This window comes from Apodemus sylvaticus, chromosome X (genome assembly GCF_947179515.1).
Source record: "Apodemus sylvaticus chromosome X, mApoSyl1.1, whole genome shotgun sequence".
In the NCBI taxonomy this organism is placed as follows: Eukaryota; Metazoa; Chordata; class Mammalia; order Rodentia; family Muridae; genus Apodemus; species Apodemus sylvaticus.
The window spans coordinates 116,257,753-116,401,931 of NC_067495.1; the positions used below are offsets into that span (position 1 = coordinate 116,257,753).

The following is a 144,179-nucleotide window of genomic DNA, read 5'->3' on the forward strand; positions in this document are numbered from 1 at the left end:
GCTACTGTTCTTGGTGGTTTCTTAAGGCCCTGGCATCTCCAATACACTGAAGTCTTCTGCAACTAGGTTGCACTTTTACAAATAGCCTCTCGTCGGCTACTTCTCTGCATGACCCCTTCAGTCCTAGGCCTTCAACTGCCACTGAGACTGCACCTTCACCAGTGCCCTCCATGGCCTCTCAGCTGCTCTTCATGACCCCCTCATGCCTTCAAAACCAGTACCACCTGGGTGACTCTGACACATTACCAAGTACAAGTGCAACATGAGGTACAAGTTTGGCTATCTGTGGAACACAGCTTCTCTGTGCTCCCAAAAAACACTTCCCAGAAGATATCATCTCAGTGATTCTGGTCTCTTCTTAGTCATGACTAATTTCTTAGCTCCAGCTAACCAGCAACAATTGACCCAGGAATGCAAAGGCTTCGCTTTAGTAATTCTGGTATCTTGTTAATCAGTGCTGATTCTTCAGCCCCAGTTAACCAAAACCACAGAATCTTAAATCAAAATAGCAGAGGCCCTGACAGAGTCTTAAATCTTCCCTCTGAAACTTCACAAGCCAGGCCTCCATCTTCTGCACTGCTCTCAGCATTCTTACCTCCCAAGCTCCTACAGAACATCCCACTGAGGTCTCAACACTCAGTGGCTTTTCTAGCCTGATGTTCCAAAGTCTTTCCACAATCCTCCCAAAAACATGGTTAGATCTGACACATCAACACCCCACTATGCTGGTACCAGAGTCAAAAGCCTCATGGAAGTGTGATGGAGTAGAAAATAGGAGACTGGATGTAGAAAATTGGATACATATGGAGCAGAATGTGGAGCAGCACCAAGAAGATCTGGGGATCAGAAGAGGGTGCTTTTAAAACAGAGGACATACTTGAGTATGTATCTGCACATCAGCATGATGAAGTGAATGTGATCGACTAGAATGGAAAGAGAATAGCCGTGGGAGCCTTGGCTTTGAAAGTAAATGAGTGTGGAGTTCAAGGGCCAGGCCCTCAGCTGGAGAACAGTCTCTTTACTCTGCCCAGAAGGAAAACAAGGAGCACAAATCTAGATGTAGTCAGTAGATTTGGGAGGGAAGACCCCAGATCAGCTTTCATAATGAAATGAACTCAGAGAGCAGCCGTTGAGTATGGAACAGAGGAGGACAACTGGAGATTTGAAGGGGGTGACAATGATGCAATAGTCTTCCCAGAGAATGAGAACAGGAGAAGGAACTACCACCATGAGCTGCAACTGTTGAACAGCACAATCCGCTTTCAAATTAGGGTGAAATATTTTCAAGTAAGCCCCTTTCCATTCCTTATCCCTGGGTAGTCACTGATCTACATCCTACAATTTTTTTTGCAATAAATAATATGCACGTTGACCTATATTATTTTCTATCTTGATGCTATCTTTCTAATTTAATTTTTCATTGTCCATTGTTAATACCTAGAAAGAGAACTGATGCTTATACCGATCTTGCATTCTTGAACATTGATAATACACCCATCAACTTTTATTTATACATTAGGAGCTTGTGCATACAAATCCACTGGATTGTCTGCATACATGATCATGCTACCAGTAAGTAAAAAAAGGTTGCTTACCTTTCCAATTTTGGTTTAAGGATTTTATTTTGACGGCTTTCAGAGTTTCTGCACTTACGTCCTTGCCATGTATGTTTTACTATTTTCCTTATTTTAAATGGTTATAAGATTTGTTACAGGTAGGATCTAGTGTAAATTTTACTTCTCTCTTTTTTAAAAAAAAATTATTTGCATATGTATGAATGCTTGGCCTGCATGTCTATCAGTGTACTGCGTGCAACCCTGGTGCCCAAGGTGGTCAGAAAAAGGACATCAAATCCCAGGGACTGGAGTTACAGATGGCTGTGGGCTACCACATGGGTGCTGGAAATTGAACCTGGGTCACTGGGAAGAGCAGTCAGTGCTCTTAACCTCTGAGACCTCGCTCCAGCTACTTTCTTCTACTTTTTAAACTATCCTTTGAGCATTTCATATGTGTTTGATCATATCAGTCTGGTTTCCCAACTCCTTTCCAGTCCACCCCCTTTCCCTACACAGTCAACTTTGTGTCCTCTTTTTTTCTTTTACCTCAATTCATGGAGTACAAATTTGTACCACCTGTATATTCTTGGATTGTGTGATCTTCCATTGGAGCAGAGTCAAATAACCTGGGCTCAGACTCTTAAAGAAAATCATTTCTAGCTTTTTAAAGAAACTTCACCCTGAGTTCTGTAGTAGCTGCACCAGTTTGCACACACACACTACGGTGAAAATGTGTTCTCTCCCACATCTATGTCACCATGCATTATTGGTGTTTTATTTTTTTTCAGGTTTTTTTTATCTTAACCATTCTGATAATGAGACATCTTAAGCAGTTTTCATGTGCACTTCCCCGGTAACTCAGGATGTTGAACTTTAAAAAAAGAAATGTTCCTTGGCCATTTGCGTGTTATCTTTTGTGATATCTTGTGGGTTTTTTTTTTTTTTTTTTGGTCAGTCCCATGCAGCATTTTAAAAGATTACATTTAAATCGTTTAAAAGTTCATATATGAGTACTGTGCTTCCATCCTTTCTCCATTTCCTCTTCTTCCTCCACACCCCTCCCAATTCCACCCACATTCCCTCTCATTTTAATTGAGTTCTTTTCTTGATGTTTATTATTTCTTTTCATTCTTTGTATATACTAGATACCAACACTCTTTCAGATGAACAGCCAGTAAGGATGTTTCCCTATTTCTGGGCTCCCTTGTCACTACAGTGATGGTGTTCTGTCGAGAAGTGTATTGGTTGCATAAGATCACATGTATTAATCACTGGTCTTAATTCCTGTGCTGTTAGAGTTCTGTTCAGAACGTCTTTTTGTGTACCAATAAATTCAACAGTATCTACTTTCTCCTTTATCAGATCCAGGATACCAAGCTTTATGTCGAGATCCTTTATCCTTTCAGAGTTGAGTTTTGTACAGGGTGGTCAGCAATAAAAGAAGCAATAAACAGTTTATTAAGCCACCTACCTATTCGTGAGCTGGTTATACCTGTCTCCTTCCCTTAGATTATAGAAGATGCCAGCTGTGTTCCCTGTGGAGCAGAAATCGCTCTTCTTGCTTCACCACATCTTCATGTAACTATCCAGTCTGACCATTTGTTGAACACTTTGCCTTTTTCTCCAAAGTATATTGGGGTTCTCTTAATAAAAGAAAATCGTGTAGCTATAGGGACATGAGCTTGTCTGTGGGTACTCAATTCTATTCAGTGTGTCTAACTTGAAATCTGGGATGGTAATTCTTCCCTGGTTTTTATTCTTGTTCATGATTGCTTTGGCTATTCTGGATCTTTTGGGTTTCCATATAAAATTTAAGATGATTTTTCTTCACCGGATGGTGGTGGCTTTAAGGTGTCTTTAAGCCCAGAACTTAAAAAGCAGAAGCAAACAGGTCTCTGTGAGTTCAAGGCCAGCCTGGTCTATGTGGAGAGTCCAGGACAGCCAGGACTACACAGAGAAACCCTGTTTTGTTTGAAAAACAAAACAATTTTTTAAATTTCTGTAAAGAATTGTGTTGAATCTTCTCTGACCATACTGGCATGCCACTGGTATTGTTATTATGTCAATTTTGTTCAAGTCAATCATATTGTTGAAAGTTCCTGGGTACATCCTCCCTGTTATTTCTAGGGGACTATATCTAGCAGCATTAACTCTATAGCACAGAAAAATAGAGTTAACTAGTTGTTTTGCTGATCCTGCCACAAAAATAGAAAAAATAAGGAAGAAATCTTTCTTCCATTAACTCTAGGTGTTTCCAGTTGATGGATGTATTAGTCAGCATTTTCTTATTTTAACAAAATACCTAAAATAGGTATCTTATAAAGAAAAGATGTATATTTAGAGAGTCCAAGCTTGAGTCACACATTTACACAGTTCTGATAAGGGCTTTGTCAGCTGCATCCCATGATGTCAGGAATGTGTGTGTGTGTGTGTGTGTGTGTGTGTGGTCTTTCCTTCTCATGGAGCCATCAGGTTTCAATTATTGGAGCTCCATTTCTTTCTCTTTTTTTGACAGGGTTTCTCTGTGTAGCCCTGGCTGTCCTGGAACTCACTCTGTAGACCAGGCTGGCCTCGAACTCAGAAATCCACCTACCTCTGCTTCCCAAGAGTGCTGGGATTACAGGCATGTGCCACCACCGCCCGGCTTGGAGCTCCATTTCAATGACCTTACCTTAATTACTTTCTGAACATCATGGGCAGATTAAGTTTCTATCCTCTTAAATACCTTAAAATGAGATTTAAATTCCAACAAATCAACCCTTGATTTACATTTACATTGTTTACAATACAGAGCAGTGACATTGTGGCATAATATATATGTGTATATGGTATAAAGGCATTAAGTGTGAGTGTGTGTGTGTGTGTGTGTAGAAACCCACAGAAGCACTAGGAACCACGAAATAGGTCATTGATGCCTCTACTTCTATGATGTTCTCTCCCATTTGATTTAAGTCACCTATTCCTGAGCTATCATACCTGTTTCTTTCTCCTAGACTACAGAAGATGCCCACTGTGTGCCCCGTGGAGCACAAATCCCTCTACTTGTTTCAAGATTTACCAGTTCCATTTGGAGGGCCGTGGTTATGAATGGGTTAATATGATTCAAAAAGGCCCAGTATTGCTTTAGCAAACCGCTGTGTTTCCTAGGCAACACAATGCCTGCATTTCTCCTGTTTGTTCTTGTTCATAAAAGTCCCTATGGAGGGAATGGTGAAAATATTAACATTGGCCACCACTCAAGCCCTTGCTCTCCCCTTCCCCCTCCTCTGCACTTGACCTTTGTCTCCTATTGCATGGAAAATATTGAGCCAGGGAAGTGTGAATTCTAAAAACCTTAGGGGTCTCTCCTTCATTAAAGGATGATCTGTGATCCTTTGTCTCATCTTTTGATTCCATCCTCTCCTGTCTCATTTCACACCACAGGGCTGAACAGTATCCCCTCCCCCCTTTCCTGTGTCTTCAGTATCTAAGCAACTAGAAGCCCTGTTGCTCTAGCCTGAATCTATTACAGCTTGCATAAAAACAAAAATCAAACCACAAAATCTATCTTCCTTCTGAGCCCCACCCACTATCCCTTCTTTAGGTAAGTATTTAGTTCATTTATGCTGCCATAAGAGAAAAACACAGGGTAATACTGTGTAAATGACTGAAATTCTGGAGGCTGAAAAGTCTAAGATAGAAAAGGCCTGAGTCATCCATCTCATTGCAGAAGGGAATGGAAGAGAATCTTTGATAAGGAATCCATCCATGTGGTAACATTAGTCCATTCATGAGAGTGGCACCATTGTGGGTGGGTTACTTCCCACTAAACCCCTCACCTTCCATCACCACTATGTTGGGGATTAAGTTTGGGGGATGCATTCAAACCAAAGCAGCATGAACTAGTAGTATCTTCTGAGCAGGGCAGGGCAGGGCAGGTGCACTCATGAACTCACAACCGAGGTGGGTTCCTACAATATCAGGCCAGTCCAGGATGGACAGGGGAGGTGCCCCCAAGACACCACTCTGAACAAAGTAGCTTGTTGGCAAATAATGAACATCTGCCGGGTGGTGGTGGCACACACCTGTAATCCCAGCACTCTGGGAGGCAGAGGCAGGCAGATTTCTGAGTTTGAGGCCAGCCTGGTCTACAGAGTGAGTTCCAGGACAGCCAGGGCTACACAGAGAAACCCTGTCTCAAAAAAATAATAATAATAATGAACAACTTCTGAGGAAAGGCAAGCTAGTTTTCTTCAATGGTGTAGCCAAAAGCAGATGACTGGGGATCCAGTGGAAAACCCTCCAGCCATTCACATACATACAGTAATAATTGGGCTAAGTGGGCTATTTTTTAAAAAGAAGTAGAAGACATGATGTTATAAGGAAGATACAGGAAGGGGGCCTGGAAGGAATTGGAGATAATAAATAGGATATAAACATATCATATTTCTTTGTGAACTTGCCAAAGAATGTGTAATGCTAACAAGATTATTTTTTTAAAAAACAATAGTATCAGAATTCTCAAACATAAATTTTAGAGAACAGATCTCAACTCTTAAACACCCCACTCACTCCCGAGAACCCTCAGTACAAGGCTTTTTCTTCCCATGTCATATGAAAAATTGACTCTGACACAAGTAGCCTGGGCTTCTTAACTACCTAGAATAATCTTTTCATGGTCATCTTTCTTGCTTCATTTGCACAATATTGTGAACCTCTCCTTCTTCACTTTCTTTCTGTCAAACCACATATCCTGGAGACAACTCAGTGGTTTAAGGGCACTTAATTGATTTTTCAGAAGCCCTGAGTTTGAGTTCCAACATCCATGTGCTAACTTACACCCAAGGATCCAACACCCTGTTCTAGCCTGCATGGGCACTCTGTATGCATAGACTACAAAGACAAATATGCAAGCTAAACACTCTCAAGACTGAAATGAAAACAAATAAATACTTAAAACAAGATACCATGTTGGCTCTTTTGTTCTGTCTACAGCCTACTAGAAACCTAGAAATGCCTAATAATGTAGATAAATAATACAGTTATGATACAGTATATGCTGGAGTTCACAAAGAAATATACCTGTATTTTTGAGACACTAATCTTGTTCTCTTTAATTTTCCAATTCTAACAGTCTTGAGGAAAAAAGAAACAAAGCAAAACATTTGAGTATCTACTTAATTATACCATTAACCAAACAAAGGAAATTCAATCAAAGACATTAGGGACAAGTGAGATTCCCTTAGGCGTACCTGGGAAAGGAGGCAACTGGCTGATCAAAGCCAGCCACTTGCCACACAGTAATATAACATCAGATCCTCCCTCCCCCACTGTCATTTTGTTCTATTGAGAAGGGGTTTATTGCGTTGTAGTTCAGGCTATTGATAAATAATCCTTCTGCCTCGGCTTCCGAAATGCTGAAATTATAGGTGTGGCCCAGCCTCTTTTTTAAAGACATGCTAGAAATACAGGTTTTCTGAAAGGATCTGGTGTTTACATGTTTATATAAAGATGTCCCACGGCAAAGCATGCAACGCTGGTATATTATTTGAAGAGGAAATTACTTGAGAAGTATAAATTCAGAAGGGGCCATTTGGCTATTTGTTTTCCTTCAAAATGCAAGCCATAAATAAATAGTCTTTGAGGGTGCTATGCAATGTGGTGCACACCTATCATCCCAACATTCAGAAGGCAGAGGCAGAAAGATGGTAATAAGTTCAAAGCCAATTTGGTCTGCATTCAGAGTTCAAGGCTACCCAAGGCTAGAGTGAAGCCTTGTCTTAGAAAAACAAAAGCAAGGGCCAGAGAGATTGCTTAATAGTTAAGAGCATCAGCTGCTCTTCCAGGGGACCCAAGTTCAAGTCCTAGAATCCACATGCTGACTAGCAACAACCTATAATTCCACTTCCATTGGATCTGAAACTGTCTTCAGTTGCAGATACCACACATGCAAGTCATACATAGACATAAATGCAGACAAAATACCCATACACACAAAATAAAAATTTTTAAAGCAAAAGAAGACCAAAAAATTATTTGCAGAATGATGTTTTTCCAATATCAAGGTAAAAATAAATAGCCTTGGTCACCTGAGACTGGTCATTGGAGCTGCAATGATTCTGAATAAAGTTATTACACACATACACACACACACACACACACACACACACACACACACACACACACATATATATATATATATATATATATATATATATATATATATATTCCTAAATATACTTCATAATGTTACTTCTATGTATGTTTTCAGGGCTGACCATTTAGCATTGTTAACTGATTGGGATGCTCTTCCCTGGGAAGGACCACTTTTCCTGCCCCCAGCTTTCCTCAGTTGCCTATAGTTCTTTGTGTAGGGTTGAGGCCTTATGGGCATTTCAACATCCAGTTTGGCATGGCCACTGGTGTTGTCTTTGTTCAGCTCAAGTTTGGATGGTCATGTTAGAGAGACTGTGTGTATGTTTGCATGTGCAAGCAATAGCAATTAGTGAAGTTTGGAGTTTGAACATGATTTGAAGTAGAGGTTGGATATATGGAAGGGTTTAGAGGCAGGTAAGGGGAGGGAGAGATGCTGTAATTAAATTATAATCTTAAAGATAAACAGAAAAGTTACTGGGCAGGATAGATGGGTTGGAGGTTAAGAGTGCTTACTGCTCTGCCAGAGAACCTGAGTTTAGTTCTTAGCACCCACATCAGGCGAGTTACAATTACCTGTACCTGAGGACCAACAGCCTGTTCTAGTTACCTTCACAAATGGAACTCTGTCTCTCTGTCTTTCTCCCCCTTCTTCTCCCTCCACACACAAATAAAAAATCTAAACTTTTAAAAATAAAAGTTTTGTACTTTTCCCTTTTTAATCAGCTCTTGGATTCATTAGTTTCTGTAGCTATAGCTAAAACATCCATAAAAGAACTAAGGAAGAAGTATAGAAGATCTTTCTGTCCCCTACTTTTAAATTGAATCTTTTTTTTTTATTGAAAGAACTTGAAAATCAAATAAACATGTGTTTGATTCATCCCTAACCACCAAGGCCAACAGTTTTCACCCTTGACTTAGCACAGAGTACAATGAGCCGCGGAGAGACCTATGCCCTCTGTTCTCTCAGTGATCTAGTTCAACACCATTGATTTCAGCTACCACCTACACAGCCTCCTATCACCTTCCTTTCTTCTTCCGAACCAGACCTGCACCTGAGACACAAACCCAAATGGCTGCCTGGGAACGTTATTGGCTGTCTTCATGAGGATGCTCCTGTTGTCTGCACTTGGACAGCACGAGTCTGTATGTGCTTCTTCTCAACACCACTATCTGTGATTCTAATCTGTGTAGGTTAGATATGTTAAGTACAGCAAGGTCTTGGACCTCTACTGAGCTCCAATGTAAAGCCAATGTAGTTGGTGGTCCAGGTCCCAGGCTTTTAGGCATAGTTCCATTTAAATATGAAGTCTTGCCTGCAATTTTGTTCTTCCTTTCCTGCATTTTCTAAGTCCCATCTACCCAGCTCTGTAACATGTGCCTTAGCAATCTTGGACTATAGACCCTCACTCTCACAATCTTAATGCAAGCCCTATGGTAAGGCTCTTCACTGATACCATTGTTCAGTGACCACCTCTCTGACTGCAATCTTAATGCTCCTGCCAGTATAATACTTCCAAAAAGGAAAAAATGATCTCAAGGAGAGAGCACAGGCTCTGGGGCCACACTGCTAGATTTAAATCCCACTTCTATCTTTCACTGACTATGTGACAAGAAATTTCTCCGTGTATAATTTTCTTATACAGAATAAGATTATAATGTAACTCAGCTTGTGAGCGGGTCTTAGAGAAATAGAGTGTTTATAGCATTCAGTAACTGCATATTCTCTGAGATGTTGCATCATTTCTGGCTACAGTAGGGTTGGAGTGTCAAGTACGAAGAGATAGTAGAGGAAAGAAGCTAACAGGCCAGATCAGGAAGAGCTGGGTTTCCTGGGAAACTGATGAAAAGGAACCATATAAGAAATTGACTGCTAAGTGCCCTTGGTATCTGTACCCAAAGGGGTAAGAGTAAATACTAGCAGTAGAAGAAGCTTGCCTGCCTTGAATTCTCAGCTGAGCTTCCATTCCTCTCTCTCAGGAGCGGGGCAAGAGAAAGAGGCTTTATATCCCCAGATTAACCATTTACTACCTGCAGGCTGCACAGATAAGGAGGTGTGACTGGGGTAGGAAGGTCTCTTCAACCCAGTGCAATCTCAGGCTATCTACTTCCAGACTCATAGCTGCCAACACTTGGAGCAGTTGAGCAACCAGAGACAGAGTGCTTGGTTCCTGACTGGAGGTTGAAGGTGAAATCCAAATAGTGCACCAGTTAGGTAAATCTTGCCTCAGACTTTGGACTTACTTTCCCTGTCAACAGGGAGTAATTACAAGGTTTTTCCAGAATAGGGCACGCGCTATGTCATATCTCTATGCCTTCGTTCGAAAAACTTCTATCTGATTTCTTTGGAACCAAATTGGAATCATATGGGCATGTTTGTGAAACTGTTAGAATGGAGATAGAATCGCATAATGGTAAACACCTAACATATAGATCCCAGCTGACTATGAGTTCTGACCTGGTTCTTTACTAGCCGAGTAACATTAAGGAAATTCCTCCTTTCTACTTAAGTTTCCTCAGTTGTGAAATGGGGATAATATAACCAGTATCCTTATGGAGTTTCACAAATAACACATGGGGTTAATCCACAAAGTAGTTAGAATATTACATGGCATGTAATCCATGCTCAGACAATGTTCGCTATTATTAAAGATTCAAGATTTCCCTGGCTGCCGTTATTTGCTTATCTGTTGCTATGATAAAACATTGACCAAAATCTACTCAAGAGAAGGGATTATTTCATTTTACAGCTTCCCAGAGGGGAAGTTGGGGCAAGAACTCAAAACATGGGCCTGTCAGCAGGAACTAAAGCAGAAGCCATAAGTGGACACTGCTTTCTTGCTTGCTCTCCATGGCTTCCTTAGCCTGTTTTCTTACACCCAGAAACAGCTGCCCAGGGGCAGCATACATCCCCCACTTTAGCTTACACCCTCCTACATCAATCATTAGTCAAGAATCTAAACCACAGATATGTCTACAGGCCAATTTTGATGGAGGCATTTTCTCAGTTGAGGTTCTATCTTCTCAGATGACTGCTAAACAACATCAAAAAATAAATTAAAAAAAAAAACCTAACCAGAACATAGGCTTTACACAACATCCTTGGAAAGAACAGATTTTAAGTCAGGCAGTGGTGATGCACGCCTGTAATCCCAGCACTCTGGGAGGCAGAGGCAGGTGGATTTCTGAGTTCGAGGCCAGCCTGGTCTACAGAGTGAGTTCCAGGACAGCCAGGGCTACACAGAGAAACCCTGTCTCAAAAAACCAAATCCAAAAAACAAAACAAAACAAACAAACAAACAAAGAACAGATTTTAATAAGTCTCCTTTTCTGCAGATTCTGTTCACTCTCACTAAAGAGTGAAAGACCAGTTCCCTAGAGACTCCATTTTTAGCTACCTGATAGAAACAAATTCTACCCAAATGTACTTGTCTATATAAAATCTCTATAAAGTGGGTCACACTTTCCCAACTGCATGTCCACCTCCCTCTTACTATGTCTATAGCATGTATCTGTCATCTGAGGTAAGGGATTTTCATCCCTAGCCAGAACACAGAACCTCACAAAGATCTAGAACTCAGCAGAGGCCAGCAAAGTGGAAAGAGCTGAGTAGATCCTTATAGGTCTCCATCATGCGACCAGCAATTACTGCTCCTGTCTAAAGACTCAGTACCATGGTGCTAATCAAGTCCTTATCAAAAAACTAGCTAGTAGCTATACCATTTTATTTTCTGTTTTTATTTACACTTTAATTTTTTCTTGTTTTTTACAATAATAAAATATGCTCATTTATAAATGAGAAAGCAAAAATGACCATAATCTCATACTCGAAGATAATTATTATTACCTTTTAGATTTACCTTCCTCCAGCCCTTTCCTCTTATGCGTGTGCATTTAGCATGGTGTAGTTCCACAAATATTTACTGAATACCTATTGTATTTCAGGTGTTGTGCTAGTTTTTAAATTTTGCTAACTTTATTTTGTGTATGGGTGTGTTGCACGTGTATATCTGTGCATCACCTGTATCCCTGGTGCTGGAGAAGGCCAGATGAGGGCATTAGATACTCTGGTTGTGAGCCACCATGTGGGTTCTGGGAATCCAATCCAGGTTATCTGGAAGAGCAGTTAGTGTTTTTAACCTCTGAGCCATCTCTTTAGTCCCCAGGTACTGTCTTAAATACAGGAGACAGAGCAGTGAGGAAAATAGACACAATATCTCTTCTTGAAAAACTTATGTTAAAGTCAAAGAAATTAACAAAAATGAGAACTAATAGTTATGTTATTAGGAAGGATTAAATGTTATGAGGAGAGCAAAATGAAAACCAGGAGTGATGGAAGATATTTTTAATTCCAGCACTCTAGGGGATGAGACAGAAGAGGAAAGAGTGCAAGGTCAGTCTGGGTGACATAATGAGTATTGTAGCCTTGGCTACATAAAACTGTCCCCAAATGAATGAATGAATGAATGAATGAATGAATGAATAGGTGAATAGAGAAAAGAAATGAGGAGTAGAATGGAATATTTCAATAATGGAAAGGGAGGGTGTGACCCATAATAGGAATCATAAGTAGGATCTCTGACTTGAAAATATGCCATATTGGAGAAGTCACTACAGCTGGAGCATAAGCATGGGGGAGGGGAGGCCAGAGTTCTAAAGGTAACAGTGGGTGAGAGAGAACAGATTCTCCTGAGCCTTGAAGGATACTGCCAGGGATTTGTTCGATTTTACTATAAGACAATAACCATTTGGGGATGTTTATGTGGTTTCCATGTTTTTCCTATCATGTATCATTCTATGTAGTTTTTCTATATCAATCTGTGTTCATATTTCTGAACATGTCCCTGGGAAAATTTTTAGTATTTACTGTCTTCATAAAATGAATGTTAGGGACGGTTTAAGGCATTTGGTGCATATTGCTGAGGGGCTTTCTAGAAGCCTATGCCTGGTTACAACGTAAGTGGGTTCAATAACTATTCAAGTGCCTACTATGTATCTAACATGGTCTAGGGATTTGAAATAGCTTAGTGAACAAAACGAGTCTTGTATTCTAGCAATTTCCTTCTTGCCAGCGTTTTTCAGAATACTTGTCGTGTACATGCCTGCCAACACCAAGGATTTCTACCATGAAGAACTCCAAGGGAAGAGAAAAAAAAATGAACCAATAATTGGAATGATGAAAAGTGATACACTCCTTTGGATTTGATTAGTGTTGTGGTTTAATAGTTTCCTATGCATTTTCTAACTAATCAGGCAGCTTTCTTGAAAGGCCTTTTTAGAACCATTGAAGATTATTTAAAGGAGGCAGTTTGAAATCAAGAAAAGACAACATCTATTTTGGGTCAAATACATAGGATCTAGGGATTCCTTCCCAGCCACAAGTATGTACAATGAAAGTCTGACGTTATGTGGGGGTTTTTAAGTAACAAGGATCCTTGGTTATTTCTAACTTGAGAACCTCCACCCTGGACAATACCTAGCCATCTGGCATGGATTCTAACAAAAGCCAGACAGGAGGGATGCTTTTGAACAATTTCAGTGTCCCAGTGCTCGCAACAGCCCATTTCATTTAACATTAAATAAAAACATGTATATTTTAAACTGTATCATCTGAGGTCTTACAGTGCAGACTTTCTATTCTCCACAGAAAATAACACTTCTTTCCTTGGTCTGGAAAGATGGCTCCGAGGTTAAGAGCACTTGTTCTGGTTGAGGACCCTAGTTCAGTTCCCAATACCCACACGGTGGCTCACATCAGTCTGGAATTCCAGTTCCAGGTGAACCAACACCATCTACTAGTCACACAAATGTGAACAGAACACTCATACACATGAACTAAAAAAATAAATCCTTTATGTAATTCCCCTTCCAGAAAGGCACTGATCTGAATAGTAAATCTCTGGCCCACCATGCAAACAATTTCTATGTCTTTAATAGTAGTTACCTTGGGAAAATGAATGAAGAGTGTGAGGAGAGGGGATTCACTTTTTCTTCTATGTTTTTCCATAATTTGAACTCTAACAGTCTTGCTATACAGCCCAGGCTTATCTTGAACTCATAGCCTCCTATTTCTACCCAGAAACTGATGGGATTAAAAGTATGTGCTGCCAAGACTAGCCCGTAATTTTTAACTTTGAATAAATATAACTTCAAAAAGTTCGAGCTGGAGTTGTCTGGGGGACCTAATGACTTCCTTTTTTTTTTTTCTTTTTTAACTAGTGTTTGAGCCAGGCATGGTGGCACATGCATGTAATCCCAGCACCTGGGAGGCAGAGGCAGGCAGATTTCTGAGTTCGAGACCAGCCTGGTCTACAGAGTGAGTTCCAGGGCAGACAGAACTCCACAGAGAAACCCTGTCTCGAAAAGACAAATAAAATAAAATAAAAATAAAAATAGTGTTTGTATTAGAAAAGAGTAGGTCAATATGTTGTCATTTGAAAGTACTTCTAGTATGATAAAATAAAATGTGTATGTTCCCGAGTTTCATTTTTATTGCTTTTATTATATACATTTAAGTACTTACATTTGTAATAATGAACTTTATTAATAATAATTAATTATTAACTTATTTAATAATAAGCTTGCTTTATTTACTTACTCATCTATTTATAAGAATAAACCATTTTCCCCAATACTTAAAGTGACTCATAAATCTGTGCAGTGGCAAACACACGCCTTTAATCCCAGCACTTTGGAGGCAGAAGCAGGAGGATCTCTGAGTTCGAGGCCAGCCTGGTCTACAGAGTGAATTCCAGGACAGCCAGGACTACACAGAGAAACCCTGTCTCAAAAAACAAAAAAAAAAAGGAGGGGGAAATAAAAAGAGAGGGAGAGAAAGAAAGAGAGAGACAGAGAGAGAGAGAGAGAGAGAGGGAGGGAGGGAGGGAAAGAGGGAGGGAAGAAGGAAGGAAGGAAGGAAGGAAGGAAGGAAGGAAGGAAGGAAGGAAGGAAGGAAGGAAGGAAGGAAGCAAAAGTGCCACGTGCAGCTTGTGAAAAATTAAGAATAATATAACATTATCCTGTTTCCTTTCGGGCTTCCCTTTACATATTTTTTGGGGGGATATCATCAAATTCACACTGTATATAGTTTTGCATGTATGTTCTCCCTGTATACTGAAACATAAATATTTTCCCTTGATGTGATGATGTTTGAATTGTCCAACTGTGATCTTATCACAATATACAGTGAATTAATTAGATGCTTTATTTGAACTTGGACTTTTGGGTTGTGTCCAGAGTTTCCATATTAAAAATGAATGTGTGATGAACATCTTCCTAATGAAATCTTGATCCTCATTCTAAGCAAGATGGATTCCTAGAAGTGGATTACTGGGACAAAAACTCTACTTCTAGAAGTGGGTTTCGTGAAAACACTTACTGCTAGCAAAAACTTATGCCAATGTTGATGTATGGGAGCATCCTGAGTTTCCCACCAGCGTGGTGTCCGTTTCTGCTCTTTACATTCATCCTATAGAAAGGAGGCAGAGGACAATGCTATTTCCATGTAGTTCTTAATTACTAACAAAACCGAACATTTTATATACTTTTATTCACCACTAATATTTCCTCATTTTTTTCCATTATGACTAGAAGATTTCACTAGTAATTTTCTTTTCTCTGTTTCTTTGTTTCTTTCTCTTTTTTTGCCTCATGTCTGTAAGTGTGGTATGTATTTGAGTGTACATGCGTGTGGCAGGTGCATTTGTGTGGATAGCAGAGGTTGAAGTATAGTGTCTCCCTAGCTAACCTGGATCTACTCTCCAGCTCTGGCATTAAAACCTAGCTGCCAAACCCTCTTGTCTTCTCTATAGGTGCTGGGGATTGGAAAGCTGGTCCTCACACTTGCATGCCAATGTGTTTTGCCTACTAGGCCATTTCCTTGGCCTCTTAAAGATTTTCCTATCAATTAAAATGAGCACTTAAAGATATAGATTTTTTTTTTTGCCATATTAGTTTCAAGTGAAAGTATTTTCACAAGTTTTTTTTTTTTATGTTTAGAAATATCTTTGCTGCTCACAGTCCTTTGTGAAAGGGATAACTGGATTCTAACTGGAGCCGAGTGCTCTCAGTTTGAGCTTGTTTCGTGATGATTAAGTTAAAGAGTTTTGACAAAAGATCTGGAGGGGCCGGTTTAGCTAATCCTAAATTTAGCTCTGGGGAAAAATGTGTGGGCTGGAATATAAAGATTGTTTGGATCATTACACTTTAAGAAGATGGGGGGTGGGCAGGGATTACAGCAGTCTTTGCCAAAATTTTTCAGAAGTTAGCCAATTCTCTGCACAAACCTCTTGCATGTAAGTGGTGGTGGAAAACTATGTACAAACAGGATGGAAAAGTCATGCTCTGCTCTGCAGATGTGTGCATGGCTTGGTTTTAATTATTCTCCTTTTTCTTCTGTTATCCCCTCCCACTTACGACCTTTTTTTAAAAAGGGGGGTAGCCAGATTAGGTCTCTGAAAAATAGGGGCAATCCTTGTTCCATAGAGGCCTGCTCCCATGTAGCCTGTTTGTACACTAGAGGCCTAGGTATCTAAAGGGATAAAACCCAAGATCTTTCCAAACACCAGCATTTATCTGGCACTATGCTCAGGGTTACTGTGACTGCCAAGGGTAGTTTCCAGAGACTTCAAATAGAAGAATGCTGTCAAATAAAGAAACTTTGAACATTATTCTGGTATTTTTATAGGAAAAATAAAAAGCTCAACAACAGAATGCCAGCTGCTGATTGCTGATGCCTTGTGACTAAGCATAATCGATGATTGCAAAAGAAAAAAAACCTTAAGAACAAACGCAAAATCTGTCGATCTAAGCTCCAGTTTTAATAGAGTTGATAGGCCTGTTACCTGACTGGCTGTCTGTCCTTTGGATATTAGTCCCGCAGCTTTTGGGCAAGAATTGGAGGAGAACCATCCGAAAATGGATGTTCGAATAGTCTAGGTCTGTAAGATGAAACGGAATTGAAGGCATGATTCTAGAGTATACTAAAACAGCTTCCTGGCTCTGAGTGTATGGCCAGGGGGGAGAGTATAAGGGGCTTTAAAATAGAAGCGAAGCAAGAGAGAAGCGATCACATTTTAGCAGACGTCATGTGCTGTGAGGAGCAGGCCCTAGAGGCAAGGCTTTCCCACAGGGTCAGCAGGAAGCTATCCACTGTACCCAGGAGACAGAGCTGTGTGTCTGTGAGCTGTACTACGCTCCGAGGGAGCCCGGAAACTGGGGCAGAGGCCCAGCAGGTAGAACAGAGAGGTGGGCTGGGCTAGGTTGAGAAAGGCCAAGACCCCGAGGCTACATAGGAGCCTAAGCTGAGACCGAGCCAGCCCGAGCCAGCCCCAGCCAGCCCGAGCAGGGCGGGGCGCTTAGGTGGCCACGAAGGGCGGGGCGTAGAGGCTCCGCCCTCTCTCAGCCCCGCCCCCTCCCGAGGCTTTTCTTCCTCTGCCACGGAGCACCGCGCGCCACTGTTCGCTTAGAGGGCGGAGGAAGCGGACTGTTCCGGAGCTCTGCCTAGCCGGGCCCAACCTTTGCTCCAAAGATCATGGCTGCCGAGGATGTGGTGGCGACTGGCGCCGACCCGAGCGAGCTGGAGGGCGGCGGGCTGCTGCACGAGATTTTCACGTCCCCTCTCAACCTGCTGCTCCTTGGCCTCTGCATCTTCCTGCTCTACAAGATCGTTCGCGGGGACCAGCCCAGTGCCAGTGGCGACAACGACGACGACGACCCACCCCCGCTGCCCCGCCTCAAGCGACGCGACTTCACCCCTGCCGAGCTGAGGCGTTTCGATGGCGTCCAGGACCCGCGCATTCTTATGGCCATCAACGGCAAGGTGTTCGACGTGACCAAAGGCCGCAAGTTCTACGGGCCGGGTACGGAGGCAGGGCCAGGGGGGTCGTGGAGACAAAAGAGGGGACCCTGGCGTGGGAGTGGGGCGGGAGAGAGGCCGAGGGAGGTGGGGAGCCCCCGTGGGAGGGTTGGAGGGACGGCGGGAGGCTTAGGGAGCGGGCCGGGGGGCAGGAGGCGCTGGGGGTGGGGGGTGCGTACTGGGGGATGGGATGCCCGAATGAGGCTGAGGCTTGGAAAGCTGCGGGTGGGAGGGACAGCGAGGTCCGATGGCCCGGGATGTTGGGCAAGTTTTCGAAGGTGGTGGGCTTTGGGGCGGGGGTCCTGAAAAGAGGGGACACTTCGGATTTGAGGGGAAAAAATGAAGGTGTTTCCAGAGAGGCCCAGACACTTGAGAAGACGTGGAGGCCGATGACGCCCGAGGAGCCATGGTGGAATGTAAGGGTGTGTGAAGAGAGAAAGTGGAGAAGGGGATTAGTGTCAGGTAGAGAAACATTGTTCCTGGCTGAGAATGTGTGTGTGTGTGTGCGTGTGTGTGCGTGTGGTGTAGACTGTGTGCATGCGCGGTGAGTGTGTTTGATGTACACCGTTTGTCTGGTGGGGGGGGTGCTTGGAATGTGACGTGTGTTAGGTATGTCTTTGGTATGTGTAAGTGCGTGCTGTGTGGGGTGGACTGAGAGGCTGGATGCTGAACAAGCGAACAAGCTTGATGGAGGGAAGAAGACAGTTGAGAGACCATGGTAACATGGCGAGATGGCCAGAAACACCATATTTAGTGTATAGGAGTGTGGGGAGACTGGGAGATGGAAAACAAATAAAATGAAATGAAATGGGGGTGTTGGGAGGGAGGGGTGGGAGGGTCCTGAGGAACAATAGGGTAAGGCTGTGAAGCCTGTTGGGTGGGGGGATTTCAGGAAAAGCCAATGGAGGGGAGGCTGGGGGGGGGCACACAAGGATGGACAACTCCCTAGGGATGAGGTTTTTCCAAACTGGATTGCCTATCACAATCACCTGATGCTTGTGAAAAATACAGATTCTTGGCCTGACCATCCCTAGCCACACTTACATCTCTGGGGGAGGGGAGTATCAAAATGTACGTTTTAATACTCTGCTGTGAGGAAATGGGGGAATCAGCCAGATTTGGAAAGCCCTGCTGCTTTCTAGAACATTTAGAGAGGAAGAAGAGGTTTTAGCTCTTCCAACATGGATTCCTCTAAGCACTAGGACCTCAGGGGGTGTGTTCACATGCACATTGGTCTGAGAGGGAAGACTAGCACTAATCTAAACCAGACATACCCACTCGGTTAAGTCTCCAGAGTCCAGCCAATCAAAATCACATGTGCAGAAGGCTTTTAGCGAACCCTCACCCTTCATTTCTGCTTTCAGACATTTTGGAAAATCATGTTCTGTAGGCATGTAACTGCAAAGTAATAGGGAAACTACATATTATTTGTCACTATACTCACACATTACCCATAAATAATGGTGTAAATACCCATAGTTATTAAGCTAAGCCATAAGGTAATCAACACAAATGCATGAGGCACCGTCATATGGTGGGATTTGCAAAGTCATCACTCGGATCGTCGGTGCTTTCAGAGAGCACGGCTGGAGTCAAGCTGTCTCCATTCTAACCAGGTAGGTTGCAGTTTGCAGAGTCATCCTGAGGCCTATGGCCGTGTATGCAGGAATAGCTACAACTGGGAGTCAACCTGCACTACAGTCTAGCCTAGCTGTCTTCACTGACCAGCTGTGTGATCTGGTGCAATGCCTTGTGGACGCAAGGCCTTAGTTTTTTCCCTCTGGGAAAATAAAAAAGGCAAGCAACCCCAATGTGACCAGCCCAAGTAGCTGCTCTCCATTATAGAGTGGGTTCAGGATCACTGATGAGATCATAGTGGAAATATTTTCCGTTACAGAGTACACCTAAAATGAAGCCATTTGAGTGTCTAGTACTATGTGCACAGCACTGTCGTAGGTGCTAGCGAGGAGTAGTGAGTGAAACACACAAACCTCTGCTCACCAAGCATCTAGTTAATATGCTTTGTAGGGAACAAAATATATTCTCTAAAAACTATTAATAGTTACCTTAGATCTTGTTTACACATGCATTACCAGTTCAGGGACTGTAATTTCTAAAATGGTAAGAATCCAAACCAAAACAATTTATTTTTTTCCAAGCACTAGGTGCTACTATTTCCATTAGCAGTATATGTTTTGTGAAAAGCAGATGAATTTTTTTTAAACTTTCTCTAGTGGGAGCATGCAATGGGGACTGAAAAGAGCCCCTAGTTTAGAATCTTAATTGCATTTACAAGTTGATCCTAAGGGTTTGACGTATATCTCAGCAGTAAGGTGCTTTCCTAGAATATGTAAAGCCCCAGTCCTACCAAAAAAAAATGGGTCTTAAATTTAATATGTTAGAAAGAAAAACAGTTGAGTCAACTAAAGTTTCAGATAACCACACTGTAATGAAATACCAGCCATTCTCCTAGTTGGTATGATGATTTTCATGTCAGAGTTGCTAGCTAGCCTACATTTGGGAAAATGAGGCATCATTTACCCCAAATTCAAAATGGGATTTAAAATGATCCACTGTCCTCAGACAAAAGCTTGCTATGATGTTATACATAATAGCATTTTCCAGGTTTTATGAGATTATTTGAGGCACTGATTGCAGCCTTTTTCAGTGAAAATTTTAGTGTTTTCACCACTGTTGACACTCATTTGTATGCTTATACTTAAAAACAGTACCCAAGCTGATCTCCCTTGTTGTGAGTTCTTATTTAAAATAAGACTGAAGGTTATATAACATGTGGAGAGGTTTTTGAACCACTGGTATTTGTAAAATGACTGATCCTACAGATGCCTTAGGGTTCATGTCTTACAGCTAAAGATCATTTAAAACATATCATAAGATATGCTGATAAGAAGGTTGATAAGAAAATGTTTTCATTTACACATTAGTGGTTAAGAAACCGTAATTTCAGCTGTCTTGGCTCAAGCACCTAGAATAGAGCCAACCTGTAGATACAAAGTCTTTGAGCTAATTTCTAACCCATGGAGTGTATAATCAAACATTTCCCCATCAAGACCACCCTCAAAAGAATCACTTAAGTTTATATTAGCCATGTGTGGGACATAGGAGATTTCAAGTGCTATACATTTTTATTTCATTTTACTTATTGAAGTGACAGTCTGTCAATGTCCCTTATGTAATGATCAAAGTGTCAGTATATATGCAGCTCAATAATGGAATATGAAGCCAGGAAGTGGTGCACTCCTTTAATCCCAGCACTCAGGAGGCAGAGGCAAATGGATCTCTGTGAGTTCGAGGCCAGCCTGGTCTACAAGAGTGAGTTCCAGGACAGCCAGGGCTACACAGAGAAACCCTGTCCCAAAAAAATAAAAAAGAAAATTAAAAGGAGGCTTTTGATGTTGAAAGCAAGGACGCCATCTTCTGTTTATGTGAGCTGAAGGGAGCTGTATTATCTAGTAAAGAATCTGTCTTTGGTTTCATTTTGTCTTTAAAGAGGGGCCATATGGGGTATTTGCCGGAAGAGATGCATCCAGGGGCCTTGCCACATTTTGCCTGGACAAAGAAGCGCTGAAGGATGAGTATGATGACCTTTCTGACCTCACTCCTGCCCAGCAGGAGACCCTGAGTGACTGGGACTCTCAGTTCACTTGTAAGCATTTCTTTGTTTTGCCTGGATCAAATTTCTACCAGTAATGCAGATTTATGATCAAACAATAGCTATTACTAAGTACCCTGAAATTGGGTGCATTTTGATAGGCTCCTGAATCTTGGATGGGTCAAGTTCATGGCCTAAAGGAATGGTAGCAGTGCTGAGTCACTTACTATGATGACATACCAAGGTTTCTTGATGTGTGCACTTTTGCATGAAGGGCTATAGATTCCATACTAGTAGGGGAAAGGACAGCGGCCCTCTTGCCTACAGGAAGAAAGATTTTCATAATAAGCCCTCTCTTGTCAAGCTTACTGTTTAAAAGTAGCCCACAGCTCTCTTGAAGAATGGGAAACTTGTGTTCTGCCAGAGCTTCTCATTGAATCTGATTTAGCCTAACTATAAATTAGGCCTCACCTATAAATGCTGATTATAATCCTCCTAGCAAACAATGGTGGCTGCATTGTTTTTAAAGAAAAAAAGAAACACTTGTTTCGGGCCTATGTATGTATGGAAGGAGGGTAAAGATTTTACAGCTGGGGTGGAAATAAGGGGTGAAATTTAAATCATGAGACTGCAGGAACAGGCTTCAGCCAAATCTAAGTCCCAAGGGTTAAAAAGATCATTTTAAGATTATTTCCCTGGCACAGATTTGAACTATAACAATCTTTTCCAGATTTAATGAAATGTATGTGAAGACCATGACCACTTGGTTTAAGGAAGATGGTTTTGGTGTGGAGGGGAAGCTTTTAATCTACTGATCCCCACAATAAGTTAAATTGTGCACTCTTTTGGCTCTATCCAACTGTCTTTTTTCAGAATAACCCGAGAGAGAGTTCTTGGTTAATAATAAGCCAGATGTGACACTACCTTTTGAGTTTGGATCTTGAACAGGCCAGGTACAAGTATAGCTTTCAAGTCAGGACGCAAATCTTTGGACTTTGAAAACAGCCCAGCTACCTTACATAGTAACTAACTTTTCTGGCATCAGTGGGAAACAAGCGATTTATTTTTCTTTTGCCCATAACTCCTTTTGCCTAGGCTTAACCCAGCCTGTTGTGACACCCCAGTGACACTCAGAAATCATTGTGGATTCCCCTTAAGCAGGTTTCCCAGGTGCCACTTGACTTTTATTTATCTTGCACAGTCCCAAGCCACAAACACACTTTATACTATGTTCAAATAGGGAAGTTTCAGTTGTTCCCAGAGATCGTTTCGCATAAAAGCAGCTTTAGTTACCTGTTTCAACAGGTAACTTGCTTACTCCTCTCAAGCCTCCCCATTTCAGAAAGGAAATGTGCATTAACCCTGGCTTCACTTGATTATAATGGAGCTTGCTAATTCTGACTTCACACCTAAACCTCTTGGCTACATCTTCAATCCCTTCCTAGTCCCTTGCCATTTCTTTAATTACCCATAGCCTTTTCCCACGCTGGGAAAAATGTCTGTCTTCTGCTGCCCTGTCAATGTGCTTTAACCATTATTGCAGCCTGTCACAGGCGAACACATCCTCCAAGCTGCCCCTAAGCACTGCTTCAGCTTTCTGTCCCTCCTAATTCTTGTCTGGTACTAATTTCTCAACTCTGGTCCGGGCTCTAGCTGTCCTTTCATGTGGCCTTCCAGCGTGGCTCCCTTTTTTGCAGTCCTCATTTTGGTTCACAGGCTGTCCAGATGCCATTTCATGAATAGAGGTTTCCAGTTTTCTTTGAAGCTGGCTCATATCTTTTTACTTAATTCTAGTGGGCTTACCCTCCTCCTGGCTGTGGTTCCTTCACATCTGCGTCTGCATACCACCAGCCTCCTGCTCACCCTGCTCAGCTGCTCTTACTGAATTCTGCCTTGCATAGCTGGGTGATAACATTGCTGGAGTACTATTTTGCTGTGTCATTCTTTCTCTTATAAACTTTCAGTACCTTTGCCACCTATAGGTGAAGTTCAGATTTCTCAGACTGGCTTTTCAGGTCTTTCATAATATTCCCACACACTGATTAGCCAGACTTATCTCTTACTATTTCCAAATGCCAATTCCACTCCTGATGACATGTTCTTACTGTTTCCCAGATATGCCCAGTCTTGCCTATGTGCCTTGAATGTGTTTTCATTTTTCTGGAAATACCTTTCACCCAACGTCTGTCCATAAATTTCCCAAAGCATAGCTTTCTTCCATGAAATGCCCTATAACCTCCCTACTCATAGTATGGTCTTACTATAAATACTTCCTACAGAGGCTCAGTTCATTTTGATATCATCTGACATGGTTTGCTACTTTATATTTGTATCTTTTGAACAAAACTCTTGATTCCATTTTTGGAAAAGAGTATGATATAATCCCTTTGTATCTATCAAGAAATCTAAGACATTGAGGGGTATATTGTGTGGACCTCTCATAAATGCTTTAAAATGAAATGTAGTGATTTTTTTTCTGTAAAGCATGAGAATGACGATTGTGTTTTTTCACTCTATCTCCAGTCAAGTATCATCACGTGGGGAAACTGCTGAAGGAAGGGGAGGAGCCTACTGTGTACTCAGATGATGAAGAACCAAAAGACGAGACAGCTCGGAAGAATGACTGAAGCATTCTGTGGAGCATATCTATTTTTGTATTTTGCAAAATCATTTGTAACATTCCAGTCTGTCTTTGCAACATGGTGATTTCAATATTTAGAAAAGTTTTGAACGTGCTGTAAATTTTTTAAGTAACATCACTAGTGACACCGATAAAATCAACTCATCTTAGAATGCATGATGTGTTTGTATGTCATCCAGAAAGTGAACTTCAGTGCTGTAATGCAAATGGTAAAGCTGTTTCTCTTCTATCTGTAGTTAGAACAAACTGAATTACAATTTGATTTTCCTGAGAGAGGGAAAACTTGGGTATTTCCACAAACTGGTCAAAATGGTAAGTGCACATACCCTGGTCAAAATAGTAAATGTACTGAAAATGAAGGATCGGCGACTAGCCATGCTCTGTAAACAAGCCCATTTTACCCAACTGACTTAACTGCATGATTTTTGTTTTATGTCCTCTAAAGCAAATCTGCAGTGCTCCAAAATCTATGGTATTGATTCAAAACAGAAGTCCAGTAACAGAATGAAACCTCAATCCTCGGCTCAGTTTGGGCAAACACATTGCCTGTGTTCGTGGACTGATGTATCATCCTTGTCCCCATGTGGACACTCTCCCACACACAGTAACTCTCACACACATGGTAATTGACAGTTGGAACTAAAACAGCAACTGAAAATTCAGAGTAGAACTTTGCAAAAGAAAATTCTGTTGCTTGTAGCAGGGCAATGGTTATGTGGTTATTGGCCAAATGTAAAGTTTGAGAGGAATTACAGGGCAGGAACAGGTGTGTGCTTTTCACAGAGCTTTCGCTGACATCTCTGAAGAATGAGAAAACACTACATGGCACTAGCTGAGTGAGCTTGAAAGGAAAATACATTCCTAAGGTAACAGTTAAATCCTTCTGTTGTTACAAACTCGTAGTCACTTCAAAAGTAGTAGTCAGGTGTCTAGGTCTTGGATAATACTCTTTTGGTTAATACTAAACCTAGCTTAAGTAGACTCTACAGTTGTGTAAATTTGTAAAAGTATTATCTGAACAACTAGTGAGGTTTCAAACTCTTGTAATTGTAGTTAAATAGTCATTGTATTTTCTTGTGAGCTGTGTTTAATGGTTTTACCTCAAATCAGAAAAAAAAATGAAGTGCTTGGGTCAGTTAATAAAAAGGATTTACCCAATATAGTGAGGCTTCCTTGCTTTAATTTTGTAAACCTAAGAGCCAGGGGAGGGGAGTACTGCTGCGCCGTGGCTTATTCTGGTCATGTCATGGCTTCTGCACTGGAGAATTCACAGCAAGATCAAGCCAGCCAAAATCCAAGCACCGACTGAAGAGGCACTCATAATCCCAGCCCACTGAGGAGCTATTGGTAGCCAATGGCAGCTAAGGTGGGGATAGTCAGTTTGCTTTGAAAGTGGCCGCTAGTAGGTTCCCCATGCCCCAGTACCTTGTACCTGTGTGCACATACAGGCAGCACTAATTAGATGTAGTGGGGTCGTTTTTTAAAAAACGACTGGGGACATTGGGGAGGGTTCAGGACAGCTAAAGTTTAGATATGATCATGATACATGGAATGTGTAAAATTCTCAGAAGAATAAATTAAACATTCTTAATTGGATTTTGTCATTTTGACTTTAGCATAAAACTGAGTTTAACTTTTGGGTGTTAAGACTTCCGTGTAGATAATAAGTTAAGGGCCTGCCTGAGCTACATAGAAGGAAGGAAAAGAGAAGAGAAGAAAGGCAACGAGTTGAGAAAGAATGCAAGAACTACTATTTTGTGAATTGTCAAATTCTACCTTGGAGTCAACTTTCTAAACTGAAGTCTAACGTCGTCACTAAGGTATCACATTACTGCTGAGTGTTAGGGAAGTATAGGGTTTATGGCAGGGAGAGTGTGGCTTTTATTTTCCTAAATATTTTTGAGGATTTCATACATACAGTGTTTTCATCATACTCGCTCCCTGCCTTTACTCCTAACTCCTCAGACTCCAATCCCTTTCCAACAATATGTCCTCTCTTTTCATAAACAAGTTCAGTTTATGCTGCCAATACACTCATAGGCAAGGGGTCATTCACCAGTATGTGGTCAACCTACCATGGAACACAGAGTGTTTGCTGTTTGATTCAGAACAAGCATTCACTTATTCTGTAATGTTTCAGAAAGAGCTTGTGAAACCCAAAAAGGAGCATTACAGCTCTAAAGTGCCCAAAGTTTAAGGTACAGCTACTTATTTTATGTACAAATACACGTAACTCTTGAATGATCCAAGACCCATTATGATCCTAAGCTCCCTGGATTAGACTCCACTTTCTGTACCCATATAGTTTTGGACATTTATAAACTTCAAGTTTCACACACACAACTGAGAAAGAGATGAAATGAAATCACATAGTATCAATTTTGCCACCATTTAACAGCACTGATTAAAGGTGCTATGCCAAACATGGTGGCAGACATCTGTATTCCCAGCACATGAGAGGCTGAGGCATAAGTTCAAAGCCAGCCTGGGCTACAAGTGAGACCCTGTCTCAAAAAGATGCACTGGGGCTGGAGAGATGGCTCAGTGGTTAAGAGCACTGACTATTCTTCTGAAGGCCCTGAGTTCAAATCCCATATTTTAAAAAAAGATGCACTGAGTGTTTAGTTCTAAACAGGACATCTATATTAACCCCATCCACCACTAAGGTTCAGGGGTCATCACTTAAGAGGCAGAAAGGACATAAAAGCCAGAGGCCAGGGAAGAATGCTGTGAAATGCTGTCTTCTGGACATGACATGGCTGTTGCATGCATGCATTCACAGCATCTGTGGTTACCTGCCCAAGATCAAGCCAGTGAAAATCCCAGTATAAATGGTACAGATGATCTCCAGGCCCTACCCTATGCTGAGGAGTTATTGGCAAAGATAGCTGCTTGGGGATGGGAATCATTCTTTGAGGGTGTGGTCACTGATAGCTTTCCCATGCTCCCACACATGTACATACGGGCAAAACTAACTGGACTTACTGGGTCATCAGAAAAAGAAAACATGTTAGTAATACGAGGGGAAATGGAGAAGTGGAGGGGGCAGATAAGACCATATTTCATTGTATACATGTATGAAATTCTCAAAAATAATTTTTAGATGTATTTAAAGAAGGATGACTTTTGAGTCTAAATGTGATTTCAGTTTATCCACAATGAATAGGAAACTGGCTTTTGGTTCCTTTAACTCTGACAGGGTTAGTTCCTATCATAAAGGAGAAGTAGAGTTAAAATATTGAAATGAGTTGGAAATGTTATGGGTGCACATTGATCTACCCTGGTACAATGAGCAGTCAAAAGTCACTATTGACAATTTTATTTTTAAATATATGAAAATTAAATACACATCATTAACAATGCAAATAAGCCAAAAAGAGCAACATTAGTGTAACATACTCTACTACAGATAGAAACATCCTCCCAAAGTGGAATCAATCAGCATTTATTTTAAAGTAAACACATCGAACAGGTTTGCAACAAAAACACATTGATTTGGTTGTGTTTTCAAAATGCCTAGGTTACATAGCCTTCTACCTGAGAAATTCAAACAAATGAACAAAGCACTTAGCAGACTTTTCCTTTACAGAATTAGCAGCACATACAAGGGAGCATACAGAACCCCTCTCTAAATAAAACAAGTTTAGGCCCTTGTTTGATGAGACAAAAAGAACATATGAGGAAACATACTTCATAACTTAAATAACAACTGTATCAAGAACAAAAGTAGTCATAACAGTTTGTTCCATTACATTCTTTACTAAGCCGCGGAGTGACAAACACAGAGTAAGCTATTACCTTTCTTGTGTAAGGCCTACACCAAAAAAGGGGGTTGACACGGATCTACAGTGCATTACTACAGACGGGTACACAACTCCAGGGTTCATCAAAAGCAGTATTTTTACTTGGATGCCCCAGGAGAGCATTTAGCAAAGAAATCAAACAGTGCAAAGGTGAGGAATCAAAACGACTTAACACCACCACCTCTATTACAGGGAGAAAACACAAACCTGTGCACATGCTGCTGAAATCTGCAATTTTATTGTCTTTTCTTACTGAGCAAAAATGTCTAAAATCTCTCAAGAAACATTATCAAAGGAGGGAAGAAGCTGAGTGGGGTTTTTTTTTTGTTGTTTTTTTTTTTTTCAAAACAGTCAGCTGCTTTCTATTACAAACCCATGTTTTTTGTTTCAATAGAATAACATGTGGGGGAGGGAAAGGAGGCATTTTTATTGGAGGAGAGTAATGTGTTGCTAGAAAACTCTGACAAGATATGAGCTGTTAGTGCTTTCAAAGGCTACTTTGGGCAACATTACTTTGAACATGAATAATCATTGCTAGTCCTCAAAAACAAAACAAAAAAGGCACTCTCACTACATGAGCAATCTTTCAGATTCAATAAGTCAAACTCAGTTTTAATAGTGAAACCAACTGCTGGCTTCAGAGTGAGATTGTTTCTTTCTTAGTAATACCCAGGGATCTTTTACAGTCCTTTCTGAACTTTGAAGTGCTTGAACAATCTCTCTTCAAATAGGAATTATGCAGATCAATGAAACAACCTGTGGCTTTTACGTCAGGTAAATCATAGTCCTAAGCACTGCAGATACCCGGCTGCTCAAGAGGCAGTTTAGGGGCACAGAGTGTGTGACACGATAGAAAGGAACCCCACAGACTGGCATCCTACCTGCCTCTGCTAGCAGATGCTTTGCTGCAGAATGTCAAATTGAGACTGAATTGAAATTGCCATGAAAATGCTACCCTTCGCCGATTCTGCAGATTCTAAACAACTATTCCTGTTGCAGATGATCTCTAATTTCGCTAATGGTCAATTGCCAGGTCGGGTATAGCTTTGTTGGGAAAATGAAGGTCAACTAACTGCCCTGAGGTCCTGAATCCAAAGTAAGGCAGAAAGAGTTGGCCAAGCTTTCTACAGAACATGCACTGTGCTAAGGGGTGAGTCTTCAGGAATCTACAAAGATGTCAATTTAAAAACACATTTAAGAAGTCCAAAACAAGTCAGCAAAAAAGATAAATCACTTATTTAACATCGTTTACAAATTCCGCACACAAACTATTGTTCCACAGCTAGAAACCTGTGGACTTTTCCTTTAAGTCTTCCTAACGCCATGGCATTGTTAAGGACTGAGGAGGCACTTGTTACTGGTCTATAAAAGTCAGTTTGGGGGATAGTCAGTGACTTTTTACAAACTGATGTCACCCAACCCTGAGTGAAAGGATTACATAGCCTGAAACAGAATACTGTCACAACTTTTCTTCCCAAGTGCCATTATTGATGTGCCAGGATGTTTTGATATTTCCTTTGCAAATCCCCCTGATTTTATAAATTCAATCCTGGTGCTTTGATAGAAAGATATGGGGTCCATAAAACAAACAAGAAAACTTCTAACAGTCCCAGCAATCAGCCCCTTTTAGATTCTTCTTCTGGGACTGTGTGTAAATGAATGACTCTTTGAGTATTATGAATATATTCATTTCCTTCTAGTGAGTCTTCATGAAATTCTAGTCATAAAATTATATGTTCTAACCTCTTGATCTCTTCTTTATCTAGAACTATTATGAAGTAAAATTTAGCAAAGTTTGTTGCCATACATAGTGCTTTTGATCCAATCTATGAACACATCAAAAGATGCCTATTTGTCCACTAGTGTCCTCTTTGAAGAGAGATGATGTATGATGTTATGACAGCAAAAGAGCCATCGAAGGCTAAGTCAGCCATCTTAATGCTAATCTGCTCCTTTACTGGCACCAAATTAAAGCTTAAAGTAAAATCTGTCCTTGGATCAAGAAGTTTTGCAATTACGTTGTTTCACCAAGCTTTAGAATCTACAGGTTTTCTATTTCCAAAGCTTGTCGACATACCTGCAGTTACTCTTGATCCACAGTTTCAACTTTGGCAAGAGGAACAAGCTTTTGCACTTGACCCTCTTCTAGTTCTTGCACTGTGGTTGCTAATAACATAGCTATATTTGGTTTGAAGTTTGTCTTTTCATCAACTGTTTCTTGTAAATAAGGGTGTTCCTGATCAAAGTGGCCATCAGAACATTTTAAAATACAGAGAGCCAGAGTAGCTGTCTCCTGCGTAGCTTCCATTCTCAATGTGCTCCTGGTTGTCATCAGGATTGACATAGTAATTATCAGAATCAAGCATGTAATCTTCAGAATTTTCATATCTTTTAAACCTTCTTCCATCCTGGTTATATTCTGACTTCCATGGATTCTGCCTTTTCCTGGAGAAATATCCCAAATAGAATGCTTTAGCACGTTTTGGCGGCATTAATGGCATAGGAAGGGGCCTGTATTTCACATTCTGGTCAAACATACTGCTAGTAAGTCTCCTCCTCTTCCTCGTGGTGTTTTCTAATTCATCACTGGAACTGGACTCATGGTAGTAGCCTTCATCAAGCATATATTTGGGGGCTAGTTTCCCCCTAGTTTTGCTTATGTTCTTGTCAACTCGAATGGAATCACATTCATCCTCAAGCCATGAATCTCTCAGTTCATACTTGGACCTTTTACCTGGTGCCCTAACCCTGTGTTTAGAGTATTTTTCCTCACTGTCATGTTTCCACTCTGAACACAAGGTCTGCTGACTTGACCTAGGTTTCTGTTTGCAGGTACTGACTTTGTCAGTACCAAGAGGTCTTTTGTCCTGGGAGCTATCATAGACAGCCACAGACCTTTCCTCCTCCTTTTCGTTCATGCTCAGAGTTTCACTGAAGCACTCAGAATCGCTACTAATTTCCTCCAAGAAGTCTGCCAATGGCAAACCTACATCTCCTGACTTTAATGAGGAGGAAACTGGGCTTTTGCTCATGTGTTGAGAATCTTGGTCTCCATGACCGTGGACCTGTTCCACGGGATAGCTCTCTCCATCAGTGGGAGACAGCTGCTCATCAGTTTCCCTTGCCATGTCCTTGAAATGGTTTTTCAATTTCTTTGTAAATTCTTTGGCATAGTTGATCTTGCCTGTCTTTTCTGACTTTCCCTCAGGCTCCTTCATGTAGGCCTCGGGCCAGTCCTGCTCTTCACCCTGTTCTTTCCCTTGCAGGCTCTCTGCTTCACTCAGACTGTTTGAGTGGCTCCCCTGTTTCCTTAAATAGATCTGAAACCCATCCCCCTTAGTGTAGACATCTCTCTGCCACTGACTTGTGCTTGTGAGGTTACTTGCTTCAAGACAGAATCGGGCATATTCTGGTGTCTGATAATAGTTCAATAGATAGTCAATAAACTCATCGGTTTCATAGATCTTCTGTTTCCTGCCACGGTTTATCACAGCTTGTCTAGAAAAATGGGATTCATTAGAACTGCCGTGGTCTTCCTTTGCAAGGGATTGATCTGGAACCATTGTACTCTGCAAGGAATTCTGGTCAGAGACCAAACTATAATCACACCCATCAGTTAACACTTTTCCAGTCTCTTCTTTTCTAGCTGAGTGTCTTATTTGTTTTACGCCAGGAGTGTGTGAGGACTTCTGTAACTGAGCCTTAGTTTTTTTCTTCGCTTTTTGTTTTTGTTTACTGTCAGACTTGGAAGCCTGATAGCTTGGCATTTCTTCCCAATCTCGAAGATGCGGAGTGTTTAATTTGTCTTCCTCTGGTGATTTCACTGCAGTCCCTGGGGTATGATGAGCTTCGGACTTCATAACATCAACTTCCTGTGGGTTACTCTGTGTGGATCCCTTTAAGAAAAAAAGATTTAATGATCTCTCATGAAAACTCAAATGGAGACAGCAAGATGGCTCCGGAGGTAAAGGTGCCTGCCTCTAAGTCTAATGACTGAAGTTCCAACCCAGGGACCTATATATGAGAAAGGAGAGACTTGACCTCAGCAAACTGTCCTCTGATTTCCACACATACTCACACGGTGGCAAGTGTCCCATCCCCATTCACACCAAAACAAACAAATGAATAAATGTAAAGAAAAATTCAAAACAAAACACAAAAACTGAGCTGGTGTTGCTCTGAAAAAACACCCGATAGGTCCAGATTAGGAGAAATTCTATACTGAGGAAACTACTAAATTAAATTAAAATGTTTCCCCTGGTTCTAGAAAGACTCAGTGCAAGAGTATAGGGGAATTCCAGAACAGGGAAGTGGGAAGGGGTAGATGGAAGAATAGGGGGACGGAAGAGGGCTTATGGGACTTGCGGGGAGTGGGGACCCAGAAAAGAGGAAATCATTTGCAATGTAAATAAAAATAAAATTAAATTAAAAAATTAAAATGTTTTGATCTAATAAGAGCTATTTTTTAATTAAACTTGTGACCATTCTTTTTTTATTCCATAAATTTTTTATTTACATTTGAAATGATTTCCCCTTTTCTAGACCCCCACTCCCCGAAAGTCCCATCAGCCTCCTTCCCTCCCCCTGTTTTCCAACCCAACCCTTCCCACTTCCCTGTTCTGGTTTTGCCCTATACTGCTACACTGAGTCTTTCCAGAACAAGGGGCCACTCCTCCGCTCTTCTTGTGCCTCATTTGATGTGTGGATTATGTTTTGGGTATGCCATGGCATTTAAAACACCTTACTCTTTTTATTTGCTCGAAAATTGACAAGCCTACTGTTTTAAGTCTTACAATAGGTGCTATAGAAACAGAGGAATAAAGCTCTGTAACCCTCACAGGAAACCCTAGTACACTCCAGTCTTACTCTGTGGATTGCAACTTGAGGATGTCTCTGAGTTGAGCCACCTGGCCTGCCTCATTAAGATGAAAGACACCACGGGGAACAGAGATGCAGTTTAGTGATGTTAACATCTACACCTTACAAGCCGTGGTGGTGCACACCTTTAATCCCAGCACTTGGGACGCAGAGGCAGGTGGATTTCTGAGTTCGAGACCAGCCTGGTCTACAGAGTGAGCTCCAGGACAGACAGGGCTATACAGAAAAACCCTGTGTTGAAAAAAAAAAAACATTTACACCTTACAAAGGTCATAAAAGAAAAGCCAAACACCAAGTAGAAAATGTCACTGTGCCCATGAATTTGCCTGTGGTCAAGTCTGGTGCAACCGGTTCCACACAGCTGCAGAAGAAGAGAAAGATGATGTCCACATGCCCATCACCAGGAAGGTCTGCCGTGCATTCCTGCTGAGGTCAGCCACAGGCAGAGCACAGCACCCCCCTAGGAACTTGTAATCAGAGTAAGTATTGATGGGTTTCAGTATTATGCTCCATACTCATTTAAAGAGGCAGATTTTACACACACACACACACACACACACACACAAAAGTCACACTTGGACATCATTAAGGTAAACCAAAAACCAGTCTAGCTGGGCTTGCTATCAATAATCCAAGTATGATTTTTTTCTGATCCTGCTTTCACCAAGTTTAGTTATGTACAGGATAACTATAGTTAGCTATCCACAGCACTGAGCATATGACAAACATAAAACTCACTTAATAGCAGCATCCTTCCTTCCTAATCATCCTTCCTAAACCACTGCATATGGGCTTTTAAATGAACACTTCAGAAATATCTCTAGCTCTTTATTCCAAGGTATCTGATTCTGGCTATCTCTAGGAGCCCACCAAAGGATAGAAATTCCTTGGAACAATGAAAAAATCTGTGAAGAAGATAACTGATCTGTGAGTTAGGAAATTCCTTACCAGACAGTTCAGGAGAAGGCTAATGTGGGTTTGACAAGGCTCGAGGTTCTTTTCCTTTCTCATCCAAACCTGTTAAAGGCAGATGCATGAAGAGAAGGTTACAGAGGGAACACGTGTCACACCCACCCTTCGCGTTCCCCTAGCATTTTTCTGTCATATCCAATAGGAACGCAAAAGAGATGAATTAGTTAAACTATTTTGAAGTTTAGACACGGGAAGTGAGGACTGAGTTGAGACAACACTGCTTTAGAGGTTGGTTTTGGAAATCCACAGTTGGGGTTATAGGAGCGCAAACAATTTAAAGGAAACCCCTACGAAGGCAGTGAGTCTGTCACGAAGTTCATTGTTGGTGGGCCAGTACGGAAAGCCAAAGGTTAGGCCTCAGAAAGACTAGTACCTCCCAAAACTAAAGAGAATAGTTAGGAAACAGCCTTACTGCAATTTTCTTCAGGAGTACCCGGAGCAACCGAAGAGCTTCAACCCGCCTCCGAGCCAGCAAGTACTTCCGCTCCTCCCACTCTGCGGAAGAGTCCAGCTCCTGCCGAGCCTCAGTCTTGGTTTTCGCTTTTTCCTTTCTCTGACGATGTCTGTCTCTTTCCTTAAGAGCTCGCCTCCTGTCTCTGGCCTTCTTTCTCTTTTCTTGGGCTTTCCTTACTTCATCTTTTCTTTTTCTGAGCAACAATTAAGATTCATCATTCATTCAAGGTATAAATATTAGCCATTTGGTCTCATACCCATACCACACTCTGAAGAACTAATAATCCTTTAGGTTTCCAGAAACCTATGCCTTATAACCTCAGGATCTGGAATTGACAACTCATGGTAAAAAAACAAAAAAACAAAACAAAACAAAACCGAAAACAAACAAAAACCCAAAACAAACAAACACAACAACCAGGGGCAGGGGGGATAGCTCCATCAGTAATGTGATTGTTTTGTGCATACAAGAATCTGACTAAACAGGTGTGTATGCCTTTAATCCCAGTACTGGGGAGGTAGAGACAGGTGGATCCCTGGGACACACCAACCAGATAGTCTAGAGTATTTGGCAAGTTACAGGTCAGTGATAGATCGTTTCTCAAAAACCAAAAACAGGTGGACAGCATCAGAGGAATAACTGAAGTCCTCTGGCCTACACACACACACACACACACACACACACCCCACACACACCCTACACAAATATACACACACACCCATGTGCAAACACATACATACATACATACATACATACACACATACATACATAAGAAATAAAACACGTGGCCCCTAAAATCCAAAAAATATCAGTCAAGGGAAAAGACACAATTTTCTGTATAAAATACAAATATATAAAGGATACCTCATAAACACTGAAGGAAGGACAGAAAGAAGGGAAGGGAAGAGCACTGGCACTTTTATATGATGTCATGAAGAATAGGCAAGAAAATGAGCAGCAGAGTGTATTCTGAAGGCAGAAAAAAGGGCTATAGTCTGAAATCACAACTAATTCTAAGACAGCTGAAAAGCTCAGAAAAACAAACAGGTCATGAAACCAGTCCACCCAGTTCTCTGGCAGGGGGAGGGGGAGCCTGGAGTCTCACATGTAGTGTGCCTTGGTAAAACAAGATGGTTGTCACAGTCACAGAAGGATGTCACAGTTCTCAGAAGCCTTAAATCCAGGGGGGAGGATTTCGTGTGACAGTGATTGCTCCTGCATGCCAGATACTCAGTCAAGACAAAATCCTTATTGCCCTGCCTCGTAATTTGGGAGGCTACAGTCAGCTGTCATCCTGAGTGGAAGCCTACCATTTGAGACTGCACATGCTGTGTTGAGAAGTCCAGGTGGCACACAGGCTGACTGGAAAAAAACATGGTGATGGGTGGGTCCCATTCTTGGTCGAAAGGGGTAGAATCCATCACCTACAGATAACTGTAGAGACTCAAGGCCTGGGTTAGTGGGTGACTGCCTCTCTCAGCCATGGGTTCCGGTCAGCAGGACCGAGAACTGTGAAACTCAGGTCCAACAGGCCTTTCTCAACTTTCCATCCACAGCATCTTTCCTGTTACAGGACATTTAACGCTGTACATGATGTGAAAGCACCCAGACCCATACATCAGTAAGGATCTCAGGTCTTTGTTTGTTTCCCCACTGGGCAACATAGAAGACATTCCTTGGCTTGGATATTAGCCCCTATGGTATACAGATAGAAGTTTCTAGAGCAAGTGAGAATCTACCCAGTACACAGGCTGCAAAGTGGACCGAAATGGCTCCCGATATGCAAAATAAAGGGACACCCCTAAAGTAAACGTAGATCTAATGAACAACTGAGCCTTGACAGGTCTGGGCTCAGCCCCTGTTTAACAGTATGAAGACAGGAGACTTCAACTTTAACTAACCACACCCTTCCACCTAGCCAGAAAGAAACTGTGCTGATAGGGTCTTGCTATTTCCTCATTCCTTCAATATGTATGGTGTTTTGTCTGCATGTCTGTGCATCATGTGTGTGCCTGGTGCCCTCAAATGCCAGAAGATGGGCTCATAGTCCCTGGGCCTGGAGTTACTGGCAGTTATGAGCTACTATGTGGGTCCAGAACATCTGGAAGATTAGCCAGTACTCTTAACCACTAGGCATCTCTCCAGGCTCCTCATTTTAAAAACTTAACTTATTGTCCTTTGTGTTTTCCCTCTTTAAGGTTATATGTTCTTGTGTGGATATATAGATAGAGTCTCAGTGGAGAGAGAGCCTATAGAAGAAAAACTTTTCCATCTGGTAAATAATGTGGTGAGACTGAAGAAATAGAATACCCCAAATTTATATGATGTCATTACAAAATGACATCATATAAAAGTGCCAACAAGAAAAATGATAATCCCAACAAATCCACGAGTCTCTTACTTTGCTTTTCGATCATTTTAGAGACAGAAAGCTTTTTCCAAGTTATTTTTTAATTTTAAATTGGCAGGCTAGGTAATATTGGCAAACTAATACAGTTTCTAATTTAGTAGGTCAGGATTATCACTATAAACTTTCAGCTCATGACTATAGCCCACAGATGAGATGCTTGCCTAGTAAGTACAAGGCCCTGGGTTCAAACCCCAGCACTGAAAAAAAAAAGTTCCTCATTCTCTTTTAAAATCCTTTCCCCCAGACGTCCTAATTTGACTTATCATTCTTTTTTCTTTTTAATTTTTTTTGACTTAGCATTCTTAATTGTTCTCACTTCCAGGCATGCTTTTCTGGTTTCTTGATTTTATCTATTTCATCATCTGCACTGCCTAAGACTGTCTTTGATGGAATTTTTGATCTGTCCCAAAGCCTACCCCATATTATCTACCAAATCTAGCTATTCACCCAAATAAATTAGTCTAAATATCAAAAGGAAAAACCTCTTCATTGTTAAAAATCAGCCCCTTACCTTTCAGCTACTTCCTCTTCTCTCTTCTTTTCTTTTTTTCTCTCTTCCTCCAGTTCCTGTAATTTTAGCCTTTCCTGATTCCTCCTCTGTATAGCTCCTTCGCTGAAATGTTTGGTTGTATCAAACATAACCTGTCCCAAAACAAATTAAATATTTCTTAGAAAGACTCGTCAATGGACTGGATGGATCCCAGACTGGGAAAGGAAGCTAAAACGGTACACAGCAATTTAAAACCAAACGAATATGAAATGCCCTCTGAATCCCAGCCATGAGGTTCTGCTGCTTATAGGCCAAGGGCTGAATGGTTCTTGTAGGCACTAGGATGTTCTCTGGCAAAACCTTTGAAATATAATATCAAATTGCCATGTTAATATTCTACAACTAAACCTAAGTGTATCACAATATTTTCGGTGATTTTTATTTAATTTTTGATAATTTCATACGTTTGCACTGTATTGTAACCTCTCTGATTACCCTCTCACTCTAACAACCCTCCACCTCCTTCCCAACTTGTGCCTCTCCTACTTTCATGCCTTCAGTGTTTTGTGCAGGAGCTTCCTTTACATATAACCATGGGTTGCATCCCAGGGCAGTCCAGGCACAGGTCAGAAATACATTACCTCCAGTAAGCCATACAAGTCAACCAGATTGATGAGTTCTTGTTGTTGTTGTTGTTGTTGTTGTTGTTTTGTAAGTCAGCAAAAATAAAAATAATGAGGTAGGCAGAAAAGAGACAAGAAAACTAACCTAATAAAATAGCAGATGAAGTACAGTTCATATCTTGAAATATAATAAGTGAAATAAGGCGATAGTCTCATAGGCTAAAAGAGGCAGATGCTTTGTTAGCTTATCAGTATACAGGAGGTCTCTAGTTACATCCTCAGTACCATGAATAAAAAAATTAACAGGACAACAAGTTATTGAAATTTACACAAGAGGACTAGGGCAATAGCTCAGTGGTAGAGTGTTTTCTTGGCATTAGCAAAATCCTGGGTTGCATCCCCAGGGCTGCAGAAAGTAACTAACTAACTAACTAAATAAATATGCATTAAAAACAATAAATTCACAACCATGGCTCCTTTTAACACAAGTACACACAAACACACACACACACACACGCACACATACATACACAGGAAACTGAAAATGCAAATTCATGCCAATGCCAAAGACTGGTTTAGAGAAGAATTTAGCTGTCTTTTCCATTTTTGTGTTAGGCCTTCAGGGTGATAATCGATGTGCCTCCTAGAAAGAGAGCTACTCAGATCAACATGTGCTGATTCCTGTGCAGCTGAGCTACTGTACAACCAACCCAGAAATGCAGAGTCCTTGCTTGAGTACCCCAGATGGTCCAGTGGACTGAGCTTATTGGTTCCATGGGATGTATGAATCTGGCCACAGCCCTTGCTCCCAGCCGATGGTTCACAATAAGCCTGCCGGAAGCCTGCTGGATGTCTAAAGGCTGCTGTACATCTCCCTAGGCCAAGTGATGCAAGGCTTCAGCTGTAGCTCCAAGCAGCTGGGTGTCAGCACAGCTAATTTTTCCAGAACAAATGTCCAGTTTATGTGGTCCACTGGCACTTATTACAGTTTCTGTGGTGTTGGAAGTGCAAATGCCCATAAGATGGTGGTAAACACAAGGCTGGAACCCATAACGTAAGAATGTGAAAAAGTCCAGAGAATCACATATCATGTATACCTTCAAAGAGGACTTCGATGAGGAAATCCTCTAAGTGGCCATTGTTGCCTACCTTGGCCCAGAAAAGAACTTGGATTCATTAGTACCACTTATTCCAGTAAACTCATGAGATTGAAGAAACAACTAAATGACTAGATTTATCAGAACATTTTCTTCCAGGTTTCTAAAGACAAAATTATGAATGGCCATGGATGAAAAATGACCTTATTTCTTCATCCACTGTTTCCTAGTATTTCGCTGTTCATAAACTATGTAGTCTCATCTTGATTGTATTTTAAAGGCAAACATTTTTCTATAGCTGTGAATTAAACGATATGATGTCGTTACTCTACTGTGTTTCAGTTGCTAAGTTCGATGCATCCTATTGCAGCAGTAAAATATTCATTTCAAATTAAGAGGCTATTAATGCAGTAAGTTAGTTAAAATGAATCACTAGAAATATAGTCCGTGCATTATAATGGAAATAAGATGATGTATACAAAAAAACAAGTGAGCAATTTGAGACTAGAACCAAAAATCTCATGGTAAAATACCAGCATACTTTTATAGCATATGCTACTGAGAAGAGAAAGCTTGAAAAGTAAATGTATTAACAAAAGTGTGATAAATTCATGCCTTGCCCAAGGATGAAAACCAGACTCAATTTTGCTATCTTGTGCATTAATATATTATTGCAGGCATGAGAACTTTTTATAAATTTTGTTTTACTGCTTTCCCACATATGATGACAGTTTATTGTGCTGTCTCTGTGTCTGTGTGGTTCGTCCTCAATTCCAAGTGGCCTAGATTCCCTCTGCCTATCAGGGGGTTTTTTGTTTGTTTTTTTAAAGACAGTGTTTTTCTCTCCCACAGATCTTGCTTTTGTGTGTGTGTTGTTTTATAATACATCTTTCTCCTTTTCAAAACAGTAGCTATTCTTTTCTTTAATACTGTTCTAGTCTTTGGTTCTTCCTGGCTTGAAAAGGCTGTCAGTTTTTCCCATTAGAAATGGCCTGAAATTGTCCATTTAAGAGACTGCATCTATACTGTTCTGTTCCATCACAATAGGAATCGTGACTAAGTGTGTGTGTCTGCATTGTTCTCTTAGGGTTTTTCAGAATTTAAATGAGAACACAGGCCAGGTGTGCTGACACCTGTCTGAAAACCTAGTATTTAGGAGAGTGAGGCAGGAGGATCATTAGCTTGAGGCTAGACTTAAGCTACAACAAAGTGAGTTTCAAAAACTGAAGTTAAATAAATGCATAAATGAAATACCCATCCATTCGCATGTACCAGTTTCTTAACACAAAGTGCTTATTTTTCCCCTAAACATACTAATAATCAATTAAACTATGAAACAATTCGAAGACTTGTTTTAAATATATGATTATATGTTTCAGAGCAACCCTAAGTTATCCTGGCAGTATACACCCAATATGATTTAATGCTAGACTAGAGGGACTGGTTTTGTATTTGAGATATAGAGTTTTAGTTAAATACCTTGTATTTTTCCTCCTACTAACTATAACTTTTAGTCAATTGGGTTCTTTGGTTTGTATAGGCAGAAAGTTAAAATCTTGGGATATTAAGGAACTTCAATTACAGATTTCTCTGGGCCTGTCAGGTAGTTCCCTATACTCTTGTTCATTTCAACAACAAATTTTCTGGTGGAGAGTGAAGTATTTTCAAGGTAATTTTTAAAGATACCTCATTGTAAATCATTTGTGAGATGCAGGAATTAATCATAATTACTATGGAAATAAGCACTTAAAAAGACTAGAAGAACGTCAAAATAGTCAGAACAGGTATGAAGTAATGAAGAAATTTGGGTGGATATATATATATGTTTTGTATCTATGTATTTTAAATATAAAAGAAGTGAAAAAGCAACAAATTGCATTATCTTAAGTTCCGACACTCAAAGGTATAACAATCCATGCAAATTTCTCCGCAGAACCTAGAGCTTTGTGTATGCTAGACCTCCTGCCTCGTTCTCCTAAAGCTCAGTTACATTCACTGTGCCAACTGCCATGTTCTTGGATATATGTTCAAGCTGTTCTTGAATTCCTGATCCTTCTGCTTTCATATGATAAGAGCTGACATAAAAGACACGCACTAATTGAAAATACAGTTTTTAATGTTGTAAATCCCATATCTAAAAGAAGGCTTAATTATTAGTGTCTTTATGTGACAAAGTTAGTAGCCAAATCCAGAATGGATAAAGCAGCTTTATGTCTGTTAGTACCTATGTTCTCCTTTAGCATGTGGCACTATTTTATTTTATTTTATTTTATTTTATTTTATTTTATTTTATTTTATGTGTATGGGTACCGGTATTTTGCTTCATATATGCCTGTGTACCACTTGCATGCCTGGTAACCACATAAAAGCCAGAAGAGAACTTCAGATACCCTGGAACTGTATTACAAATGTTTGGTGAGCCACCATGTGGGTACTGGGAACCAAACCTTGATCCATGATCCTTGATCCTCGATCCTCTGCAAGATGCTCAGAAGATGTGTCTCCAGCTCCAGTGTTTTGATATTTTATTGGCACCTTATATTTTGCTAAATAGCCATTGGGTTTTTTTCAAAAAAAAAAGTATATTGTTTAGGTATTAGCTAATTGTGTACATTTTTCAAAATGTTTATATTGTGCTTATATATTATAGAAAAATTACAATAGTTCCATTTCAATAAGTCTAAATGTTTCCAGGCCTTGAAATAAATCTTGATGAGTGTAAATAAAGCAGGAAGATGACCAAAGCAATCCCAGACATCAATGAAGTAGATCGCCTACATAGACAGGCTGGTTTTGAAAGCAAAGGTTACGGGCCTTTAGGATTTTGATTCAAGGGAATGAGGGAGAGAAGTGCTCTCTCTCCTTGTGATTTCAGCCTTCATGACTCCCTCTCACAGCAACTGTCAAGTACAACAAGCATAGGAAATAGTTCCATGGAGGCATGGATAATCCTTTAATGACCTCACAAAGTTTGGGCAGGACCCGGATGGTAGGAACCACCACTTTAAAATCACAGAGGGTGGGCTACCTGATTTCAGAAGCTTGAGTATTCACATTAAGATTGTGTCTCCTCCTAAACATATATGTATAAATGATAGCATGCACCTCTGCATTACCATCTAAATACATTTCACTTAGATGCTTCTTTCCAACACAGGCCCAGGCTCAGTGGAACAGTGAAAACTGAGGTCCGGATCCTTCTTACCTTAATATTACATGCCAGAGCTTTGCCATCGTCTCCTTTAAGCATCAGCTTCATTCCTCGGAGGGATTCCATGGCTTTTATAAAGTCAGTTGACTCCTGGTATTGTATAAAGGCTTCAAATGTTTGCAAGCCAAAGTTAAAACCCCCAAAGCTCCCACCTGTCATCACTTCTCTGTAGGGGTCAAGCATCGGGATATCCACATTCTTGATCTTCCCGAAACTCTCAAAGACTACTCGAAGGATCTCTTCACAGGGCTTCTCTCCACTGGAACCTTTCGGTGCAAACCACTTACAGGGCAAGCCTTCAAAATAGATAGAATCAGGGCTCTTATCATGGTCTTGCTCTTCAGCTCCCTCAGTCACGGAGGCCTCTTTCTCTTTGGGGAATTGTTCCCACTCTCCCTGGGCATCTGTCGCTACTACTTTTAAGTCAGTTTTCAAACCATTTAGCTTGATGATCTTCCCATGTAACTTGGCTTTCAGGATCTGAACCAAACTTCGTGTTTCAGCCTCACCCTCAAATCGGATGAAGTCTTTTGTACTCTTGGAGAGCCGCACTGTGGTGAACTGGTCAGGGCAAATCAGACTTTTCAGTTGGTCAAGAACTTCCCAGTTAGAGAAGGGCCTCACAGGTTCTATACATTCTGGGAGCAACACGTTGATCATTAATTTTGCTATAGGCTTGAGGTAGAGGTGCTGAGCAGCACAGAGCTCTGTTGCCTCAGAGTTATCATAAACCACTGTGACTGTCATGGTGTCCTCACACCACCTTAGAGGACAAAAGAGAAAAATTTAATACAGATGGAGCAAAACACAGATTGGGACTGTGAAATGGTGCTACCATTGCTAGTCTTAGATCCAACTGATAGAGGGAAAACATACTAAGAATAGAATTAACATCATACCTTACAGGTCTTGAAACTAATAAGCAATTATAGTAGGGTTATAGGATACAAGGTTAACCAAAACAGTCAATGGTGTGCCTATATGCCAAACAACAAAGTTGAATTAGATATTTAAAGCATGATGCCAATCCAAGTATGGTGGCTCCTGCCTGCAATCCAAGCACTTAAGAAACAGAGGCACTTGGATTGCTATGACTTTGTGGGACCTTGTAAGGCAGCCTGTGGCCTGGTTGAGCAAGGCTTACTCTGGAGACCCAGTAGAATATTCTACAACAGAAGGAAACAGTGAGCCATGCTCCCAGATACCTAGGCTCCTGACATCAACGCCATATTCCTGACTCCTCAATCCTGTAGCCACCAGTCACATAGGGCCAGGCCCCCAGTGTTCTGGCTGGTCTCCACCCCTTCAGTCACCTGGCAACAGCCAGGTTTACCGGGCCACACAGTTACCTGGCAACAGCCAGGTAACCCAGCCCACTATAAAAGGGGCTGCCAGGCCCCTCCTAGCTCTCTTGTCCTTACAGCTCTCTCTTGTCTCTTGTCCCCCTGGTCCCCCTCTCTCCATTCTTCTCCCGTCTTTCTATATGGCCATGGCCAGCTCTCACCCTCTATCCTTTCTTTCTCTCTTTACTCTTCCCTTTTATTTTTCCTACTTTTCTATAATAAAGTTTTGAAACCATGGGCTGCCTCTGCTTATCAAAACCCGCCATGTAGGAGCAATGGAATAGGCCTCAGCTGCCAGAAAGGACCCAGGACTTCCCTGCTGAGCCAGGCTTCCTCTACAGGTACATGTGGTCTGCACCAGCACAGCCCCGCCTTCTGGGAAAGGACCTGCCCCCCTTAGCCTGGCATCCTCACCTCTGCAGGTTCTCGGGAGCCCGCCATCCCTTTACGGGTACGTGGGTCCCTGCTCATTTTCCCTACAGACTTTGAGTACATCTTGACCTAAATAGTTCCAGGGTATCTTGAACTACAAAATGTGATGCTGCCTAAATTTCCCCTTCCCCCAACAACAACAGCAAAATCCATGATGCATTTATATGAGCACCAAATCCCTGAAATGATTAGGCAGAAATCTAACAAACATATGCAAAAGATCTATACAAAAGAAACTATAAAGCCGGGCAGTGGTGGCGCACGCCTTTAATCCCAGCACTTGGGAGGAAGAGGCAGGCAGATTTCTGAGTTTGAGGCCAGCCTGGTTTAGACAGAGGGTTCTAGGCCAGCTAGGGGCTATATAAAACAAACATTATATACCTGCCTCAAAAATAAAAATACAATTCTAAAGTTTAGACAAAAGACAAAGACCTAAAATAGCCAATTTATTATTGAAGGACTTGGGGGGGGGGCAGTTAGAATGATACTCTCTGACTTCAAAAGTAATCTAACACCATAGTCCTTAAGATAAGATGGCACATAGCAAAGACAAGACAAGTAGATATATAGGACAGGATAGAAAACTCAGAAATAGGTTCACATAAAGTCTATGAATGTATGAAGAAGTTAGCCAAGGTAATCTTTGCAATGACTAATGCTGGAACAATAGACATCTAATCTAAATATGGGCCAAAATGGGCTGGAAAGATAGTTCAGATATTAAGAACCTCTGTTCTTGCAGAGAGCCAAAGTTCAGTTGGCTCAAAATTGACTGTAATTCCACCTCTAGGTGATATTACACCCCCCCCCTGCACTACACAAGCAACTAGACTCCTTCATACATATCACCACACATGCCCACATGTAACTAATAACATTTTTAAATGAGCCTGTTGCAGAATATTTGATCATTCTGCGAACCCTGAGATTGTATTATTTATTGGAAAAACCTGTTTCTAGTTGTGGTGTGGCTTATCCATTAGCACACACCTTTAATACCTCTGGCTGGAATACAGGCATGCCTTTAGTACACATCTTTGATTCCAAACAGTAAAGGTAAAGGTTGTAGAAGGAAGCAGCCATGTTTGAAAGTGAAGTCTAATTGAATGGCAGACAAAGTGACAAATCAGAGAAAGATTTGACAGAATAGGATCCGCCCAACTCTCACAAGAAGAGAGAGAAAGGGGAAGCTACTTCAGGGGCAGTGCAGAGAGAAGGAGGCAGGCAGTTTTCCTGGGAGAGTTTTATAGAGACAGGTTGAAGAGAAATGAAGCTAGACACAGGTGAAGACAGAATGAGCCAGAGAATGAGAAGGATCCTGAAGAGAAGAACAAATTGCCAAATGGAGTATGAGGCCAAGCAGAGCAATTCAGAAAATGTCAAGAGAAGTCCGCCTGAATCAGTTAGTTTGGAGAGCAGTTTTGAACCACAAAAACTGAGGCGAACCAGCCACCCAGAGTTCAGAAAGCTCAGAACTTATTTAACAGGAAGTCTCAGAGACTGAAAACCTAGGCCTAGATTAGACTGTATGGAGGCTAGAAGCTTCCAGGACTAGGCCCAGGTGAGCAGACAGAGGCAGTAAGCCTCTGAGGTAACAATTATCACAGGTGAAGAAAGGTTACGTTTACATGAGCCAGCCAAACAGGTTTGTGGATGTAGCTGCAAGAACATTTTCCTACCATGTGTATGGCCCTAAATTTGATTCCAAAAACAACAGAAAAATGGACAAAAGATCTTAACAGACATCTCCCCAAAATCATACTGATGGAAAAATAATTTTAAATAATGCCTTTCATAGATTAATTTAAAAGTCTCAGTTATGTTTTTAAATAGCTTAATGGAGATTAATTTCTAAATTCTTTTAGTACAGATCTTGTTTTGTGATGTCAGGAAATAAACCAAAGCCCCTGCACACACAAGACTAGTACTTTACCACTGAGCTACATCCCAGCTCTTAGATTTCATCTTCTGAAATCATCAAAATGATCTAGAATCAAGACTGTTTTGGAGAAAAAAATGAATTACTATAAAAGAGAACCAGATTTTCCCAAGAAGACCTGATTGTCCATATTTAAAATTTTTATTTTATTGTTTTATGAATATTTTGCCTGCATGTATATCTGTTGCACCATGTGTGGGCAGTACCCATAGATCCTAAAAGATAGAGTTAGAGCCCCTGCAACTGCAGTTACAAACAGTTGTGAGTCATGATGTAGGTCCTGAGAATCAAACATGGGTATTTCTTTAACTGGAGTCAATCCTCCAGCATTGCCAGCCCTTTTTAAAATGACCTCTGAAAATCTCAGCTAAGACAATTAAAAACGATTAAGGAGGTAAATATCCAATGGGAAGGGAGGAAGACAAATCACCCATTTGCACATAACATTATCTGATATAGAGAAAAGCCTAAAGACTACCAAAATATGTTAGAACTGATAGACAAGTTACAGAATACAAAATCAATATATAAAAGTACTGAGGGCTAAAGAGATGACTCAGCAACTCACAACACTTGCTGCTCTCATAGAGGACTAGGAGGTTTGATATTTATATTTTTGGTTGTGAGCCTAGCCATCTCTCCAGCCCAGGGGCTTTGGTTCTCAGCACCCACATAGCAGCTCACAACCATCTGCAACTACAGTAATAGGGAATCTGGTGCCCTTTTCAGGCCTATACTAATGCCAGGCATGCATATGGTGCACTGACATACATGCATGCAAAACACTCAAACATGCCGAGTAGTGGTGGTGCACACCTTTAATCCCAGCACTTGGGAGGCAGAGGCAGATGTATTTCTGAGTTCGAGGCCAGCCTGGTCTACAAAGTGAGTTCCAGGACAGCCAAGGCTACATAGAGAAACCCTGTCTCGAAAAAAATAAAAAAAAAAAAAACAAAACAAACAAAAAAAGCACTCATACATATAGAATTAAAAATAAATATTAATCTTCTTTCTTTCTTTCTGAGATAAGGGCTCACTACACAGGCCAGACTGACCTGGAATTCATTATGTAGACCATACTAGCCTTGAGCTACTTTAAGTCATAGAGATCTACCTGCCCCTGCCTCCTGAGTGCTGGGTTTAAGGACATATACCAACAAATATGCCTTATATTCATATACAACAATGAACAATGTGAAAAAGAAATCAAGGAGATGAATTCATTTGCAACACCTATAAAGATACCTAGAAATTTATTTAACCATAGAGATTCAAGAACTCTACAATCAAATCCATAAAAGACTGATGAAAGAAATTGAAACACACACATGAGTACACTGACAGACTGACAGACAGACAGACAATGACAGCCTGAAATGCTCCTGGACTGGAAAAATTCATATTCTTGACATAGCTATACTGTTCAACATAATCTATAGATTTAATGCAGTACCCATCAAAATAACAAGGGCATCCTTCACAGAAACAAGAGGAAACTCTTAAAACTTGTATGGAATTGCAAAAAAAAAAAAAAAAAAAAAATCCTGCCAAAGTAATTCTGAGCAAAATCTAACATAACAAAGCTGGAGACATAATATCTGATTTCAAAACATGTTCTATGAAACTACTGTAGCTGGGCAGTAGTGGCACATGCCTTTATTTCCAGCACTTGGGAGGCAGAGGCAGGCAGATTTCTGTGAATTCAAGCATAGCCTGGTCTACAGAGTGAGTTCCAGGACAGCCAGGGCTACACAGAGAAACCCTGTCTCGGAAAAAACTTACTGTAGCCAAAGCAGCATGTTACTAGCATAAAAGCAGACACATTGACCAATACAACAAGATACATGACCCAGAAATAACTGATGTTTTAAAAAGGCACCAATAAATGGTGCTTGGACATTACTATATACAGTGATGTCTACTATATATAGTAATGTATAGGATGTATATCAGGCTCATCAAAACACTCGAAATAGAACCAGAACTAGAACATGACACAGATGTCTCCTAACCTGGCATATGTCCAAAGAAATGAAGTCAGTATGTCAAGAAGCACTCTCACGCTTACTGCAGATTTAACTTGGGTGCTCATAGAGTAGGGGATAGATGCAGAATATTCAGTATATAAGCACAATGGAATGTTATCAAGTTCTAAAAAGAATGAAATCCCGTCATTTCCACAACTAGGAAGAGCTGGGAAATATGTTAAATGAAATAAGCCAGGAATACAAGGAAGCTAACATACTTACTTCCATGAAAATAGAGAATAGAATGGTAGTTAGCATAGGCTGAGAAGAATGGAGGAAGAGGGACTGGAGAGAAGGTGGTTAGTGTACATATAGTACAGTTGACTATCACGAAAATCACTCCTGTTCTACACAACCGTAGGGCAACTATAGAGAAGACAAATTAATTGTATATTTCAAAATACGCAGTAGGTCAGGTTTTAAATATTCTCCACCCAAAGAAATGATGCATGTCTGAGGAGATAGACATATCATACTCTAGTATGATCATTACACATCACATGCAATGTCAAATTATGTCCCTTGAATACATATAATTGTACTTTCAGATTTAAAATTATGTGCCAGGGGCTGCAGAGATGACTCAGTGGTTAACAGCACTGACTGCTCTTCTGAAGGTCCAGAGTTCAAATCCCAGCAACCCCTTGGTGGCTCACAACCATCCATAATGAGATCTGACGCCCTCTTCCTGTGTGTGTGAAGACAGCTACAGTGTACTCACATATAATAATAAATAAATATTTTTTAAATGTACCAATTAAAATCTTTAACTTTTTAAATGCCCCCTTTCAAATCACCACAACCCTGACTCTCAAATTCCAATTTTCCTAATACTGCAATAACAAAAAATGGTTGTTCTTACTCCTTCTCCAGTCATAGACTTTTGATCTTAAAATTAAATACACATGGATATTTTGTTTTTGATTACTTCCTGGGAATAGAAAGATAATTTTCAATTCTTATTTAAAAATCTGTCAAGGGCCTATTGCCCACCAAGTAATAGGATGTTTGCATATATCACTTCCAGTGCTCCAGCCATACCATGGGAAATTAGCGTGCGTAACAGCTGGCACACAGCTGTAAACAATCAATTCCACTGTGGCACCTGTTGTTGAAGGATGCCTCAGACATGACTGGGGGAAGCAGAGAAAGAGACAGACACACACAAAGAGAAACAGGGAGGCAGAGAGACACACAGACAGGCACACATACACGGAGAGATAGAGAGACAGAAAGAGACAGAGAGATGGAGAGGGGGGGAGAGATCATATAGTTGAGTGGTTAGGGACAAGGGGTAGAGCTGGAAGGAGTTGGAGTGGGGAAACATAATCAAAATGTATCTCATGAAAGGATTTTTAAATAAAAATAAGGAAAAATAAGTAAGGATAGGGAAGAAAGAGAACAGGGGAACATGGAATGAAAAAAAGGAGGAAGGAAGGAAGAAGGGAAGAGAGGGAGGTGTGTTTACTGATAAGATGGAGTATAGGTTTTAGAGGAAAGATGTTGCAGAATAATTAGTATTTTCAAAAATGAGATATAATAAACTCATAGAATAATGTAAGCATATATGTATGTCTACAAACAAACATACATAAAGTTTGAAAATACAACAAATTGTTAGCAATACTTCCTCTAGAAAGTGGCTTGGAAGTAGAGGATAATAACTTCCTCTTTTTGCCTTGCATACTTTATCCACTTCTCATTTGTTTATTCAATCAGTTGTGCGAGAAATGGAATCCAAAACTTCAAACATGTTAAACAAGCAACCTCTCACAAAGCGCGCACCTAGAAGCAATCGACACGTCAGACACAGATGTGTCTAGGAAAGGGTCACGGCAAATTAATACAACAGTCACCTTTCTACCCCCAATGTGCCATCACTAGCATCTGATTGCAGAATTGAAGGTTATATGAGTCGTGACTGAAGCCCTGGAGGTTGGAATACAATTCTTAGAAACAGAGGGTCGCATGGCACCTGTGCTACTAGCTATTTCACAGGTTATGCAGGTGATTTTTAGAAAACTGCCTTATTGAGTTGGGCTGGGAATGTGGCACAGTGGTAGACTGCTTGTCTAGCATGCAAGTGGTCCTGGGTTCTATCACTAGTACCACGAAAACATAAAGACTGCTTGATAGAGACATAATTGAGGTATAATATTATCCATTTTATAACATAAACTGAACAAATGTCAGCAGCGCACATTTTAATAAGTCTTGACACATGTATACATACCTTCAGAAAAACCATCGTCATGAGCACAATAGGGGAAATAACCATTATTTTCACAAATTTTCTTGTGCCTTTTTTGTAATCCTCCTGCCTTTGGCAATCACTCAGCTATCTGCAAAGTATTTAATTCACAGCCTCTTTAAGAATAGGTATTTCTAAAAAATATTTATATATTAATACACTAGCAAGGGTTTTTTTTCTAAATCAGAAAACTTTCCCAGTTCCAAGTCAATGCAACAATCTTTATTTAATTAAATCTGCTAGAGAATCATACTTCATTCTCAAAAATAGGTCTGTAAATGTTTTTAGCTTTCTCTTCCCATGGTCTTTGCTTTTTAAAAAAACTCTACTTTATGTGAGGTTTTTTTTAAAAAAAGATTTATTATGTATACAGTGTTCTACCTGCATTTATACATGCATACCAGAAGAGGGCACTATATCTCATTACAGAGACTTATGAACCACCATGTGATTACTGGAAATTGAACTCAAGACCGCTAGAAAAGCAGTCAGTGCTCTTAACCTGTGAGCCATCTCTCGAGCCCTTCCCCTTTTTATGAGACAATGTTTTTCTATGTATCCCTGGCTGCCCTGGAACTTGCTCTGTAGACCAAGCTAGCCTGGAACTCAGGGATCTGCTTGTCTCTGCCTCCAGAGTGTTGAGATCATAGGCCACCACACCCAGCTTAATGATTTCCATTTTATACTTGTTTAAATCAAATAAACATATCTGCACATCACATGTCATATATACACATGTATATATATATATATATATATATGTGTGTGTGTGTGTGTGTATACATACACATATGAGAGAGAGAGAGAGAGAGAGAGAGAGAGAGAGAGAGTTTGTTATATATTAACCAAAATACAGGTACAAGTAGAATTTCTAAGATCAAGTTATTAGGCTATGACATAAAATTGACTTTAAAAGGCAAATTTGCCTTCCAATTTTGTGTTTAAGCAGGCCACGCTCCTGAATATTCTAAGATTAACTGGCCACTTGCCGATTACATTTAAGGTTGACTCAATAAGCTGAAATCCATTCTTGTTACTATTAACTGAGTCAAGAAACTGTAGATGAGTAGATCTTAGTACTTGGGAGAACTTACTAATGTTTGCTAAATCAACATAGTAATAAACTGTCTCCTATTTTTTTTTATTTTTTTTAAATTTTTTTTATTCGATATAATTTATTTACATTTCAAATGATTTCCCCTTTTCTAGCCCCCCTTTTTTTTTTGTTTTTTTATTTTTTTGTTGTTTTTTGGTTTTTGGTTTTTGGTTTTTGGTTTTTTTTGTTTCCCTGCATAGCCCTGGGTGTTCTGGAACTTACTCTGTAAACAAGGCTGGCCTCAAACTCAGAATTCCACCTGCATCTGCCTCCCAAGTGCTGGGATTAAAGGCAGTGCACCACCACTGCCTGGCCTAAATTCTTATCTTTATATCCATAGATCAGTGTACCTCTCAACCCTCATGAGAGAAGCTTCTTTTTGCAGTAGATGTTGATTAATGCAGAGACCTACAAATAGTTAACATGCAAGGAAGAGACGACTGCGTTCTGCTCTAAATGGTACATCTATATCATATCCCTTCTCCCAAGGCTCAGAAACCATCGTGGAAGATGAATGGAAATTGTGTAAGCGCTACCTGTAGTGGGTGTCTGCAGTGAAGCTATATTTTCTGTACACAACAGCTCTATTGCACACATGAACTCACAGCTGTTGTGATAGCACACAGAAAACCTGCACAAGCCAGACAAATGCCCTCTGTGGAACAGGAAGGTGGTCAGTAAGCCATCGTTACCCCCCTTAGCTGAGGAGCTAATAGAAATTGATAGCTTCCAGGAGATGTCGAGTCAGTTTCCTGAACAGGTGTGGCCCCTGAGAGGCTATTCAGAAGGTGGTCCTAGACCCGTGCACATACTGGCGGCACCGAGGAGACTCAGTTTATAAAAGCCACATGAAGTTGATGAAGTTGGAAGGAAAGATTGGTGGGATATTTGGGGGAAGGAATCAGAGGAGAAATGCATGGAGGGTGAAGGTGGATTTGATGATTTAACTTTTAAAAGACAGAAATTAAATTTAATTTAAAAATAAATCATGTGTTAAACAGACACAAGAAGAATGAATCACCAGTCTCATCCTTTCCATCAATCACTGTCATGTTCATAGACCAATTGACTCAAAAAGGTTTAAGACTCTAGTATAAACCACATCCTCAGGTTTGTCTCCAAGATCTCGTGTTAGTACCTTAAAATAAAATACAGTACAACTTTAAATGTTCTCTAGCATTAAAAAAAAAAAATCCCAGATGCTTTAAAAGTTCAAGGTCTCTTTTCTGTGGACTCTCATAAAATTAAAGACAAGTTAAGAACTTACTCTATAAAGGAAGAACCAGTGCATAGGAGCAATCATACTTAAGCAAGACTCAAAGCCACAGTGCAGCTCAATGGCTGACATCTGGGACTCCATCTTCTGGGCTTCAAAGGGCTTGGATAACTTCACTTCAGCTCTGTTAACACATACCTTGACTCATAGGGTTAGAAAGGTTCCACTTCACACCTTGGTGGCTATCCCACCATCCTGAACCACAGAGGTGACTGTGGCACACTGACAAGTTCAGCTGTCAGCTTGAGATGCCAATGTGACGCTATTCGCTTGTTAATCCTGGCTAGACTCCTCAGCCTCCACTGACCAACAATCACAGATTCTTAATCCAAAATATAACACAAATGCCCTCAATAGAGTCTTTACTTCCTTCTGAAACTTCACAATCCAAGCCTCCAAGTCCCATGTCTGCATGTCCCTATCTTCTAAGCTCTCAGTAAAACAGCCCATTAAGCTCTGAGTATACAATGTTTTTTTTTTCAGTTTAAAATGCTCAAATCCTCTTCAATCCTCTAACAAAATAGTCCAAAGGCATAAAAAGCCTTCTGGTAAGGTTCGTAATGAAACCAACTCCATTCCTGGTACTAATATCTGTTCCAGTTTGCGTTCCTGCTGCTCTGGTAAATCAACAACCATAAACAACTTGCGGAGGAAAGGGTGTATCTGGATGACATCTCCAGTCCATCATTGAACAAAGTCAGGGCAGGAACTTAAAGCAGCTGTGCAATGTCATTATCTGTGAGCTAATTAGAATGAAGTGGTTTTATTAATGGCCCATATATTTTAAAAAGTTTGATTGCTCCACAGTGCTTACACAGCGTGCACTCTGCCAGTATCCTTTGGTTGTTGTTTGTTTTGTTTTGTTTTTTGAAACAGTGTTTTTCCACATAGTCCTGGTTGTCTTAGAATGTGCTAATATAAGCCGGGCAGTGGTGGCACATGCCTGTAATCCCAGCACTTGGGAGGCATGGGCAGGCAGATTTCTGAGATCCAAGACCAGCCTGGTCTACAGAGTGAGTTCCAGGATAGTCAGGGCTACACAGAGAAACCCTGTCTCGAAGAAAAAAAAAAAAAAGATTGTGCTAATATAGACGAGGCTGGCCTCAAACACAAGGCCATCTGCCTGCCTTTGCCTCCCAAGTGGTGAGATTAAAAGCATGCATCACCACAGCTGGCTTTACCAGTATAGTGTGTCGAGAGTTTTCTTGGAATATTGCATTCAACATGCTTCCAATGTCAGAAAGTTTCTGGGAGATTCCCAGGAGCCATGCCTGCTTCTTCTACTCATCGAGCCATCTGCCGTGCCACTATCTATCTGCTACAGAACAGCAGAATAAGAACTTCAGGAGAAGGAAACAGACTACAGATGCTCACAGCCCAAAACAGGTTTGTAACTAGCAAGGCCAACTCAACACATCCTGCGGTTGACACCCAAAGTCACTCCAATACTTTCTCTTATTTCAGGACTGAGTAGAGAAATTCATCAGCTACTTTGTGGTTTTATTTACTTATTTATTTATTTATTTATTTATTTATTTATTTATTTATTTATTTAGTGAAATTGGCTCTGAAAGTTTAACAGCAATTTGTCACAGCAGCCACCAGTTATTTTTTCTCACTCTCGGGCATTTGCAGTCAGAATAGCAGCAAGGACATTTAAATGAAAGACATGCAAAAAGTAATGACAGGAAAAAAAAATGGGACAGTCGACACAACTCAAGTCCTCTCTGAAAGCAGCCCTTTGTTGTCTTTCTTTCTTCTCCAGGATTTGGAACCTTAATGTTGTTGTTTTGAAAGCATCTAAGACATATAAAATTCTACCAACACATTTTGGAAGTCAGCAGGGCAGCCAACATTTATTTGGGTCAAACCTACCTAGCCAACGGCCAATCTTCTGGCAAATACAGACTCTCCAGTAAGTCTTATTCAAATACAAATATTCCAGAGTTCCTCGGTGAAGATGCTCATATATCTGTGCACATCATTAACCTAAACTTCATTTCAAAAACCAACACTGACCATGTGCTCAGATCTTGGAATAACATCAAAATCACTTCATTAAACTAAGCAGCACTCAGTTTTGCAATAATAGCCAATTTATGACCTTTTGTGAGATTCCCAGACTCTGATGGCCTGAAAGAACTCATATAAGACCCTGAGATCCTCTGGACAGAAAAGAAGGAGATTTTAGAGACCCCATGTCCATTCAGGTACGACAGATTGGCAGCAATGAAATACTAAGAGAAAATCTCTTCTACTTCTACTCCCATTTAACTGTAAGGCAGAGTTCAGTGTGGGGAATTAGAATTGTTAAACGAAGAAAATGGACCAGGACTAATGGCACATGGCTTGTTACTCCAACAATCAGGAGGTGGACACTGAAGGATCACTAGGTCAAGGCCATCCATCATATGATATATAACAAGATTCTGTCTCAAAACCAAAACCCAAAGAAAAGAGAATAGGAGGAAGGAAACCCAGGAAAGGAGAAAAACAGACCACATAAACTAGGCATGGTGGGTGTGGACCAGGAATCCCAGCACTCAGGAGATAGAGACAGAAAGGATAGAAGATCAATGCCATCCTTGAATACATAGGGAATCTAAAGCCATTTGAGGCCAACCTGGGATACATGACACTATGTCTCAAAAAAAACAACCAATAAACAAATAAATAAGCAAACAAAGTGTTTACATGACTCTGCATGCGACCTTGTTATAATCTATAATCGGTGAACCAATAATAGCAAGGAAGAAAGCTAAAAACTATATGCACAAGCCGCTGGTGGAGCTGTTTGACAAGTCAATTAGTGGGTTTTCCCCCTTCTTCAGCTCTTTATTGGGAAACACCTTTTCTCAACATGGCCAAGAAAGCTGCTGTCTATCCTGGATTAATTTACCATGATGCTGCAGACGTACTACTTTCTTTTATTCACATGGGGGAAAAAAGGTCAACGGGGATTGAAAGGACTGTGGATGGGTATTTTCCAGGCTCTTGTTGCACTTCTTGAATAATTTGAGTATTATTCTTCGAAAATGCTTATCACAACATTGCCAGTGTTTTGCACCTTGTAGCTTTGGTCTGAAAATTACCAGCAAAATTCCTGTCTACCAGTCGCCACCTACAGGGGAAAAGCCACCTTTAAGACAGTGTACTCAATGGGTTTTTGAAAGCTTGTCTCCCAACCTTTCTAAAAAGCCCAAGGTGAACTTATTCAAATCCAAGTCTCATGGAATAGGATATATTACCCAATACCTTATGCAGAAAATGTGTCAAAGAAGAAAATATCACAAAGGTCACGATTCACGGGAACTCTTCATGGTGAGCACTGTGCTGTGGCATCCTAAGCAAGGGACACTGTTAGACAGAAACAGGAACAAAGTCAAAAGTGGAAGAAGTGATTTTCACATAAACAACACAACTATTCATCATGTTTACCATGAACAGCTTGTAAGGTTTACACAGTTGCACCTACACAACGCCACTCTCCAAGATTTACACCTGCTTTATTAACAATTCCAGATACTGATATGTGAAAAGTATATACAGGGAGATTCTATATGAGGGGGTTACTATAACTTTGGTTAGTATCCTAATTATCTTTGACTATCAACTTGCTATAAAACCTAGAGTCATTTGAGAGGAAAACCTACATTGAGGAATTGCCTACATTATGAATATAATGTATATTATGAATATAATGATATTCAGACTCACACAGGGGTTTGTCTTGATTACTAATTGATGCAAGAGGGCCCAGCCCACTGCAGGCAGCACCATCCCTAGGCAATAGGGCTTGTGTTGTGTGAGAAAGCATGGGTTTAACCGGGCTGTGGTGGCGCACACCTTTAATCCCAGCACTTGGGAGGCAGAGGCAGGTGGATTTCTGAGTTCGAGGCCAGCCTGGTCTACAGAGTGAGTTCCAGGACAGCCAGGGCTACACAGAGAAACCCTGTCTCGGAAAAAAAAAAGAAAAAAAGAAAAAAGAAAAGGAAGGAAAAGAGAAAGCATGGGCTTGTGAGTGAGTTAGCAAGCAATATTCATTTATGGCTTCTGTTTCACATTCCCGCCTTGGGATCCTCCTGCCTTAACTCCTCTCAATAATAAATTGTGACCTGGCAGTATAATCCAAATAAACCCCTTCCTCCTCTAAGTTGCTATCTGTCATAGTGTTTTATCACAGCAACAGAATGAACCCAGAATGGTTAGCTATTCCTTCCCTTTAGGGATGTGTGTGTGTGTGTGTGTGTGTGTGTGTCCCCCAGCCCCGCATAGAGTCTATTTATGCAGCCCTGTTAGCCTGGAATTCACTATGCAACCCAGTAAACTATTGGAATTGCAGGCCAGAGCCATTATGCCTGGCTCCATTTCTTTTCCTAAAAGGACACGCTACCCCTTTTAAAAGAGTGTTACTCCAGACTATTATTATAAGAATGTACACTTAGCATGAAAAACTCTGTACAGAGCTTTTAGAGATTGTTTCTTCAGTATCTAAAGTACCTAAAATATACTATGTCAAAGGTCAGGAATAATCTTATCCAGCTCATTACCTTTTGTCAAATTGGTCTCCTGGAACATTAAGGCAAAGAATCAGGCCATCAGCAGAGTCCCTGTGCCTGATTCCTTTGCGGCCCTGCTCACACTATATCATTATCATTTTAGGCGTGATGTCTATGCTAGTATATTTTGACACCCCAAAGCACCTTTAATTTGCATTTAATTTTATGTGGGCTCAAACTCTGCCAACCTGAAACACATATTCAACTGCCTATTCATTGTCTCCAGTGCAATTTTTCCTTGGCATCTCAGCAAAACAAGAACACCCGAATTCCTAATTCCCATCCCCCAATCCTGCCCTCCACTTCACACCAGCTCTTTCCCACCCACTAATTTTCATTTCCCTAAGTATATGCACCTGTACCCAGGGCATCAGGCTAAAAACCTAGGTGTTAGCTAGCCCTCCCTCCTTCTCCATTTCAATCCCTTCACCTTGAGTATATATTCCAAACCCATTTTTCATTTGTAGCTACCTCCTAGGCCTAATCTTCCCTGATCCTGACTTGAATCATTTTGGAAGCTTCCTAACTAGCCTTTCTGTTTCTATCCTTACTCTAGATAACTGCCAATGTGATTTAAAACAAAAAATTTCACTTTTTTTTGAGAAAAGTATGCACACCATAGCCCATGGTGGTCTAAAATTCATAATGTAACCCAGGCTGGCCTCATACTCACAGCAATCCTCCTGCTCACAGTAATGCTTCTTGAGTGCTGGGATAAATGAACAATGAGAATAATTCGGGTGCACCTACCCATCACCTACTCCATTAGACACATTGGGGGCTGGAGTGGTATGCTGTAATGAGCTCACCCTCGAAGAACCGAGTCAAAAAGAGACAGAAATTAGGACAAGTAACTGGAACCTGATGTGTATGCCACCGTGCCTAACTTAAAATACCCTAAGCCAAATCATGTCAGATATCAGTTCAAAACCCTCCAGTGACTTCCAACCATGCCTTAAAGGAAATCTGAACTTCTTACCTTTGAAATGTGCCCTCTGCCTGCTCCTGTCAATTCATTCCACCGCCTCGGCCCCCACTGAAGTTGCTCTCCACCCTGGGTCCCATTGGCCTCTTCACTGCACACAAGACATTAGGCACATTGCCTATGGCTTTGCCTGGCTCCTTTGCTTTTCCGATTTGACTCAAATGTCTAGTCTCCTCCTCAGAGATGCTATCCCTGAACAGTTAAAAGAGCACTGTTCTCATAACATCAAAGCCACCTAATCATAATGTATTATTATCAACTTGTGTTTGTACCCCGTTTCCTTCATCCCCTCAATTGTAAGTTTCATAAGAGCAGGGGATATATATCTGTCTCACCAGTATTACTCTAGAGCCTAGAACAGCTGGAAGGCAGGAGAAACTTAATAGGGTCAAAGCTAAGTTAAACAGCGACTCTGCCTGACAACTTCTTTCCAAAGGTATTACTTCAGTATTTAGAATCCCGCACCAGCATCTCAAGGCCAATGGTGCAACTGTAATGTAGGCTAGCAAGCTTTTTTAGACTAGAGCTATTAACACTGATGAACAATGAGAGTAATTCAGGGGCACGTACCCATCACCTACCTCATTAGACACATTGGGAGCTGGAGTGATGTGTTATAATGAGCTCACCCTCGAAGAATTAAGTCAAGAAGAGACAGAAATTAGGACGAGGAACTGGAATCTGATGCAGAAAACGCCAAAAGAGGACTAGAACACTTTGCACCACAGATTAGCAATGATGTTATTAACATTTCTCCCCATGAAATGCTAGATGTTTTGAGAAGGTGCTTTGTATGTTTTAAATGTGCCACTACTGTTCTCTTCAAGAACAATGGTATGTGCAGAAGAGCAATTTTAGTTGTCATAACAATTGCACTAGGAGGGCACATCATTACTATTTGGTAAGCAGGGGCCACTAATGTTAAATGCCCTGAAGTTTCTGGACAGACTTGTATAATGCTGTTCAATGCTAATACGGAAATTGCTTATACCTAGCTAGAACACAGAGTGCTTATGGGTCTAGGAAGATGGTTCCATAGGTAAATCACACAAGTGGCAACCACACAAGTGCAAGGATATGAGTTCAGATCCCCATAGCCCATGTATACCTGGACATCATACGGTGTGTCTACAACCTCAATATTCCTATAGTGAGATGGGAGATAGAGGCAAGAGACTCCTCAAAAGCTCAAGGACCAGCTAGTCTGACAGATGCAATACTCAATCACATGAGACTGTCTTAAAACAAGGTAGAAGCTGAGGACTGATACCTGAGTACCTGAGGCTGTCTTCAGACTGTCACATGTGTGCTGTGGAACTCTCCTCTCACACACATGAACAACATGAACATATACAAACATCTCTCTCTCTCTCTCTCTCTCTCTCTCTCTCTCTCTCTCTCACACACACACACACACACACACACACACACAGGACTTAAATGCTTTCAGATATTTCTAGGTTAATAATTTTAGCATGCTATTCTTTAAAATATTTGGGGTTTTTTTCAGGGGATTATAATATAATTGCATCATTCCCCCCTTGTCTTTCCCCTTTCCTAACTAGCATGATATTTTTAATTGTTTTTTTTTCTGATTTTTACCCTGAACTATTTTTTGTAACATTTTGACCCAGATCCTATATTCATTCAGTATGTAGGAGAGAGAAAACTGGTGTCAAGAAAAGAAAAAAAGATTCAACAGAATGTGTCATAATATACCAGGCTTTCAGTCCCAGGCCCGAGAAAAGAAGCTGCCTAGGGCTAATGCTCAGTTCCTGGCAGGCAGCTCCTCCATGGTGAGATCTGCAGCACGCCAGGATTATGTTCATTTCACATGGCTTGTGCTGTGGGAAGGGGGCTGACGATTTCCTGATTGCACAGTAAGGCAAGAAGGTGATCTTGAATTGGAATCTTCTAGGTGGGGCTTGGTTCCCTTGGTCAAGTGTCCAGAGACTCCAGGGCCATGAGGAAGAAGGTGTAGAGACTGAACAAGAGAAGTGGTCCTCAGTTGCCCCAGCTAAAGGAGTTCATTCTGTGAAGCTCAGTCATGTGTGTATGAAACCACCCAGACCTTCTAGATTTTCACGACAAGCTAGAGCTCTTGTTTTTTTCACTGAGATCCTCATTTTTTTTTTCAGTGCTGACCTTCCCCCAATTCAATTGCTTTTGTTCAAGTAGTATAGGCTGCTGGGCACGGTAGCTTACACCCTTAATCCCAACACTGAAAGTCAGAGGCAGATGGATCTCTGTGAATTCAAACCTAGCCTGGTCTACATGTCCCGTCTCAAAAATGAAACAAAACAAATCAAATCATTAGGGCTGGCTTTCACGCAAAGCTCCTAGGTTCCTTTTGTCCTATGCAGTAGACCCAAGAATCTACTCAGTTGCATGCATTTGGTGCACCCTAGGGCTTTAGAGGTATCAGAAACAATAATTAAGTGCACTCACATCTGAACAAGATCCCAAAATAAGGAGGAGACAGACATAGGCCCAGGGAACCACGGAAATCCCACCACTCTTTGGTTTCTTGCTCAAAGATTATGAATATGCCAGGCTGAAGATATGGCTCAGTAAGTTGATAAAGCATTTGTCATGCAAGTGTGAGGATCTGAGTTACAGATCTCCAGAACCTACACGAAGCCGGGTGTGGCAGCCCGTCGGTAATTCCAGTGTACCTGCAGTGAGATAAACCTGGCTGTTCTCCGTCTAGCTAGCTGGGCATGTTCAGGATCAAACAACAAAAAGACCCTATCTCAAATGAGGTGGAGGTGAGGATGGATAACTGAGGCTGTCCTCTGGGCTCCACACATTTACTGTGACATGAGCACACACTCAACATAAAGAATTTCTCAGAAGTCTCAATTTATTACATCAAATCAAATTCTCCTTTCTTTTTTTCTTTTTTTCTTTTTCTTTTTGTTTGGTTTTTTGAGACAGGGTTTTGAGACAGTGTGGCCCTGGCTGTCCTGGAACTCACTCTGTTTCACACGCATGTTTTATGCATAACCTCAAGGTAATTTTATATAATATTTTTAATGCAGCTTCCTTTATAGCAGCCCATCACATGAGGACATATGTGGGCTTTTCCACCTGTGGCATCCTGACAGTATTCAAAAGGCTCCAGATTTTGGAGTGTTTTAGATTTCAGATTTTTAGATTTGAGATACTCAACCCCTCATAATGACCAGTACCAACAATATAGAGAGTTTCTCTTTCTTATCTTTTATGTATACCTTTTTTTTTTTTGGTTTTTTTGAGACAGGGTTTCTCTGTGTAGCCCTGCTCTGTAGACCAGGCTGGCCTCGAACTCAGAAATCCACCTGCCTCTGCCTCCCAAGTGCATTAAAGGACTAAAGGCGTGCACCACCACCACTGCCTGACTTCTTTTATGGATATTTAAGGCAGGGTCTTATGCAGCTCAACTAGACTCCAATCTAGCTGAGAAGGACCTTAATCCTTCTGTCTCTACCTGAGTGCTGGAATAATAAGCATGAGCTAGCGTGCCCAGTCTCTCTCTCTCTCTCTCTCTCTCTCTCTCTCTCTCTCTCTCTCTCTCTCTGTGTGTGTGTGTGTGTGTGTGTGTTTAATTTTTTGAAGAATCACATGAAATGAGCAAATACTTAGCCCCAAGTAAGCATTCAATTACCATAAGCCATTTTAGTTCTTATTAGTTCACTCAATTTTCCCGGGACTTCCTTATGATGCTCCAGTCCTTATACTGTCTCTTCTAAGAAATACCTGCTATACTTCAACTGGGGCCTGCCTCCAACTGCAACTGAGCTTTTAAGCTTCTTAAAAGGTCAGGAATATGTTGGAAACAACAACAACAACAACAAATCTGTAGACCTGAATGGAGATTGAATCTGAATTCTTTAGCTACTATCAACAAAACTCTTCTCTCAACTACTCACAGCTAATAGCTTCTGAGGGAGGAAGAGTCAGATTTTATTAAGGGTCCAGCATGCTGCAGTGCATGGTTCCCAACCCATGAATGTGGGCAGCACAAATTAGACTCTATGGGTTATTTTGTAAGAGAACATGGTGTTGGGGGGGCCTCTGAGAAGAGTTAGGGGGGGTAATATGATTAAAATGCATGTATACAATTCTCAAAGGATTAATAAAATATTATTTCTTTAAAAGGATTCTATAATTATAATTAAAGTAAGATTGCTTTTCCATCCTGAAAAAACAAAAGTTCCTTTCTCTGGCAAAGGCAGGGGTGCATGCTGGGAAAATAAAAGGCATAGGCAGCCTCAGCAGCAGAGAGCTTCTTCCATCTCTCTCTCACTTACACACACACACACACACACACACACACACACCATCTCTTCTGATGCTGATGACATGGATCCAGTAAGAAGCTACACTTTACCTGAGTATATATATGATATGGAAAATAGACCAATGAGCCACACTTTTCCCTGTGATATTTGGTTAAGAAAAATGGGAGATCCTGAGTCCACCTACTGCAGAAAATGGTCTCTGCATGCCCTACCCTCTACCTCAAGTCAGGCCCAGCCATCCTCTGATGTGTATAGCAGCTGGTATTCCCTGGGCACCAGTGCCTGGAGGCTTATTCCAATGTTCTGTGTGCTTCACAAGAACTGAAGTAAAAAATACTTTCATGGAAGTTACCCCATGCTTCAAGTTACTCCATCCTTTTGAGAGGACACACTCCCTACACAGGAATAAAAGAGAACACAGAAATATGTGGCTGCCAGAATCTCACATGTTTTTAAAAAATTTCTTTAAAAACTGAATTTGAGAGATCCCCACCACATTTTCACAAAAGCCATCCCTATCAATTATGCTGCACGATCTTACAGGATTTCAACAGTATGAGGTTTCAAAGCTAGATCTGAGACAGGAAGAACATCAGGCAAAACGGGCACCATCTTTGAGACCCTGTGGGAAATAAAAAGACCCAGGTGGTCCCCATACTAGAATTCAGGGTCCCAGGGTTCCAATCAACACAAGTTTAGAATTAGTGACATTCAAAAGTGCTCAGGTAGTGACTGGTTTCAAATAAAATCACAATAAGCACGTGATAAATGTAAAAAAAACGATACTAGTCCCAGTGACCAAGATGCTCGGCGACAGCAGTATCCAAGGCATGAGTCTCCCCAACTTGCTTTCTTCCCTGCCCTTCTACTCAAAGGAAGACTAAGCATTCCAAAGGCTTAGAGGTTTACCCTGCTTTCTTGGTCAAATTAGAAGCAGTTTAATTCGATCCACGATAGGAACCTCACAAGGCCCTTGGTGGTCATCAGTGGGCAGAGGCAACGGTAGTGATTAACTGGAATGAATGTCACTGAAGCAGGTTGAGAACCAGAGCCCTTCCTTGGCTTTTGCATAAAGCAGGGAGGGCATCCTGGCTTTCCTAAGCAATCTAGTACACCCTAAGGAAAAGCTTCCAGTGACCTCAGCTGCAGCAGCAGCCACAGCGCCCCCTAGTGCGGTACCAAGACCCAAGAGAGCAGCCGAATGGATCCAAGGGGATAAGCCTAAGGGCATCTCTAGAAAACCTGATTCCACCTAGAGCAGGCCTGGCTACCTGGGTTCTCTCCAAAACCCCTCCCAAGTCCTCACTCGGGGTCCAGCGCGGCCCTGACTGCCAGGTACCCAAGACTCCAGTAGGCCAGGGCGGCCGGCCAAACGGGACGCAGAAGGACGCAGCCGCCTGGCCATTGGGGGGGAGAGGAGGGGGGGTATTTATCGGGCGCCTCCGCAGCCGCTGTACCTTCACGCTTGGCTCCGCTGGGGTAGCGGAACCGCCACTGTTCCTGTCGCCGCCTTCTTCCAGCCGCCGCAACGTCAACGATCAACCCTCCTAGTCTCTGTCTGCGACTGCTGCGGGCGAGGCCAGCTGTTGAATGGCTCAGGTCGCGACACTGAGTCGTCCTCGCCGCATCCAAGACGGCGACGCAGGCGCGCGTGCCTGTGCCAACGCCCCGAGCGCCCCTCGCCCCGCTGCAGGCCCTGTGAGCTTCCTGGTGGCTGCTTCCTGACTCCTGACTGGGGGCTGCAGGGTGCAGGTTTGCACGCTTGCCAGCTCCTTTCCCTTGGTGGGCTCCGGCGGACCAATTGACTCCCCTCGCGAGCTCCGCCCCCTTCGCTGCCATCCCTTGACTTGCCCGCAGAACCAATGGCAACCACGGACTAGACCCGCCCCTTGGATTTCCCCAGGGCCAATCACCTTCTCCTGACCAAACATTAAAGTAACCCCGCCCCTCCTGTGCAGCAAAGCTAAGGCCAAAGTTAATTCCTTTGCAAGGTTCTAACTAGCCTAAGGTTTTGTCCAGGTTACTCGCCGCCCACCCCACTGCCTAATTATGTGATTTAGAGACTGCAGGCAGCACCATCACCACCAACACCCACTACACACATACACACTCACACGCATGCACGCGCGTGCGCGCGCGCGCGCTCACACACACAGAGGCACACACACACGCGCGCGCGCGCGCGCCATTTCTCAAATAAACTAGTGTATGAAAACTAGTCCAGCGCAGTGCTACAGGCCTTTAATCCCAGCGCAGTGACAGGCCTTTAATTTAGGTGCAGTGCCACAGGCCTTTAATCTCAGCGCTGGCAGATGCAGGTGTATCTGAGTTCGAGACCAGCCTGCTCTACAGAATGAGTTCCAGGACATCCAGAGATACACAAAGAAACCCTGTCTCGAAAAAGAAAAAAAAATAATAACAAGAAAAGAAAGAGAGCCAAGACTGAGGGGAAGCGAGCTTGAGGACCCAGCCCCGATCCGCAGCACAGATGTAAAAGCTGGAGTGTGGCAGGGTGACTCTGCAATCGCCACTGCAAGGGGAATGGGAGTTGGGCCAGAAGTGGACACACTGTGTGGCTTTCTGGACCTTGCTGGTCAGCCAGGCTAGCTAGTCAACTGGTGAGTTTCAGGTTCAGTGGGAGACCCTGTCTCACAAAATAAGCAACAGAGCAATCAAGAAGACACCCAGTGTTGACCTGTAGCCTACACACACTTGCACACACATACACTTTTTTTTAGAAGAGAGAGGAAAAAACATCATGGAGAGACTGTTACCCACCATCCTAGCTGAGAACTAGCCACTCCCCTGGCCAGATCTTCCCCATCAAAAAGTCAGCAAGAACCTGAGAGAACATCCACTCATTGTGCGTTTATTTTCTTCTTGTTGTCCATTATCCAGTACAGGAGCTTAGACTTTGTAGGCTGGGAAACTTCCAGGAACTAGGCACCAAAGCTTCCCAGATTCTGTTTTTGTGGGATTTTTTGTTTGTTTGTTTGTTTGTTTGTTTTTTTTGTTGTTGTTGTTTTTTGGTTTTTTCGAGACAGGGTTTCTCTGTGTAGCCCTGGTTGTCCTGGAACTCACTCTGTAGACCAGGGTGGCCTCGAACTCAGAAATCCACCTGCCTCTGCCTCCCAGAGTGCTGGGATTACGGGCGTGCACCACCACCTTCCCTGGCTCTTCCCTGACTCTGTGATGGTCACTTGTGTCCCAGGCCTTCTGGCCTGAGGCTAAGCAAAACTCCCCTTGCTGGCTCTCCTCCATGGTTATCTAACAATTTAAAGACCGTTCTCCTGGACCACTGTTCCAGGCTCTGATGTTCAAAGACACAAACTGAGGGTCTTCTCTGAACATAAGCCAATTGCCTTAAATCTTTTGAAAGCAGACACCAGGAACTGAGTGGCCCTCCCTCTTTGGCTGCACGCACGCACTGAGAAAGCCAGGATAATCTCAACTCTTGCCCAGGTGACCTTTCTTTGAGTTCGTCAACACGGAATTCACGTTCTCAAATGACAAATCACAAAGCTGACACTTATTAGATTTACTGTCAACTCCTTCCCTGGGGAGGTTCTCACAGCAGCAGCTGTCATGAGGCTGGTTTTGCTTGATTACCTGGTGTGGGGGTTAATGGTAATTTCACTCACTTCCGTCAAGACCCCTGCTGCTCACTCTGACCTAAATAAATCTTCGGCTTGGCTTGATGATCAGACTCCCATCCTCTTTACGTGATTGCCACAAAGCCCCTGAGCAAGCCAAATAGCCTCCATACTTGTAGGCTTCCTGAGAAGGTTCCCATCACTGAGTGTTGCCCTTGTCCGCTTCACAGCAGAAGCTACAGCTCTGGTTCTAAAATATAATAGGGTCCCCGCACTGCATCCCCACTTAAAGGCCCACCACAGCTGCTAATGTTTCCCCATTCCCCTCTTGCCTCCACTGCTCTTAGAATAAAGAGCCACCAACCCACTGCACTGCTTGTAAAAAACCCTTTGTAATCTGGTCTCACCTGCCCGGCCTCATTCCTAGCTATTCTACTGCCGTCTCAGAAACACTTTATACTTCTAATATACTGAAATTCCTATTGTTTCTCCAGTGAGCTACGTTCTCTTGCATGCCTATTATACAAAGTCTAGAGTAAGCTGATCCCTATCTACCCCTGCCTGATCTACAAATCATAGATGTATCTTTTTTTATTCACTGTGCAAATGTGTGCAGATATGGGAGTATGCGAGATGTGCCCTCACTATGTGTCAAAGCTTCAGGGTAAAAAATGCATAAGATTAAAATAATGTATAAGATCTAGAGTTGAATACCCTCATAGCTTAGACATAATACACTTTCATGCATTGATTTTCTTGTAAAATTCAAACAAATACAAACGTGTAGGGGGGAGGGAGGAGAGGGGAGGGAGAGAGTACCCAGGCAGTTAACTGTAAAGATTATTTAGACTTCAGATATGACCAAGTGAATGAAGGGTTGGGAAAAAGTAACTGACTTTTTTTTTCTCCACTGTTGAGTATCACTGGGTGAGTATTGAAGTTTGGCATTTCACAAAGTTTGGCAACTTGGAGGCTAAAGATTATGGCTTTTTTCTTTCAAATTCAGTTTAAAATTTAAAACCCGTTATTTAAATATTTTGTCTTGATTTTTCTTCCTCTCTTTGTGTATCAGATCAAATAAGAAATTGATAGCATGCTGTACCTGTTAATGGTCCAAAGAGCAAAGGCATGAACACGAGGGTATGTTGTCAAAATGAGTCAATTGCAGTCTTGAAATTACAGAGTTTTGGTATCAAATAGTATTTTTAAATTAATCTTATCAAATGTTAGATGCTTGGAGTACCACTGTGTGAGCAGATCTCCATGTTCCTTAGAAAGGTCATAGTTCTTTGACCTCTAAAGCATGCTTTGTTTTTCCTGTCAAAACGAGTGGAGTCCACACAGCTGACTTCACCACATCTGGAGTAATTTGTGGGATGCACTGGATGTGCCTCTGTACATTCTTTTCTTATCCATAGTTCGATATGTCTCCTTTCCAAATACAAATTGTGCTTAGAAAAATCACATACTACATCTGCTAATTGTTAACATCTAGCAAAAGGAAAGAAACATCATTTCAAGGGAGAAAAAAAATAAAGCTATGTGTACCAAATTGCAGTTTTCAAAATGTTTTCACTTCTTTTAGCATATTTGATCCACATAATGACCTCAGTAAATACATTCCTTTTCATTTTACAGGGGGGAATGCTAACACTTGCCTAGGTTAGACCATTCCATGGGGTATTTGAACTTCTACTAATTCTGCCATTAACCCTGGGATGTGTTAGCATGCTATTCTAGGATACAATATTTCTACAAGGATCTTTTTAGGTTGTCTATAATCCCTTCACTTCTGCTCCCTGAGATAGAGACCCAGGGCATGGAGTAGAGATTAGGCATTTTAATGGAGACAGGAAACCAGCAGTATTTCTAGATGGAAGATGTTCTGGTAGAATGTCAATTCAGATGACACAGAAGCAAAGAAAAGCAAAAGGAAAGAAAAATCAAAATCTTAGACAAGAAGCTCTGAACTCAAAACTCAGCTGTCGCACTCCGGAGATGAGCAAAAAACCCACAATGTATTTTCTTTGCTGACTGAAGAGTCTTCTAAGCAAACTAAGGTGAAAAAAGTGCAGAGAAGGCAGCTAATCAAGGACCCTCCTGCTCCCTGTCCACCCTGCTGCCCTGCCACCTTCCTCTCCTTTCCCCATTGCCTCTGTCTGCAGCTGGAGGGCAGTGTCCCATCCGGCTTTTGACTGTAAGGGAGTAAAGACAGTTTGACATGTTATAAGGTGGAAGTAGAAAGAAAGAAAATTCAATTTCTTTCTTTCTTTTTTTTTTGTTTGTTTTTTGGATTTGGTTTTTTGGAGACAGGGTTTCTCTGTATAGCTCTGGTTGTCCTGGAACTCACTCTGTAGACCAGGCTGGCCTCGAACTCAGAAATCTGCCTGCCTCTGCCTCCCAGAGTGCTGGGATTACAGGCGTGCGCCACCATCGCCTGGCAAAAATTCAATTTCTAAAAGAACTTTACCAACTGTGATTATTGGTATATGCTGGGCCCAGGGAGTGGCACTATTAGGTGCTGTGGCCCTGTTGGAGTAGGTGTAGCCTTGTTGGAGTAGGTGTGTCACTGTGGGCGTGGGCTTTAAGACCCTCATCCTGGCTTCCTGGAAGCCAGTATTCTGCTAGCAGCCTTCAGATGAAGACATAGAACTCTCAGCATCTCCTGCACCATGCCTGCCTGGATGCTGTCCTGCTCCCACCTTGACTATAATAGACTAAACCTCTGAACCTGTAAGCCAGCCTCAATTAAATGTTGTCCTTATAAGAGTTGCTTTGGTCATGGTGTCTCGCCACAGAAGTAAAACTCTAAGACAGCAATCTACTGTGTCCTTGATACAGGATGTCTGTTATCATGAGTTTGCTGGAACAGCCTGACTGTGGTTGAGGAATATGAGTGTGAATTCTTCCTTAGGAAGAATTTTGTAAAGGAAACTTTTGTAAAGCACTGATTATACAAGATAAGCCACAAATTGCACACTTGTTATGGATTTTTTTTCCTATTTCCTTACCTGAATGAAAGTTTTATTTATTTTTCTTTTTTTTTTTTTAAAAAAAGAGTGCTATGGAAGGCCATTTGATCACATTTTGACAAAGTAATTAAAATAAATTATATTTAGCTATCTATTGAACATTGCTTGTTTATTCTGTGTAGCTATCGTGGCTATTCCTGGTTGTCAACTGGACTATATCTGGAATGAACTACAATCCAGAATTGGAAGGCTCACCTATGATCCTAATCTGGAGACTGAGATACAAGTTTCTGACTTGGATCTTGGCATGGAGATCTTGAAGCATAGTGGCTATGAATTCCAGAAAATTAAGACAGGGAGATCTCTGAGTTCAAGGTCATCTGGGATTAAAAGCGTGGTGACACACTTCTTTAATCTGGGCCACACCCTCTGCTGGAGGCCTACATAAGGACACTGGAAGAAGACTCACTCTTCCTTGCCTGCTTGCCTCATGGGACTGAGCAACTGCTAGATCCTTAGACTTCCTTCCACAGCTGCTGCTGACCATTGTTGGGGAGTTGGACTACAGACTGTAAGTCAACAACAAATTCCCTTACTATATAGAGGTTTCCCCATAAGTTCTGTGACTCTAGAGTACCCTGAGTAATACAGTAGCCATGAGTCCAGGTAAGAAATTGGGGCCTAAGTGGCTAGTGAGATATTTCAGTGGGTAAAGATGCCTGATGCCTCAAACCTGAAGACCTGAATTTACATGGCCTCACACAGTAGAAGGAGAGAACCCACTCCCATGAGTTGTCATGTGACACACACAGACAAAATTAAGAAAAAGTTAAAAAGATTAAAAAAAAAGAAGAAGAAGGCACTGTGGCCTAAAGTCTCCATTTAGAAGCACTATCAATAGGTTAATGATACTTCATGTAAATCTCCAGGTGATAGGCACTTCCTCCTCCATACTTGCGCGTTTTCTGAGAAGGTTGTAGGAGCCCTAAGATGCAGCTAATCAAATACACTGTATTTGCTTAATCTTGCTAAGAAAACATAGGCTTTATGCCTAATATAAAAGAACCCATGATACAGGGTGAGAAGTGATCTTCAAACTGGTTGGACCAGAAACCGAAAGCTAATTCCTCAAATAATAACCCTACTTAATAGTCTGTTCTTTTGAGAGTGATTAAAAACATGTTTAATTATAGTGGAATCAGTTCTGGCTTACACACATTTAATCACTTTGCAGTAAATGGCTCTGAAGTCAGAACAAATAATGTTAACCTACTTCACTGAGTTTTTACAAGGATTACTTAATTAATTAAGGGTTTCTTAAGTCTTCTATAACAGTGGCCTGGAACTTTGGAGACTCACGTTTTAGTCCAGGTTCTGCTTTCAGAGGCTGTGTACCCTACAGTGATTCATTTAACTTCTATGGGCTCAGTTTCTCCAACTGTAAAATGAAAGAGAAATGGGTCTATATCCATGGTTCTCAACCTGTGGGTCCCAACCCTTTGGAGGATGAAGGACATTTTTACAGGGTTGCCCAAGACCACCTGCGTATCAGATGTTTATATTACAATTCATAACAGTAGCAAAATTACAGCTATGAAGTAGCAATGAAATAACTTTACAGTTGGGGATCACCACAATATGAGGAACTGGATTACAGGAGCTGTAGCTTTAAGAAGGTGGAGAACCAGGGGATACTTTTGAGTCTAGCATTCTAATATGCTATACTTCAACATCATCTTATACTTTTGAGTAGTTAAAAAAACTGCAAGAATGTTTTCTGATGCCCAAAACTGGAATTCTTGAAAAAAGTTTTCCAAAATGTCTCATCATCCTTAGACACAGTCAGTTGAATATACTGACCTCAGCAAAACTATCAAAGACAGAGCGCAATGGCAAGTTAGGTGTGGTGCTAACTCTCAGGAGGCTGACACGAGAGGGCCAAGTGTTTGAGCCGAGCTTGAGCTCAGGACCAGGCTCAAAAAGATACTAACACTGTGGACTTTAGCCCAGCGGTGGTGGTGCACGCCTGTAATCCCAGTACTCTGGGAGGCAGAGGTAGGTGGATTTCTGAGTTCGAGGCCCAGCCTGGTCTACAGAACGAGTTCCAGGACAGCCAGGGCTATGCAGAGAAACCCTTTCTCAAAAAAAACCAAAAAAAAAAAAGATACTAACACTCTCATCCCCATTCAGCCAAAATTTGTACAGAGAACAGAACACAGTGTAATGAAAATACAAAAGAAGGGGAGTGTAATGAAGATGCAAAAGCATAAGCATAAGGTCTAGACTTATATTCCCCCAGTAAACAGAAGGCATTAATTTTCATTCTAAGTCCACACTTCCTCCTTCCAATCCACTTTTGCTGTGCTTTTGTTTTTCAAGGATCTCATTAAACCATCTCTTCTCTAAAACGGATCAGAGAGCCTCATTACCAGTTCCCGAAATACTGTGACTATTTATAAGAGGACTGTTAAAAAAGGCTTTTTAAAGGAAATGGCATTATATTGGGTAGAAAGAAATATATAACTTAAAGGAGGCTAAAAAAATTACATACACCAAAAATGGGATGGATATATGCCAAAATATCAACAGTCCTGGTGTCTAGACAATAGACTGTCCCATTTGCTTTAGCTTATTAAACATACATGTTAATGTAAACTAGTGGTAAGCACCTGTGGTCCCAGCTGCCCAAGAAATTGGGGCAGGACAATCAAATGAGCCTAGGAATTTGAGGCCACACTGGGCAGCACTGCAAGACCCTGTCACTAATAAATAGACAAGTAAAAGAAAAAATGATTGGGCATGTATCTGTTTAGTAGTCAGAACACATACCATAGTACATACATCATGTTTATGTTGGCTATATTTTTATAAATGTTATTTTAATTATGTAAATGTGTGTTTGTCTTTAATAAAAGGAAGTAGAGAGATCCCTAAACATAACCTGCTATTGCCAATGCTCTTGGTTTCTCCCCAGAACGTGTCAGTATGACCTGATTGCTGGAGATACCACGTACTTGAGTTGTAGACCATGGAGAAATTAAGGTGTTACAAACCTGGAAACTTCATTGCTGCTGGTTGGCTTTCATAGTGCTGGAGGTGCTAAACAAGCTACTGAGGGAGGAAAGTAATGATCAGTCAGATCCAATTGGGAACCCTTCAAGCTACACTAATGACAGATCTGGCAAGACATGCCCACTAGTACAATAGTGGCATGACCATCATGGGAGTAACCAAGCGCTAGAAATCCAATTGTTAATTAGACTTAAGTCCTACTCCACAAGACAAAAGCCAAACCTGGCACCATTATTGAGCATAGCACCTATGGCCAGACAGGTCAGAGGCCCTATGGGAGAACATATTACTATTATACTGCTAAACTGACATAATATTAAACTGACTCCTAATATCTTATCATTATACCTGTAAACTAATGCATCTCTCGACCCTCATCAGCCAAGTTTCTATTTGCAGTAGATGATGATGAGCGCAGAGGCCAAGGTGCAGAGTATAGGAATGTACAGCCCTAAAGGAGGGGTGTGTGTGTGTGTGTGTGTGTGTGTGTGTGTGTATGTGACTGACTCTCCCTCCCAAGGCTCAGGAATCATTGTGGAAGAGAGGCAGAAAGACTGTAAGAACCAGAGGTGGAGGATGACTACAAGGACACAGTCTTCTGGACACAGCAAGGGCAGTTTCACACATGATCTCACAGCACTTGCAACAGCATGCACAAAACCTTTACAAGCTCAGACCAGACCAAATTCCAGTGTAGAAAGGAGAAGTTGAACACATACCACATTTCTAGCTTTGGCACTCTTTACAATTGCTAGCTGCTGGGAAGGAGAAGGAGAGCTTTCTCTAAGAGCGTATACCCTGGTAAATCAATAATGCTCTAGTGGAAGATTATACACCCAAGCAAAAAGGTGAGACACGAAGCTCTATAGGTATGGAGGCCTCTGATTCTGTGTAAGAACTGCTCCCCTGACACGGATTTCCTCCCCAATGCTCTCCCCATATTACCACCCCCCCCCACACACACACACAGATGCCCTCCTCATCCTACTCAGGCTCTGAGAACGCAGGCCAAAGGGGCTGTCTTTGTCAGTCAGCCTGCCATTCCACAGGGATGCTCTCATCAGACAGCTGGACTCTAACCCCTCCTAGCAGGCACCCTCCACAAAAACACCCTCCTCCCTCCGCTTGGCCTCTGACGTTTTAATCTAGTTGACTGCCCCGGCCCCGGCCCCGGCCCCTGCCCCTGCCCACCACTGTCTACCATGGATGGCTTTCTTGCTCTGCCTTATCTAATGGCTTTAGGTCTGAATTGTCCAGAAAGAAAAGAAAGAAAGGGAAATTGACTCACTCTCTCTCTCTCTCTCTCTCTTTCCCTCCCTCCCTCCCTCCCTCCCTCCACCCACCCCACCCCCCACCCCCATGTTACAGTCTGGATCACTGAACAACGTTAACTAGAAGGAGCTTGTTGTTTCTTAGAGCATCATCTAGTTTTTTTGGTTACAATCTATGCTTGAGAGAGTGTTTACTCCACCTGAGGCTCTAAGCACTTTGGCCTTTTGTTTCTGTGCCTTAGGATAATATTTACTATTGACATTCATCAAACATATTTTTTGACTGTCTTAACTGACAGTCCTCATAACTGCATTATGCATTTGATATCTCTGCCCTGATATAACACATAAGGAAGATCTGTCCTTTCTGGGTATGATTTACCAGAGTAAGTGAGTAACTGAGGCTGAACTGCAAGTCTCCTGATGCCAGACCATGAACTCTTATCACTATTTCTGATACTGTTTCTGAGTGGTTGTCCTTCAACTTTTTAGATTCCCTCCCTCAGTAGACCTAGAATACCAAAAACCTGGCCCGGTGTGGCTGGCAGGCTCTCTGTCCAGGCCAAACCATCTCTTTAAAAGTGACTTTCGAGTCTGGGTTACCTCACTTAGTATGATGTTCTCCAGCTTCATCCATTTGCCTAAGAATTTCATGAATTCTAAAGATGAATCATGGTATGCACTCACTAATAAGTGGATATTAATCTAGAAAACTGGAATACCCAAAACATAATCCACACATCAAATGAGGTACAAGAAGAACAGAGGAGTGGCCCCTAGTTCTGGAAAGACTCAGTGAAGCAGTATAGGGCAAAACCAGAACAGGGAAGTGGGAAGGGTTGGATGGGAAAACAGGGGGAGGGAAGGGAGCTTATGGGACTTTCGGGAGTGGGGGTCTAGAAAAGGGGAAATCATTTGAAATGTAAATAGAAAATATATTGAATAAAAAAAAGTGAGTTTCACTTGGATTTCCATACAGCTCTTTACTGTGTCATCAAAATACAGTCTTAAAAAAATGTCTGGAAGAATAAAAAATATTCAAGTATACTTACTAGAATAAAAAAATGAAAATTAACTGGGATGCTCACCAAAAGAAAATATCTGCAATGTTCACACTGGCACTGTGTTGACTGATAATTTTCCTGTTTACTGACCTCTCATAAGATAAACTAGACTCTGTGGAAACACATTATGTGAGTTTCAAAGAGAATTTCCTAAATAACCTGCAGTACTCACAACCAAAATGTATGTTCAATTTGTAAAGACATAAAACAGATTGATATAGCTGATGAGTGTCTTCTAAGCCATATTGTTAGAAGGCTACAAATAAAGATTTAGAGAACAGTGTGCACAGCATCCCATCGTTGGTGAAATGCACGCAGACATATGCAGTTGTATGAATGTTGGTATGTGCATAGGGCAGTGGACTGTCTCTGGAGGGATACAGGAAGCACTATCCCTTTTCATCAATGCTCGATACCTTTTGAATTTTGATATGCTGGTATGTTCTGTCACAATATTTTAGCTGTATAGCATTTGTCACTCTTTAGAGGACTTCTATATCACACGCAACCCAAGGCAGTATGTCTTACACCTTTCTAGTGCAGATCTTCAAACTGCTTCCAGCCTCCAATTTCCTTTTCAGCTTCCTCTCTGCCTCTTGACTCACTGCGAGTTCCTGCCACACCTTACAGAAAGAAGATCAATCTGTTCTTTCTCTCCCTGGCAGTAGGGCCTCTAACTCTACTCTCTCACTCCCTTCTAATTAATGTAACTAGGCATTGAGTTCCATAATTACAGGGTTTGTCAGTGAAATCAATAGTTACCTCCCTTGTGACAATGACATTTTAGCTCCATCAATCTCCCCAGAGCCCGGTGGCTTCTCTGAGCCAAGAAAACTCCCACGATGACTAACATGCATATTTGTTCTCACTCATCTTAATGTAGGAGTAAATATCAGCAGATTCGCAGTGCACATAACTTTATATAGCCAAATCATGACTATTTGGAGACAAATTGATAGATATATATTTTAATGGGTTTATCAAGGTATACTTAACATAACTTGTGATTCTTGTGACTTATAGTAAATGCAAAACACCTGTACAAATGTGTTTGTGTTGATCTTAAGAATCTAACTTCAAATAGCCAAATATCCAAAGTCATACTATAGTTCTGAGACCACTTACTTTTTCTCCTCTGATCTCAAATTCAAAGTATTCTGCATTCTACTTACTCATTAGTGGAAGAGTTTTAGCATCATTGTATCTCTAGGACCATAAATAGGATGAGCAAGGTATGGGGGCACATACCTGTAATCCAGCATTTGAGGGGTGCAAGCAGGAAGACCGGAAGTTCAAGGCCAGCTACATAGTGAGCCGCTTTCTCCAAAATGAAAAAAGAATCGTGGCATTTTGCTCTGCTGCTGCCATTTGCCCATTACCTGGCTTGCACCGATTATAGAAATCCTGGCCTAGCGCCATCCGATTTTCACCTCTAGCTCATTTCTACAGCTCCTTGAAGACTTACCTGAAAGGGTTCTTCTCCTTTTTCCTGGTTGTTGTTTAGAAAAGGGGGTCTCCCTCTGCAGCCCAGGTTGGTTGCCCTAGAATTCATGGCAGTTCTCTTGGCCTGCCTTCCCAGAATGCTGAGAGTACAGACATGCGCAATCACATCTGTCTAAAAACAATTTAACCTCTCTCTCCCTCCCTCTCCCTCCCTTTCTCCCTTTCTCTCTCCTCCCTCTCTCTCCCTTCCTTCCCTCCCTCCCTCTCTCCCCCTCCCTCTCCCTCTCTCCCTCTCTCTCTCCGTCCCTCCCTCCCACCTTCCCTCTCCCTCCCTCCCTCCATATCTCTCTCTCTCTCTCTCTCTCTCTCTCTCTCACACACACACACACACACACACACACACACACAACAATAAAGAGCCTCTGCTTTCAAGCATTGCTGGCATTTCCTGAAATCAGTCAGTCAACATCCATCAATCAATTTGCCCAGCTACATCTAAAGGTCTCATAATGGAGCGTGGCCTTGCTTTGGGGGTGAGGCTAGACAATCCTTTAGCACAATTAACCAAGAAGATCTGTTCTTTTCTGCTATCAGCCAGTAGTGCACAGCATTATTATTATTATGACCGTTGTTACTGTACTATTTTAGCATATGTGAGCAAGAAGAGGAGGCGGCATGGCATGTAGCAGGGGAAACTATACAGGCCCTGCTTTCTGCTTTGGACAAAAAAATTGCACTAAAATTAGTACCTATTCCCGGGGGATTTGAGCCAGGGAAGGCAATTTAAGTTCTCATCTTGTTTTTCTAGCAATCAGGATGTAACCATTAAACAACTGGAGACAAAGAGAGTGCACCTTATGCAGCTGTGTGATGAGACCAGAAAATGTTCTCTGCCATCAACTGTAGAGGCACTTGGTGTCATCGGACTCAGGATGGGCATGTCAGAAACAGTTTTGCAGTGCTGAACGTGCCATTCTGAACTAAACGTGAAAATCCCCAAATATTCAGAATAATGTGGAATCTCTGGCAAACAATTTCATGTTTTTAACTAACTCTCATACCTCTCTCTTTAAAAGGCATCATTTGCCTCAGTAATTGTCACTGTAAGAATGTTTCCTCTAAAAACGCAGAAATCCCTGGCCAGAGTTATTTGTCACCTTTCTTTTCTTTTTTTTTCTTTTTCTTTTTTCTTTTTTTTCTTTTTTTTTTTTTTTTGAGACAGGGTTTCTCTGCATAGCCCTGGCTGTCCTGAAACTCCCTTCGTAGACCAGGCTAACCTAGAATTCACAGAGATCCACCTGCCTCTGCCTCCTGATGGCTGGGAAATAGTTATTTATTATTATTTTTATATTTATGGTTGTTTTGCTTACATGTATATATATGCACATGTGTACCTGGTGCCCACAGAGTCCAGAAGAAGGCACTAGATGTCTGGAACTGAAGTTACAAAAAGTTGTGACCTGCCATGCGACTAGTGGGAATCAAAGCTAGCACCTCAGGAAGAGCAGCAAGATCTCTCACCACTAAGCTATATCCCAAGCCCTATTTGTCACATTTTTTAAACAGATTAACTGTGGTAATGATCAGAAACAATTGGGAGGATTACATAAAATATAACAGTCCACCAAAGAGAATTTTATGCAGACATCAAAAAAATCACTTTTCAAGGGTTTTTATTGTTTGCTTGTTTTAGTGTTGCTGTTTTATATTTTTAGGCTTTCTGGGATATAATTTATTTACATCCCATAAAGTTACTTTTTAAGATATAAAAATTCAAAAGTTTTTTTGCATATTTTCAGCATCTAGGAACTATCCCTATGTGTTAGTCTTTTTTGCATTGTTATAGTGAACTGCTTGAGCCAACCTTCTTTTGACAAAATGAGGGTTTTGTAGCTCAAAGGAACTTAGAGGCTAAATGTTCAAAGCTCAGGCAGCACCATTGATTTGGAATTGGGTATGGACTTAACAAAAATCATAATCATATCACAATAGTAGAAGAGATCATATAAACAGGAAACCAGAGATCTGGATGGGGCCAGGCTTACTGTTTGTCTTAGTTTGATTTTCTATTGCTGTAAAGAGACACCATGATCAAGACAACTCTTATAAAGGAAACCATTTAGTTGTGACTGGCTTACAGTTTCAGAAGTTCAGTCGATTATCATCATGGTGGGAAGCATAGCAGAGTCCTGGCAGGCATGGTGCTAGAGGAGCTGAGAGTTCTACATCATGTTCCAAAGGCAAACAGAAGATTGGTCTCCAGACAGGTAGCAGAAGAGTCTCAAAGCTCACCCCCACAGTGACACACTTCCTCTGACAGGGCCACACCTACTCCAACAAGGCCAAACCACCTAATAGTGCCACTCCCTGGGCCATGCATATTCAAACCACCATATTGTTTATTTAACAGCACTATAGTTAACAGCACTAATTCATGATCTCAAAAGAACTACCTTGATCCAAAAACCTCCTACAAAGGAGGTAGAGAGATGGTTCAGTGGTTAGGAGGACTTTCTGCTTTGCCAGAGGACCTAAGTTCATCTCTTAGCACCCACTGGGAAGATCGTAACTGTATGTAACTGTAGTACCAGGATAATCCAGTGCCTCTGGCCTCCCTGGGCACCTGGACACATGCACACATATCTCCACTCTGACACACGTACATACACATAAATATAATAAAAATTAAATGTAAGCTCTGCCTCTTAAAGTTTCTACCACTTTGCACATCACCAACTAACCATATATCTTATACATAAACATTTGGAGGACACACTCAAGCGCATTATAATCCAATCTAAAAACACTTTCACACCCCCTAAAGAGAACGTGTACCCTTGTAAAACCATTAGCAGTCACTCTTCATGATCAAAATCAACAAAGTAATAAAAAAAAAGACTCAAAAGATTAGAAAACGAGAAGGCAACTCACAAAGAAGACATACAAATTAGTACACATGGGGAAAGATGCTCAACTTTGTAAATTAAAAGGGAAATTGAAATCAACATAGTAAAGTACCATTTCCCTCATCAGACTAACAAAAAATAATTACTGGCTTACACACACACACACACACACACCCCAGTTAGGGATATGAATTGTTGCAACCATTTTACAAAATAATCTGACACTATTTTATTTTTTAGAATTTATTAATTTTTATTTTATGTACATGGGTGCTTTGCCTACATGTATGTCTGTGTGCCAGAAGAGGTCAGACAAGGGCATCTAATTCCCTAAAACTGAAGTTACAAATGTTTATGAGTTCTAGGAACTGAATCCAGGTCCTCTATATGAGAAAGAGTAAGTGTTCTTAAGCACTAAGCCATTTCTCCAGCCTTATTTTAGTTGAAAGCAAGTAACACTGGCGTCAACTAGCTTTGGGATGTATACCCTATAGAATTCCCTATTTTGGGAATATACCCTATAGAATATAAAAGACAAGTTATCTAAGTTTATATATTCAAAACTGATCTTTGCCCAGATAGTAGGTTACAGAGCAATGCATATAATTTCATATCATATTCATATAAGTAACTGATCTTGGCATAAGAAATATATTCCTGATCTTGATCCTACCAACCCAATGATTACAGGTAATCATTTTCAGAGAAGAAACTTGGCCTCATAATTGTATACACAGCTGCAAAGTTACTATTCTGGTCCATTTAGCCTTCAAACCAACATGAATGATAGCTTTCAGGTTCTAATACACCAAATCCCATCAGGTTTTGGATGGGGGGGGCGGATCAGCAATCTTTTGGTATATCATTTTTGACAGTTCTTCACAATTCCTCAGGAAAAGGCATGTAATATTAAGTCTCCAAACAGGAATACAACAGAACCAAGGATGAGTTTGGAAGGAGATGTTGGACTGTTTTTGCTTTAGGTACTAAAATATGCAACTGGAACTAAATCACAGGTGCGATTCCTGTATGTCTTCCCCTGACCTTGTCATATTGGAATGATGTGCCTCTTTGCTATAGTAGTATCACTCCCATTGTGAGTGAAAAGACATGTAACTGACATCAAGATGTCTGCCCAGAAGGAAAGCCAGGGTGGAAAGACTGAGAGGGAAATCGCAGTAAAGCCATTTTATTATACATAGATTTTACATCTTAAATATTTCTTACACATTCCTCTTTTTTAGGGGAGTGAACTTCATGGATGAATATGGTCTGTCAAAAATATGGGGATATACTGAAAATGGCTGACACACCACAGAATATGCTGCAATCCCTTCAAGTATCACTGTGGTGGTTTGAATAAGGAAGGTCACCATAGTGATATATATTCAAATGCTTAGGGAGTGGCGTTATTTGAAAGAATTAGTAGACGTGGACTTACTGAAGGAAGCGTGTCACTAGTGGTAGGTTTTGAGGTTTCAAAAGCCCAATCCAGGCCCAGTGGCTCTCTCTTCCTGCTGCCTGCAGACCTAGATGGAGAACTCTGAGCTACTTCCCAGCGCCATGTCTGCCTGCACTCTGCCATGCTCCTCACCATGATAGCAGATTAAATATATAAGTTTTGCTTTGGTCATGGTGTCTCTTCACAGCAATAGAAAAGTGACTAAGACAGAAGCTGGTACCGGGGAGTGATATATTGCTGAGACAGGCCTGACCATGCTGCTTGTTGCTGGAACGTGGACTTTGGCATAGGAACTTAGTTGAATGCTTTAAGCAGGGATTAGTGGGTCATACAAGTAAGAGTGAGGAAGGCAATGGTGCTAAGAGCAATGTAGATTATGATGGCCTGGCTCAAGAGGTTTCAGAGGAGAAGAATTTTAGTGAATGACTTAAAGATCACTCTTGTAATATTTTGGCAAAGAATGTGGTTGCTTTCTCTCTTATCTAAAAAATCTGTCTGGGGCTAAATTAAAGAGTTTTGGATTAAAAGCATTGACAGAGGAAATTTCAAGACAGTTTAGTATTGACTGTGTCATATGGTTATTAGTGGTCATTCTTATGCAGATATATAATAAAAAGAAGCAAGTTGAGTAAGAAAAATACAAAATTTTAGTTTGAAGAGTAATGGAGCACCAGGAAGTGTAATGGAGTGAAGTCCAGGACTCATAGAGAGAAGTTTAGAGAAAAGCTTAATGGTAAATAGAATAAAGGAAGTGGTAACCTCAGGAAAAATAATGCACCCAGATAAGCTTCCAACTTGTAAGGAGGAATTAAAGAAAACTTGACAGCTTTGGCAGTTTTGGCAGCTTTGGCCATATGGTTTTAGCTTTACAGTCAAGGATAGAAGAAAGGGGTTATGGGCTGGGCAGTGGTGGCACACATCTTTAATCCCAGCACTTGGGAGGCAGAGACTGGCAGATTTCTGAGTTCGAGGCCAGCCTGGTCTACAGAGTGAGTTCCAGGACAGTCAGGGTTATACAGAGAAACCCTGTCTCAAAAAACCAAAAGAGAGAGAGAGAGAGAGAGAGAGAGAGAGAGAAGAGAGAAGCAGGAGAAGGAGAGAGGAGGAGAAGGAGAAGGGGAGGAGGAGAAGGAGGAGGAAAAGAAAGAAAGAAAGAAAGAAAGAAAGAAAGAAAGAAAGAAAGAAAGAAAGAAAGAAACAAACAAACAAACAAACAAACAAACAAACAAACAAACAAAGATGGTTATGGAATCTCCCTCCAAGACTAAGGAAATCCACTGAGGCCAGGCATGTGTCAGGGGTGTCCCCACATGGAGGCCCAGAGAGGCCATTGTGTGAGGCTGTAAAGGTGAAGCTTGGGTTTCCTTAGAGACCCCAAGATGTTGGAGATGCCAGAGACATTGGATAGCTGCTAAGAAAAGCTACTAACAGTGGGTGGAATCAGACCAAGAGAGAGAAATGTGTTGCTGTCAACAAAGCTGAAAGGAGTTGGAGATCTGAAGAGTGCTTCAACATCAGACATAGAGATGAAGAGTTTGAAGTCTGCCAGCTGGTTTTCAGTCTTGTTTTGGCCCAGTATTTCCTCATTATGGTCCCTTTCTCCCTTTTGGAATGGTAATGTGTATTGTGTGCCATGATACACAGGAAGAATGTGATCTGCCTTTTGTTTTTCATTTTGTTAGGGATTACAGTTAAGAGACTGTATGAATCTCAGAAAAGATTTTTAGCTTTGAACTTTTAAACAGTGTTGAGGCTGTAGTAGATTATGGGACTTTTGAAATTAGACTGACTGCATTTTTGCCATATGATATGGCTATAAGTCTATGGGAGCCAGGGAGTAGAATGTGGTAGTTTAAATAGATTTGCCCCCCCCCCCAATAGATTCATATATATAAATACATAGGGAACGGCACTATTCGAAAGGATTAGAAGGTATGGCCTTGTTGGATGAAGTCTGTCACTAGGGATGGGCTTTGAGGTTTCAAAAGACCAATCCAGGCCCAGTGACTCTTCCTGCTGCCCGCAGACCCAGATGGAGAACTGTCTGAGCTACTTCTCAACTCCACATCTGCCTACATGCTGCCACGCTCTTCACCATGATAATAGACTAAACATCTGAAACTGTAAGCAAGCCCCAGTTAAACATTTTCCTTTATAAGAGATGTTGTGATCATGGTGTCTCTTCACAGCACTAGAGCACGGACTAAGAAAAGCATATATGAAATATGGCTGTAAGGAAATTGTAGCAGAAGTTGCACTGCCATTGATGAAAGCAATAAAACTGAAGCTCGCACGCCTGGCCAGGAAGAGTGTCCTCACATAGGCTGGGATTCGAAGCAAAAGGCATGTCAGTGGCGTTCCACATTTTCTTTTCTAACTCGGTGGGTAAATTGGCTAAAGGCGAGGATGAGACACCAGTACTGGCTTGCAATTTCATGTATCTGGATGGGGAGTCATACGCAAAAGAGTACAAATTAAATCTATCCTACATAGCCCCTCCTGAGATCAAATTACTCAGAACTCGGGAGAGGAGTGGAATAATGAAGAGGGAGAAAATGAAGTAGAAGTGATCGTGATGAACCTGGGAATGAGAGGTGGAATATGGTGCAAAGTTCACCTGGCCAGAGAGGACTGTGCTCACAGGAGAGTGCAGAAAGAAGCTCAACTCAAAAGGGACATCCAGGTTGGTATGGGGCTTTTGTGATGTTGATGAACCTCATTGTGGATCATGACCTTTATTGAGGTACAAGACAGTCGGCAAGATCTGAATGACTTATCCCACTATGTAAACTTGGTGTATTTGGTGTGCTACATCAATCCAGAGGAGGGGAGAAGAGAAGGTAGATAAAGTGGCCTGTGTAGGTCACTTGACAACAAATGTAGCAAGATTTTATCAAGTCAGGTTCCTAGGTAAATAATTTACAGAATATCAAATGACGAGCTTCTAAGCTTCTGGAATTCCTTGATACCTGAAGGCAAACCTTCACCAAGGAAGGGGATAACAGAGAGAGATACCAGTTACTGTAGAAAAAAGATTTTTGTGACGTAGGAACCACCTTAGCAGCATCCCTAATAGGGTGGCCACAGTTGTCTGCAGGTGAGGATTATGTAGAGCAACCAGAGGGATAACTTGAATTGCAGATTAATTGGTCCCTTCTTAATATATAGCATATTTGGTTTCAGGTAGATAACAGAGCCAAGTGTGTCTTAGTTTCTGGTGACCCCTCCGGAGCATCAGGGACAGAGGCTATCAATGGATGGATATTAAAATAGAGCAGTGTTGGTTAAAAGGTTTGACCTTTCCTAGGGTTGGATAAATGTACACTGTGTACATTTCTCCCATGGGAGTAGAGATTATTCACTCAGCCTGGGGCCCTTTCAGAAGCTAGCTGAGGTCAATGAAGAGGAAGTAGCCAGAAACAGCCAGGAGTCTATCAGACAAGAGGAACCAGCTAGAACCACACAGCAGGTACAGCAGGGGAGAGTGCAGCTCTGATACCCCTTAGCCCTAGGATGAACAGAGAAAAACTACCTGGCCCCTCTGAGCCTATCTAACATGGGAAGATTCATGTCGATCCCATGACAGTGCCCCAAGAAGAGGAATCAGGGCAGATTATAGAGAATTATGGCTTGTAGAGGTTTAAATGTAGCAGTTCCTCCAACCCAAACCACAATATCTTTCCCCCCCCCCCCCAGGAGCAGCTGCTGAAAGTTATTGGATTGTTTCAGGCTTTTTAAATTCTAAGACAGTCTGTGCCTGTCAATATTAAAACAATGGTTAAAGAGTTTGAATATAGGTACTCTGCATGAGTAGAAAATGACATTCCTAGAAAACATGATTATTGTGGTGGTCTGAATGAGAAATGTTCCCCATCGGCTCAGATATTTGAATACCGTCATCAACTGATGGTATTGTTTGGAGAGGTCATGCATGCAGCCTTGCTGGGGAAAGTATGTCATTTGAAGGCAGAATTTGAGACTTCGTAGCCTTTCCCTACTTTCAGTTCACTGTCTCTGTTTCATATTCGAAACTGAAGTTGTGACCTCTCACATTCTGCTGCATTATCTGTTGCGCATTGCTATGCCTTCCCTCCATAATGGACTCTTATCCCTCTCAAACTATAAGCTTTCTTCCTTAAGGTGCTTTTGGTAATAGGATTTATTACAGCAACAGAGAAGCAAGTAAAACAATTATTGAACAGAAATCCTCATTTCTGTTTATAGGCTAATTACCTAAGAGTTGCCTGGGATGGGGTACATCTGAAGCCTCTCCTCACCCCATTCAATATAAGCTATTGCCACTGCTGTGAACCCCATACTGGAACTGCACAGTAAGACCCTATTGCTGAAGATGCTGCATGTTTTGGTTTCAAGACATAGAGACTCGAGTTGGGATTGAACTAGATTATTCCCTGCTGAAGCATTCCTAGTGCAGGTCACTGGCAGTCCTACTTGGTTTGGACCTGTATACCATACTGTAAACATGCCAGAAAAGATGTGCTTTAGTGGTGCAACAGTGACAAAACTGTTACAGGTACAAGCAAATGTTTCACAAAGAAGGAATCCACAGTTTGTGCTAACCCAAAAACTTGTGGTTAGAAAGGTCATGGGCCTAATGGGGAAGATACTACTGTTGTTAAATGAATAGATAGTTTCCAAAGCACCTATATTCAACATTCAGATTTTCACCCATAGATCATTGCTACTGTTGGTCTTAATCAGAGATCAATAATAGTAGTAGGCAGTGGTTATCGAAGAGAAAGAATTGATTAGGCTGCTGAAAATAAAGAAGACTATTGCTATGTAGGCATGGTGGCCTAACACCCACCCATAAATGGAACAAAATAACAAGATATCTATATCACTTCCACTGAGGCTCAGGAAACATGGTGATGCAGGAAGTGGAAAGAATACACAAGATAGATAGAGTGAGGGATGGCATAATCAGAGAGAAAGTGGCTACTTGAATGAGACAGTTATATGATCGGACCTGTTAACATTCCCTCATAAAAAGAAAGTGGGAAGCCTTTACCTGGGATTCCAGCCGCTGACTTCCACCTGCATCCCAAGTATATGTAATTTTGCCTCACATAGTCCAGGAGGTGCTAGAGGATGTAGGAGAAGGAAAGTTAACTGAAGTGAAGATTCTATGTATGCAGCTTTTGGGAATTTTCACAGATGTAGCTCTTTTTAGGTCATTAACATGCCTATATGTAACCTTGAACATATCCCTATAAGTAGGCCCAATAAATTCATCAGCTCACCAAGCTACACTTGGATATAATTATTTCTTTGATCTGTTATATATGCCATATCTGGGATAAGTAGGCATTTATTAACATCTCCCCAGGAAAACATCACAAGACAAGAGTGTATAGTAAATACATTATTTCAATGAAAGGCTATCAATTTTTGATGGACATTGGTAAAGGAATATTAATGGTGAGGAGAATTTGGTTATGGAGAACATACAAAATTCAATAAATCTAATTCATGTACTTCTTCATGTGACAAATATTTATTACTACATATTATGTAATAGCCGCTGCTTAAAGCACTAAGGGATTTGTCAATGAACAAAACACATGAAAATCCCTACCCATAGGGATTAGGGAGCAGAATGAATCAGGACAATTCACAAATTAGAGACAGATATATTATGGCAGATGGTGAGTAGCACTAGGTACGGAGCAGTCTCCTTTCACCCTTCTATGGTTATTAACAGATATAGAACTCATGGAAGCTTGCTTCTTTAAGGCCAAGAAAAGAGAACAGTTGTCTGCTCTCTAAACCCCCTTGTTTTATTGGTATATATCCCTTGGGTACATAGTGTTTGGTTCTCATAAAAATAATTTCAAGTGTCTGATTCCCTTTTCAAAGAGGTATGATTCATTCACTTCGCTGAGTCAGGCTCACTCCAGATAATTTCCCAGTGGATTAACTCTAAGTTAACTTTATATTAGGCACCTTAAAAATCTAAAAGTAGCTCTTGAGCTCTTGTTTGGCCATGCCTGTTTCCTTATGGGGCAGTCAGAGGGTGGGAGTGGGCTGGGTCACATAATTTGTCCCAGAAAATTAAAAGTGGTGCCCATGGCAACAGCTTGAAAGCAGTAGTTGGAAAGTACTTTCCCATCATGCTGGAATCACATCAGCGAGGGGCTTGTGTCATGCTGTGACTAACCATATAGAATCTCCTAAGTAGAGTGAAGTAGCAGCATTTTAGTCAGTTGCTCTTCACCTTTGACACACTAACTACAGCCTGGAGTTCTCCATTTTTAGATTTATCGACTTTAAGTCAGAGGATGAGACTGTGAAGATGCTGAGCTGTTTCTTAAGTTGATTCAGAATTTCATATATGCATATAATGTGTTTTGATCAAATCCATCCCCATTCCCTCCCCTCCAGTTCTTCCCTGTTATGTCTAGTTTTAGGTGAACTTGATATAAGCTAGAGTATCATTGGGAAGATGAAACCTCAATTGAGAAAATGCCCCTGCCAGATCGGCTTATGAGCAAACTGTGGGATATTTTCTCCATTCTTGATTGATGTGGGACGACTGAGATCACTGTGGGATGTGGCATCCCTGACCTGGTAGTGCTGGATGCTATAAGAAAGCAGGCCAAGCAAGCCATAAGGAGCAAGCTAGTAAGAAGCGTTCCTTCATGGCCTCTGCTTCAGTTCCTGCCTCCAGATTCCTGCATCCTTGGATGATGGACTACAAGCTGTAAAATAAAAGAAACCCTTTCCCCCTAAAGCTGCTTTTGGTCATGATGCTTTATCACAGCAACAGAAACCTTTTTTTCCCACCATTTTTTTTTATTTTCTAAATTCTTTGTCTACATTCCAAACGCTTTCCCCTTTCCCAGTTCCCCCCTCCCCATATGTCCCATAAGCCTTCTCTACACCCATACTCCAATCACCCCCTCCTTTTTCTCTGTCCTGGTACTCCCCTACAATGCTGAATCAGGCCTTTCCAGGATCAGGACCCTCTCCTTACTTCTTCATGAGAGTCATTTGATATGCTACTTGTGCCTTGGGTATTCAGAGCTTCTGGGCTAGTTAATATCCACTTATCAGTGACTGCATTTCATGTGTATTCTTTTGTGATTGGGTTACCTCACTTAGGATGATATTTTCCAGTTCCAACCATTTGATTAAAAATTTTGTGAATTCATTGTTTTTAATTGCTGAGTAATATTCCATTGTGTACATATACGACATTTTCTGTATCCATTCCTCCTTTGAGGGACATCTGGGTTCTTTCCAGCTTCCGGCTATTATAAATAAGGCTGCTATGAACATAATGGAGTGTGTGTCTTTATTGCATGCCAGGGAATCCTCTGGGTATATGCTCAGGAGAGGTATAGCAGGGTCCTCCGCAAGTGTCATGTTCAGTTTTCTAAGGAACCACCAGACTGATTTCCAGAGTGGTTGCACCATCTTACAACCCCACCAGCAGTGGAGGAGTGTTCCTCTTTCTCCACATCCTCACCAACACCTGCTGTCTCCTGAGTTTTTGACCTTAGCCATTCTGACTGGTGTAAGGTGAAATCTCAGGGTTGTTTTGATTTGCATTTCCCTAATCACTAATGATGTTGAGCACTTCTTAAGGTGCTTCTCGGCCATCCCAATTTCTTTAGGTGAAAATTCTTTGTTTAGATCTGCACTCCATTTTTTTAATAGGGTTATTTGGTTTTCTGGGGTCTAACTTCTTGAGTTCTTTGTATATATTGGATATTAGCCCTCTATCGGATGTAGGGTTGGTGAAGATCTTTTCCCAGTTTGTTGACAGCAACAGAAACCTTAAAACACACCCCACCCCCATCACCATTCTCCCCTCCCTCATTCTTGTGCTCTCTTCTTTAAGAAAGCGATAGTGTTGAGCCAGCATATTCGTGGGCACAGGACCATCTCCTGGAGCATGGATGGACTGTCTACAACAGAAGCCTATGGCACACCTCAGTTATTGTGAGATAAACAACTGCTGCCCTTGCTTACCTGCTGAGGATTATACCAGTTGGTCTTTCCCTCAGCCCTCAAGTTCAACACTGTCTATCATCAGGCTTGGAAGTCTGTCTGTGACTAGGCTGGCTGCTTCACACATGTTCATGCTTCAGAATCACCTGAGAATATAATTTTTTCTAGGCCCAATCTCCTGAGCATTTTATTCAACATGTGGAGGCAAGTCCCAAGAAGAATCTTGTCTCACACACCTTGAGAATCCCACATATAAAACCTTCTTTTTTTTTTTTTTAGTTTTTGGTTTTTTTTTTTTTGAGACAGGGTTTCTCTGTATAGCCCTGGCTGTCCTGGCACTCACTCTGTAGACCAGGCTGGCCTCGAACTCAGAAATCCACCTGCCTCTGCCTCCCAAGTGCTGGGATTAAAGGCGTGCGCCGCCGCTACCACCACCACCCAGATATAAAACTTTCTTCTGTCACCCATTCAGTAAACACCCCTACTCTTGTCTGGGAATCCAGACAAAGTACTATGGGCTGGAGAGATGGCCCAGAAATTAAATACACTTGCTGATATTCCAAAGGACCGAACTTTAGTTCCCAGCATCCACACTGGGCAGCTTACAACTACCTGTAACTCTATCTCCAGAAAATCTAATGTCCTTTTCTGCCCTCCACAGGTATGTGCACAAACACACACACACACACACACACACACACACACACACATATATATTAATAAAATTTAAAAGTGTGATAACTTGGCTGTGTCCTCACTGGGCCATCTGCCTATGGGAAATCATGGAGCCGGCAGACAAACAGGCTTGGCTGTCATCAGCACAGTGGTGGAACAAGCATCGGGGACCAGTAAGAACAGAAGAGGCTCCTACCCTGCCAGTCAGAAAGGCTTTCTGGACAAGAATATTTCCTGTATGCATTTAATGACATGATAAAAATACCCCTAACACCTCGTTAATAAGGAAATGAAGAATGTTTTGCATGCCATGAGGCCCAGATCACACTGGCACAACTATAGCCCTTGTTCTTGGCCCATGCATAGAGGGCCAAATGCCAGGAACTCTACCAGAATATTAATAAGACTTCTCAATATATGCTAATAATATTTTTATCTATTCAAATGTCTTCACTCTTGCTACATTAGTAATCTAATCATTACAGTAGTGGGATATGTACAAGTCCCATATTAAATGAAACGAAATGTTCAGGGCACAAATGCAAAGGAGCAAACAGCACAGGGCATATAATAGAATTCTGTCTACCATAATCTCTAAGAGCAGATGTCAATTAACCAAGTGGGCATATGAGTCTAAAGTTTAGAACAAATATCTGGATGGGAACATGCATATTATGATGTCATCAACACATAGGTGGTTCTTAAAGCCGTGAGACTGGATGAGGCCTCCAAAAGAAAAATGCTCATATGTATCAGTTCTGAGCCCTGAGCCCTGGAGAATACCGATGCATACAGTTTGAATAGATGAAGTGAAAACAATTGGCTGTGATCAATACTGACTAGAGCCAGGTATAGCACTGCACATCTTTAATCCCAGAACCCAGGAGGCAAAGACAGGGAGATCTTAGAGAGTTTGAGGTGACCCTGATCGACATAGCAAGTTTCAGGTCATCCAGAACTATGTAGTAAGACCCTATTTGAATCTTGCTTTAAGTTCAAAAATTATAGAAGGCTAGGAAGTGTGATACCATACCCACAGACAGTAAGATACTTCTGCCAAGTCATAGAGAGGATGATGAAGACAGCCCTGACAAACGCTGTTAGGACCATGATTGGAATAATAGCTTGTCGAGATTGTGTTTAAGAAAGAAAAAAATAAGAAGAAATATTGGAGTTGTCAAATATACTCAGGTGTTTCAAGTCACTTGGTTACAGAGAGGGACCAGGAAATCAGTGCACTAGTTAAAGGGGGAAGTTGGGTCAAAAGACTATTTTTTAATAGAAGAAATAACATCATATTTTTATGCTAACAGAAATTGTCAAGTAAGAGGGAACATCTTTAACTATGTGTTGGTGACAGGGTTGGGTGGAAGTGGAACATGATACTGAATAGGAAGAATGACTAGGAATAGACTACAGAATACAGGTGGAAGAGTGGTACAGGTAAGGTATGGATAGAAAAGTGATACCAGACAGCCTATAGGCAAAGATGCGGGCAGGCGTACATGGGATGGGAAAGCCTCTGAAAACTGTCCCCTTAAAGTCTCCATTTCAGAGACAACTAGAAGTGTCCCCTGTATTCTTCCATGCTCCCTAGAGGATATCAGTATGCATTTCCTTGCAGGTGTTGCCCAACGTATGTTACTGTACTGTCTACACCACTGCAGGGAGGATTTTAGAACTTCTGTGCTAATTTTATTACCTACCACAAGAAAACCTTTCCAGTACACCTAGCCAAGATTTTTCAGAGGGAATCCAAGTGTAAGATGTAAGTGAATTAAAAGAAAAAAATAACTAAATTGCAGGGGATGCTGCAAACCTTGTAGATCATTTGCAACTGACCTTTAAGACAAACTGATTAAGGCACTGATTCTGCTAGAGGCCCTCTAAAAGCAGACATGTCTAAGATAATACACTTAGCTGGCTTTACTTCTGAAATTCTCTTGTCAGTTAGGCCCAGGTATCTGAGGACTGGAAGAAGTGTCCTCTCCTGTTTTCAGTGAGAGCAAGTCCTCTATCTCTAACTATAAATCAGTATAACTGCTTACACCACTGTAGGAAGGATTTTAGAACTTCTGCACTTATTTTATTATCTACCATCAGGGAAGGGGGAACTGGGAAAGAGGAACGCTTTTGGAATGAAACAAAGAATGTAGAAAATAAAAATATATATTTAAAAAAGCCACAACAAAGGAAAGAAAGCCTCTCCAGTACACCTAGCTAAGTGCTGCTTTATATTTAGAGATAGAGAACTTGATATCACTGAAAACAGAGATGGCTCCTTTCGTCCTGAAGAGCCTCTGAATAAATTGTAGACAGCAGCTCTATGTTGTTTGAAGTCACTCCATTTGTGACAATTCATTAAAGCAGCAATGAAAAACTACTGGAGAAATAATGGCAGCTTTGAGCATAAGACTGGAAAAGGCTCTCTGGGAAAGCCCTTAGCTTCAATCTAGGCTCTGGATTCCTAGAACACAGGAGTGAACGTGATCTGAATCCATAAACTACTCTCTATATTGTTTCTATGTTTCTATGACTCTTAGCATTTATTTTCTGTATTAACATTAATTATACTCTACAGAGCACAAGGTCATAGCCATTCAACAGTCAAGAGTAATAGTACTCTGCAACTGCGAAATGTGCTGGAGTTCCTGTAAGGTTTTCACATATGACACAAACATCAACGTAAATGGAAAACAAGACAGCAGGAATCATAAGAGGTGTCATGGGTTGGAAAAAGGAGGACCCTAGAAGAGACTGTAAATGTGACAAGCTGAAAGAGAAAGAGAGGCAAAGACTCCCCAGGGAAGGAAGTGAACTGTCATCCCTAGGCAAGAAAAAAAAAATTGTGTAGGCTTACACTGAAAGCAAGCCAGGAAAGCCGCACAGTGCAGAGGGAAGTCACAAATCATTATGTGGCCCATGGAAGCAGAAGAGGTCGTTCTCAAAGATCTCACCTAGCACTCTGACCTCCACTCGAATCCCAGGCATTGCGTGCAAGCAGCAGCAGTGGAAAATTGAAAAAGTACTTGTCTCAAGGCTCTTTGGTTCCCGTGTCAGGCAGCTGCCTAGACCCCAAGGGGGGGGGGGCTGCAGAACATACTTAGGCTTTGGAAAAGCTGAAGCCAACTTCCTCAGCACACTGCCTGCCAGGCAGTCCTGACAGAACCTAGACTGATGGATCAACTCACCGAGCTCAAAGGCTAGCTAAAGGGGAGAAATAGTGCTTACCTAGGATAATAGGCAAGGTGATGGGGCTGCATAATTCTCAAGGCAGCTGATAATTCTGCAAATCCAGGTGCTCAAGTGCAGTCCTTCATGCCTTGTCATTTTGTACTCTGTATATGTACCGCCAGCTAATCTAATGTGCTACTCCAGCTCCATTGTTTTATCCTTTCTGAGACAATTCCAGGAAGAGTGACTACTCTGCAAAGTTGATGGGTCATCGAGTGTTTTTAAAGGAAACTCCATATTTAACAATAATAAATCACACATTTCAAACAGAATACAGGATTTGTACATTTTACCATAGCAAAATTGTCTATGGTTGAGGAGGTATGGTTACCATGATTCCAATCCCATACAATGCATCAGAGCATCACAGTATATATGTGCAATCTTTACCCTGTCCCAACATTCTCTCAAACCCATGCCTCGTTTTTATGTTCTTATATCATTAGCTAAAAAGAAATAAATGCAATTTAAAATATTAGGACTGAGGATGTAGCTCAGTGGCAGAGTTATTGTTGAACATCCTCAAAGCTTTGAATTTGATCCCTAGCCAGTCAGTGCAGAATAAAATAAAAGAAAATACTAAAATATTCAGCTAGAAATTTGACAAGGCATATAAAGTAAAAATATCCTAAAATCAAATATTTGGTTATTTCAAAATTCACATATATATGTAGACATATGAATATATATAAACACAACTGCATAGATCCTAAATTAAAAATTACATAGTATGATTAAAAGACACTCCAAATACTTTTTTAGCATAGGAAGAAAATTAGAATGGAAACTACATAGCTATTCAAAAACCATAAAGATTTATATCAAACAATGAGGCAGCAAGGGTTGAAATTGAAAAGAAAACCTAGGGCTGGTAAGATGGCTCAGAGTGTAAAGGCACTTGCCACTAAGCCTGGCCACTCACTCAAGTTTGCTATCCAAGACTCACTTAGTGAAAAGAGAGAATGTAACTCCCACAAGTTGTCCTCTGACCTCCATACATGCACTGTGACATGTGCATGCCCTTCCCCCATAGATGAATGGATGAATGAACAAATGAATGTAATTTAAAGGAGCACCATGCACCTTCCTGGATTGTACCATATTACAGCCCCAAAAAATTTATAAGCGATCCTATTTCTCTATGCCCTTATCAGCATTTGGTGCTGTCATTTTTTTCTTTTGCTATCTGACAACTATGTAGTGATGTGTCACTATGGTCTTACTTCCATGAAAATGTTCAGTACCATTTCCTGTGCTTATCTGTCGTCTGAATCTCCTCATTCATGGGCTACCTCTTCATATCTTTAAGTTCTTGAGAATTGCTTTTTCTGAACGCTCTTAGGAGGGTCTTAGGAGGGTGCCAACTGTTGCCGGAATTTCCAACCCCAATAAGCCTATATAAAAAACACACAGCTGGGCAGTGGTGGCACACTCCTTTAATCCCAGCACTCAGGAAGCAGAGGCAGGTGGATTTCTGAGTTTGAGGCCAGCCTGGTCTACAGAGTGAGTTCCAGGACAGTCAGGGCTACACAGAGACACCCTGTCTCAAAAAAAAAAAAAACAACAACAACAACAAAACCACCTATACATATACATACATACATACACACACACACACACACATACACACACTGAGAGATGGCTCAGTGGTTAAGAGCACTGACTGCTCTTCTAGAGGTCCTGAGTTCAAATCCCAGCACTCACATGATGGCTCACAACCATCTGTAATGGGATCTGATTCCCTCTTCTGGTGTATTTGAAGACAGCAACAGTGTACTAACATATAAAATAAATAAATTTTTTATAAGATTTATTTATTTAATGTAAATCTTATAAATAAGATTTTTTTATAAATCAAATAAATGTTAAACATACACACACACAATCCAGTTATTATAATTATAAGCTATGAACCTAGATTGCACAGATCTAACACTATAGTAACTCATTCCCCAGCTATAAGACCCCTTGCTACTTGTGATTTCTCCTGGCCACATAGTTCTGGTCTATCATGGCTTCCTCCTCCTCCTCCTCCTCCTCCTTCTCCTCCTCCTCTTCAGTGCTCCCTCCTTCCCTTCTCCTCCTCTTCTGCCTCTCTACCTACCCCAACTCTCAAATTCTCCAGTCTTACCTTTCCCCTCCACTGTCTAATCACAGGCTCTAGTATGTATTGACCAGTTAAAATGGGGAGAAGGTTCACATAAGATCACCTGAGTACCAGATCCACTGCTCCTGGAGGCAGCCCCTCCTAAGAAAGCATCATTAACATCAGAAGACAAACAGCATCAGGACAACCCACAACAGTGTTATTTAGATTTGAAGAAGTCCAAGGCATCAGTTTTTCCTTTTAAATGAATATTGAGACAGAAAATGTATTGGTCGGGTATTGAATCTGGGTGAACAGCTTGGAAGGACGCTATGTTAACCACTATACCTTCAATGTCTTAGTTCAGCTTTTTTTTTTTATAAGTCATGTTTGTGACATCACCTCTAGCAATTCTGTAAGTCCCTACATTCATAAGACTTTATCTTGTGTTTGTATTATAAAATCTTTAGTTTTATGTTTTACGCTAGAGTTCGCGATCCATTTTGAGTTAATTTTTTTGTATAGGATGCAATTTATAATATATAATTAAGGGGAGTGTTCTCTCTCTCTCTCTCTCTCTCTGTGTGTGTGTGTGTGTGTGTGTGTCTTTCATCAGCAAATCCAAGGGAACCAGGGTAGTGGCTGGTAGTGTGGTCTGCCCAGAGTTTAAAGCTGGGGTAGTAGAAACTACATGCTACATTTCATTATCAGATAATGATTTCCCTGCAGTTTTCTTGATAGTTATCTACTATATCAGACATTAATGTAGCACCACTTACTTTTCCTTTAATGCTTACAATATATGCCTATGTCTGTGTATATGTACGTATATAGACATTGTGTGGTTTGAATGAAAATGGCCCCATAGGCTCTGAGAGTAGCACTATTAGGTGTGGCCTTGTTGGAGTAGGCGTGGCTTTATTGGAAGATGTGAGTCACTATGGGTAGGCTTTAAGGTCTCAGATGCTCAAGCCAAACCATGTGCCTCTCTCTCTCTTACCGTTGCTTGGCAATCTAGATGTAGAACTCTCAGCTCCTTCTCCATCACCATGCCGACCTTCACAGCACCCTGCTTCCCACCATGATGATATTGGACTAAACCTCTAAATCTGTAAGCTAGCCCCGATTAATTTTTTTCCTTTTTAAGAGTTACCATGGGGGCTGGAGAGATGGCTCATATAAATATTTTAAAAAAAGTTACCATGGTTATGGTGTCTCTTCATGGCAATAAAATCCTAACTAAAACAGACACACACACACATACACACACACACACACACACACACATCCCCTAAGACAGATACATATTTATATATGAATATATATTCATCTTTAAACTTTTAACATAGGTGGATTTCTGGTAGACAGTTTTGTCATGCTTTTTTATTAAAAAAATTGTAATTTATTTATTTAATAGACACTAAAATTGTATACATTTTTAGATTTATTTATTTTATGTATGAATACACTGTAGCTGTCTTCAGACACACCAGAAGAGAGCATCAGACCCCATTACGAATGATTGTGAGCCACCATGTGGTTGCTGGGATTTGAACTCAGGACCTCCAGAAGAGCACACAGTGCTCTTAAGTGCTGAGCCATCTCTCCAGCCTAAAATTGTATATATTTATCATGTATAACAATGTTTAAAATATCTTTATGTTGTGAAATGGCTCATATGGGCTAATTAACATATATTACTTGGGAAGACAGGGAGATGGCACAGTATTTAAGAGCACTTGCTGCCCTTGCAGAGAACTGGGGTTCATTTGCCAGCATCCACATTCAAAGCCACCTGTAACTCCAGTTCTAGGGGATTTAACCTGTCTTCTGACCACTAGGGGCACCAGACATAAAGATGGTGCATATACATAGAAGCAGGCAAAACATTTATACACATATAATAAAAGAAATTTAAATGTTTGAATAAAATAAAAATACATTACTTCATGTATTAGCCAAATTTATTGTTTAAACACCTAAAGTCTACTCCCTTGGCGAGTTTTATGAGTATATTATCACTAACTAAATCACCATGTTGTATAATAGATCTCCTAACTGGAATGTTACAACTTTTGGCCTACATTTTTCCACCCTTTCTTTACAGTTCCTCTTAACTAGAATTATACTCTTTACTTCTCTGACTTCACATTTTTATTCTTTACATCTTATTTTTATTTTTTATTTTCAATAATGTGTCACATGAGTGCAGGAGCCCACAGAGGCCAGAGGAGAGTACTAGATCCCCTGCATCCGGGGTTACAGGCAGCTGTGGGTTGCCTGATGTAGGTGTTGAGAATTGAAGGCTTGCTACTTCTATATCGGTTATAAATGTTCTTACTTTTATCAATATGAAATTAAATTGAACTTATTTCAGTATGCAGGTGCTTTGACTCTTTGGTTCTATTTAATCCCTTGGTTATTTTCGTAACTATGAGTTCTCATTCTGTTCTAACAGCTACTGACCAAGAGATGGGCAGTTTCTTTCTCTTGCTATGTAGATACTACATGAGAAGCCTAAAAGGACTGGGCCTTGACCAGTCATGGACTAGAACCTCAAAAGGAATCTCCAGATCAATCTCGCTTCCTATTCTTTCTCTGTCTGTATATTCCCCAAAGTGGCATCGAACCATACCTCACTAAACATTTTTGTTCCTTTCTTAAATTTGTGTGTGTGTGTTTGAGAGAGAGAGAGAGAGAGAGAGAGACAGAGACAGAGAGAGACAGAGAGACAGAGACACAGAGAGACAGAGAGACAGAGAGACAGAGAGACAGAGACAGACAGAGAGAGAGAGACAGAGAGAGAGACAGAGAGACAGAGACACAGAGACACAGAGACACACACACACACACACACACACAGAGAGAGAGAGAGAGAGAGAGAGAGCAGGCTCTCACACTCCTGTGTGCATGCCATGTATGTGCAGCTGCTCTCAGAGGCTGGAGTTATAGGCTTCCCAGTGTGGCTTCTAGGAACTGGACTTGGGCACCCTAGAAAAGCACAAAGTGCTTTGAACTACTGAGTCATCTCCCTAGCCCATCTTTTCTCTTTATAATTCTCTCATGTATTTTGTCTTAGTGTTATAAAGCTGTCTAACAAACTAATATATTTCCCTATCATTGTTTTTAATCATTTGGAGATTTTCCTGGTTCTTGATTCAACAAATGATTTTTCTAATGAAGCCTTGACATTTTGTATATGTTTGAACCATGTTTATGCCTGGGGATTTAGCTTCTTTCCTGTGTTGGCTGTGTCACAGAAAAGGAGAGAATAAATGCAGTGTACTGCTAGTTTGTGACAGTCCAGGTTCCCCTCTTGACTCCCTTCCACATCTGGGGAAGGCCTACTGAGTAGGAATGAAGGTTGCAGGCCACACAGAGGATCCATCAACACTTGCCTGGCTTGTACAACAGCCTCCCACTCTCCTTTCTATAGATTCTAAAGCCACCACAAGGGAAGCTGCTGCTTTCCTTCTTGGCAGTATTCAAAGGCCTGACTCTTTGCCAGGCCTCTTCGGATACTGCTTGGCAGGAGGACTGGAATGCCTTGTTATAACCTTGTGTGGGTAGAAGTCTAGGCTCCCTGCTAGAGTGCTTCTGTGGTGTTTGGCTAGAGTAGAATGCTATTGAAAACTATGCCTTTCAAGGCAACCCTTTTCTGACCTTTTGGCTAAAGAGAACACACTTTCCCTGGACCTTTCTCCCTTTGTCTACAATCATTAGCCATTCCAAATAGATGCCTTCTTACCTCGAACTCTAGAGTAGATAACACGAAGAGAAACCCCAAGGAAATCTACATTATAACATTTCTTAGGCTCTAAGATCGCTAAATCAGCTACTTTCTCTCCATTTATCACAATGGAGAGAGATTCTTATTTTTGTCTTATTAGTGTCAAAAGTTTTTAGTTGTCATTTGTGGGAGGAATAATAAAAGGTGTATATGGCCCACCTTCTCAAAAGCAAAAGTGTGCACATATGTACACAGACACACAGACACACAGATATACACAGACACACAGGCACACAGACACACACACACACACTTACACACGGCCCATGAAGACCAGAATATGATGTTGGATCTTATGAAGTTAACATTACAGGCAGTTGTAAGCCGCCTGTTGTGGATACTAAAAACCAAACTCAGGTCCTCTACAGCACATGCTCTTAACCATTGAGCCAATTCTCTTGCTCTCTGGACTTCTTTTTAAAATAATTAATTAAAACAATATAGATTGGCATAATTTGAGAGTGTCCACCCAAAGTTCATGTGTTGGAACCTAATGATCCCATATGGCAGTGCTGAGGATTGCAGCCTATGTGAAAGGTATTTGGGTTTTGGAACCAAAGACCTCATGAATGGGTAGTATCTTTCCTACATAAGGCCTCAGTCTTGTGGTTATTATAAGACTGGGTTATATAAGACAAGCCCACCCCTTGCATTCTCTCTCTTCTCTGTGCATTTGATTCCCCTTCTTACCTCCATAAGTTGAAACAATATAGGGCCTCACCTGAATCCCAGAAGACTCCAGTACTGGTACTGGTGAGGCCCTATACTGTTTGATCTGTGAAATACAGTAGACCTCTACTCTTTACAAATCAGGTGCTCCGTTACAACCTAAGATCGACATGGACCAAAGTAAAAAGGAAATTATCTCTAAGAAAAGTGAAGCGCAGTGGCAGAATGCTTGCCTAGTATGCATGAGGAGCTAGATTCCATCCCCAACACTGCAAGAAAAGAAAAAGATTATTGTGCTATCCAGAACCTGCAAAAACAGCCCAGGATTAGAAACATGAAACATACATTCCCGCCAGTCATGCCCTTTCCACCAAGATGTTCTGATATACTCTAATCTTTGAGGATTCCTCCTCTAAGTCATTAATAAAATTGTCAAGAGCAAAGATTTGTAACAGGACTTGAGGTTACCCCTTGGGAGCTTGTCATCACTAACCAGATGACAAGTCTGTGTGGGCAGACTTGAGCAACCAGCTACTAACTCCACCCCTAATTATCCTCACAGCCAGTCCCTGTTGTACTGTTTTGCACACATAAAAGGATGAACGTCCTCAGGTAGTGTTCAGCAAATGTCACTCTAGCAAACCTATGACAGATAATGAAACTAGTCTGACAACATTTCTTCCCAGGGAGTCACAGTGGACATAAGCCATTTTATTAGACTATCTCCTGGAACTGTCAAGCATATTGATCTATTCATTAACACTTCAACTCTCCTTTCCATTTGAAAATCTATAATCCAACCTGCATGCCTTTGGCCTTTTAGCTTCTCCTAATCTCCAAACTAATGAAATAAAATTGTGTCCAATAGGAGTTTAGCTGTCTTATTGGCCACTCAATGTTTTGAACAATGTAATTTGGACAGACTATAGACTTACACCTCCTTTAAGCAATGGGACACTTTTTTGATAAGTGGTTTACCCATCTTGGACTTTCCTTCCTATTATTGTCTGACCTAGACTCTCACTAGTCAGCGTGTGGTTAATAACTACCAGCAGCAGCAGAGCAGCAGCAATAGTGTCCCTGGGAACTTATTAAAGATGCAAATTCTTCAGACCCACCAAATCCCAACATATGGCACATACATGTTAAGTTGATATGAACACTGAGCCATGCTTTTAGGATAAGATTTTCTTCTTATCAGAAAATATATGAAGAAAATGGAATCAGAGGGAGGGGGTTCTGCACTTTTATCCACCATAATTATGCTATAGTCAATCTCTTTCAAGACATCTTTTATTTTTTTATTTTATTTTTGTTTTGTTTTGTTTTTTTTTTGAGACAGGGTTCCTGGCTGTCCTGGAACTCACTCTGTAGACCAGGCTGGCCTCGAACTCAGAAATCTGCCTGCCTCTGCCTCCCAAGTGCTGGGATTAAAGGTGTGCACCACCACTGCCCGGCTCAAGACATCTTTTAATTTATTGAAATTAAAATGTAATCACAGCTGGGCAGGGGTGGTGCATGCATTTAATTCCAGCACTCAGGATGCAGAGGTAGTCAGATCTCTCTGTGAGTTCAAGGCCAATCTGGTCTACAGAGTGAGTTCCAGGAGAACCAGGGTTGTTACACATAGAAACCCTGTCTCGAAAAACCAAAAAGAGGGGGGGGAAAGGAAGCACATTATTTTCCCTTCCCCACTCTGACACAAGTTCACACTGCTTACAAAGGCATTCGGAATTTGTCTCTTGTCTTTGAGGATCCTTTCCAAATTTAAGCTGCTGCGAGGGTAAGTTGTTCTACTAGGTCAAGAATCAATGTTAGGGGCTGGAGAGATGGCTCAACAGTTAAGAGCACTGACTGCTCTTCTGAAGGTCCTGAGTTCAAATCCCACCAACCACATGGTGGCTCACAACCATCTGTAAAGAGATCTGACGCCCTCTTCTGGTGCATCTGAAGACATTGACAGTATACTCATATACATAAACTAAACCAATAAATCTTTTTTATATTCTTTTGTTGGTTTTTGATTTTTTATTGGATATTTTATTTATTTACATTTCAAATGCTATCCCCTTTCCTGATTCCCCACACACACAGAGAACCCCCTACTCCACCCCCTCCTCCTACTTCTATGAGGGTATGCCCCCACACCCACACCCACCCACTCTTGACTCCCCACCCTCAAATTCCCCTACACTGGCACATCGAGCCTTCACCGGACCAAGGGCCTCTTCTCCTATAGATGCCCGACAAGGACATCCTCTGCTACATATAAGGCTGGAGCCATGGGTCCCTCCATGTGTACTCCTTGGTTGGTGGTTTAGACCCTGGGAGCTCTGGCTGGTTGATATTGTTGTTCTTCCTATGGGGTTGCAAACCCCTTCAGCTCCTTCAATCCTTTCTCTAACTCCTCCATTGGGGACCCTGTGATTAGTTCAATGGTTGACTCTGACATCCACTTCTGTATATATCAGGCTCTGGCAGAGCCTCTCAGGAGACAGCTATATCAAGCTCCTGTCAGCATGTACTTCCTGGCATCTGCAATAGAGTCTGGGTTTGGTAACTGTATATGGGATGCCTGACTGGTGTGAGGTGGAATCTCAGGGTCATTTCTTTAGTTGCTTCTCGAGCATTCAAGTTTCCTCAATTGAGAATTCTTTGTTTAGCTCTGTACCCCATTTTTAATAGGGTTATTTAATTGTCTGGAGTCTGATTTCTTTTTTTTTAATTTTTAATTTTTAAATTTTGTTTTGTTTTGTTTTTCAAGACAGGCTGTTTGTCTGGCTGTCCTGGAACTCACTCTGAAGACCAGACTGGACTCAAACTCAGAAATCTGCCTGCCTCTGCCTCACAAGTGCTGGGATTAAAGGCATGTGCCACCACCGCCCAACTGGAGTCTAATTTCTTGAGTTCTTTGTATATATTGGATATTATCCCTCTGTCAGATGCAGGGTTGGTAAAGATCTTTTCCCAATCTGTTGGTTGCTGTTTTGTCCTATTGATGGTATCCTTTGCCTTACAGAAGGTTTGTAATTTTGTGAGGTTCCATTTGTCAATTCTTGATCTTAGAGCATAAGCCATTGGTGTTCTATTCAGGAAAATTTCCCCTGTGCTCATGTGCTCGAGGCTCTTCCCCACTTTCTCTTTCTATTAGTTTCAGTGTGTCTGGTTTTATGTGGAGGTCCTTGATTCACTTGAACTTGAGCAATCATTAAAAAGTCAAGAGAGGGGGCTGGAGAGATGGCTAAATGGTTGAAAGCACTGACTGCTCTTCCAGAGGTCCCGAGTTCAAATCCTAGCAACCAAATGGTGGCTCACAACCATCTGTAATGAAATCCAATGCCCTCTTCTGGTGTGTCTGAGGACAGCTATAGTGTACCCATACATACTAAACAAACAAACAAACAAATAAATAAATAAATCTTTTTAAAAAATAAAAAGTCAAGAGAGAAGACCTGAGGTTTGAGATACAAATAGTAACCCAGTGTGATGGCAAATTTTATGTCAACTTTTCACAAACCAGAGTAATTTGGGAGGCAAGAAAATCAATTGAACAAAATGCCCCTACCAGACTGGCCTATAGGCAAGTCTGCAGTGAATCTTCTTAATTAGTGATTGATGTGAAAGGGTCCAGCCCATTGTGGGTAGTTCCGTCCCTGGGCCCATGGCCTTGGGTTCTATAAGAAAGCAGGCTGAGCAAACCAAGTTGAGCAAGCAGCACCCCTCCATGACCTCTGCATCAGCTCCTGCCTCCAGGTTCCTGCCCTTTTTGACTTCCTGCCCTGACTCCTTCAGTAATGGAGTATGACTTGAGAGTTGTAAGCTAAAATAAGTCCTTTCCTCCCCATGTTGTTTATGGTTGTGTTGTTATATTACAGCAATCAAAACCCTATCTAAAATACCCAAGACTGAAATAGAATAAAAATTCCTGAAATGACAACTATATAGAAGGGAGATTTATAAAAATGTCAGCACATTCAAAACTAATCTAATCAAATGATTGGACGACATAAATAATACAATGGTAAAGGCATGTTATTACCTACAAAAAAGATAATTTAAAATGCTGAGAAAAGAAACTCCCCCCAAAAGTGGGACATGAGAAGCTGGAACTGTAGCTTATCAATAGTATATATGTAGCATTTGTGTGACCATAGATTCCATTGCTATCACCAAAACAAAATTGAATGTAATATGAGCAAGTAATTGGTAGAGCATAAGAAAAGAGAAACCAATTGAACTTGAAGAGAGTAGTATTCCCCTACAAGTGGCCCAGGTATGTGAAGATATAGGATTACATCTTCTCCAGTGGTCAGATGACACAGTCTGATTGTGAATGAAACAAAATGTACACAATGCTGATTTCAATGTTATGCTTGCTGGCTTTCAATGTGAACCTATAAATAAAGTGTGAAATATGAATACAGTTATAGTGTGGACTGTAAATATAAAAGTGATAGAAGCTTTAGCAGCATATAAATGAACCAAATAACTGACAGTAGTTGGGAGTTATTTCTAGACTTGAAGCATAGAGACTTACAAACATATATATTAGTAGTATGTTCCCCATGCTCCAGTGGAAGGCCACACAGGCGTGAATATGTGGGTAGTAGACTTGATGGGGGAAAGAGAGGATACAAAGTTGAGTGGGCAGGGAAGAGGTGTGGATGGGGAAGTGTTGGATGAATGGATAATATAGTAAAAACTCATTGTACAAAATTCTCAGCCAACTAATTTTAAAAGTATAATTGAAAATGTAAGTGTATTATAAAATAGAGTAAAGGTAAACAATGAACTTTTCAAAAAAGAAGGGGAGATATAAATCCCTTATCTGGCATAAAGAGGAGTCTGTACTGCTGGTAGGTAATGAATCAATATTTTGAAATAAAAGTGCCTTGCTAAAAATTATGGAACTAGCGGGGGTGGGGAGGGGTGGCGCACGCCTGTAATCCCAGCACTCTGGGAGGCAGAGGCAGGAGAATTTCTGAGTTCGAGGCCAGCCTGGTCTACAGAGTGAGTTCCAGGACAGCCAGGGCTACACGGAGAAACCCTGTCTCAAAAAACCAAATAAATAAACAAACAAATAAATAAATAAATAAATAAATAAATAAATAAATAAATAAGTATTATGGAGCTACCCCCTCTGGCAATGGGCAGAGACACCTTGGAGGTGGTGGTGTTCTTAGCAATCAGGGGCAGAGAAGTTGACAGTCCTTTGTTCATCCTAGCTTGATGCATAGCTTAGTGGCCAAAGCTGTCTTATGCCTAGGACTCATAAAAATCAAATCAAATCAAATGCAGGCAGCGCAGCAGGGGAAAAGGAAGACAGTGACCTGCAGACCAGCCACCATGCCACCCACAGACATGCCGTCCTGCGCATGGCACAGATAGGCCAGAGACACCTGTTTGCTGCCAAGCCTATGCCGTGCCGCACAGCCAGCCTGCATCAGGAGCCACCACAATGTGTGAGTATTGCGATGTCAGATGGAAGAGAAAGAGAAGCGGTACAGCTTGAGCAGTATGACGAGAGATGGACCTGGAGACTCACAGGTAGAAAGAGCGGGCTGTTGTGGGTGAATGTGGGGCCGTGGTGAGGTCCCTGCCTGAGTCTCTGGCCCATCTGCTGCCATTTAGAGCCATGTCTGAGCCTGCGACTATGCAGTGGCAGGGGTTGATGTGGATGTTGTGGCTCCTATTACCACTAGAGAACATGGGGATGGCACTGCTTAGAACAGCCATTGGAGACCATATGGCTGTCCAGGAGCTCTGCATAACTGGCCCTGACCCTCACTCGGGGCATTGCTCTAGATAGCTTACCCCATCTCTCCCCAGCAGCAGTACCAGAGAGAACAGGCCCCGGGCCTTGCTCAGGAAGCACAGTAGAGCTGGCTCCGGTGATGCTGGCAGAGGTAAACAGGCCCCAAGGGTGTGAGCATGGGAGAGCAAGCCCTGCTACTCATCTGCTGAGAGGTGGCAGGGTTACAGGGTGATGCTTCCCCCCCTGCCCCTCACCACCTGCCATAGTTGGGAGAGTTGCCCCCCACCCCTGATCATGAGAGCAGGAGAGCCAGTCCTACATCTTCCCTGAGCAGTACAGTTGGGCTGGCTGTGGTGGAAGGGATGCAGGTGAGACAGCCCCAAAGGACGGAGCAGGAGAGCTGATCCCACGATTCATCTGTCTTGAGTTGGTGTGGTGCCCTCCCCCTCCCTAACACCACCTGCAATAGCCCAGAGAGCTGGCCCTGGAGTCATGACAGCAAGACTCTCCCATCACTGGCTGTGGCACTCAGGAGAGCAGGACCTGCACCCTGCCTGGGCGACACAGTGGAGCTACCCCTGATGGCAAAGGCACAGGTGAGCCAGCCACGGAGGTATGAGAGTAGGGAGAACTGAGCCAGCCCCTCACAGGCTGCAGCACTTGGGAGAGTAAGCCCTGAGCCTTGACAGAGCAGCACAGAGGCCTGGGTATGGATAAACTGGCCCCTGGGAGTATGAGAGCAGGAGAACTGATCCTGCCTCCTACCACTGATGGCCCAGCCAGAGCAGTGGAGCTCTCTAGAGCTTGCCCTGGAGGTGCAGATAAGGGAGAGCCCACAGCCTAACCAGGTCAGCTACCACCCAGGCTCAGAGCCAGAGCTCACCCCCAAATCTCTATCATCTGCAAATGGTTGAGATGCATGAAAGGGCCAATCCTGCTGTTCCAAACTGCAGGATCTCCATGGCACAGGCCAACAACAGGATAACTTGGAGGAATCCCAATGAGGATTGCCATTGTTAGGGTTTTACTGATGAACATAGACACTATAAGGAAGGCAACTCTTATAAAGGACATTTAATTGGGCCTGGCTTACAGACAGATTCTGAGGTTCAGTCCATTATCATCAAGGCAGAATCGTAGCAGCATCTAGGCAGACCTGCAGTTGGAGGGGTGGAGAATTTTAAATCTTCACCCAGAGGAAGCCAGGAGCAGACTGGCTCCCATATGGCTTGGAGTAGGGTCTCAAAGTCCATCCCCACAGTGACATACTTCCTCCAACAAGGCCATACCTCCTAATAGTACCACTCCCTGGTCCAAGTATATTCAAACCACTACAAGAATCTAAAATTGATGGTGTCACAGAAGCCAAAGATCTCAAACCAGACCAAGGACTCATTGCAATGAACATTTACAAGTGAAGATGTATGGACAGAGGGGTAGACTGTGGGACACACTGGGACACAGCACAGCTTTCACAACGAGATGTTTTCTATGCTTTGTTGTTGTGTGTGTGTGTGTGTGTGTGTGTGTGTGTTTGTGTGTGTGATTTATTTTAGGAGGGAGGTTGCAAGGGCAAAGGTGGGTAAGCAGGACTGGGGTATATGATATGAAACAAAGAATCAATAGAATCAATAAAAAGTTTAAAAATGAAGCAAATCTTAATTGGAAAAATTATGGAAACAGCCAACCAAATGTGATCAGCAAGAATGAAAACAGGTCAGGCTGGAGAGATGGCTCAGCTGTTAAGAGTACTGACTACTCTTCCAGAGGTCCTAAGTTCAAATCCCAGCAACCACATGGTGGCTCACAACCATCTGTAATGAGATCTGACGCCCTCTTCTGGTGTGTCTGAAGACAGCTACAGTGTACTTACATACAATAATAAATAAATACACATGGTAGAAGGAGAGAACTCACTCCCCCAAGTTGTCCTCTGACATCCACGCTTATGCCATGGCACATGTAGAGAGATGATATTTGAGTAGGCCAATCTGAAGTCCCTGGGGTCAGTCACAAGTTCCGTGACTGTCAGGCCTAGATGAACACGCCAAGGTTAGTTGAGAGGTGGACGGGGCCTGTTGCTGTCACAGTACTGTGTGTTTACCTCCTGTGGTATCTAGATGAGGAGTTAACACTCTTTCTTTCTTCGGCCTGGTCTTCTAAAATGGTTTTAATATGCGCAGTGTACCTTGATACATTTATAGGGTAGTGCCCTTCAAAACCTCAGGGGTAAGTCATTTATCAGTGTCTGTGCTGCATAGGTAGAATCAGAGAGATGGTGCTGTTCACATGCCCACTCAGGTAAAGAGTCATCGTTCATCCTCAAAACTGCTTATAAAATAGAGTCTCTCAGGTCAAGACACCATAGTCTGGTAAAACACTGTTTTAAAGGCATGGCACAACCTGACCTCAAGGGACAAGAGTTCTTTTTTTTTTTTAAGTTTTATTTATTTGTTTGTTTTATGCATATGAGTACACCACCACTGCTCTCTTCAGACACACCACACTTGATCTTAGCCAAAAGGCCGAGAAGTGATCTTCAGACACACCAGAATTGGGCACTGGATCCAATTACAGATGGTTGTAAGCCACCATATGGTTGCTGGGAATTGAACTCAGGACCTCTGGAAGAGCAGTCAGTGCTCATAACTGCTGAGTGATCGATCTCTCCAGCCTGGGTCAAGAGTCTGAGAGTATCACATGATCTCTCTCCTTGTGACTATTTCACCCAGTCATTCACTCTTCCTACAAACTCTTAAAATATGTCTACTTACCACCACCCCAGGCATGATTCCAAGCACAGGGATAAGAGACGAAAAATGCAAAGAACGTTCCTGCCCCCAAGGAACCACATTCTAGCAGAGGAATGTAGAAAGTAAACTTGAAGTCTCTTCCTCAAAGAGGTAAGTATAAATAATATTGTGTGCAAAGATGATCATATGACAAGATAAATAATAGCCTTGAGGGATAGAGAAATACTCTATGAAAAAAATAAGATATGAGCTAAAATATTTTTTAGAAAAGCTATAGACATATGATCTCTTTCTTATTAAGAGTCTCCATAGCTGCTATGCAAAGCAACCTAGCTCTCTCCAGCAAGCAACTCAACAAACCAAGAGATGGGGAGAGGAAGCCACAATCAGACCACAGTCTTGCTACACCCTGAGCCCAGAGCAATGATGGCCTGCTCCCTTGGAGTCATCAGAGGACCTTGTTTCTAAACAAGGTAGACCTGCTCCAAAGTGATTTGCTGGGGAAAACTCCAAAGGTACTTCCTTTCTCCAATATGCCCATAACCTGTGCATGGCAAAGGAACCCAGGCTTATTGTCTAGGGCTTCTCTAGTGCAACACAATATAGAGACAGCTGCCTACTGCTTTCCTGAGAGCAAAACTGAGACTAAACCCTATTACTGTAACTTGCTACCAAGACTCCTTTTGTTTTTGTCTTTTGTTTGGGTAGTTTTCTTTGTTGTTTTGCTGGGTCTTGTTTTGTTGAGACAGGTCTTAACAAGCTAGCCTGAAATTCAGTATGTAGGTCTGGCTAGCCTGGAAATCACAATGATTCCCCTGCCTCCACCCCTTGAGTGGGAACATTGGGGGTTTCCAGATGTAAAGCACCACACCTGTTCCTAATATTTGTCTTTTAAAATCTTAAGAAGGAATGACCTCAGGTGACATCTATATTGGGGGCTGCATTATGATGAGCTACCACTAGGTTTTCCTTCTGTTCTTCCTCTGCAAATACCAGGAAGCATTCTATGTTAAACCTGAACCAATAGCAGCTGTCCTCACTGGAAAGGTCTAAAGCCCCAAGATGAATGTTATACTTAAAGGAATCCCGGCTCCAAATGGCAAGAAACTGCATGTCATAATACTGAGTGTTGATGGCCACCTGTTTTAAAAACAAACAAGTAGATATCCTTATTTGACAGGATAGTCATTCCCACTTTGCTGAAGGTCTACTATGGATGATACTATAGATGCATAGTGATTTGAAATAATATAGTAATCTTTTTTGAATTCTTTATAGATGTGAAAAGAAAACAAGCCACTATTTCAGGCTTTAAAATACCTCCCTTTCAAAGCCCAATGTTGACTTACAAAGTCTTTATTCTACAGACGATGTTTATCTTAAAAGGAATACATATTCTTGCACATATTTCCTAAATGTAAAAAGATCTTTTATCCTATGGCAAGTCAGTTTCCCTCATGCTTTCTTACCCTTGATAGCAAAAAAAAGGAGTATACTTGTATACATTATATATAAAATGTAAATAAATGTAACCACAGAATCTGTGTGTTTTCAATTTGAAAAAGCCACTCTCATTTTAACAAATATTTGAAGCATATTTGTGGATCCTAATTATGTTTGAAAACAGATTGTCCTCTACAGGCTTGCCCAACACCTGGTGCTGCTATGCAGAGAGGTGGTTGGAATTTGAGGAAGTTGTGTCGAAGGAAGCAGGTCACAGCGGTTGGTGGTGAGCTTTGAAGGGCAGTTATCTCTGCCACTTTTATAACTGTTTCCTGTCTGGCATATGATGGGATTGTGCTGTGCTGTGCTCCCCAGCATGCTGCCCTGCCTCATCAGAGCCTAGAAGCAGTGGAGTCAAGTGGTCACTTACGGAAATTTCTGAAAACATGAGTCAAAGTAAAACCTTCCTCCTTTAAGTTGATTCTTGTGTCAGATATGAAAAACTGATGATGTAGTCAGTGTCCGGTAGCACACAGAAGCTTGGGCAACATTAAGGCAGCACAGCATGGTAGTACATGCTTGTCATCCCATGGTTTACATGACTGAACCAGGAAAACTGGAAATTCAAGACCACTATGAGTTACATCATGAAAACCCTTTCCACAAAGCAAACATACAATGGTTAAGATGCTACCCCATTGGACTCCAATCACCAAGCATCCCTAGACGACAGTGTTTACATTCCTCACCAACTCTCTCTCTCCCAACTAGCCATCACAGGCTAATTATTGAAGACAACACTTCTCTCTTACTTCAACTGTACCACGTTCATCCCCAGGTCTCTCCATTTCACTCTTTAGAGATACTAATAACATCTCCACAGAGATGGAGATTTTATCATGTCTGACCAGAGACCCCAACTTTTGTAAAACTTCTAAAGAACGTACTTCCAGTCTACCATATCCAAATCCATGCATGCCCAGCCCACCACAGGCTAACAGAAAAGCAGCCAGGCAGAACATGCAAACCAGGTTTTTCAGGAGTCTACTGCTTATCACTGTCTAATTCTGACTAAGCCTTTAACAGTTAGTTGCCTTATTGCTTCAACAAAATATCTGATAAACACAACTTAAGGAAAGAAGAGTTTGGGACTGGAGAGATGGCTCAGTGGTTAAGAGCACTGACTACTCTTCTGAAGGCCCTGAGTTCAAATCCCAGCAACCACATGGTTGCTCACAATCATTTGTAATGAGATCTGACGCCCTCTTCTGGTGTGTCTGAAGACAGCTACAGTGTACTTACATATAATAAATAAATAAATGTTTTTTTTTAAAAAAAAGGAAAGAAGAGTTTACTTTGCCTCAAAGTTTGAGGGTCTTTATAGTCTGTCATGGCAGGGAAGTTGTGCTGGTAGTAGTTTGAGATAGCTGTTCACACTGCATCTACAAGCAGAGAGTGATGAAGGCTTCTCTCTCTCTCTCTCTCTCTCTCTCTCTCTCTCTCTCTCTCTCTCTGCAGTCCTGGACAATAGCCAATAGACTGGATCTGCCTACATTTAGAATGGGTCTTCCCACCTCAGTTAGTCTAATCTAGAAAGTCCCTTGCAGGCATTCCCAGGGGCCGGTATACACTGTGATTCTGAATGCCATCAGGCTGACCATCTTAACCACCAGAGGGACTATATATTTCCAAGATGCTCGTGGCACTCTGCACAGATCCTTAAACTGTGGGCCGCAGCTTCATATGAGGTCACTTAACTGAATATGGGGCTTCTGAAAAGATGGACAGCAGTAAAAGTCTTCTATATACTCAACAACCAAAAACTTAATTTCAAATCAAATGTTCAATGAGTCCAAGGTGTTTCTGGCCACTCTCCCCTGTGTTATGCTGAAGATTTTACTGCAGACTTAATCATGAACACAAAATATGTACTGTGTGCCACCACACCATGCAGGGTCAACAGATGCTGCCTCAAACCCCTCAGCTCAGATTTGAAACAACAAAATGATATGAATCACAGTGGTTTTTACTGTATATGCAAAATTTTCTGCTCTTGTAAAAATATGTTCAATTCTAAAAAAAATGACTTTTAACATTTTCCTACAAAATCCCTCAACATGTAAATGTCAAATGAGTATATCTTTGGATTTTATTGTTTTACTATGCTTTTTAAAATTATTGTCTTGAGCCGGGCGGTGGTGGCGCACGCCTGTAATCCCAGTACTCTGGGAGGCAGAGGCAGGCGTATTTCTGAGTTCAAGGCCAGCCTGGTCTACAGAGTAAGCTCCAGGACAGCTAGGGCTACACAGAGAAACCCTGTCTCGAAAAAAAACAAAATCCAAAAAAAAAGGAAAAAATATTTTCTTGAGTTGCTACACTCTCATTAAATGGATTTGGGGTTAGCATTAGGGCAGAATTTCCAACAAATCTTGAAAGTGATCCTACATATACTTTTACCATCTTGTACTAAGTACTCATGCAAAGGGGTGTTTTCAGCATTGAGATAAAACGGAACTATTAGGGCTGTGACTCAGTTGGTAGAGTATTTGCCTAGTATGCACAAACCCCTAGGTTCAATCTCAAGCACCACAGACTGTACATGGTCCACACATCTGTGATCCCAGAACTCAGTGACAAAGGCACAGGAATTAAGAGTTCAAGGTCATATTTTACTATATCCTAGATCAGGAGTACTTAAAGATTTTCCTGTGATTTTGTTTTCCCTTTTCTATTTGATTTTTTTTGAGGGTTATTTTTTTCTGAAAGTCAAAAAATTAATAAGGTTTTCTCTCTCTCAATCTCTCTCTCTCTCTCTCTCTCTCTCTCTCTCTCTCTCTCTCTCTGTTTTTTGTTTGTTTGTTTGTTTTGTTTGTTCAAGACAGGGTGTCTCTGTGTGTAGCCCTGGCTGTCCTGGAACTCACTCTGTAGACCAGGCTGGCCTTGAACTCAGAAATTCACCTGCCTCTACCTCCCAGAGTGCTGGGATTACAGGCGTGCACCACCACCAACCACCCTGCTACATATGCAGCTGGAACCATGGGTCCCTCCTTTTCACCAGCTGTGCACAGTGACGTGGGCCTGCAAACCCAGTACTTGGTAAAGCAGAAGCAAAAGGATCATGAAGTCAAGACCAACTAGGGCTGCATAACAAGACACTGTCTCAAAAAAAGTTTTCCCAGGTATTTTGTTCAGCCCATTCCCTACTGTACCATCCATCCAGATTCTCACATGCAATGAATAATTGTACCAACCAGACCTATAGGGTTTCAACAATAAAAAGTTTCATCACTGACTAAAAACATTCTAGGTTCCTGAGGACAGCCTATGAGGCAAATACATTTGCCAGAGTCTTACCTGGCTCTCTGCATCGACCTGCTCCTAATGCATATTTAGAGACTCTTCTTTTGAGCCAATCACATTCTTGGAGACTGTCCACCCAGTTACCTTTCCTCCCGCCTCCCTGCTTTTCATGTTTCCTACCTCATCTTTCACCATTCCTTTCTAGACACCATTGCTCTCAATCCAGCTCCTATCTTCACCCTTAGCATCCAATGAGAACCTGGAAGATGAAAACAATGGGGAAATTTGGGGGGCAAGCTGCTAACCCCAGTTCTGATCCCATGTCACTCCACTTAGCAGGTAGGGAGTGAGAAGCAGAAAAAGTAGGCCCAACCCTGAGGATAACCTTAGACTGATAACTCAACATAAATTGCCAACATTTGTTGAGAGCAACCTCTAATCCCCCTGCCAAAAGACTATGTGCTCTTTTCTTCATCGATAGATACGATCAGTTGAGACAAAATCCAGATCTTCCATATGTGGTCAGTTGTGAATGACTGACTGAGTTTACTAGATATATAACAAAAAGAAGTAAATTAAAAATTAAAAGCAGCAAGTAGCAGATACAAGATATAAGAGACAGCCAAACATCAAACCCAGCATTCCAAGATCTCCAACAGAGACGCCTGGAATAGCCCGATTGAGAGAGCAAACTAAAACATAAAAACATCAAATCAGGGCCTTACGAACATCCTGCAAAAATCAACTCTGGCGGAAAGATCCAGCTGGTGTTTCTGACTGAGAGAGTCCCGAGTGGCGCAGAGTGTCTCCCAGGGTGAGGCTTCCAAGTCAGAAAACCAACAGCAACAGAAACGTAACATTATCAAATTGGATACTTAGAACCAGCTAGCAGAAGCCAGCTAGGGAAGCCCCCATGCAACAGCTATGCTGGCGTTCCGGATGGAGAGTTCTAGGCAAAGCAGACCAGTTCAGGCTGTTTTATATCTCAAAACAGTCGACAATATTGTCTGTTAGAAATCGAGGTCTGCTTCAGCTCTTCTCCAGGGCGCATGCGCTTGCTCTCTTTATAGTTTGCTGGCTTTCTCCTTTCCCATTATAGAACCAATGGGCAGCCCAACTCAGGACAGGTTTGGAGGACTCAGCATACACATACAGGCCTGGGTCTAAGCTTCAGGAAGTGGCAAACCCTTCTTTCAGAGGTAGCTTCTCAGTGAGCTCAAACAACACATGACAATTTACCAAGATAATGTACATTACACCAGTGAAAGCCACCTTTACCACAGTTAAATAGAAGAAAATTAGTGTGCCTTAAAGGAAATTTGTATGGAGGTTCCTCAAAAAAACTAAAAATAGAGCTACCTTCTTAATATAGGTAACCTACTCCGAGTCAGCTTATAATAGAAACAGATATACATTCTTGCTTATTGTGGCACTATTCACAATAGCCAAGTTATGAAATCAGCCAAGGAATCCGTTAATAGAAGAGTACTAATAGAAAAGTACTAGTCATTGCTCCGGTGGCACGGAGTTTAGGTTCCAGTCCTGAGGCCTCTGGCGGGAGCCCTCAGATCTCCGCTTCGGGATCCAGAACAGCCTGGGCTGCAATGCCACATCTCCAGGTCCTGCAAGAGGCCAGAGGGGCATCCGGGAGGCCGGCTGTGAGGATTCAGTGTGCTCTGGTGAGTCCAGCGGGCCCCTGCGGGAGCCTCCAGGTGTCTGCTTCGGGATCTGAACAGCCTGGGCCACAGCACCCTGTCTCCAGGCAGTGCAGGAGGTCAGCTGTGCACAAAAGGCCACCTTGGAAGAGGCAGCTTGCACTAGTGAGTCCAACATTGACAAGACCAACTAACACCAGTGAGAACTAGATGGCAAAAGGCAAACGCAGGAACGTCACTAACAGAAATCAAGGCAATATGGCAGCATCTGAACCCAATTCTCCTTTAACAGCTTGTCCTGGATACCCCATCACACCAGTAAAACAAGATTTGGATTTAAAATCACTGGTCATGATGCTGGTACAGGAACACATGAAGGACATACTTAAAGAAATTCAGGAGAAAATGGATCAAAAGTTAGAAGCCCTTACAAGGGAAACACAAAAATCATTGAAAGAAATTCAGGAGAATACAAAAGCCAATAAGGAGGAAACACAAAAGTCACTTAAAGAAATACAGGAGAACTTTGGTCAACAGGCTGAGGTCATGAAAGAGGAAACACAAAAATCTCTTAAAGAATTACAGGAAAGCACAAACAAGCAAGTGAAGGAGCTAAGCAAAACCATCCAGGATCTAAAATCAGAAGTAGAAACAACTAAGAAAACTCAAAGGGAGACAACTTTGGAGATAGAAAGCCTTGGGAAGAAATCAGGGGACAGAGATACAAATATCAACAACAGAATACAAGAGATAGAAGAAAGAATCTCAGATGCTGAAGATACCATAGAAATCATGGACTCAACAGTTAAAGAAAATGCAAAATGCAAAAAGCTTGTAACCCAAAATATCCAGGAAATCCAGGACACAATGAGAAGACCAAACCTAAGGATTATAGGCATAGATGAGAGTGAAGATTTACAACTTAAAGGGACAGCAAATATCTTCAATAAAATTATGGAAGAAAACTTCCCTAACCTAAAGAGAGAGATGCCCATGAATATACAGGAGCCGTGGCACACGCCTGTAATCCCAGCACTCTGGGAGGCAGAGGCAGGTGGATTTCTGAGTTCTGAGGCCAGCCTGGTCTACAGAGTGAGCTCCAGGACAGCCAGGGCTACACAGAGAAATCCTGTCTCAATAAATTTAAAAAAAAAAAAAAAACCCGCTGGGGAAATGACTCCTTTGCCTTGTAAGCATTAGCTCAGTCTTCAGGACCCATTTAAAAAAAAAAAAAGCCAGGTCCTGGTATGTAAGTCCCCCACACAAGCAGATTCCTTAGGAGTCTTCAGTCAGCCAGCCTACTCTACTTGGCAAGTTCGAGGCCAGTGAGAGACACTGTCGCACCACGCACAGGCACACGCACACAGTGGAGAGAATCTAACCGTCTAGGTTTCTTCAAAGACTAGGGAAAAGTAACTAATCAGGAGATGGCCGAGGGCTTTCACAAAAATTGAACTGGTTGTCTCCACCACAAAAGTCAGGGAAACAAATTCAGGAGCCAAAGCAAACAACCAAGTCCCTGTTATCTTTCGTCTGGTCTGCACACAGAGCACTTTAGAAGCATGTGCATCAGGAGGCGAATCCTGGAAGAGGGCAATTTACAGTGCCTCTCTTCTGCTGACAGAACTGTGACAAGGAAGGGCCCCATTCCACAGTTTAAAGACAACCCATGGTCACTCTACAGTCAATTTTTTTTGCATAAATATGTATCTGCCCTTAAGGAAACCCTACAATCCTGGGAGCTTGGGCCCCTGAGTCAAATAATCCAGGTTCAAATCTAACCCATGTTGCATTAACTGAGCAAACGTGTATTCATACAGTGTTGGGTACCAGTGGAAGACCTAAGAAATGATCCTATCCAAGTCCAGTCTGCTGGATCCATGGCTTTAACTAGGGTTACTTACAGGAGCATGGTGAAGGGTTACTTTGGGAGCTTAGGGAACTTACAGGAAATGGTACCACTGGCGGAAAAGAAAAGCCCCCTCCCCCAGCAACTGTTAACTATTTATATAGTCTAATGGAAGGGAGGGGCCTTGTACATGTCTGAGGCCTACGGAGCATCCTGAATGAACTGCCCCCAAATCCCATATATACTGCCTCATGAACTACTTGTATGCTGTCTCATGAGCCCTAGTCCCTACACACACACACACACACACACACACACATGCACACATACACATATGCACACACACACACATATGCACACATACGCATATGCACACACACACACACACACACATGCACACATACGCATATGCACACACACACAGAAGGGCAAATCTTGTAAGGGTCCTATCTGGGTAATCATGGCTGCTGTCATGGATGTCAAGGCAGCAGTGGCCTCATCATGCCCAGAAGACAACATCCCACAGCTCTACAATATGAACTACTAAGAAGATTGTGATGATCTTGGAGACTCCCTGGGCTCTAGAACAGTTTGACACCTCCATTTTAATCCATCTGTGGCCTTCTCTATAGCAACTGTTCATTAAATCTCAGACACTATTGTTGTTCCACTATCTGTTTCTCATGCTACAAAATGGAAAGGAAAACAAAGGAAAGGGGGTACCACTCCAAGTAATCATATGAGGTATATTGCCCCTCTGAGGTGGGGAAGCCAAGAATAGGCCTCTTATCCTCCACACAGCTTTAAACTGCACCCTCTCTCAAAATCCATGGTTAGCTCCGTGCTCTTTTTTTTTTTTTTTAATTTATGTAAGTACACTGTAACTGTCTTCAGACACTCCAGAAGAGGGCATCAGATCCCATTACAGATGGTTGTGAGCCATTATGTGGTTGCTGGGATTTGAACTCATGAACTCTGGAAGAGCGGTCAGTGCTATTAACCATTGAGCCATCTCTCCAGCTCCCTGTTCTTAAACTGGGTATGACAGTAGGTACCTGTAGCCCTAGCACTTGGGAAGCATAAGCAGAAGAGTTGGAAGGAAAGATGAAGGAGGAAAAGAAGAGAAGGGATGAGAAGAGTCAACTCTGAGCTACGCAACCAAACTATACTGCTCAGTGGAAACATTAAAAGCAGATTCTTATGACTAATGCGGCCTCATATGTGTGTGCGTGTGTTTGTATGTGTGAGGGATACACACACATGCCACATACTTGTAAATGAAGCCAAAATTTACAGAAGGATAAACAAGATAAATGATAACTATGGTTACCTCTGAGAAGTTGTTGAGAAATACATTAAAGAGAAGTAACATGTTTACTTTGGAATTCTATTTCTATCTTGGCTCATTTTCATAATGAAAATCGTTTCTCTGATTTGTGTATGCATTTTTGTCACATTTTAACTGCACCACCTTTGTATCATGCCCAAATACTAATGTTTTCTATAGCCTCATGTCAAAGCTCAGAAATTCCTATTGATAGGCCATTGACCGGCTGAGCAGACCTTGTGCGAAAGCTGTTAAGTGCTTCCTTTTTGCTCTGAACTTCAGCCAAGGGACCCATATGGCATTTAGTCTTCATGTCCTCCAGAAAGGTAGCTCCTGGGGCACTCTTTTTTCTCCTGGTCTTGATTTCTTTACAAAATAAAAAGACGTTCTGCAGAAAGATGCTCAGCTTGGTTTTGCCTGATGCTTTCTCATGACTAAATTGAAATTCAGGTTAGAAGAATAAAAACCACAAAATTATGCCAGTCAGTCATTTTCTGCTATCATTAAGAAGCACATAATAGGAGCTGGAGAGATGGCTCAGTGGTTAAGAGCACTGACTGCTCTTCCAGAGGTCCTGAGTTCAAATCCCAGCAACCACATGGTGGCTCACAACCATCTGTGATGGGATCTGATGCCCTCTCCTTGTGTGTCTGAAGGCAGCGACAGTGTACTTACATTAAATAAATAAATAAATAAATAAATAAATAAATAAATATTTTTTAAAAAAGAAGAAGCGCACAGTATAACTATCTCTCCTTGCTGCTTGTGGTAGCTTACATCACTTGTTTAGAATCTTCTGGGTTTCCCTACGCAAAATGTACTAGTTTTCCTTTTAGAATTAATGGTTTGTTGGGTGATAGTTTCAGACTATGTAAATAGCCTATTTTCCCAGCATATTTCACCCACTAGTCCTTTGATAATCCTTACCAAAATTGATTAGTTCTGTGATACTTGCTAAACCATAACTCCCTACTTCTGACCCATATAATGTTTAGCATTCTATTGTGAAAAAGAGTTTTCTCTTGTTTGGGGGCAGGTGAGATGCCTCCGCAGTTAAAAGTGCGTATGTTCTTGCAGAGGACCCATGCTTGGTTACCAGCACCCACTTTGGATGCTTCAGAATGGTCAGTAACTCCAGCTCAAGGGGTCTTTATGCCCTTTTCCGGCCACCTTATACCCCAAACATACCCACACATGATCTCAAATAAAATAAACTAAATCCAAATCATTTTAATTTTTTTCCTTCTCCTGATATGTGAAATCAACTATTCATTCCAATAACCATGCATTTGACAAAAGAATGTATTGTCACAATTTTAAAGTTGAATGTTTCACGTTAAGTGTGGTGTGGAAAGGTAAAGACATCTATAGATGATATGACATGGTTTTTCATGAACTTCTCCATTTTTCATTTGGGCTTTGGAACCTTTCTCCATCAGTTAAATGAGTTCTTTATATAGTCAGAATTCTAACTTTCTATCTGTCATACAACCTTCACACATTTGTTTCCTGATTTTGTTTTCTTTTAGTATTTCTTTGTTCATTTGTGGGTTGGTTTGGGAGGGGATATGGCATTATGCTACATATCTTACAGGTCGCTTCAAAGTCAAGATCTCCTTGCCTCAGTCTCTGGAATATTATGACTGTCCAGTTTTTTTTAAAAAAAAATTTGAGAAACTGAGAAAGGACGTGAGTTCAAATCCCAGCAACCACATGGTGGCTCACAACCATCCGTAATGAGATTGGATGCCCTCTTCTGTGTTACAGTCCATCACTTCTGGTGTGTCTGAAAACAGCTACAGTGTACTTACAAATAATAAATAGATATTTTTCTTAAAAAATATTTTCCATGTGACAAAACAGGAAGCATACATGATCTATGTGCCAGATACCCACATGCAATGATTGTCTCACTTGTAAGCCAAAACTGGCACATAAGCCATACATAAAAATAAAAGCTTTTAAGTTTTATTTTATGTTAATGGGTGTTTGGCCTATATGTATTGTATGGGTCACTTGCATTCTTGGTGCCTTCATAGGCCAGAAGAGGGCATTAGATTCCCAGAACTGGATTTTACAAACAGTTGTGAGAAGCTGTGCATTTTCTGGGAATCAAACCCGGGTCCTTCGGAGGAGCAGGCAGCGTTCTTGACTACAGAGCCAGCTCTCCAAACCCCTATTTTTTCTTTTTAATTTCTGTATAATAACTGTGCATATTAAATACCTTTTTGTTTTGTTTTTCTTTGGGGGGCTATTTTTTAAGACAGGATTTCGGCTGTGTGGTCCTGGCTGTCCTGGACCTCGCTCTACATGTAGACCAGGTGGCCTAGAACTCACAGAGATCCTCCTGCCTCTGCCTCCCAAGTTCTGGGATGAAAGGCATGTGCCACCACTGCCCAGATGGAACATTATTTTTTCTCCATTTAAAGTAATTTCATTTCATTTTTATTAGGGAGAGTTGGAATTTTATTAGGAGTATTTCGATATGTAAATAAATTGTATTTCTCTCCTGTGAAGAATATACTGGGTAATGCAATATATGAAACTATAAGCACAGTGTAATTTTTTCTGATGAGAATCCCATTAAACAGAATGTATCCAGCCGGGCAGTGGTGGTGCACTTGAGAGGCAGAGGCAGGTGGATTTCTGAGTTGAAGGCCAGCCTGGTCTACAGAGTGAGTTCCAGGACAACCAGGGCTACACAGAGAAACCCTGTCTCAAAAAAACAAAACAAAACAAAACAACAAAAAAAACCACAGAATGTATCCAAGTCCTATATTTCTAATTTTTAAAAAGTCACTTTACAGCTGGGCAGTGGTGGAACACACCTGTAATCCCAGCATTCTGGGAGGCAGAGGCAGGTGAATTTCTGAGTTGAAGGCCAGCCTGGTCTACAGAGTGAGTTCCAGGACAACCAGGGCTACACAGAGAAACCCTGTCTCAAAAAAACAAAACAAAACAAAACAACAAAAAAAACCACAGAATGTATCCAAGTCCTATATTTCTAATTTTTAAAAAGTCACTTTACAGCTGGGCAGTGGTGGCACACACCTGTAATCCCAGCATTCTGGGAGGCAGAGGCAGGTGAATTTCTGAGTTCGAGGCCAGCCTGGTCTACAGAGTGAGTTCCAGGACAGACAGGGCTATACAGAGAAACCCCGTCTCGAAAAAACCAAATCAAAAAAATAAATAAATAAATAAATAAAACAAAAAGAAAAAAGAAAAAACAAATCCAAAAAAAAAAAAAAAAAATCACTTCACATTGTGCCCTCTAGATTTACCCATGTCAGGCTTTTGTGGTTGAGTAGCATCCCACTGAATACATGTACCATGATTTCTTTGTCAAACTGAAAACCTTTCCATACAGAAAAAAAATCAACAGAATGAAGACACAATCTACAATTAAATATTTGATAAAGAGTTAATATCCAGAATATGGAAGTAGTTCTAAATGCTAAATAGAAAAAAACAGATAACTTGATGTAACACACACATCAGACATTAATAGACATTTCTCTAATACCAAAAAGGCTCAGTGTCACTACTCATGGGGGAAATACAAATCAAAACCACCTTGCACCTGGTAGAATGACAATATCAAAGGGGCAGGAACAGGTCAAGCGAATGAAGACAGAAACTGCTGGGACTTATAACTGGAAAACAAATTAGTGGTCATTCTAGGAAATGGAGCTAGTGTGTACATTGCCAAGGGGAATGGCAGCGGATGAGATGGAGGCTGTTTACAGAGCACCTGCCACCCCGCCTCCTCTGAAGCCACTTTGTCCTTTCCTTTGTGTGTATTATCATAGTGCCTAATTGTAATAGGACTGCAATTAAACAAACTCTGGGTAAAAGAAACTGCTAAAGAATTAAAAGGCTACCGTGATTACTTAAATATTTACGATTCATTTGCTATTGAGTCTCTCAAAGTAAAATATTAAAATCGAATATTAATGGGGAAAACAGCTGGTGCTGAATATTCAAGCTCCCAGAGGAACATATTAATGAATCATTTCTAACGCTACACAGTTTCGTGCTTAATCTGTTCAAGGGATGGGAATACAGTCTTTTCTCAATTATAGTTTTCTAAAATGAATATAAATACATCATTAATCTGTTCCCAAAATGGAAATGGCCCTTTGACATTACAATAATAAATGTTTGTTGGAAGAAATTTAGGCATTAACCTAGTCTGGAAAGGAGAAACGAGATATGGAGTTTCAATTTTGCAAGATTAAAAATGTTCTAGAAGGGAGATGAGTTACAGCTCAGTGGCAAGGTACTTGCCTAATATGTGCAAGGCCACCAGCACTGAAAACACAACAGAAACAATGCTCTGTGGGATAGATGTGGTGATGGTTACACGACCATGGAAATATACAACTGTGGACATTTAATGTCACTGAACTAGGCACTTACAATGAATATATCAGGAAAAATTTTATAGTGCACATTTTATCTTATTTTTTAAAACATTTATTTCAAAAGGACCAATAGTTTGGATGTTAAAACAACAGGATCATAACTTGGAGGCCAGTCTAGGCTATATAGATCAGTGGGAGGAAGGAGGAAACGAGGGAGGAAGGCAAGCAGACACACTGGTGAATCAGGAGGACAGAGAAAGAAAACACAAGGACAAAGACAAAAATATCACCCTCTGGTCCCACTGCATATGTTATCATGTAGAATCTCTCCATCCATCCATCCATCCATCCATCCATCCATCCGTCTACCTATTCATTCATTGAACAGCAATATGTAAAGCATGTCTTGGTGCTAAGAATAGAACAAAAACAGCTCTTTTGGTGCTAACTTTTATTTTTTTCAATTTTATTCACTTGTTATTTTTGTGCATGCATATGTGTCTCTGTGACTCTGTCCCATGTGTGTGGGTGCTCATGGAGAAAAGAGAAAAGTGTCAGGTCCCCTGGAGCTGGAGTCACAGGTGATTATGAGCTGCCCAGTATGGGTGTTGTGAAATGAACATGGGTCCTCTGCAAGGGCAGCATGTGTTCTTAACTGCTGAGCCATCTCTCCATACCTCCTGGGGCTAAGTTTTAATGGGAGAAAAAGAATATGCATAAATTAATAATAGGCAAGTATGAGATATTTCAGGTAGTAGTAAGTGATGTAGAAAATAAGACAGAAAAGAAATGTAATGTGATGGAGAGATTCTAAATTTTTTTTTTGAGTGCCGGGATTCAAATAAAGAGCCTCAACTACGTAGACAAGTACTTTAACAGCAAGTTATGTCCTTGGTTCAGGAGTCCTCCAAATCTGTGGACTTCAAACAAACATAGATCAAAAGTATTCCCCCAAAATTACATCTAGCTTGGCATGCTGATACATACCATAGTCATCCCAGCCCTGGGTACGTAAGTCAAGAGGACCCCAAGTTTACAGATCGTTCTGAATTACATAGAGAGACCCTGTCTCAAAAAGAAAACGTTTTGGTTGTGAGTCTAACCTTTAACAGTTGAGCCATCTCTCTAGCCTCTCAAAAAATAAAGCAAAATAAAATGAAAAACAAAAAAGACTGGAGGAAACACTCCATTGCTACCAAAAAAGGTACAGTTCTCTTGTCACTATTTTCTAAGCAGTATATTATAACTACTCTTCAACTAAAAATGATATTACACTAAGTATTGTAAGTCACTGGAAGATGATTATGAAGTACACAAGTGGGTTTTCACAGCTATATGCTGACACTGCATCGCAGGACATCCAGGGCTTTGGGTGTTCTTGGAAAGTTATCCAAACAGTCCAGTGCATACTAAGGGATGACAGCATGAGAAGTGATTCTATAATTTTTTTTAAAAAGCATTTGGATACAGCTCTGAACAAAAAGTGAGAGCAGGCCATGTAGACAGTTGGAAGAATCATTTTAAGCAGAAAGTTAAGTCATATGACTTGGACTTAAAAGCATCTCTCTGACTGCTGTGTTGAGATTAGACTAAAGGAGGTCAAGAAAAGAAACAGGACAACCATCACAATAACACAAGTAGAACAGGATGGAGGCTGAAACCAGTGTAGCAGTAGTGAAGATGGATGCATATATTGAAGGTGGAGCCAACAGAATTTTCTTAAGTGCTGTGCTTAGACAAGGGTTGATTTTGGTTGGGTGTGAGCTTCTTATACAACTTATGAGTTCTTAAATAGACTCCAAAATTGAGAAGGAAGGTGAGTTTTGGGGGGGTGAACAGCTGAGTGGTAGAATACTTGGGTAGCATAGCATTTATAAGCCCTGAGTTTGGTTCTCAGCCCTAGAAAAAAACATGGGAGGTACTTATGTAAATGTAAAAAGGGAAATACAATATAGCATTTATTTATTTATTTATTTATTTATTTATTTATTTATTTATTTATTTATTTATAAAAACTTCAAATAGGGCTGGAAACATGGCTTAGTGGTTGAGAGCAAACACTAGTCTTACAAAGGGCCTGAGTTCAGTTTCCAGTACCCCGTCAGGTAGCTCACAACCACATGTGAACTCCACCTCTGAAAGATCCAAAATCTTTTAGCCTCTGAAGGCATCCCACAAGTGTGTCATGCACACACAGAAAGGTGGGGGAGAGGGAGAGGGAGAGGGAGATGGAGACAGAGACAGAGACAGAGACAGAGCAGGAGACAGATGCAATCATAAAAGTAAAAAAAAAAAATTAAAGCTTTTAACTACTACAAATATCAGAAAATCTTGAAAAATGACCTGGTACACCCATAACATAACATTTCTATATTTTGGCATGCATAATATTTGTTCCTCTTGACATATGATGGCTTTATAATCTATTTAAATAAAAAGAATGCAAAATTAATTCTATTTTTCTTTTTTCCTTTTAAACTTTTTGTTATTATTTTTAATTCTATTTTTCTTCTGTCATAGTTTACCAAAATTTGTGCAAATGATACTTGGTCTTATTTTCTTCTTTTATATGAGGAAGTTTTTAATTAATGCTGGAATGACATGACAAGGTTGTGATAAGCTCTACTTTTTGTTTATATATTTGGCTTTCTTCCTCTCATATTTACATTTTGGTTCACCAATAATCCTGAAAAACAAAATACAAAACTGATCTGAAAATAAAACATATAAGAATAGCTGGATGCATTTAAAATTGACATTGTATTATATTAAGCTATGCAATAATATAAGAAAGTTGCTATTAATAATTCATTCAATGAGTTAATATTTTTAGACTTTTTGTGCCTTGAGCATTTGGTTTTCCAGACTGTTTTTCTGTGTCCATGATAATTTATTTAATCTATCATTTAATCAGGAGCTGCCAGATTTCATCAGAGTAAGTCAGATACACTAAAATATAACCTAATATGCTCAAATATATAAAACATGCAAGATCACAGACAGGCAAAAAATTACTGTTTGAAGAACTCTTACTGGCTTCCCTCTGTAAACACAAGGCCTCTGATAAATTGTTTCATAAATTTCCTAGAAAAAATGGTGCGGCTGCAAAAGGGTTTTAAAATAAAAGAACTACCATATGCTCCAATAATCTAACTTCTCTGTATTTATCCAAAACAACTGACTTGAGATCTAAAAGCAATATTTGAACTCCCATATTCATTTCTGTGTCATCCATAACAGCTAATGTAGAGGAACAACTATAGCTAACCAGATTAAGAAAAGGTGTTGCATAGCATGGTGGAATATTATTCAGTATCAAAGATAATATCACCATGCAGATGACAACATGAACCAACCTGGGCATTATGATAAGTGAAATAAACCTGTCGCAGAAAGAGAAATACTGCCAGATGCTACTATTATGTGAAGTCTAAACTATTCAAATGCATAGGAGCAAAGACTAGAATAACGGATGGCAGGAGGTAAGAAGAGATGCCAGGGACTAGAGGGCCGAGAAAGTGGGCAGATGACGTTCAATGGTTATAAAGTTTCAGCTATGCAATATAACTGAGTTATAGATGTTTGTTTTATACATATAACCTTGTATTTTCAATTAACGATATCATACTAGGTGCTTAAAATTGATTAAGCGGGTACATCTTAAGATCAGAAAACTCTCACTCATCCTTACTGGGCAGCACTTCATGTCTAGTTTTCCATGCCCAGTGAATGATTTTCCGCAGAGCAGTTTCTAGCACTGTTGATTCCAGCCCTTATTTATCTTCAATGACACATTCGAAAATTCTGGATGCTATGTGCTTGTTAGATCAAGATCTGATCTTTCGTCCTGCTCCATTAGTCAGGACATTGAGGAGTAGGAGTATTCTTGGAAATCATTTCTATGCTAAAGTGGCTGGCTACGGCACAGAAGTAACTGCCAGTAATGTGAATGTATTTCATTAAACCCCTCATAAATGTAAATCCAATTCAATTTCTCTTCTGTATGGTCACAAAAAATGTCCACAACCACATCAGTGCCAACCTCACCCTGAGAATGAGCAAAGGAGAAACTGAAATGAAGAGAGAATTTTTTTTGTCTGACTTCATTTTGCTTTGATCAATTTTGTTTGTTTTGATCTGTTTTGAGACAGGGTCTCGAATAACTTAGTCTCACCTCAAACTCAGTATGTACCTGAGGATGACCTTGATGTCCTGTCTCCATCTCCCAAGTGCTGAGATAACAGGCATGCACAACATCTGGCTCTGCTGTGACTGATTTCAACAGGATTGTTTGATTCTTGCAAACTTTACAAAAGCACGCAGCCATGTTAGTGCACTCCCAGGACCTTGTAAGGAGCTGCTCCCGGTAAAGAGAGCTATACCATTTAACTTCATTAGCTTCATAGCATAAATCTGATACTAGATGTGGGCTGTGAGGGAAAGAGAACAAGGCAGTGAGCGTGTAGCCCCATGGTAGAGAGCACTTGCTCAACACTCGTGTAGCCCTGTATTTGATCTCCAAGTCCAAACCATAAAATAAAGAAAGCAGTTAAGAATGATACCAAGGGTTTGGGTCTGTATAACTAAGTGGGTGAACTAAAAATACAGAAATGCTAAAATACAGAAGATTAAGACATCTTCAGTTCAGATCCATCTTGAATCTTCCTTGAGATTGTTGACATATATTAACCAAACCAATAGCCAGCCCTGAGTGATACTCATAAAGGTACAATAGTGGCATTCATATCTTAGCAGTGACCAACAGCTATCATATTAGACTTAAAACCTGCTTGACAGGAGGGAAACCATATCTGATACTAAAAAATCTAGCCAACTACCCAGGGCTAGTGAGGTCATGCATGATGAGAACTTACTACAGCAACTTTACTAAAGTAGAATAGCTCTTTTTTAAAATTTATCTATTTACTTTACATATATGAGTACACTGCAGCTGTCAGACACACCAGAAGAGGGCATTGGATCCCACTACAGATAGTTGTGAGCCACCACGTGGTTGCTGGGAATTGAACTCAGGACTCCTGGAAGAGCAGTCAGTGCTCTTTTTTTCGAGACAGGGTTTCTCTGTGTATCCCTGGCTGTCCTGGAACTCTGTAGACCAGGCTGGCCTTGAACTCAGAAATGCTCCTGCCTCTGCCTCCCAAGTGCTGGGATTAAAGGCGTGCGCCGCCGCCACCACCACCTGGCTTCTAAGATTGTTTTGAAGATTCATTTATGTATGTATTGTATGTATATGAGTGCTTTATCTGCATGTATGCCTGCACACCAGAAGAGGGCATCAGACCCCAATAGAGATGGTTGTGAGCCACCATGTGGTTGCTGGGAAATGAACTCAGGACCTCTGGAAGAGCAGTTGGTGCTCTTAACTACTGATGAGCCATCTGTCTGGCATCTGTTTGTTGTTGTTGTTGTTTTTATTTTTGTTGTTGTTGTTGTTTTAATTCTTAAAAAGCAGTCTTCAGAATCAAAAGAAGTTCAGTTTGGGAAGTAATGGTGCATGCCTTTGATCCCAGCAGTGAGTAGGCAGAGGCAGACAGATCTCTGAGTTTGAGGCCAGCCTTGTCTAGAGAGCAAGTTTCAGGACAGCCAGGGCTACACAGAGAAACCCTGTCTAGAAAAAAAAGCAAAACTAAATAAACAAACAAACAAAAAATTTAAGGTAGGGACAGAAGAGATGGTTCTGCAGATAAGAGCACTGACTGTCCTCCCAAAGGGCCAAGGTTCAATTCCCAACACCTACATAACACTATGTATAACACCATTTCCAGGGGATCCAACCTGTCTTCTGGCCTCTAGAGGCACTGTTCATACCAGGTACCAAGACATCCACATGAGCAAAATCCCCATAAACATAAAATATAATTAAATCTTTCTTTAAGAAATTAAGATATGGATTCCCCACCATGTAATAAGGATACATGCTCTACTATGTTCATAGCAGCCCTATTTATAATTGCCAGATGCTGGAAAGAACCCAGGTATCCCTCAACAGAAGAGTGGATGCAAAAAATGTGGTATATCTACACAATGGAGTACTATTCAGCCATTAGAAACAATGAATTCATGAAATTCTTAGGCAAATGGATGGAGCTAGAGAACATCATACTAAGTGAGGTAACCCAGACTCAAAAGGTGAATCATGGTATGCACTCACTAATAAGTGGATATTAACCTAGAAACCTGGAATACCCAAAACATAATCTACACATCAAATGAGGTACAAGAAGAAAGGAAGAGTGGCCCCTTGTTCTGGAAAGACTCAGTGAAGCAGTATTCAGCAAAACCAGAACGGGGAAGTGGGAAGGGGTGGGTGGGAGGACAGGGGGAGAGAAGGGGGCTTATGGGACTTTCGGGGAGTGGGGGGCTAGGAAAGGGGAAATCATTTGAAATGTAAATAAAAAAATATATGGAATAAAAAAAAAGAAAAAAAGAAAAAAGAAATTAAGGTATCCATTAGGTAGTTAACAGGAAATATCAGTCTGGAGTTCAAAGGGGAAGTTTATTAAAGGGGAAAAATAGGAAGACTACAGATGGTAAATTACTTTTGATAACATGAAATTTGATATGGTAGAGTTAAGTATGGTGACACATACCATAAACCTAGCAATGTGGTAGCTGAGGCATAATCACAGCATGAACTAACAAGCAGCAGCATAATAAATAAAGCAGGTTCCAAACCAAGAAATATCATTACTGTTCTACAGTTTTATTCTTCATTTTCTTTGATCAACACATCAGTTGATTCCTGTATTCAACTCTTTCCTCACACAACTGGAAACAGCTGATTGCTCCTTCCACCTTGAAACCTTATACTCGGCTTGTAGGACACCAGTACTTTCCTGGCTCCTTTTGACTTTAATACTTCTTTTTAAAGATTTATTTATTATATATGAGCACACTGTAGCTGTCTTCAGACACACCAGAAGAGGGCATCGGATCCCATTACAGATGATTGTGAGCCACCATGTGGTTGCTGGGGTTTGAACTCAGGAAGAATACAGATGGTAAATTGAATGTGAATAATCACAGCATAAACTCTCAAAAAGTGTGGGGCAAGGGAGATAACTAAATTTATATAGTATTTGCCACACAAGGCTCTGGATTCAATGTATCCCCAGCACCTGCATCAAAAAGCTAGACAATATAATCTATATAAAGTCTAGAATCCCAGTGCCAGGGAGGCAGAGGCAGGAAGATCCCTGGAACTCACTGGCCAATGAGTCTAGCGAAATCCAGGAGCTCTGGATTCAGTGTGAGACCCAGTCTGAAAAAATATATATACATGTACCTGTTTGTACACAGACACATACCCACACACTCAGGACAATAAACAAACAAATATGAATACATGTATATATTCATATATGCATATATACATATATGTATATGTGTATGTATGTATGTATATATGTGTGTACATGTATATATGCATATATATGTATGTGTGTGTATGTATATGTGGTATTATATATGTATTATGTATATATGTATATATGCATGCATATATGCATTTATGTAGTTATGTATATATGCATATGTGTATTTATGTATATGTGTATTTATGTATTTATGTATTGTGTATATGTATGCATATATATGTATATGCATATTTGTATATATATGTATGTGTATATGTTTTATGTATATATTCATGTGTGCATATATACATACATGTGTGTAAACACATATGCCTTATGCATGTATGTGTGTATATATGTATCTATGTATATGTACATATATGCATATGTGCACATGTGCATATATGAAAGAATGAGGAAGAGAAAACAAGTAGGCTAGGACAGAGTCCTTGAGAAATTCCATTAAAGGAATTAATAAAAGAGGTAAAGGAGGTCAAGAAAAGAAGTGGGCTGGAGAGATGGCTCAGCAGTTAAGAGCACTGACTGCTCTTCCAAAGGTGCTGAGTTCAAATCCCAGAAACCACATGGTGGCCCATAACCATCCATAAAGAGATCTGACACCCTCTTCTGGTGTGTCTGAAGACAGCTACAGTGTACTTAAACAAAATTTAAAAACAAAAAGAAGTGGATGGGCCGTGGTGGCATACGCCAGTAATCCCAGCACTTGGGAGGCAGAGGCAAGTGGATTTCTGAGTTCAAGGCCAGCCTGGTCTACAGAGTGAGTTCCAGGACAGCCAGGACTACACAGAGAAACCCTGTCTCAAAAAAACCAGAGAGAGAGAGAGAGAGAGAAGAGAAAAGAGAAGAAAGGAGAAAAGAGAAGAAAAGAGAAAAGAGAAAGAAATGAAAAAGAAAAGAAAAAAAGAAAAGAAGTGGAAAGTCAGGCTGGAGAGATGGCTCAGTGGTTAAGAGCACTGACTGCTCTTCCAGAGGTCCTGGGTTCAATTCCCAGCACCCACATGGTGGCTCACAATCATCTGTAATGGGATCCGATGCCCTCTTCTGGTGTGTCTGAAGACAGCTACAGTGTACTCATACATAATAAATAAATCTTTACAAAGAAGTATTAAAGTCAAAAGGAACCAGGAAAGTACTGGTGTCCTACAAGCCGAGTATAAGGTTTCAAGGTGGAAGGAGCAATCAGCTATTTCCAGTTGTATGAGGAAAGAGTTGAACACAGGAATCAACTGATGTGTTGATCAAAGAAAATGAAGAATAAAACTGTAGGACAGTAATGATATTTCTTGGTTTGGAACCTGCTTTTCTCCCCTGGATTCTTCCCTACTTCCATTTATTTTTAACGTATTGAATGTAAGTGTTACCCAATCACCAACACTAATCCCTTTTTAGTACTGGGAGTATCCTGACAGCTTTCTACATGCTAGGCAAGCACAGTACCTTAGCTATATTCTCAGCCCCACATCCAGTACCTTTTTGGTGAACACTCAGGCTGCTGCCTTCTTGGTAATTGTAAGCAATCCTGTGATAAAGATCTCCTAACACACTTTTTGTGTACAGATTAGGTTTCTGAATTCTGGAATTGGTAAATAAATACTACAGGCATTTTCAATTTTGATGGGCATTGCCATATTGCCTTCAATTTATTTCTTATTGATAATATATAAAAATGCCTCTCCCCCATCCTATACCCCTAATTGTTGAAGCACTGAATAGTAAGAATCTTTTAATCCTTACTAATTTGATAGATATTAAAATAGCTACTTAATTTGCATCACTTTGATCACTGGTGAAACAGACAGCTTTTCATGTTTATTTCCATTTGTATTTCTTCTTTTGTATGACAACTGGGTTGTTTGCCAAGTTTTCCATTTGAAGACGTGCCTTCCTTTTATTTTAATCAATTTGTTACAATCATGCTATGTAAGTTGAAAATCTTTTCTCTGAATATATTGTTTTGGTTTCAACATTAATTATGGTGTTTTTAATAGAAGCTTTTAAAAATGTGATCTAAGCTTTCATTACTCCCTTTTAGTGGCTTCTGCCTTCGATGTCCCCTCTGATTGTTTTTTAACAAGAGCTACAGAAATGGATTTTAAGATTATTAACCCAAAGCTTAGAGAGAACACGTTTCCTTTTCATAGCTAATCAAGCATCTGCAATGGGGACAAAATTGCTTTTCTCCACCCCCAACTTTATATTATTGGCAAAAAACCATTACCTAATTGAGACTTCTGTGTATTCAATGGATGCTTCTGTGTATTTGGTCTGACAATGCCCAGGGACTAATGGGACTATGTGCTCTCTCTAAGGAAAATGAGTACAAACATGGGTAAAGCAGCCTAATAGGAGATTGCATATGTCTTTTACAAAACATAGCATTTTCAGCATAGGAAGCGCATGAATTGGTAGCAGCACAATTGCTTCCAATGCATTTTGGTTGATTCCATTTAAAAAGCCCTGTTGAAATAAAGCAATTCTGTTGTAAACCACTTCTGAGACATGAGTTCTTTGAAAGCTCTTTAGGTAAGATATTCTCCCTTGCTTGAGTCACTAGGAATCCATGAAATGAAGTAAATTACACACTTTCGTATACAGTATCTGTATACTAAAAGTTGAAGTTTCTTTTCACCTAAAAGCTTACACACGTTTCCATTACCTGCATGCCATCCTTTCTCATCACCTAATCTTGTTCTCCTCACTCCTTCTTGTTCTCCTTTCTATGTTATACTTCACCCACATGTACATTTGCCTACATGTATATAGGCATGAATATATACATATATGTATATATGCATATACACATACATATATGCATATATACACATAGATACATAGACACATAGATACATATAGCTGAGATCTACATATGCAGGAGAACATGTGGGTTTTTTCTTTTGACACTTGAGTCATGAAAGAAGATATAAATTTTTCTTTATGGTTTTAACTCTGTAGTGGATTTGGGGTAGTTGTGATGTTTAAATGCATAAAAATGTGTTTGACAGTCCAAGTATAAAGTCTACTGTGAAGCCCCACAGCTTCTCACTGTGTATAAAAACACTGAAATATTCTGAGTTTAAGGCACTGCATAATATTTTTATTTCCAAGATTTTTATAATAAAACTTTAATAAATAAAAATGAAAGCATGCACAAGAGAACTTAGCTATGAACTGAATATACTAAATATAACATCTTTAGTAATTAAGATATCAATTTTTAAAATGTGGTCAATTAAAAAAATGTTACCAATCACCTATGGAGTACAGAGCTCAGTCTTTATTTTCCCATAGTAGTTGGGGTGTTTAATAAATTTTGAATTCAGTAAGTGTTCAAAACAAGGAAAGTAAAACAGAGTGTCCAGCCTTCAAGTACTACAAAAAGATTACAATTTTTAAAAAAAGTTAGTTAAAATACCACAGAGCTGAAACAGTGAATAAGTGAGTGAGTGTGCTTCCTACTAAAGTTCAAACTCCAAGACGCACATGGTGAAAGGAAGAAACTGACTTGCACAAACTATCTTCTTGACCTTCATATGTTCACTGGCACATGAGCATATGCAGAGAGAGAGAGACAGAGACAGAGACAGAGAGACAGAGACAGAGAGACAGAGACAGAGACAGAGAGACAGAGACAGAGAGACAGAGACAGAGACAGAGAGACAGAGACAGAGAGACAGAGACAGAGACAGAGAGACAGAGACAGAGAGACAGAGACAGAGAGAGACAAAGAGACAGAGAATTTTAAGTGACCCTAAAAAAGAGCAAAGTCATGTCACTTTCAGGAAAATGGGCAAAATAAGAGTTAGTTGCATTGCCAGGGATATGCCGGGAATCTAAGTGTTGTTACTATGTTTTTCAAAATCCTAGTAGCATGAGGTGAGACTGGGAACAGAGCAGGAGATGCACGGCTGCTCTGTATTAACAGCTCTAGGTTGTCTCATCACAGATGTCCTACTGCCCCACAGACACGTGTCTATCTCGTTCTGCTGAACTGTTTGTTGTTTCTAAGGCTTTTACTTGCTTTTGTATGTCCACTTCAATTAAGGAAATCTTAGATTCAGCACTCAAACTTCCTATTTAGCAATTTCTTTAAATGATAAACATTAATGCATGATATACCAGATATTTGGAAAGTATGAATTGCCAGAAAATTAATAACATCTCACACTAATTAATGTATCTTAGGAAAGGCCATGCATATTTATCAACTAATTAGGATTATACAATCAAAGGAATAAAGAGTACTTCCTCAGGGAGTATAAAATAAATAAATAACCACAATATTTTCATTAGCGTTGGCAATGTTCCTTTGAGCCTTTTTGTATGCTAGAAATTTATGCATGAATTTAATGTTCTTGGCATTTAAGAGTTTTAGCTCATTGGACGCATTTTCTAATATATTGTGTGGGTATGGAGGTAATACTAGTACTAGATCTCGTACGAAGGTTGTGTCTGTCAGGCCTAGGTTCAGTTCTCCGTCTTCAGCACCAACACTTTTAAAACACATGTGGGTTGGAAAAACCCTGTGATGTTTACAGTGCTATCTGAAGAAAATGACACATAACTCCTTTCAAAACCTGAAAAGAATGTTTGAAAAGACTAGTCTCCAGATTCCTGTGAGACATGAAATTTTCATAAAAGTCCATAGAAAGTTTGACAAAAAAAAAAAAAAAACAAACACCAATTCTTAGCTCAGGGTTGACAAAACTATTAGAACAACTCATAGTCTGAATCTATTTTGCCACCTTTTTTCAAACCATGAGCTAAAAATAGCTTTTGTGTATGTATTAGTCACAATGCTTTTCTAAAGTAGCAGAACTTATAGAATCAATAGTCCTCTATATATAGAAAGGGGATTTATTAGAATGATTTACAGGCTGTGGTCCAACTAATTTAACAATGGCTGCCTATAAACAGGTCCAAGAATCCAGTAATGGTTTAGTCCACAAGGCTGGATGTCTCAGCTTCTCTTCCGTATATGCCAGAACTCTGAAGTAGGCCCTCATGCCAGTGAAGGAATGGACTTGCCAGCAAGAGTGAGAACAGCAGGCAGAAAACAAGCTTCCTTCTTCCATGTCCTTCATATAGGATGCCAGCAGAAGGCGTGCTCCACGTTAAAGATGCGTCTTCCCACCTCCAATGATCTGGATTAAAGGTGGATCTTCCCACCTCAATGACATGAATCAAAAGTATGTCTTCCCATTTCAAAAGATTTCATTAAGAAAAACTTCCTCAGCCAGGCAGTGGTGGCGCACGCCTGTAATCCCAGCACTTGGGAGGCAGAAGCAGGCAGATTTCTGAGTTTGAAGCCAGCCTGGTCTACAGAGTGAATTCCAGGGCAGCCAGGGCTACACAGAGAAACCCTGTCTCGAAAAACCAAAACAAACAAACAAAAAACAAAAAACAAAAAACAAACAAACAAAAACTTCCTCACAGGTGTACCCAACCATTTGGGTTTTAGTTAATTTCATATGCAGTCAAATTGACAACCAAGAATAGCCATCACAGTATATTTAATGATACTGTGATGTGATAATGATAATATTCAGGGAAAAAATAAATGACAGATGTTTTATGGCTCATAAACAGCAAAAGAAATTCAAATGTGCCGGGTGGTGGTGGCACATGCCTGTAATCCCAGCACTTGGGAGGCAGAGGCAGGAGAATTTCTGAGTTCAAGTCCAGCCTGGTCTACAGAGTGAGATCCAGGACAGCCAGGGCTACACAGAGAAACCCTGTCTCGAAAAACCAAAAAAAAAAAAAAAAAAAAAAAAAAAAAAAAAAAAAAGTAAACAAATGTAAAGTTTTATTAGAGCACGGCTTCCCTCTGCATGCACAGGGGCTGCACAAGTCTGCAGCAGTTGGGATCCTAGAGCTGAAATGAAAAGTGGACACACGTCCTCACTAACCCAGAAGCAATCCCTCATCGATAACCATTTGCAAATGAAAATATAGTTTCGTCCAAGGTAGTCTCACTGGGAAAATAAACTACTTTTTTGAATCATTTATGTATTTATTTATTTATTTAGTTAGTTAGTTAGTTATTTTATTCATCCATTCATTCATTGATACCCCAGATTTTATTTCCCTCCCAGTCCACCTTCCGACTGTTCCACATCCCGTACCCTCTCCCCATCCTCCTGTCTCCACAAGAATGCCCCCACCCCCATCAGACCTCTAATCTCCCTGGGGCCTCCAGTCTCTGGAGGGTTAGGTGCATCTTCTCCGACTGAACCCAGATCTGGCCATCCTCTGCTGTATGTGTGTTGAGGATCTCATATCAGCTGGTGTATGCTGCCTGGTTGGTGGTCCAGTGTTTGAGAGATCTTAGGGGTCGAGGTTAGTTGAGACTGCTGGTCCTCCTATGGGGTTGCTCTCTTCCACAACTTCTAGCCTTTTCCCTAATTCAACCACAGGGGTCAGCTGCTTCTGTCCATTGGTTGGGTGCAAATATCTGCATCTGAGTCTTTCAGCTGCTTGTTGGGTCTTCTGGAGTGCTGTCATGATAGGTCCCTTTTTGTGAGCCCTCCATAGCCTCAGTAATAGTGTCAGTCCTTGGAACCTCCCCTTGAGCTGGATCCCACTTTGGGCCTGTCGATGGTCCTTCTTTCCCTCAGGCTCCTCTCTATTTCCATCCCTGTAATTCTTTCAGACAGGAACAATTATGAGTCAGAATTTTTGACTGTGGCATGGCAACCCTCTCCCTCATTTGAAGCCCTGTCTTCCTGCTGGGGGTGGACTCTATAAGTTCCCTCTCCCTACTGTAGGGCATTTCATCTGAGTCCTGAGTCTCTCACCTCCCAGGTCTCTGGTGCATTCTGGGGGTCCCCCAACCTCATATCTCCCAAGGTTGTCTGTTTCCATTCTTTCTGCTGGCCTTCAGGGCTTCAGTCCTTTTCCCTCCCTCTACCCCCCAACCCCGTGTCCACTTTCCCTCCCAGGTCCCTCTTTCCCTCCCCACTTGTGATTGCTTCCTTCTCCCTCCCAAATGGGATGGAGGCGTCCTCACTTGGGCCCTTCAGCTTGTCGACCTTTTCGAGTTCTGAGGACTGTATCTTGGGTATTCTGTACTTTTGTGGTGGGGATATTATCCACTTTTTAGTGAGAACATGCCATGATTGTCCTATTGGTGTGAATTACCTGATTCAGGGTGATATTTTCTAGTTCCATCCATTTGTCTGCAAAAATCAGGGGCAGGCTGCGTGCCCAGCAGTAGGTGGCCAACAGAAACAACTCAATGGCAGCTTTGGAGGTTCCTCTTCTCATAATATGTCAGGACTCTTCTTTCTCTTTTTTAAGTTTATTTTTTATTTTATTTGTATATTTTTTTCTCTTATTTCTTTTTTACCCTGTAGATCCTTTGTATATATGTATGATGGCTTCCAGTTCTGTGGGGTTTGTTTTGTTTTGTTTTGTTTTGTTTTGTTTTGTTTTGTTTTGTTTTGTTTTGTTTCGAGACAGGGTTTCTCTGTATAGCCCTGGCTGTTCTGGAACTCACTCTATAGACCAGGCTGGCCTCGGAACTCAGAAATCCACCTGCCTCTGCCTCCCAAGTGCTGGGATTACAGGCGTGCACCACCACCACCCAGCCCTATTTGTTTTCTAATAAGAGACAGAATGAGGGTGGCTCTGGATGGGAGTGGGTGGTGACGACCTGGGAAGGATAGCATGATGGGAAATTGTAATAGGGATATACTATATGAGAAAAAACGTATTTTCAATAAAGAGACCAAAAGCCTCCCTTACTCATTCATTTATTTTTGGTGGCTATTCATATCCATTTCCTATAGTGTAACAAAACATCACAACTAAGTGGCTCAGTACCACACGAGTTTATTATCTCATTGTTTCTCTAGGTCTTGGCATGATTTAGCAGAGCACTGTTTTCAGTATCACCAGGCTAAACTTTTTGGCTGGGGCTGGAGAAATGACTCAGCAGTTAAGAGCACTGACTGCCCTTTCGAAGGTCCTGAGTTCAAATCCCAGCAACCACAGGGTGGCTCACAACCATCTGTAAAGAGATCTGACGCCCTCTTCTGGAGTGTCTGAAGACAGCTACAGCGCACTTACACACAATAATAAATAAATCTTAGGGCCAGAGCAAGCAAGGGTCCTGAATTCAACCCCCAGCAACCACATGATGGCTCACAACCATCCCTACAGCTACAGTGTACTCATATACATGAAATAAATAAAACAAATCTTTGAAAAAACTTTTGGCTGGGCCCAGAACAGCCATCTCATCTGAGTCTCAAAGCATCCCTTTTCCTCTTCCTTTCTTTCTTTTCTTCGTGTTCTCTTTCTTTCATTCCTTCATTGTCCTTTTATTCGTTTTTTGGCACAGGGTCCACACTGTATCTCCAACCTATCCTTAAACTAGCAATCCTCTTGTCAGTGCTGGCATTACAGCACACCCTCAAAATCCTCTTAGAAACTCACTTCAGCTCAGGAATACTCTTAACTCTCAAAGGCTGCCTATCTTCCTTAGCATGAATCCATTTTATCCTCTTTAAAAAAAATTTAACAATTGAATCTCTCTTCCTTGGAGAAAGAGAAAGTTTGAATTACTTTAAAGATCCGAATATTTCAAGTCTATGAAGGACAATGTTCCCCCTCATTAGGCTTGGCAGCAGGCAACTTTACCCACTAAGCTATCTCACTGAGATGGTTTCTGACCCCTATTGCAAATTAAACTGAGATTTAAACTAAAGAACTGTATGATCCCTGCTGAGCAAATAACACAGATAATAGAGCAGAAAGAAAATATCATAAGAATGGGAAAATAGCATCATACTGTTTATGCTATTCATTTGTATTTATTTGTTTATATACTTTCTTATATACTATGCAGGGAGACTAGACTGGCATCAAACTCATGATCCTCCAGACTCAACCTCCCAGGTGGTAGGAGGTATATGCTACCACACCTAACTGTATTTAGAGTCTTCACAAAACACACACACACACACACACATACACACACACACACACACACACACACACCACAAATATATGCTACTGAGCTAATGAAAACTTTTGAAAGAGTGGGGTGGTGGTGGCACATACCTTTAATCCCAGCACTTGGGAGGCAGAGGCAGGTGGATTTCTGAGTTCAAGGCCAGCCTGGTCTACAGAGTGAGTTCTAGGACAGCCAGGGGTATACAGAGAAACCATGTCTCGAAAAAACAAAAACAAAAACAAAAAAAACTTTTGAAATGAATCATTGCCAGCACACATTAATGAATAATAAAAGAAGTTATGTCATAAAGCTATCTATAGCCATCTATTAAATTGTGATATATTTGCTTCTTTGGGTTGTTTCTATTTGTTATGTTTGTTTGTTTGTTTGTTTGTTTGTTTGTTTGTTTGAAGTGCTAGGGATTAAGCCCAGGGATTTGCTCATACCAGAAGACACCTTACCCAGAGATGCATGCCCAGGGCTGTTTTGAGACAAGTGTTCCCAGTGTAACCCTGACTGGCCTTGAACTAGTTATTATCCTGCATTTGCTTCCCAAGTGCTGGGTATACAGGCTTGCGCCATATGCAGCTCAAATATTGGCTTCTTTTGGAAGTATTAAAGAACAGGCACTTGAAGTCCCCTGTCATAGCCTCCTCTAATCTCATGGTACTCTGTCCCACTGTCTCTCTACCATATGTTCCTCCCAGTGACATCCGTTTGCTATTTTGACACTTTACTAAATAGAAGGTAGTATTTATTCAGAAATTTAATTTTTTTCAATGTAATATTGTTATTGACTCTGAGAATTTCACATTATGCACCCCAATCACACCATTTCCCACCTTGTAACTTCTACACCCCCCCAAAAATAAAAAATATAGCTTACAAAAAATGAACTTGTTTTTATGCAATTTTTATGCCCAATGTTTTTATGATTTTTTCCACTTCTTTGTGTATAGTTAGATAAAATGTGTTCATTTTAACTGCCATATATTATCCTACACTGTGAATTTAGCATGGTTTCTATTTCTTTTCTACTGATATTGTGCACTGGAGTTCTACCCAGTCATTTTCCAGTACAAACAATTCTACGGTGAACAACACTGTGCACTCTCTTTACTCAGATATGAAAAATACCTTTATCATATTTTCCGAGAAGTATGATTTCCATTTTTTTGTTTTGTTTTTTTGAGACAAGGGTTCTTTCTCTGTATAGCCCTGGCTGTCCTGGAGCTCACTCTGTAGACCAGGCTGGCCTTGAACTCAGAAATCCACCTGCCTCTGCCTCCCAAGGGCTTAGGATTAAAGGCGTGCACCACCACTGCCTGGCAAGTCCATCTTTATTATATGGTAACAAATTCTCCTCCAAGACAGTTGTGTAAAGATATGCTGTAACAGGGAACAGTTCCCTTTTCCCCAAAAGCCCTTACAGATAACAAGAATTAGCCAGTTTTAATTTTTACCAATCTCATAGCTATAAAGCAGTCATATTAGATATGAAGTAGTCATATTTAATTTTGCATTTTACTGATTATAAGTTATATTAAATGTTTCCATATTCTCTTGTCCCTTCAGATTTCCTCTTCTGTGAACAGCTTGCCCACAGCCCTTGACAATTTTCCTCTTAAAGCACTTGTTAGTTTTTAATTGATGTAGGCTTTTTTACATACTCTGAATACTAATCATTATCATTTATATTCATGTATTCATTCTCATGGCAAGAATGTATCTCATTAATATATGCTATGTGCTGGACATTATTTGAGAATCAAAGGATATGGCAGCCAGAAAAACAAAGCTTCCACTCTCAAGGTGATGATTTCTAATGAAGAGACAGACGATAAATAAAAGAGCAAACAGGTTATAGAAAGCTAGTATAGTAAGAACTATGGAGACAAAGCAGGAGAAGAAAGTGGTGTTATTATCAACAGGCTGTTCAGGGAAGGATTCTCTGAAGTGACATTTGGATAGAGACATCAATGAATTGAAGGAGAAAGTCTTGTCTCAAAAGATGTGCCTAGTCCTACTGCAACCTGATCCGCCCAGGTGGGTTGATATCCACAGGAGACCTCCCCTTCTCTGAGAAAAGAAAGGGGGATAGGAGGAGGGGAAGTGAGAGGGAGGGACTAAGAGGAGGGAGGAAAAGCTACAATCAAAATTTAAAGTAAGTTAATGAGAAAAGGAAAATTGCTTAAGTAAATTATAGAAAGCACACATGAGGGCTGGAGAGATGGCTCAGCGGTCAAAGAGCACTGACTGCTCTTCCTGAGGTACTGAGTTCAAATCCCAGCAACCACATGGTGGCTCACAACCATCCATAATGAGATCTGACGCTCTCTTCTGGGGTGTCTGAAGACAGCTACAGTGTACTCATATAAATAATAAATAAATCTTAAAAAAAAAAAGAAAGCACACATGAAGGTACTATGTACTACAATTACAAGCATGTTATGGAAGAATATTAATTTGCTTGAAATAGTCACAACCCAGTACTAGGTTAAAATAAAGGCTTCAAAATACATGTAAAATATGATCCTATTCTGAAATAAGTATATAAATACAATTGTAAATGTAATTGTAGATACATATATTAAAAATCTTAATGCTTCTCTCTGGGTGATAGAAATTATAGATAAATTTAGTCACTGTAGGATTTTATGTTTTAGTAAGTTTTCTGCATTTGACCTATGTAACTGCCTGAGGCTATGGGAACCAAGCTCACCTGGAAAGGAAAGCTGGGGGTGAAATAAAAGGGCAGGCAGGCAAGAGAAATAAGGAGCCAAGACCAAGTTTTTCTGATCAAGACTCGATATTTTAATGGGGAGCTCCAAATTTAAAGGTGGGGGAAAATTCTTCCCCCAAAGCCTGGGAACTCATCCACAAAAGCAGTTAATTTTCAAGCCATTGCTCAGCAGATGGCTGGTCCTTCTCAGGAAACTGCAGGTCTTTGAAGAGGAATGGACTTCACCTTGGTCCTAGAGCTCCACCCTAGGTGGGAAGCAGTGAGTGGGTGGGCATTGAGGTCTGAAACTCCTGCTCAAAGGCTGGGGGAGGGGGGAGGGCACAGACCTATAGTTACTTCTGTAATTATAAAAAATGTTTAAGAGATCAGAAATGACAAGTAAAGAAGGAATTTTGCTACAAAAATAGGTATTACTTTGACATTCCCTATTAAAAATTAAGGGAAACTTAAAAAAAAAAAAAAAGAGGTGCTAGGAGTGTTGAAGAGATTGCTCAGTGGTTAAGAGCAGTACTACTTACTGTTCCAGAAAGACTGTTCAATTTCCAGAACACATACGAAGCAGCTCATGACCACCTGTAACTCTGACTCCTAAGGATCTGATATTCTCTTCTGGCCTCTGAAAATACCTGTATTCTTATGCATATCTATACCTACACATGCACACACATACACACAAATTTTAAAAAATCTTTTAAATTTTCTTTTCTACTTTTTTTTGGGTGGGGGGTCTTGGATTTGGTTTTTTCGAGACAGGGTTTCTCTGTGTAGCCCTGGCTGTCCTGGAACTCACTCTGTAGACCAGGCTGACCTCAAACTCAGAAATCTGCCTGCCTCTGTCTCCCAAAGTGCTGGGATTACAGGCGTGCGCCACCACCGCCCGGCCCTTATTTTCTTTTAATTTTTTTGAAATTATATATTATTTTCCCCTTCCCTTTCCCCTCCAAACCCTCAAAATATTCTTCTTTACTCTTTTTTAAATTCACGGCCTCTTTTTTCATTAATTGTTATTACACAAAAGGGGTGCTAGTTTGAGTTCCTTTGTTCTATTATCCTAGTTTATAAAGTTAATAGTGTTTTTTTCTAATTTTTTATTACTAAGACAAATTGAACTCGTAAATATTTTATTTTTGGAATTTTCCATGTATGTTCATGACAGAGAACAATCTGTATTTTTTTAAGATTTATTTATTTTATTATATGTAAGTACACTGCAGCTGTCTTCAGACACACCAGAAGAGGGTGTCGGATCTCATTGCACATGGTTCTGAGCCACCATGTGGCTGCCAGGATTTAAACTCAGGACCTACAGAAAAGTAGTTACTGCTCTTAACCACTGAGCCATCTCTCCAGCCCCCCTGTAATTTTCTTTTTTTACGGTAGCCTTATGATACATCAAGGTTGTTCTAGCCTTATGAGTTGGGTAGATATTTAACCGAATACCTAAAATATCACAATTGTTCTCTGATTATTTCACAGAATTCACCTATAGGACCAGTGATCTAGAGATAGTAGTGGCTTATTTGTCAATGTACTGGCTGATGTACTTTTTTTTACTTATATTTATTCATTGGAGGGAGCATATATACCTGTAGGTCAGGAAACAACTCAAGGAAGTCTATTCCCTCATTCCATCCTGGAGACTAAACTCAGGTCAACAGCCTTGGTAGCAAGTGTCTTTACCTGCTCAGCCATCTTACCAGCTCTATTGGTTGATGTGTTTGGGAGCATGGCAGCAGGAAACCATGTTTCCAGAGCAGTATCTGAGAGCTCACATCTTGAGACACAACTATGAGGCAGAGGGAGCTAACTGAGAATGGAAACACCTGCCCCCAATAATACACCTCCTCCAATAAGGCCACACCTCCTCGTCCTTCCCGAAGAGTTTCACCACCTGGAAACCAAGCATTCAAATATATGAGCCTGGGGGGGGGGCACCCTCATCCAAAGCGCCACAGAGGGTGGTAGTTTGAGACTTGACTCCCAGGTAGGCAAGAGCATAAATAGGATCTGGTGCCCATTGAGACAAACTAGATGAATGACAATGATGGTTACTCTTGATTGTCAACTTGACAGGATCTAGGATCAACTAAGAGAAATGCTTCTGGGAAGAAAATGTTGACCAAGGGAGGAAGACCAACAGTTCAGAGAAAGACTGTCAAGGAAGAGACATGCCAAATGCTGACATTCCTTCTTGGTCACTGGGAGTCAATTTTGAGGGGTAACTGAATGCCTGTTATAAAAAACGAGAACAGTTCATTAAAGAAACAAAGAAAGAAACAAGGGAATGTACTAAAAGCTAGGCAGTGAGCTGAAAGGGGAGCGTGTAGTAGAGTGAATGGGGACTTTACAGACTGTGGACAGGCAAGACCTCCGAAAAGAGATGCCATTTAAACTGAGTTCTGAAAGAAAGTAAGAAAGAACAGGCTCTGCAAACATGGATGGTCAAAACACTCCCAGACAATCTGGCCTCCATGGTCATTGTGTTCATGTGCACAAAGTCACACAGAGATACTCACATAATACATAATTAAAACTAAAAGTAATTTTTAAAAATTTAATAATATTTATTGGGCACCTATTCATCTGTCTATGTCATGCATCATGGTATGTGTTGAGGTCAGGGGGAAACTTTTGAGAGTTGGTTCTCTCCTTCCACTGTATGGCATCCGGAAATCAAATCCAGGCCATTGGTCTTGGCTGGCAAATGCCTTTATCCACTAAACCATCTCAGCTCCCCAAAAATCTTTAAAAGAAAGAGAAAGCAATTTAGAGGAGTGTTGTGGATAGCCCTGGCCTTGTATTTTGATGCTGCTTCCACTCCTCAGAGGAGCTGCAGATGAGGAGTTGCCTTGTGAACCTTCCCCCACCTTAACTTTTCTTTTGTTTGGTTGGGTTTTTTTTGTTTTTGTTTTTGTTTTTGTTTTTGTTTTTGACTCGGGGGTTTCTCTGTGTAGCCCTGGTTGTCCTGGAACTCACTCTGTAGACCAGGCTGGCCTCGAACTCAGAAATCTGCCTGCCTCTTCTGCCTGCCTCTGCCTCTGGAGTGCTGGGATATAGGAGTGCTAGGATATAGGAGTGCTGGGATTATAGGCATGTGCCACCATAACCGGCCCACCTTAACTTTTCAAATAAAGGCTTGAGCAGATGATTTGGCAGGAGGAAGTGGGAGGAGCTGAGAGCCTGAGGGAGGAGCGACAGGGGATAAACAGGAGGGGGAGGAGCTACGGGAGATCAAAGGAGAGACCGCAGAGAGAGAAAAGCTTGTAGCCTGGAGAAACCGCAAGTTATATGAAATAATATAGATGGAAATAGAGTAGTGTAGTGGGAGATCTGCCTAATCTAAGCTTGTAGCTTGTTTTGTTAACTGATTGAGTTGAGCTTTCTTTTACGGGGACTTGGGTTGGAAACAAAGTAGCAACTGAGGAAAAAAGCATTTTAGCTTATAGTCAATCACAGGTGGAAAGTCACAGAAACAGAAGCTTGGAGGGAGCTGATTGGTCATGTCAGATCCAGAATCAGGAACAGAGAATAAAGAAGATCTGCGGTGCCCAGCTCATGCCCTGCTGCTCATTCAGACCATTCTGTCATGAAAAGGTGTGACCCTCACTCAAGGTCTGTCTGCTCACAGTGATTGAACCAGTTAAAGCCTCTCACACGCATAGCCACAGACCAACCTAATCTAGACAGTTCCCCCTGAGATTCTCTTCCTAGGCATTCCTAGATTGTGTCAAGTTGATAAAAATAGCTAGCATACACGTTTATAAAAGATTGCATGTTGTTTCATTCAGAACTTTAGGGAGAATTGTTTGATATTTAAAAATTAATCAGCTCATCCAAAGCAAGACAATGTTACAGAAAACATTGCGTCTGACGGGAATGCCTCAAAGAAAACTGGCGGGGAGATTTTTTTTGTTCAATTCAGGCCCAGGGTACGAGGAAAGGGTAAAGGCAAATAGCATAAAAGGACACAGAGTTGAAATCTTTTATTATCTAGTGTAACGATTTCCTTCTCCACAGACAACCTGATTATAAGGATGATTTATTTTTAAAAATCATTTCAGAGTACTGATTTTATGTCTATTTAAAGGGAAAGAAGTGCAGAAGAGAAAAGGGCAGGGAGAGAGGGAGAGAGGGAGTGGGGATAACAACAACAAAAAAAACCCACATAAGTGGATGTTCGAGCACAGAAAGCAGGGAATGACACACATACACATGAGGTGTGGGGGGGATGCAGGTACCCATGCACACATGTATGTATGTATGTGTGTGCTCACACACATACATACATACCTCCTCAGAGCACACATCAGAGAACTCCAGTTTCCTTGATATACTTCAGTTCCATTTGACTTAGTACAAAAGCTCTATACTACTTTTGCGATTTATAAAATAAAATTCCACAAAAGTAAAGAAAGAAAGCAAAGAGGTGGCTCAGAGGTTAAGAGCTCTGACCGTTCTTCCAGAGGTCCTGAGTTCAATTCCCAGCACCCACATGG

The 144,179-nt window shown here is 41.1% G+C and overlaps 2 protein-coding genes and 1 non-coding gene across 3 annotated transcripts; 2 read left to right on the forward strand and 1 right to left on the reverse strand.

Moving 5' to 3' along the window:
- The first annotated feature begins 17,125 nt into the window (after positions 1-17,125).
- Pgrmc1 (progesterone receptor membrane component 1) lies at positions 17,126-24,960 on the forward strand. The gene is made up of 3 exons (XM_052171170.1): positions 17,126-17,548; positions 21,056-21,211; positions 23,681-24,960. Exons 1-3 carry the CDS (start codon positions 17,221-17,223, stop codon positions 23,782-23,784), a joined length of 588 nt encoding a protein of 195 aa, XP_052027130.1. The 5' UTR covers positions 17,126-17,220; the 3' UTR covers positions 23,785-24,960.
- Positions 24,961-27,125: 2,165 nt separating this feature from the next.
- Positions 27,126-63,768, reverse strand: LOC127675134 (A-kinase anchor protein 17B). Its single transcript, XM_052171105.1, has 7 exons — positions 63,385-63,768; positions 55,356-55,457; positions 41,731-42,499; positions 36,827-36,957; positions 33,864-34,098; positions 33,428-33,496; positions 27,126-31,497 (listed from the first exon to the last, which is right to left on the reverse strand). The coding sequence occupies exons 3-7, from the start codon at positions 42,481-42,483 to the stop codon at positions 29,854-29,856; spliced, it is 2,832 nt and encodes a 943-aa protein (XP_052027065.1). The 5' UTR covers positions 42,484-42,499; positions 55,356-55,457; positions 63,385-63,768; the 3' UTR covers positions 27,126-29,853.
- Positions 63,769-103,276: 39,508 nt separating this feature from the next.
- On the forward strand, positions 103,277-103,416 carry LOC127675916 (small nucleolar RNA SNORA48). Its single transcript, XR_007975593.1, has one exon. It is a non-coding gene; the product is annotated as a small nucleolar RNA SNORA48 (small nucleolar RNA).
- The last annotated feature ends 40,763 nt before the right edge of the window (positions 103,417-144,179 follow it).

Excerpts from the sequence above, each read along its gene's own strand:
- Pgrmc1 (XM_052171170.1), top strand. The coding sequence starts at position 17,221 with ATGGCTGCCGAGGATGTGGTGGCGACTGGCGCCGACCCGAGCGAGCTG. Across the intron at positions 17,549-21,055 it reads CCGCAAGTTCTACGGGCCGG|AGGGGCCATATGGGGTATTT; the intron begins GTACGGAGGCAG and ends TTGTCTTTAAAG. Across the intron at positions 21,212-23,680 it reads CTGGGACTCTCAGTTCACTT|TCAAGTATCATCACGTGGGG; the intron begins GTAAGCATTTCT and ends CTCTATCTCCAG.
- LOC127675134 (XM_052171105.1), bottom strand. The coding sequence starts at position 42,483 with ATGACAGTCACAGTGGTTTATGATAACTCTGAGGCAACAGAGCTCTGT. Across the intron at positions 33,497-33,863 it reads TACTCCTGAAGAAAATTGCA|GTTTGGATGAGAAAGGAAAA; the intron begins GTAAGGCTGTTT and ends TGCCTTTAACAG. Across the intron at positions 31,498-33,427 it reads GCCTTCTCCTGAACTGTCTG|GGATCCACACAGAGTAACCC; the intron begins GTAAGGAATTTC and ends TTTTTCTTAAAG.